Source organism: Petromyzon marinus, chromosome 2 (genome assembly GCF_048934315.1).
Source record: "Petromyzon marinus isolate PM22_M1 ecotype Great Lakes invasive population chromosome 2, UKy_Petmar_22M1.pri1.0, whole genome shotgun sequence".
Taxonomy (NCBI): Eukaryota; Metazoa; Chordata; class Hyperoartia; order Petromyzontiformes; family Petromyzontidae; genus Petromyzon; species Petromyzon marinus.
The window spans coordinates 11,916,660-12,026,587 of record NC_133668.1 but is presented as its reverse complement, the minus strand read 5'-3'; the positions used below and the strand labels follow the sequence as shown (position 1 = coordinate 12,026,587).

The window sequence follows — 109,928 nt, the reverse complement described above, 5'->3', positions numbered from 1 at the left end:
CCCATCACAGGCTGGGTTATTGCCACAGGCGGCATGGGTTCGCCGCATGCAAGCGTTAATGCGGGCCGTATAAGTGTTAATGTGGGGCAGTGACAAGGCCAAGCGGTAGCGCTTTCACCACACGGTGTTGTTGCAGGATTTCCGCACCTCCAATTAGCACACAATAGGCTACGTACAGTGCCAAAGAAGTGAAATGTTAAGTGAAATGCACAAAATAATGTATAAATGTCTTAAAAATGTATTTTAAGCCTGGTATTTTTATTTACAATGTCCATTTTATTTTTCACAGCAAAGGAAAGCATTTTTACACCTGCCAAAGTTTACATTTAACTGCCGAAACAATGTTGCACACCAGTATTGTGGTGTTACTTGGTTTATGTACATTTTAAAACAAGTTGGATCAAGGCAACATATGCCGACATTTTAAATTAACCACTTCGAAATCTGACCTGCACAGGCCTTACGGTTGTTTTGAAATGAATACCATTTATATACATGGAATTATGATAACGACAAGAAACATGGTTTTATTAATTTAACAAATCCACAGCAAAAAAATACAAATTAAATATGGAAAACGAAATGTTCCTGAAAACTAGCACCAGCCAAAAATTATTGTGAACATGCAATTCGGAGCCAAAATGTAGTTGGCTTATTTATGGCAGGTCATGTATCTGCAGCGGCATAGTTTCAAACATGCACAAGACAACCACAAAAATATAAGCAATTTAAATTTAGACTTTTCATAGTCTATGGTTCTTTCGGTAAAGTCACGTAGATAGAAAAAATAAAAGAAAATTTTTAACATATAAATAAAGTGAATAATCGTCATCCTGACAACTATTGCTTGTGTTGCGATAGAAACGTTGTGATATATATTTTATTCACTTTATTTTCATTTAAATTTTTATTATTTTATTGTTATTTTTTCTATCTACGTGACTTTACCGAAAGAACCACAGAATATGTAAGCAATTTAGTTACGTGGAATAATAATTGTTGTGTTCAAGTGAATGTAATAACTTGGAAACCGACTTCTAAACATCAGTAAACAATAGATCATTACGAGTGTGACAAAATAAAAAAGGACTGGCAAGTGAAGTGCGTTCGTAAGGCAGTGTTCTGCAGCTGCGCGCTCAGGCATCCAACCATCGTGACGGGAGCAGATGAATCTTTTATACCGTGCCATCGCTTTCCAAAAGTTGCTCCAGGATCTCTCTGCCAACATAAATATACGAGTCCCATTTTACACAGCTTGCATTCAACATTTTTAAACATGATTAATTTAAGATTTAAATGCATACAACTTTTCAGTATACCACATAAATATGCCCCGTCCCACACTTTGATTTAATTATTATCTAGACTTCAGGATATTTACTTTCTAGTTTAAAGGGACCTATCTTGATTTGAACCTTTCGTGACTGTAGGAATCCATACTCTTTGGTTCTTTCGGTAAAGTCACGTAGGTAGAAAAAGAAAAAAAAATATCACAATGTTTCGATCACAACACAAGCGGTCGTCCTCAGGCGGAAAAAAATAATCCAGCAGTGGAACTGCCGAACCAGGAAGAACACAGCGAGAGAGCTGTAACAACACAGCGAGAGAGCTGTAACAACACACGAGAGAGCTGTAACAGCACAGCGAGAGAGCTGTAACAGCACAGCGAGAGAGCTGTAACAACACAGCGAGAGAGCTGTAACAGCACAGCGAGAGAGCTGTAACAGCACAGCGAGAGAGCTGTAACAACACAGCGAGAGAGCTGTAACAACACAGCGAGAGAGCTGTAACAGCACAGTGATCGAGCTGTAACAACACGACGAGAGAGCTGTAACAACACGAGAGAGCTGTAACAACACAGCGAGAGAGCTGTAACAACACAGCGAGAGAGCTGTAACAGCACTGCGAGAGAGCTGTAACAGCACAGCGAGAGAGCTGTAACAGCACAGCGAGAGAGCTGTAACAGCACGGGAGAGCTGTAACAACACAGCGAGAGAGCTGTAACAGCACAGCGAGAGAGCTGTAACAGCACAGCGAGAGAGCTGTAACAACACAGCGAGAGAGCTGTAACAACACAGCGAGAGAGCTGTAACAACACAGCGGAGAGAGCTGTAACAACACAGCGAGAGAGCTGTAACAACACCGCGAGAGAGCTGTAACAACACAGCGAGAGAGCTGTAACAACACAGCGAGAGAGCTGTAACAACACCGCGAGAGAGCTGTAACAACACCGCGAGAGAGCTGTAACAACACCGCGAGAGAGCTGTAACAACACAGCGAGGGAGCTGTAACAGCACAGCGAGAGAGCTGTAACAACACACGAGAGAGCTGTAACAGCACAGCGAGAGAGCTGTAACAACACAGCGAGAGAGCTGTAACACATGGAGAGAGCTGTAACACAGGGAGAGAGCTGTAACAACACAGCGAGAGCGCTGTAACAACACAGCGAGAGATCTGTAACAGCACCGCGAGAGAGCTGTAACAACACAGCGAGAAAGCTGTAACACAGCGAGAGCTGTAACAACACAGCGAGAGAGCTGTAACAACACAGCGAGAGAGCTGTAACAACACACGAGAGAGCTGTAACAGCACAGCGAGAGAGCTGTAACAACACAGCGAGAGCGCTGTAACAACACAGCGAGAGAGCTGTAACAGCACAGCGAGAGAGCTGTAACAACACAGCGAGAGAGCTGTAACAACACAGCGAGAGAGCTGTAACAACACAGTGAGAGAGCTGTAACACAGCGAGAGAGCTGTAACAACACAGCGAGAGAGCTGTAACAACACCGCGAGAGAGCTGTAACAGCACGAGAGAGCTGTAACAACACAGCGAGAGAGCTGTAACAACACAGCGAGAGAGCTGTAACAACACAGCGAGAGAGCTGTAACAACACAACGAGAGAGCTGTAACAACACAGCGAGAGAGCTGTAACAACACCGCGAGAGAGCTGTAACAACACAGCGAGAGAGCTGTAACAGCACAGCGAGAGAGCTGTAACAGCACAGCGAGAGAGCTGTAACAACACAGCGAGAGAGCTGTAACAACACAGTGAGAGAGCTGTAACAACACAACGAGAGAGCTGTAACAACACAGCGAGAGAGCTGTAACAACACCGCGAGAGAGCTGTAACAACACAGTGAGAGAGCTGTAACAACACAGCGAGAGAGCTGTAACACAGCGATAGAGCTGTAACAACACAGCGAGAGAGCTGTAACAACACAGCGAGAGAGCTGTAACACAGCGAGAGAGCTGTAACAACACAGCGAGAGAGCTGTAACAACACAACGAGAGAGCTGTAACAACACAGCGAGAGAGCTGTAACAACACCGCGAGAGAGCTGTAACAACACAGTGAGAGAGCTGTAACAACACAGCGAGAGAGCTGTAACAACACAGCGAGAGAGCTGTAACAACACAGCGAGAGAGCTGTAACAACACAGCGAGAGAGCTGTAACACAGCGAGAGCTGTAACACAGCGAGAGCTGTAACACAGCGAGAGCTGTAACAACACAGCGAGAGAGCTGTAACAACACAGCGAGAGAGCTGTAACAACACAGCGAGAGAGCTGTAACAACACAGTGAGAGAGCTGTAACAACACAGCGAGAGCTGTAACAGCACCGCGAGAGAGCTGTAACAACACAGCGAGAGAGCTGTAACAACACAGCGAGAGAGCTGTAACACAGGGAGAGAGCTGTAACAGCACCGCGAGAGAGCTGTAACACAGCGAGAGAGCTGTAACACAGCGAGAGAGCTGTAACAGCACCGCGAGAGAGCTGTAACAGCACCGCGAGAGAGCTGTAACAACACAACGAGAGAGCTGTAACACAGGGAGAAAGCTGTAACAACACAGCGAGAGCGCTGTAACAGCACCGCGAGAGAGCTGTAACAACACAGCGAGAGAGCTGTAACAACACAGCGAGAGAGCTGTAACACAGGGAGAGAGCTGTAACAGCACCGCGAGAGAGCTTTAACAGCTTTAACAGCTCTCTCGCGGTGTTCTTCCTGGTTCAGCAGTTCTACTGCTGGATTATTTTTTTCCACCTAAGGACGACCGCTTGTGTTGCGATCGAAACGCCGTGATATTTTATTTTTTATTTTGTGTACCTACGTGACTTTACCGAAAGAACCAAAGAGTATATTAAAGGGACCTTTTAGAATTGCAAGGTTACACATGAAATGCAAAACAAATGAGTATTTCAGGTTAAACAATGCATGGACATTTTCCAGAAGGTTCATATTTAATGTTTTTGTCCAAGTTCAACCACATGAGCCCAAAACTCAAGCTCATTTTTTAAATGAGCGCAATTTATATAGTGCACTGCTCACTTGTGGATGTAGAAGAAGATGTATCCACTCCTTTCCCGTGTGTCACGCACGGTTGCCTCAGATGTGCGAGTTACATCCGTGTCATCATAGGTGAACCAGCTTTGCTTTTTTACATCGAACGTGTCACTAATGTAGTGTCCTGAAACGGGTTACACACGCAAGTTTAAACAGGCCTATCTGCTGATAAACAAACACAAATCTTGAAAATGTTGTTTACAGGCGAATACACTTGCAAGTACAGATACTTGAGCATTACCTGCAGAGGAATCACTGCCGATGTGGCTGACAACGCTGAGTAATTGAAATGAATGGGGCAAGTCACCAGTCTGTTGAAGAAAATAAATTACTTTGTCACCTTAGAGAATACGAACAATGATGTACATGACGAAGTGGCCCTTTGCTGGGCTGGCTGTGCCATCATGTTTATGCGATACTGCAAGCGAGTGTTTACCTCGGCATTACACTTGAGTTCGAGAGCCTCAGCTTCGCTGCGCTCCAGCTCCACGCTGCCCTCGTTCCCAGAATCTTCATCGGAGCCCATAACCTCTGCCAGACTGTGCTGAAACTCTGTCGATTGTGGTGTGTGACATTGATACAGAAGTTATTGCAAAAGCCTATGCGCATCCCCAGTGGAATGGAGGCAACGGTGAGCACACTGCTGTGGACCGTTGTGAGGGGAGTTACATTTCTTTTAGCCAGTATCAGTAAATAGTGCTACCTGAAGCAGTCCTGACCTCTGCAACAGCCCTTCATGAACTCACAATTACAAACATATAAGTATGGTCAAACAACCTTGACTTTCAACCAGCAGTGGATTGGCATGAGAGATTCGTTCATGAGGCTATCCACATATACAAGCACAGAGACAATTTCAACCGAGAAGATGGATTCTATCTTAGCAATCATTGGAAAGATTTGATAAATCAGTTCAGTTCTTGATTGATTGTTCACGCTTACAGTGGCTTTCAGACAGCATACATTATAAAAAATTTCGTCTCCCCCCTCCTCTTTTAAAAAAAATAGATGGACTAGTCCTGGGCAAACTGCCAATCGCTGCGCGTGACGCCAACGTTTTTTTTTATAAATAAATAAATGTGCCGTTTTAAAAATAAATTTATGCAAACCGACACACCTGATGATGACCGTTTGAGTTATGGTCGAAACGTCGTGAAATTTTTTTATTGTTTTATATATATTTTGTTATTTTGTTGTTTCTCTTCAACGTGACTTTACCGAAAAAACTAAGAATATGGCAAAGTGCTGTTAATTATTTAAATGTACACACCCCCAGCACTAAACGATGTGATGCAGGCTTATGTCTGCACAAGATTTGTGAGCTGGCTCATAGCTTCAGTCCACATTACAAAGACAGCCCTACCCTACTAACCCGACACCACGGGTTGAACATGGAACCAGTAAAACATCAGTGTCATGATGGTGTGATCCAAGTGTGGGATTTTTCAGGATAGGAATAAATGCAACAGTCTTAAGTGCTAAGGGGACAATGGGAATGATATTGAATGAGATAAGAGTTTACCAAACTGGAAATTTACAGGGACAGGGTGGCCTAACCTATGAAAAAGTTAGTTTCAAAAATATTTAAAGATTGCTTTCCAAACCTCAACTCCAGCTCAAGGGTTTCAGGGAGAAGGTGGGTGACAAGAGTGGAAGGGCCAAGTCCATAGAGGTCCTTATAGCTCAAAATGGGAACTTGGATCCTGCCTGTTGCTGATCTTGAAGTGCAAATGCAGTATTATTGGGTGGTTGAGCCTGGTTCCCAGTCGTGGAACGTAGCATTTGAATACAACAGACGTAATGTGGATTTTTCAAATATAAAGAAATGTAATTCTGTTTTGATGGGTGGGTCACCGTTACCTTGTAGACTCAATTCTGTCGCTCTTTTCAGTTCGTCTTCTTCTCTTTGTTCCCTGGCTTCCTGAAAGTCCCAACCAATATTTTTTTATTCAAACATATAATTGGTATTGATGCATTCATGTCAGAAAATCATATGAACAGCACAAAAAGTATCCAGTGTAATTGACGTAATGACTGGTGGATCACACAGTTTAGTGAAACTCCCCGATGTGCTACACAGGGGTCATATGCCTTTGTCTGTTAAGACATGACAAACATTTCTTAAATAAGTAAATTATGAGCTGGCTGGGTGGCTTAAAGAACGAATGCAATGCCAGAGCACTGACCAGGAACCACTGAGATCATGTGTTCAAATATAGGCAAACCACTTCTTGATTAAACCAGTGAGTTGGTGGCCTCAACACGGGGACAAAAAAAACATCATGTTAAAAAAATGTTTTACTGAAATTTCCAGCTCTGAAGATAAAAACAATCGATTGATTTAATAGAGATACATACGAGGGAACACCTCCGAGTGAGAAAGTGAAATGCACCAGGTGTGGAAAATAAATAATTGAAGAGATACCAGAAGTAGTTCTGTAATGTTAATTTAGAGGCTGTTCTAACACAGATCAATGCACTCATTACAACTGTAAATGTATTTATCTCATTACATGGTGCAAATAAACACACTGAAAATATAAAGGAAACATTTTATAGGTTGCCAGGTGGCTCAGGGATCAGAGCACTAAGCCAGCATCAATGACATTCTGGATTGAATCCAGATAGCCATCTGACTAAAGTGGGTTTTTCAAATGAGTTGATATTTTAAACCTAGTCATTATTACAAGGTGTGTAAAATGCAGATGAGTGACATTACAACAGGGCTCATGCAGGAATGCGAATTAACATACAAACATAAATAGGCAAGAACGGAAATGACGCTTAGGTAACAGACAATCAAGAATTTAGAAGCTCGTCAGATGGGAAAATGTCTGAGATGGGAATTGAGCCCCTGGGACCAGAACAATGATTTACACTCCTGCGCACATGCTTTATTGCACATCAGCCTACAGTATTCCCTCATGTTTCCTGCCCAATATCTCATCTGGATTGGGGTATATATACAGCCATGGTGCGTGCCTGTTTTTGTTAGCTTTCTTTCGACTCTCTGCTGATTTTTTGTCTTTTACTTGTCTGTAATGAGACGGCATGGGGCAACTTGTCATAGTTACAGGACGGGATGGGATGTAACAGAATGTAAATTTGATTCAAATGTTTACCTCTATCGAGTGAATAAAGAGGTATATTTAAGTGAATTTAGGAACAGATCACAATATTATACTGCCACCCTCTGACGGGACAATGCATTGCTAGTTTAGTTGCAAGTGGAAATGTGTTGTAACATTATGCCATATCAATAGGACAATCAAGTGGATCGGTATCACATTCGGTGCTAGTCTACTAGACACACATTGACAGATTGCCCATCGCTCGTGGGTATTGGCAACACAATCATTATACATTTGACTTCTCTTCAGTACATGACTCTGCTCAACATTTTTACTTTTGTTTACTTACGTTGTGTTCAATACCGTGAGCAATAATTCCTAAATCTCCACTTTTTAAATATCTTTCAAAGTTGTTTTAAATGCATGTTCTCCTAATGCAATACTGTTCTGTTTCTTTTCACTGTTTTTTATTGTTTTCCCTTAACTTTGATTACTCAATACACATCCAATGCCATCTTTTTATTTTGGTACTACGTGGACCTGGAATGATTTTATTGTTTTGTTGCTGCTGGAATTGTATAGGAGCGATTTGTAAATTGTTGTTGCAGGATGTCTGTGCCTGCAAATATATTTTAACTGTTTAAATCAAAACATGTATCGCTTCTTTAGTTGTTTCTGTATGGGCCCTTTCAAACTTTGCCCATTAGGATTTTTTAAAGTAAAAAGACCGTAATTTTCTACAGTGAGGCGATTAGTGATTCAACGGGTATAACAAGTTTTACAATGGGACACATTTAGTGATATAAAAGGGATAATGTTGAATGACGCTTCAGCACATTTCTGTCCATAGGTTCTCGTTGGAATGTAATTTGGAAAAAGCAAAAACTATAAAATGAACATAAATTAATAATAACCTCCCAACACTAGATTCTTCTTAAAGCTGGTCATGAGACAGGCTTTCCTGGACTCATAATTGACACGTACATAGTTCCTGTTGCTCCATGTTGTCCACTAAAATTATAACATAATATTCCTTATTACACTTGAAGATAAATTCCAATTTACAATTGCTGTAATGTTTACGGCAATCAAAAAGCTTACAAGTCACTGTTTGTATAGCTGAATATAGCGAGGGCACAGTGTTCCAACCTGATCTCGGAGACTCTGTGCAAGGGCCTCCTGCAGCTCTCGCTCCTCCCTCTCGCGATCCAAGCTGTATTGATCCATCCAGTCTGGCTCTGGCTCAACCTGCAAATCACCCTCCGTTAAGGGTCCTGCCGGGGGTGAGGCCACCATCACAGCTGCTTCTTTTACTGGGGTACGGTTCTCCTTGTCTTCATCCCCACTTGCCTTCTGCTCATTCTTCTCAGCACCTTCTTCCTTCTTCCCAGCATAATCTTCTTCCTTCTTGGGTCCAATGTCCATTTTGGACCATACTGGGATGTCATCTTCTTCCCAGTTCTCGGTTGGTACAATTATGCTACTGTACACTGAGGGGCAGATGGAAAAAACCATGGATGGTGCACATCTAAATTCACATACGCTATTCAAAACATAGAAATTCAATATTGTCATACCCTCATCAATGCACTTAAATCTCAATCGTAATGAGAGCTGTTATTTGTAATTATACTTTGGGTTCTACCTTGAGGTGTATTGTTATGAATGGCTGTTTATGTGTTTAGTTTGCCGTCCTTCCCCCGCACCTCCAATTAGCACGGTTCACTGCATATGGTGCGAAAGACGTTCAACATACATACATACATAGTCATTGGACAACTTCCCATGTGATGTCATCCAGCCATACCTGGTTCCTCAACATGTGCTGTAACTTCAGAGCATGGTTCCGACTCCACCTCCTGCACCTCAGCGACATCTGGGAAGTCCACCTCATCACAGAAGCCAGTGTCTGGACTGCTATTAGTCGGCTCCTGGTCACACATCTGCATTAGGAGGTCCTCATTGACTTGTGTATTGTCTCGCGCCTCCAAACCGCTGTGTATCTGCTCATCCTCGTTATCATGCTTGTTGGAAGCATGCAACCCTAAGTGATCAACTTCCGAGTCCTTCAGCATGGAAAGGGCCTGCTGGCCACTCTCATCCTGGCTGATTGCCATCACAGTAGCTAACATTTCATCTTCGCATGCCCCTTCACAACCATTAAATCTGTTGGTTTCCACCACCTGCAATAGAAAACCCTCATGCATTTAGCGTCAAGGTGTCTTTATATTTGTAATGTTATGCATTTCATGTCAACAGCAAATATACAATGTAAACGTACAGAACACAAGTTAAGTAAAACCAACAAACAATAAATGCAACAAAAAATACCGCACCTGTTTACTCAAGTTCAGGGCACGTTTCAGCTGATCTTCATCAGTATCAGACTCCGATATGGACAGGACACGTGGCTTGAAAGTGTAACGCCTGAAATTCAATAGGAAATCCATTAACTGTGATCTGTCCAGTTGGATGAAGGCATCATTAAGCCATCACTATCTCTCAGGTTTTTGATCCATGTAGCTCCTACACATGATCTTATTCCATGATGTGTATTAGATTACCCATAAAAGGCCTGCGAGCAACATTCCCCAGGTAGACTTACTTATCTAAATTCAACATGTCTCCAACTTGCCTGTTCTCTCATTCATGTGTTTCTCTCTTTCTTCCTCTCAGTATATTCAAAGCAAGATTTTGTTTGAATCTTTGTAAATGATAAAAAGTCACAGGCAGAATTTTTTTTTTCCAAAAGCACTCCCAACAATTTTTGTTCACCACTACTTATCTAATAATTTTTATCCCAGTCAACATTCAACAAATGCCCTTTAGTGTATAGTCTAACGTGTTTTCCAGTTGTGTCCCTCCATCAGGGGCGGAGCCAGGATTTTGACTTTGGGGGGGCTGACTTCAATATTCTGAGATATCCAGTGTATGTTTTCCAATGGGTGCCACAAATGCAAAAAACACATTGTATTGAATTTGAACGCGGAGTTTATTAATAGGTCGGAGCCGCTGATGTGGCTAATAAGTTCGATAAGTTCGAAAGGCTGCCGCTCAAGCAGCCTGCAGGGCAGCACAAGGTGGCAGCCTGCAGCATTTTGCAGCAGCCGGATATCCGGTTATCCCGATTACCGACTTTCCCAAAATTTCAGGGGGGGCTAAGCCCCCCCCAGCCCCCCCCTGTGGCTCCGCCCCTGCCCTCCATAGATATATTTATTTGTTCAGCTAACTTGTGCCTGACATTAATCACTTATCTTGAGCGCAATTTTACAGTCTTCATTATTAAATTCTTCAATAATCAATTTAAATCTGAGAGTTCTTATTTCCTCCATTTACATTTGCACCTCTTTCTCAAGTTACATTTTTGGGGAAACATCTTAAATCACTGCGCATAACTTTTGGAAAGGTGTTGTAATATGTATTTTATGTACGCAGTATCAGTGTAGCTGTTTATTTCGATGTAGGCCTTCATTTGCGAGAGTCTGGATAACTTTATCAACAGCATAACTGTGGCTTGAAGTTGGACATCATAGATCTGAGAGCATAGATGTACAGTACAATCAATTTTGCTGCATTGCCCTCTGCTGATCACTGCACTGCCCTCTGCAAGACCTATGACAACCAGTTGTACAGGGTGGTCATCCATTCTATTACTATCCAGGCTCAATTTTGCTTCGCTTCAAATCGGGCATATTCCGGGTGATTTGGTCATAGGCAACGTTATGAAATAAAGCCAAGCATATATTGTTAAATTCACATGCTTACTTTCTGTTTGATGATGTAGACGGAGCATTCATGGACTGGGAACTTCGTAAAGGCTGCATGTTTCTGTTGAAAAATAATAATAGATAACGATTTGGGTCAAATTATCTAAACATTCAAAGACCCTTCTTGGAAAAAAAACTTGATACAATTGAGTCTTCTTTTGGTAAATTAATACTAGTGTTCTGAAACAAATCCAATTAATATCTTTATTTATATTTGCACAGCTGGAGGGATAATGTGGTTTCTGCATGCCACAACCCGCATATTGTCTTATACATGGCAACATGTGTGGAAGCATCCATTACCCATGCGTGTGTTTGCTGGAGCGCAGTGACAGGGCTGAGCGTGTACCCTCTACGCAGTGGGCCTGCAGCGTCAGATACAGGGGGATGATCACTTGCTGTCCCACTTTGTTGTTAACGGCCAACTGCACGTCGAAGCTGTAGCGCTTCAAGTGCAGGATCAGGACCCTGCACAAACAAGAATAGTTAAGGCGCATCTCCAGGTATGAGCATTGCCTTCCAAATTAAGATACATAGCATGTAAAGGCCACTCGAATTAATCAAAATTGCAGCTGTTGTATTTGTTAATCACTGACCTTGGTAGCTTAATGAACTTGTGTGTTACAGTCGCATTCCTGCTTTCGCACTTCTCGCATGCATACTCTACGTCTTCAGCCTAAAAACAAACAATTCGAGAAGCATTTCACTGTGTGATAGTGTTGTGATTGTTGCCTAAGTCTAGAATATAGAAAGGAGTGAATAATGCTTTGTACCCTCAAGAAGAGGTCGAGGGAGTCTTGGATGGACCAGGCGGTGTCAGATTTTTTTCGCGGGAGATCAATGGAGAGGTCATTAAATTGCTCCTTTTTCTTCACCACCTCTCCACACCTGGTAACACCAACATGCATTAGGTAAATGTATTTGGCAAAAGAGAAGCATAGCAAAAAATTATAATTGCCCGTGTACCACACTGAGTGAAAGGATACTGACACACGGCAGGTGATGGTATGCAGAACTTCAAACTCCATATTTGCAGCAACAGGGCAGGTGTAGGGCATGTCCGATGCACTGTCTGTCTGACTGGGCTTGGGAGACTCGCCCTGTCCAGGCTCCAGACGCCATTTCTTGTTTAGTCGTTCTACATCCTCCTTTAGCTGGTCTAGGCACTGGCTGAGAAACTCGTGCGCATCCTGAGAGCATAGAATATACATACAATCCTTACAAACAAAATCCAGATGTATGCATCTCGACTGCACACGAACACTTTGCCATGTATTGACATTATTCATTCCAACATCACACGACCAGTTTATAACTTCAGATTTAAAATTATCCTGGTCCGTGTAGCCTAATCATTTTAAAAGTAAATTTTTACAAATTGTGATTACAAGATAACCAGTGTGATTGATATCTTACTTGCGTTTGATAGTAGTGTTAATAGAGCAGATTTATATTCACGACAGGATAGTTGCACTGTAATCAAATGACCTACCACCTTATAATACCAATTTTTCTAATCCCAAAAACAAAAGTAGGGAAAGCAAAACTCACATTTTGGGCATATCCAGAAAATCGCTCAGCAGAAGCAGATATGGCGGTTTTTACTCTCTTCAGTAGCTCCTTCTTGTAATCCATAGTGCACACGTCTTTCTTACTCAAAAGATGAGCCAGTCGCCTACAGAAATTGAAGCAGGTTCACAAATGGGGTTCTAACATTTACTGTTGGGATCGACATGTGAGCACATAATGTAAAATATAAAACTTGCCTCAGTAGAGAGTTTGGAGGGACTCGATTCCATGGGATGCCCTGCCTTAACATGTCCGAGGTAAAGGAATGCAGGGCAAAGAGGGACTGCAGGATGGCATTCATGTAGCACGTATTGCCCAGGTTGGAGAATCTTTTGGAAAATAATATTCACAATTAAAACACATATACACACATCACAGTGAATACATACATATTCAAACCAAAATCTGCATCTCTTAATAGCAAGTTAAATACTTACCCTTGCAGTTGTGGTTGCTGAGTAGACAAAAATGGCTTGCTCTTGTTCCAGCCTACAAAATCAGAAGTAGACTTTATCTTCTTGCAGGCTGTGGCGGCATGTGGAGTTACCAAACCCAGGGACCTTTTTGCAGCAGGAAACTGTGATCCTAAGCATGACCTGTTCAATCAACAATGAATAAGTAAAACATTCCACGAGTACAAATTACATTAGGTGTTGAAACAATCAATTGAGGTTATTCAGCTTTTTATAATGAAATCACATAATAAAAATGCAACGGTACCTCTCAGAAAAAGGACTAGGAGAAGAGTATTCCCTGGTCCCAGTCTGTCCGTAAAAAGATGTGGTAGTTTGCAGAGGCATCACACCTAAAAACATAAATAATTATTTATTACCTCGTCCATATCGTTTCCATCTTGATTTTCAAAATTAAAATGTTTAAAGCACAAAGAAATGTATTATTTACACAAAGTGTAAAACACAATAATATAATCAACATTTCCAAAATCACTTTTAAATTAATGTTATAAAAGTTACATACCTTTGCCTTTTACATCTTCCTGTTTCGCATGAGAAGGAAATAACCTCTTTGCTTGCTGTTCCCCACAGGGTCTGGAGTTACTCGGCATCAAATTAGGACACCTTTGACATAGGAATAGATTGTGATAGGTTAACTTGTTAAAAACACACAAGATACTAAAACATGTTGATGAATGATCAAAAATAAAGATCAATGCTTGCCTGGAAGAGTCATTCTCCTTTGGGTAATCATTAGTGATTTCTTCGTCTGGTGTTAAAGTTCTCTTCCGTTTGTCATTTCTAAAACATAATTTTAGAAGGTAAAATGAAGGTAAAAACAAATAATGCATTTTTAAAAAATGTGCAATTATGATAAACAAAGTGTACGTGTGGTGAATCGCGAGAGTGCATAATGATACCTGGGCTCACTCAGGCTGGCTCTGGCTGTTGACGAGGTCGCTGTGTTGTTGGGAGACAAAGACGGGAGTCCCTTGCTACCTTGCACATTTCCTTGGGATCCCGAGAGGTGCTGCACCCTTGGCGTTCGACCCGGGGGGCCCTGTGTTCTTTTCACAGGGGTCTCTGCCGACCCTTCTGCAGTAGGGCGCTTATTTGGAGTCTAGAGAGAGTACAATTGTGTAGCGTTTTATCAAACGCTGCTATATTGTGAATTAAAGCAACTGACAGTGAAATGGAGACATTAACTCACCCGATTTTCAGTGTCAAAATGACGCTTGGAGTCTCGCTGAGAAGTCCTCTTCCCCAAAACACCACTTAAAGGACTAGATCCTGAGATACTCTTTCCATCTGTGGTTTTAAAGGAAATGTGAAAAAGGCCACAGGGTACATTAATGTAATAAACATTTTCAATAAATTCAATTGAAGTAAACAGTCTACAATTTAAATAACAAGACAGCAGCTAATTGTTGGCAAGTGTCCGACTACTTTCAGGTTCCATAAAAAACCCCATACCTCGGTTTGGATTCTTCTCCACATCCTTCAGGTACTGACTGAGCCACTGAACTTGACCCAGCATGGCATACTGCACTGTGATATTGCTCGAATCCAGCAGAGTAATCATGATGCGGCTGTGTTCCTTATGATCGGACACTCGCACAGACTTTACATTCTCTGTGAGCTGCGTACACACAATCCAACATTCACCACAAGAAAAACAATTATTTCCACAGCATATGTACTTTCTCCACAGTGGCGAGATGTTATCCCCCTCGCTTGGTATGCAGGAAGTCGAGGGTTCAATCACAACTCTTGACACCTGTATATCTGGAGTTTGCATATTCTCCCTGTAGTTGTGTGGATTTTTCTCCGAGTCCTCCAGTTTTTCACTCCACATTTCGGAACATGCCTTTAGATTATTTGGCTACTAGAAATTACCACACATGTTAAGCCACTTTGATGAGCTTTCATGTGTGGCCAGGTTGCCTCAGAAAAAACGCAAATAGTTGAGTGGGATTTACCTTGTAAATAAAAGTTTCAAAAACAGTAAAAACATTACCTGTGTAGTGACTGACTCAGAGACACGAAGAGTAGGAGGCACTCTGTTTATTAAACGGCCTTAATAGTTCACACTTGGTAACTACGGTTCCCAGTCAGACAGCTGGCTGTCCAGGTCCGGTTATAGAATAGCCTGTCAGTATCAGTGTAGTTAGCCGTGGTGGTCACCACCCAATGTTATTATCCTGTAAGAGTTACCCGTTGTGTTAAATAAAAGTGTTGCCTCCAAGTACAAGTCTGCATCTAATTCGTGCACTAAAGGTACAAATCCAGTCTTACAAATTCAGCAGGCGCATTTACATAGTTAGAACAATGACTGCACTAACTGGTGCTGTATCCGTTTTAAGAGATATACTTGTACATGAGCATTAACGTACCGTAAACGTTTTAGTGGGACCTCCGGCCTTGAAACGGATGACAAGGGTGGACTTAGTATCCTTCTCCACGACCTCGACAACGCCATCCTTCCACTTGGTCATTCCAGTCTGTTCAGTGAAGATTCTGATCTCGCCAGCCACGCTGATCTCACCAGACACGCTGGGTCCCATCTTGACAGCTAACTCACCAGCCTGCTATCTACAATTTGTTCGAATCTAGACAACACAAAAAAATTACAGTTAATGTTTCGTACATAATCGAATATTTTTTAGTCTACATTTCCCGCTGGATGTGTTGTATAATTAACTGGATGTATATCTTGCATGACAGATCACAACTGAGAGTGGCTTGCTTGGGAAAATAGCTCTCAAAAATATTTTTTAAAGGTGTAAATGATATTGCTGTTGTGTAGTTTTACCGTGATGTTAACAGAGGTCTAATCTTGCCAATTGCAAATTCCACTGGCAATTAACAACTAACCCAAAAAGCACTTGTGTGCTGCCCTTAGATCTAGAGGCGTAAAGGCACAAATATTGTGGCTTTCAGAATTATTTAACGATGCGTAATATAGACCCAGCATATCCATCTGCACTGATGGAACTTGGAACAGCAGCCTAAGCCATTGGTCATAAACTAATGAACTGAGTAATAACAGAGATAACAGTAGTATGGCATGGTGTCTATAATCATGTAGTGAATAGTAATTAAAATATTTGCATGCTATGTACAATAATAAGAGCATGGCGTTTGTGTATGGTAATGGTATGGTGTATATAGCAGCACTGGCGTGTTGTGCACAGTATTAATAGGATTGGCACGGTGTATAACAATAATGAATGACTTGTGTAAAAAAAGTTACACATCCGACAGCGAATTAGTAAGGTTTGTCACGTAAACAGAACATGTCAATTCGTTACGAGTACAGCATACCGTTGTGTTGGAAAGAAAATCCACAACATTTACAATCTGATTACGACGTTTCGCCAGTAATTACAACTAGTTTCATCAGGCGACCGCCAGATTTGCGGAGGAATCCCGTTTCGTTGTATTTACGCGATCTGACCTAAAAAAAAGGCTACATTATGGATACTGGTCGCGAAAGCCTACGTGTTAAACCAAATAAAAAGTAATAATCACATGGCGTGTATCCAAATAGTGAACTACGAGGTGAATGGTCGGGAGGAAGCGGAGTCTTCTCGGCTGCACAGGCCAGAGACGTCCCAGTGAGGCCCCCTCAACGCCAATCATCGGCCAGTCCTCTCCGTTCCCTCGCAGTGCGAGTACACAGTAACTCAGGTGATGGGACTCCCCCCACACACACACCACACACACACGACGTCTCGGTCAAAGTTCCATTCAAGAGCCTCCACTCAAGAGACGGTCCCCACCGATGGGTCCCTTCAGAGGCCCCTCTCAAGGAGTCCTTTAATTGAGCGCACCCCCCCCCCCCACCAAAGTACGAATCTCCTCGGTCACAAGAGCCCCATCAGGCCCTTTCATCAAGTCCCCTTCCTCGCAGTAAAACCCTTCAGTGAAGTCGGCCTCAGGACTGAACTCAGATCCCTTCAGGGGAGTCCCCTCGCCGTGAGGACCCCCAACACAACCGCTCGCTCGCTCTTTGGAAGCCTCCCGCTCTCACTTTCATCCTTCCGAGTGAAGAGTCGCCGTCTCCCCCCCCCCAAATCAACCTCTCACAGCGAGACTGAGCACCCCCCTAGTACACAGAGCACCCCCTTAGTACTCTGCGAGCACGCCTAACCTCACCACCAACTCACCCACTCCGCCTGGGCCCCGAGGCCTCCCCGAGGCCGCGCCGTGCACAGACGCCACATTTAGCAACATTTAGCAACAACAACAACGACGTTTACCCGACGGCGGAATCGCAACTCAAGTCGGCGACGGACGTTGCATTGCGGCAGCCGGTGTGTGAGAGAGAGAGTGAGAGAGAGAGAAGATGAAAGATCGAGAACGAGAACGAGGCCCCCCCCGGGTTTGCGTGATGGCGGGAAGCCGAGAGACTGGGCCCGGGGGTGGCGAATCCCGGGGCCTCTCACCACGAGCGGCGGCGGCGGCGCCTGCCGCGGCTGTCGCCTTCCTTCGCCGGCTCGCCTCCTCGGGAACTCCCTCACCCCACGAGTATCAGCAGCAGCAGCAGCATCATCATCATCGTGAACAACAACAACAACAAACAACCGCCACGGCAACACTGTCGCGTAGAGATGGACGAAACATCAGAACGCACCTGCGACGTTTGTTTTAAAACGACGCGTGCGGGCGGGCGGGAGGGCGACGTGGGGGAGGGGGCGCGGCGCGTGGCGACCGCAGGGGGGCGCTGTGGAGGCTGCGGCGAGGCCGTGGGACCCCCCCCCCCGCACGGGACCCCCCCCCGCCGCCCGCCCGTCCCCCCCACCCATCCCCCCGCCCGTCCCCCCCACCCATCCCCCCCACCCATCTCCCCCTCCCATCCCCCCCCGCCCATCCTCCCCACCCGGTGGTTGGTGGTGGGTGATGTGTGGATTGTGGTGATGGTTTTGTGGTGATAATGGTGATTGTGACGTTGGTGGTTGGTGGAGGGGATGGGTGATGTGGGGATTGTGGTGATAATGGTGATGGTAACGGTGGTGGTTGGTGGGGGTAATACTGACGATGGTGACGGTGTAAATGTTGATATATGCAATGGTATGTTGGTAATAATGGTGACCATAATCGTTATGGTTTGGTGGCGATAATGGTGATGCTCTGGTGTTGGTGATGATGGTGACGATGCTACTGTATTGATTATGGCAGTGATGACGGTGATAGAATGATATACTATTTTTCTACGATTTAAAATTGTTATTGTGTTTACAATATGTATAGTACATCGAATCGTGCGTGTCACCATCAATAGTTTGCTTTGTGTCACTTTACACCCTGGATACCATCGAAAACAAGATGATCCATGAACAAATACAGGGAATATAGATCCATGGCACTTTCTTAATTGTCTCATTCGCTGTAGGGGCAGCTAGTGTGAAGGAGGACACAAGAAAACCCTGCTCTTCCCGGCACCGATGCTCACACATTGCACAATTTGCCAATGAGTGGTACACTCTCGAGTCTAGAGCAGGGGTCGGCAACCAAAATAACAAGAAGAGATATTTTTTTCGAATTCGGTAAAAAAAACCCTCAATATTTCAAGAGCCACAATGCGTGTGGTCCTTGATAAATAACGTCACGAAGCGGTCCTTTGAGAGCCACATGCGGCTCCGGAGCCGTAGGTTACCATGGTAAACTAGACTTCCGTGGTAAACTGGATTTACATGGTAAACTGGAGTCCCATGGTGAAGTGGACTTACATTGTGAACTGGACTTACAATATAAACTAGACTTCCATGGTAAACTGGAGTCCCATGGTGAAGTTGACTTACATGGTGAACTGGACTTCCAATATAAACTAGACTTCCATGGTAAACTGGAGTCCCATGGTGAAGTGGACTTACATGGTGAACTGGACTTCCAATATAAACTAGACTTCCATGGTAAACTTGACTTCCATGGTAAACTTGACTCCCACGGACTCTAAATGAACCGGCGTCGTGCAACATTTCTGTGTAATTCATGCTGTGCAAGTGATATATGTTAAATGCTTAGGTTGTCATTACCGGTTTCTTATTTTTGACACCCATGACATTAATCTTGCCAACGAGATGTTCCAGCTCGAGGCATTTACCAGGTGAAAGTTTTGAATTAATAAATAGGGTGGCCCAAGACAATCTTGTGCTGCGCGACACGGCCACATATTCACTGGAGGTGTTCGCGAGAGAGGTGTGCGTGTCGGAGCTATAACCCCTCCATCTGTCGGGGTCATCCAAATTCCCTCCGGATTTTGGTTCAATTTACAGTGGCCAGTCTGGTCAACGGGAGTGCTTTGAGTGTGTTCCAAGTCTGCGTGATTCTGTGTATGCGATTGTGTGCGCATGGGAGTGTCCGTGTACGCGAGTCTGAACGAGTGTGCATCCGTGTGTCTGAGTTTGCATCACAACGTGAGTGGATGCTGAGCAACAATCACCACCGTTCACCACTGAGCGGCGGTCACGTCCCCACGACGCTTTTGCCAGGTTCAGTGCACTTTTGAGGCCATGTGAAGTGACCAAGGACGGCCCGCTGGCAGGTCACGGAACAGACAGACCCTGGTGCCATGGGTTGACTGACTGAGATGACTGGCAGATCCACCAACTATACCCCCCCCCACTGTGCCAACTTTCTTCGTTTTATCCGCCCAGCGTCCAGCTCGTTGTTGTGAGCGTGGGCTCCTCTGCCCTCCGTCTCCGTTGTTGCTGGAGGGCGACTGCCCAGTAGCAGCGTCCTTCAGACTGTAGGGGCAAATGCTGTTAGCGAGCACCTATGAAGGCCGACACTCTGGCACACGAGGCGGTGGGTGTCCAGCACCACGCCCGGCCGCCTTTGTCTCCCCAATTGGCGACGTTACCACACCGCACCAGGTGAGCCATTTGAGGCTGAGTCGACCAAGCGGAGCCCCAGGAACCGGTTCAGACAATCGTCACTGGCGGTGTTGGCCGTGAGCGGGAATTGGCTGCAGTCGGCGCAGCGCGCTAACCGCTGCACCACCGTTCTTCACCCCCCCACCCACAGCGTCCCACGTGTGTCGCCCGGACACGTGGTGCCGCAGGGGCTGCTGGGACCGGCTTCCGCTGCTGCTGCTACTGCTGCCACTGTTGTTGCTGCTGCTCCCGCTCCCGTTGCTGCTGACACTTCGGCCTCGTCCCCCTCGCGTCTCCCTCGCGTCGTCCTCGGCGCTTCTGGCCGGCGTCTCCCCACTCACAGCCCCCCCAGCGCCTCCGCGTGCGCCGCGTGCCACCCCCTACCCACACACACAGCAGCAGCAATGGGGAAGAGAGATCGTGACCGCGGAGACAAAGGTTCGTTCTGTGGCGCGGTGCAAACACCCCCCGAGACGCGAGGGTGGAGGAGGTGGTGGAGGGTGATGATGAGGTGGATGATGATGAGGTGGATGATGATGAGGTGGATGATGAGGAGGATGATGAGGTGGATGATGATGAGAGCGGAGAGGCCCGTGAGCCCGGGCCTAGGCCCGATGCTGCCGCTCACGATGATGATGATGAGGATGATGATGATGCCGTGGCGAGTCTCGCTCTCTTTGTGTGACGAATCTCTCGGGGTGTGCGGGTCTCTGTTCTCTGTGCAAGACGAGTTGTGTGTAGTGTGTGTAGCCTGTATAGTGTGTGTGTAGTGTGTGCGTGTAGTGTGTATAGTGTGTGTGTAATGTGTGTAGTGTGTATAGTGTGTGGTGTGTGTACGTGTGTAGTGTAGTGTGTATAGTGTGTGTGTGTAGTGTGTGTAGTGTAGTGTGTGTATAGTGTGTGTGTACGTGTGTAGTGTAGTGTGTCTAGTGTGTGTGCTGTGTGTGTAGTGTGTGAGTGTAGTGTGGTGTGTGTGTAGTGTGTGCGTGTAGTGTGTGCGTGCAGTGTGTGTGTGGTGTGTGTGTGTAGTGTGTACGTGTGTAGTGTGTGTATATAGTGTGTGTGTACGTGTGTAGTGTAGTGTGTGTAGTGTGTCTAGTGTGTGTGCTGTGTGTGTAGTGCGTGAGTGTAGTGTGTGTGGTGTGTGTGTAGTGTGTGAGTGTAGTGTGTGTGGTGTGTGTGTAGTGTGTGTGTGTAGTGTGTGCGTGCAGTGTGTGTGTGGTGTGTGTGTGTAGTGTGTGCGTGTAGTGTGTGTGTAGTGTGTGCGTGTAGTGTGTGTGTGTAGTGTGTGTAGTGTGTGCGTGTAGCGTGTGCGTGTAGCGTGTAGTGTGTGTGTAGTGTGTGCGTGTAGTGTAGTTTGTGCGTGTAGTGTGTGTGTGTAGTGTGTGCGTGTAGTGTGTGTGTAGTGTGAGTGTGTAGTTTGTGTGGTATGTGTGTATTGTGTGTGGTGTGTGTAGTGTGTATAGTGTGTGTGTAGTGTGTATAGTGTGTGTGTAGTGTGAGTGTAGTGTGTGTATAGTGTGTGTGCAGTGTGTGTGTGCAGGGTGCGTGTGTGTGCAGGGATGCGTGTGTGTGTGTAGTATGTGTGTGGTGTGTGTAGTATGTGTGGGTAGTATGTGTGTGCAGTGTGTGTGTGCAGTGTGTGTAGTGTGTAGTGTGTGTGAGAGACTGTGCGGCGGTGACTGTTATGGGGGAGCGGTCGTACTGGGGGGGGGGGGGGGGGTGGTTAGCGGCAGGCCGAGTTCGACTCCCGCTCACGGTCAACACCGGTGACGATTATCTGAGCCGGTCCTGGGCCTCTCCGAGGTCGGCTTGGCCTGGTGCGGTGTGTAAACATCACCACTTGGGAGACGAAGGTTGTTGGCCACATCACCCCCTCGTGTACTCTGCCAGCATTTATCCCAAAACGCATATAAGGAGTGTCCCGTGTGCGATTCTGTATTGGTGTGCGAGTGTGCATGTTTGGGAGTACGTGCGAATAGGTGTGCCAGTGTGTGTTGGAGAATGTATCGGACTGCGTGTGTGAGCGAGTGTCAGTGTCTGCATGTGTGAAAGTGAATTTATGAATCTGTGTATGCAAGTTTCATGGGTTGCGAAATCTTTCTAGTAGAAGTTGCCGGGCCTGTTGTTTCCACAGGTCATGTTACATGTTTGCGAAATGTGGACCCCTTTACAAGAACACCTACACCGGCTTGAAACATTCAGGCTGGCCTGCCTACGATCTATCTTGGATTTATCCAGGATCGATTACAAGGTGCTCTCCATTACTTGATTCTGTTGGCTGGGCCATGTAGCCCACAGAATGTGCAAACAGCTTCTATTTGGCCATCCAGACGGGCACAATACAGGCTGACATGGTGCAGTAGGACAAGGCGCTAATTGGATTTCCCGATGACTGGTGCCAATTGTGTCGAGATCAGCCTCTATGGGGGCTGAAATACAGTGTGGCACTATGAGCAGCACTGGTTGTGTATCTGCCAGACAAGTTAACCCACAACCACCTTGGTCTGAACTGTGACCTGCCAGCGAGCCTTCGCCATTTGATGTGTCTCCAAAGTGCACATAGCATGGTAATGTCACGTAACTCGGTGGCAAATGGCACTTGTTGTGTCTGAATGTGTATAACAATATGCATATGCGTAAATTTATGAATGCGTGGAATATCAATTGTGTGCTGGTGTATGTGAATGTGTGTATTGGGGGCATTGGTGCAATGGTTAACACAGTGCACTATGAACCTGGCAACCTGAGTTTAACGCAGATAATGAAGTTAAGCTTGCCTTGTAAGAGTTTTACATTTGTGCGTTGCCTGCATGTAATTGTGTGATGAATGCGTGCATGCACCATCAGACAGGAAGCGCTGGAGGAAGCGCAAAGATGAGGACGAGGAGGAGGAGGTGGCGGCTAATGAGGATGAAGATCAGCAAGAGGCAGTCCCGACTGCTGCTGGTCGGCAGGTGGAGACGGCAAACACAATAATCGACGAATTTGGAGCCAAAGATTACCGCTCATTGATGACCCTCAAACAAGACCACTCGTCACGCCCCCTCTGGGTGGTGAGCTCTTCATGTTACATGTAACTGTTCATTATTAAGTTGCATTTATATGAAGGTTTGTAAACAATGGATGATTGTAAGTTTTTTTATTAAGTGTTTTCTCTCTCTCTGTGTGTCTCTGTGTTGTCTCTCTAGTATTTCCTGCATTTTGTTTTCTCTCTCTGTGTTGTCTCTCTTTGCTTGTGCATCTGTCTTTGTGTCTCCGTGTCTGTGTCTCGTCTCTCAAAATTTCACACTTAACTTCTAATTTATCAATCTTTGGAAGAACGTAATCAACCAGGCTATGCGTTAATTGTGTGTTGACCGACTCTCTGTGTTGCATTGCATTACATTTCCAAATTTTACTAAGTTTGTTTGATTTAGTGTGTTTTCTCTCTCTGTGTGTCCTTGTGTTGTCGCTCTAGTATTTCCTGCAGTCACGAAAACTCGAAATCTCTCATTGACATGCTAATTTCTCTACCCCCCCCCCTCTCTTTCTGCTCCCGGCTCTCTCTATTTAAGGCCTCGACACAGAGGCGTTGTTTTACTGTGTGCCTATGTGTATGTCTCTCTGTGTTATCTCTCTGCTTACAGTGAGGGAAAAAAGTATTTGATCCCCTGCTGATTTTGTACGTTTGCCCACTGAAAAAGAAATGATCAGTCTATAATTTTAATGGTAGGTTTATTTGAACAATGAGAGACAGAATAACAACAAAAATCCAGAAAAAACATGTCAAAAATGTTATAAATTGATTTGCATTTTAATGAGGGAAATAAGTATTTGACCCCCTCTCAATCAGAAAGATTTCTGGCTCCCAGGTGTCTTTTATACAGGTAACGAGCTGAGATTAGGAGCACACTCTTAAAGGGAGTGCTCCTAATCTCAGCTTGTTACCTGTATAAAAGACACCTGTCCACAGAAGCAATCAATCAATCAGATTCCAAATTCTCCACCATGGCCAAGACCAAATAGCTCTCCAAGGATGTCAGGGACAAGATTGTAGACCTACACAAGGCTGGAATGGGCTACAAGACCATTGCCAAGCAGCTTGGTGAGAAGGTGGCAATAGTTGGTGCGATTATTCGCAAATGAAAGAAACACAAAAGAACTGTCAATCTCCCTCGGCCTGGGGCTCCATGCAAGATCTCACCTCGTGGAGTTGCAATAATCATGAGAATGGTGAGGAATCAGCCCAGAACTACGCGGGAGCATCTTGTCAATGATCTCAAGGCAGCTGGGACCATAGTCGCCAAGAAAACAATTGTTAACACACTACGCCGTGAAGGACTGAAATACTGCAGCGCCCGCAAGGTCCCCCTGCTCAAGAAAGCACATATACATGCCCGTCTGAAGTTTGCCAATGAACATCTGAATGATTCAGAGGACAACTGGGTGAAAGTGTTGTGGTCAGATGAGACCACAATGGAGCTCTTTGGCATCAACTCAACTCGCCATGTTTGGAGGAGGAGGAATGCTGCCTATGACCCCAAGAACATCATCCCCACCGTCGAACATGGAGGTGGAAACATTATGCGTTGGGGGTGTTTTTCTGCTAAGGGGACAGGACAACTTCACCGCATCAAAGGGACGATGGACGGGGCCATGTACCGTCATATCTTGGGTGAGAACTTCCTTCCCTCAGCCAGGGCATTGAAAATGGGTCGTGGATGGGTATTCCAGCATGACAATGACCAAAAACACATGGCCAAGGCAACAAAGGAGTGGCTCAAGAAGAAGCACATTAAGGTTCTGGAGTGGCCTAGCCAGTCACCAGACCTTAAAATCTGTGGAGGGAGCTGAAGGTTCGAGTTGCCAAACGTCAGCCTCGAAACCTTAATGACTTGAAGAAGATCTGCAAAGAGGAGTGGGACAAAATCCCTCCTGAGATGTGTGCAAACCTGGTGGCCAACTACAAGAAACGTCTGACCTCTGTGATTGCCAACAAGGGTTTTGCCACCAAGTACTAAGTCATGTTTTGCAGAGGGGTCAAATACTTATTTCCCTCATTAAAATGCAAATCAATTTATAAAATTTTTGACATGCGCTTTTCTGGATTTTGTTGTTATTCTGTCTCTCACTGTTCAAATAAACCTGCCATTACAATTATAGACTGATCATTTCTTTGTCAGTGGGCAAACGTACAAAATCAGCAGGGGCTCAAATACTTTTTTCCCTCACTGAACGTGTCTGTCTATGTGTCTCCGTGTCAGTGTTTTGTCTCTCTCTCAAATCAACAATCTTTGGAAGAACGTAATCAACCAGGTAGGGTGTTAACTGTTATGTTAGCCAACTCTCTGTGTTGTATTGCATTATATTTCTAAGTTTACTAGGTTTGTTTTCTCTTTTATTCGTACCTGATGATGATTGCTTGTGTTGCAATCGAAACGTCGTATGCTATTATTTAATTTATTTTTCTTTCTACGTGACTTTACCGAAATAACCAAAGAGTTATACATGTGTTGTTGCATTTTATGTCTTAACTCTGCAAACTGATCAAACTTGATCACTCATGCTTGTCAGGCACCCGACGGCCACATCTTCCTGGAAGCCTTCTCGCCCGTGTACAAGTATGCACATGACTTCTTGATTGCAATAGCGGAGCCTGTGTGCCGGCCGGCACGTATACATGAGTACCGGCTAACGGCGTACTCCCTGTATGCCGCTGTGAGTGTCGGCCTACAAACTTCTGACATCATAGAGTACCTCCAGAAACTGAGCAAGACCAGCATTCCTGATGGAATACTCACCTTCATTAGGGTAAGAATAGTGCAGGTACATGGGACACACATGTCTCTAGAAACATTGCGGGTGTAATAACCATAAAATACGTGCCGTGCTCTTAACATTGGACTTTAAAAATCCCATGACGTTTAAAAAAAAAAGATTGTGTGCAGGCCTCATTGTCAAAATTTGCCAAATATGAATAATTGGTAAATTGGAATTGTAAGCAAAAATCACTCCCCTCTACGGACACATTAATGCCAACATGCAGGCTAGTGCGGAGTTGTCTTGTAACACACTGGGACAGCTTCCACTGGGGATCCCTTTTGAATGTTTGCATTCCTGAAGCAATTATGCACCATGTACTGTATACACAAAGACTGAGATGCATGTATATGTACATGTGATAAGCAGCAGGGGTCTTGTAGAGTCACAGCACAGCAATGTATTCATTTAAATTTCAACAATGTTTCTTGTGCAGCTCTGCACAGTCAGCTACGGAAAAGTCAAACTTGTACTGAAGCATAACAGGTAAATACAAAGTGTGGATATTTGTTTTTATTTGGTAATATTGCTAAAAATATTTTAAAAAATAATCTCCGAAGGATGTTATTTACTTTTACACTACGATAAAAATTGCCGATATAAATCTTCAGTTCACCGTATCTCGTGGTGCTGTATAACAGAAACCAATAATTATTCTAGATGAGTTGTAAACACTGAATGAAATCTACATATTGGGGATGTATTTAATGTAAATTGGAGAAAAGCATGAGCATAAAGATGTGGTAGATGAACCAAAAATGTTGTAGTTAGCTCGCAACTTATTATTAGGTTTCAAGTTCGCATCCCACTTTGGAATCATGTCCGCTTATCTGTCAAAAGGGTGTTCCATTTTGTGGGAGGTCAACTGGTTATCTTATCCAGGAGGTTGAGTTGTGAATACGACCGTTGATGGAGCAGCACGTGACCGTCTGCAGGTATTTTGTGGAGAGTGCCTTTCCGGACGTGATTCAGCAACTGCTTCAGGATGATGTGGTGAAGCAGTGTCGACTGCGCTCTGAGGAGGGGGAGACACCCCTCATCACAGAAACATTTTCTGGCAAATCAGCCCTACAAGTAAGCACCTTCTGTCACGTCCACCAGGGGGCATCCTAATACGAGCATTGTATCACTTGGCGGGGTCTGCTTTGCGAGTTCTCTCTTTCCACAGGTTTCGATCGATAGCCAACTGCACAGTATCCTCACATGTTCTCGTTGACAACTTCGCCATGTTCTCTTTAAGTCTCCCTCAGTCTTTCCCAGAACTTTCATGGTCTGAACTTTCCAACGTAGTCTTCTGACTTTCTCGAATATCAGAAGAGAAAATGACTTTATTATAAGACTGGTGGTCCTATAATCAAGTTAACTATACTCTTTGGTTCTTTCGGTAAAGTCACGTAGGTATACCTACGTGAGTATAGATTCCTGCAGTCACGGAAGCTTCAAATCAAGATAACTATAGTCTCTTACTGCAGTGTGCAACGCAAATAACAGTACATTTTTAATATTGAAAATAAGTTGTTGAACTTGGCCACAATGCAAAACATGTATGTTCTTCATTGCTAACATGTCATACTTCAAAGGAGTGAAATAAAAATACATTTTGCTTTGTTTTGTTGAAGCTGAATAAACCAAGCACCACCAGCTTGGGAGGAGCTGATGGAGCCTGCACATCCCAGGGGCAGACTTCAGAACAGACAGAAGCACAGACAGTTGTCCCATCAGACATATTCCACTTCTATGAGCAGATGGACAAGGAGGATGAGGATGAGGCTGTGGAGACCCATACTGTCTCCTTTGAGATCAAACAGGTACAGTGAGAGCAAATATAATATAATTTAATATAATTGACATTTGTAATGCTCCTTTCATCTGTAGATCCCAATATATTGGTGTTTAAACTTGAATTTTTCAAGATATTCAGATGCTTATTTTTCCCATCACGATCCATGTGCCTTGTGCAGGACACAATTGAACTTCTCCAGAAACGCTGCATCGAAATGGAGTTCCCATTGTTGGCCGAGTACGACTTCCGAAATGATGCAGTCAACCCAGACCTTGATATTGACCTTAAGCCCACTGCTGTGTTGCGGCCTTACCAGGAGAAGAGCCTCCGGAAGATGTTCGGCAATGGCCGAGCCCGTTCGGGAGTCATTGTGCTGCCATGTGGTGTGTGTCAACATGAGGACACCTCACTTTGCCCTGTTGTTTATGTGAAATATATACTAACATTAACTTGAGCATAATTTTACATGCAACTACTTAACAATAAGCCACGTTACATTTTTGTCCTAATGTTTTTGAAAAAGTTCATGCCTTACAAGTAAATTTATTATAACGTACGCATTTGCTTCACCCGCAGGTGCTGGGAAATCGTTAGTGGGTGTGACAGCAGCATGCACGGTCAGAAAGCGCTGTCTTGTACTCTGCACATCTGCCGTGTCAGTGGAACAGTGGAAGGCTCAATTCCGCATGTGGTCAACGGCAGATGAGAGCCAGATCTGCCGGTTCACTTCTGATGCCAAGGACAAGCCATCGGGCTGTGGAATCGCCATTAGCACATATTCCATGCTGGGCCACACGACAAAGCGATCTTGGGAGGCAGAGCGTGTCATGGATTGGATGAAGAGCCAGGAGTGGGGACTAATGCTTCTGGATGAGGTCCACACCATTCCAGGTAAACTCTTATGAGGAAATAAATGCAGCATGCTTAACACGTTACAGTGAGCGATCCACTTAACATTTTTCAAATGTTAATATATTTGCAATCGCCCGAATTGCCCGCTGCCTCCCTCAACCCGCAGCTCGCATGTTCCGCCGGGTGTTGACCATCGTGCAGGCGCACTGCAAGCTGGGCCTTACGGCCACACTAGTGCGCGAGGACGACAAGATCGTTGACCTCAACTTCCTCATTGGCCCCAAACTGTACGAAGCGAACTGGATGGAGCTGCAGAATGCTGGTTACATTGCTAAGGTGCAGTGTGCCGAGGTGAGTGGAGAGATGTTAAAAAATTCACAGCTTTTAAGAGCTGCCCGATGGAGTATGATGTTTAAGGCCTCGACACAGAGGCATTGGGTCTCTGTGTGTCTGTTGTTTCTCTCTGCTTGTTTCTGTCTGTGTGTCTCGTGTCTGTGTTTTGTCTCTGAAATTTAGTTGTACCTGATTACGGTTGCTTGTGTTGCAATCGAAATGTCGTACTCTATTATTTAATTTATTTTCTTTATACGTGACTTACCGAAAGAACCAGAGTGAGTATGATGTTTGATTACCCTTAAATGACTTTATTTAATAATTACCTCTGAATTGTATTAATTTAATAATTTGTGGTTGTTCAAAGCTTATTAAAATAATGATGTTAGGAATAGTTCGTTTCTCAAGAATGGCAATTACACTTCCAAAAAAATAAAACATTCCCCCGCCACGCAATAGCAGTTGGCTGCAGCACAGTTGAGTCTTGTTATATTTGCCTCACACTGACACCGGGCTGTCTGCCAAGGTGTGGTGTCCCATGACCCCGGAATTTTACCGCGAGTACGTGTCAACCCGGACCAAGAAGCGGCTGCTGCTCTATGTAATGAACCCAAACAAGTTCCGCGCCTGCCAGTTCCTGATCCGCTTCCACGAGCGCCGCAACGACAAGGTCATCGTGTTTGCGGACAACGTGTTTGCACTCAAGGAGTACGCAGTGCGGCTCAACAAGTGGGTGCTCCCATCGACACACTGTCCTGCTGTGTTCGTGGGAAAGATGTGAACATCCAAATTGTTCAATTGGGATTACACATTGTAGCAATCGTCACCCTCCCCCACGTGGGAGACTAATGCCCGTTTGTCGGCTAGATCCCGAGTCACATTGTGCCCGGGGACAGTCGACACAGGGGTGCCGTTTGAAATGTTGGAAATGAGATGCCAGTTTATTTTTGGTTGTAAAGTGCTCTGTGACATGCTAGCATAAAGAACACTATATGAAATATTGTTTTAGTTGAAAATTACATTTTAAGACATATACCAAAAGGATGTTATTTTTACTATATGGAATGCTAGTCATTTAATGCTTTTTTCTGATTTAAGTAGCAATATGATGTACACCAACATTTTGAATCACTTTTTACAGGCCATATATTTATGGGCCGACTTCACAAGGCGAGCGTATGCAGATCCTACAGAATTTCAAGCACAATCCCAAAATAAACACCATCTTTATTTCAAAGGTCTGTATTTCTACACATTGTTTTCAATTGACATCGGCCAAGAATCCCTGGCATGTCCAGTGCATATGCTCTGCCTAAATAAAATCTACAATCCCTCAAGAGACATGTTGCGGTTGTATGTGTAGGTTGGCGACACGTCTTTTGACCTGCCCGAGGCTAATGTGCTGATCCAGATCTCGTCCCATGGAGGATCACGGCGCCAAGAGGCACAACGGCTTGGCCGAGTCTTGCGTGCTAAAAAAGGTTGGTAGGGTCCATGTTGCAACGTCTTTCGGTGAAGGACCACGAGCATGGGCAAATTCTAAACTTGTGTTTTCCCGCAGGCATGGTGGCAGAGGAGTACAACGCTTACTTCTACTCACTCGTGTCTCAGGACACCCAGGAGATGGCCTATTCGGCCAAACGACAACGCTTCCTTGTGGACCAGGGTTACAGCTTCAAAGTAGGTTCCAAACATTGGTTCAGGAACAGTTTCTGTTCACTAAATGTAATTCCCTTTGGTTACACTCTTCAATATCAATGTAGCATTGGGTGAAGCATTAACAGTGGCTACTGCACTGTCCTCTGAACCCAGTGGCCCCAGTTCAATTCTCAGCGACAGCTCACATTTGTGTCAAGTGATGTCCAATAAAGTGCTGGGTGCCACCCCTCCTCTCCTGCACTGACAAAGCATGAGGCATGGTCAAAAACATCTCCATAATTGACACTGCATGGAGAGGCCTTTATCCAACAAAATAAAATGCAGTATAAAACTCATCATAAAATGATGCTCATTGTCCGTGGTGTGAAAATTACATTTAAAAAAGTGATTACAAGGTAATTGAACATTTGCCCAATTTCCCAGTCCAAATTTCAGACACTTTATAAGGCTGATTAGCTGGAGTTTGAACATAATAAATGGTGAGATGTATTTTGTCAACTACTTGTGCAGGTGATTACAAAGCTTGCAGGCATGGAGGAAGGAGAACTCATGTTTGCCACCAAGGAGGAACAGCAACAGCTGCTTCAAAAAGTGCTCGCCGCCTCCGATTTGGACGCCGAGGAGGAGATCGTGGCCGGTGAATTTGGCGGGCCTCGATCACAGGTATTACTTAGGTCACAGGCTTGTGCTTGGATACAGCATGAAAGCTCTTGCAAGAGACTAACCATTTGTATAATTAATCCATATATAACAATACTTTGCATTGCAAGACTAATTTGAATGCATCCATACCTGCATGTAAATCGCTTTTGTTTTTGTAGACAATGCCAGATATATAGGTTAAGAGGATTGAGATTATGGTGTGGCTTTGTGTGCAGATGTCACGGCGTGTGGGCAGCATGAGTTCCATGTCTGGAGCTGACAATGCAATGTACTTGGAGTACCAGGTCCCACGTTCCAAGTCATCTATGGGTGGCAAAGTGCTGCACCCTCTCTTCAAGCGCTTCCGAAATAAGTGAGGGCATCTGTCCTCATTTCCTCTGATTTTAACACCAAAGGTAATAATAGACCGCCAACCTAAGACTGCCAAAATGGCACAAGGTGTGGAGGAAAGTTTGTTTATAAAGTGTGGTGGGGGGTTTAAGGCATTTGTAACTTTGTATGTTTCCTTCTGAGCCATTCGTTTTCTGTATATACATGTACATATGCAGAACTTGCGTGTAAATTCATACGGAGTCAAACAGGGTTTAACTTTCCTTGTGTAATACTAGAGATGTTATAAACTTGTTCACATTAAAATGACTTCATGGTTTAACAAAATTACATTACAAAAACTGCATGTGGGTTGTACAATTGATGGTTGGGTTTCATGAGACGGATTTTTACTTATTCAAATCTTTATCAAAGACCATGTTAGTGTGAACGAAAAGAGCGCTAGTGCATTGTAAAAAAATCTTGAAAAATAAAAAAAAATACTTAAGTAAATTGCTTGCAATTTGTAATGGGCATTTCTCCAACCATGAAACTTGACTGCTATATGCTGAATAATATTTTTGTTAATTGCAAATAAAAGTTAATTGATATTCCTGAGCAGTATAAAGGCAGTAATTTTGGCGTTTGCCAAAACTTTAAAGGTTCCTGGTTTATCCATTGAGTAATGCGGTCAACACTTCCTGTATATCGCGTAATCAAAGTGCTTCAGTGAAGCTTGTTCACATTATTGGGAAGTGCGGTTTCTGGAATTGTTCTTTCACATTCCAAATAAAATTAAAAAGTGAATAATTTGCAAAAATGACCACCAGATATAATGGAAAATATATTTCATTCCACATGCACACATCAGGTGAATGTGTATAACACATAAATAAATGTTATTTCATTTGCAAGTCTCAAAATTAGATAGTTATAGTAAAGTTTTTGCAAGAATATAGATGGTGTAGGGTAGTGCATGAGGCAGGTTTACATATGTATAAGGCACAAATTTGGCTGTTTTCCACAATACATAAACGGTTAAAACAGAAAGTCAAACACAATTCAGTTGCAGATGAACTGTTGAAAGGATAAACATAAAAAATACAATTCACATTCCCAGTAGAAAACACCTAGGGCAAGTCGAGAGGTTTCCCTTCAAATCACATGCAAGTTTTGCAGCTTATTAATAAAAGTAAGCAGCGCAGTTGAAGGGTGCCACTCGCTGTGCTTTGTGTATATAGTCCAGAGTGATCAAATCGTGGCAGTGTGGGCCCAGCCCAGGCACCATCTACGGGACATCAGTAGTGCCGGGGGTTGAGCTGCCGCAGCACCCCTAGGACGATCTCCCGCAGGGTCTGCAATGGAAACATAACACTCCCGTCATTGATTTGTGGCCGCTTTCACAACTGTTTACAACGGATAAATTTAAAGCTAATTCAAAATTGTATTTATCTTTTCACATACGAGTTAAGTGGCAACGCCCAAAGCATTCACTGCAGGTGCTGGTTAGGTTACACGTACCTGTGGCTTGCAGTGCTCCTCCAACCAACTGAAGACACAGGCAGACAGCTCCTGGAAGCTGGACACTGCAATGGAGGCATTGAAGGACTGGAACAGAGTATCCATGATACCCTGGAAGATGCTGAACTTCACTTCATCTGATACCTGCTCCTGGCCCTGCTGTGGATTGCTCTGGTGGGCACGCACAATCTGCTCGTAGTTCCTGCAACAATACAAATAAACGTGCAATCGTTGATACCCTATGGAGATTTGTTATTGTTTACACAACGATGGGGCAAATACAGGTAAATGATAATCAATAATTTTACGGAAGACTCTTACGATTTCATGATTTTTAGGGCAAGAACTTCTTTCCGCAGAGTTGACAACTCCTCCTCCTGCTTCTTCTTCTCCTTGTGGAGGAAATGTATGTAATCGATGGCTGCAACAATAATACAAACACACAACAGTGCACAAAGCTGGGCATTACCCTTTCAAAAAAATAACCTTGGTTATGAAAAGTTCTGGGAAAACTGGTAAAAGAAAAACACAATTTAGCCATGAAGTTGCACGATTAACAGCAACAAAGTGAAATACGTACAACGCTGCAGCACAGTGGCTTTACTCATCTTCTGGGAGCCAATAAGGTCCTGCTGCATACAGGTGGGCACAATGGCCTGCAGATCTTCATAGCCTTTCTGTAAAGACAATTGTTCTTCAGCCAAGCACAGTAATACAGGAAAAAATGCAGACTACAGCAACCATTTTACACGGAGATGCTGCATTAACCATAGGTTTGTTAAAACACCTAATTATTCACAGTATTAAAAGGAACAATACCTTAATGGCATCGCGCCGCTTCTGCTCAGCCTGGGTGTGAGCTTGACGCCGGCGGTCTTTGTACGTCAGCTCTTGCCTGTAGTCACTGTCTTCATCATCTGCACACAGAGGGAAGCAAGGCAAGCCTTCCATCATAACAAGTGCTTCAGTTTTATTTTATTTGGAATAACCCTGTGAGCCATTCAGCTCTTGATTCGGGTGCAACCGCAACAAACAATAAAATTACAAGATACATTTAAAATTTACTGTACGCAAATTTAAACATGCCCTGCAGTTGGCTATTTTCCAACTGCATGGGCTTTACCGACAGCTTTGTTATTGACACTGCACAGTTGGCGTAATGCACAAACCTGTGTTGGGAACGGAGGAAGCACTGTTGGAGCCCGTGTTGGAGTTGATGCTGTTGGTACGTGAAACAACTCCTCCCTTGACTATGCTATCTGCAAAGACTGAGACAGTGAAACAGCGAAGTACCATTAATACTGATTTGCAGCCAACAATTCCCAACCTCAAATGTCAATATAAAAGTGATGCTTCTCAAGATAAAGCACTGGATTATCATTAACATACTTGTTCTACTTGTTTGAAGGCCTCATGCCGTTACCATGCAATGCTGCAATGCTACATGCCATCTAACTCCAGTGCATGAACTATGACTTCGTCTCATCGTTCCATCTCTGGGTATTTCGAACATGCATCCTCATTTATGCTCCCCACTCCATAATAAGTCGACCACAGACGCTCTTCTCGTGACGTGCCCTGCCTGAGCCCACTTAAGTCAATATGATGTCTTTAACTGATATGTCCTCTAATCAGTGTTCTTCCTATCGATCAGTGTAAGCATACACATCTCCATGCTTATTTGAGCACTTTGCAGATTGTTCTACTTTATTTTCAATGGCCATGTTTCTGATCCGTACGTCAAGTAGATAATATATACTGATTAAAAACTGAGGCACATTGTTGTCTTTAATTATTAGATGTTTTAAAAAGTCCTGCCTGCAATCAATGGTCTCTTTATAGATACATTATTATCTCGGTGCACCTTCAATAACTTCCCGAGGTATATATACTCTGATGTATTTTCAATTGTTTAGAAAACGTTTTAAGGACTATTTCATTCATCTTGAGCCCCACTTTGCAATATTCATGTTCTATAATTGTATGTAATTTACATTGCTTATGACTGATGAGCAAAATATGAAATGGTCTCTAATCCCATCATGACACTTCAGATATTTTTTTACGTAATCATTGTGGGCTGCACAGCACGTGTGTGGTCGGAGTTGGGCGGCTGAGAGTTTGGAATTGTCTAAACCACAGTCTGGGCATTTGGATTGCAGAATTTATAGTGTTTGGACCTGGTTTGGGGTTGTATTTTTTATTGTAAATAACCTTACACTGGTCGAAGCCACTGTCACTGAAGCTCTGGTCGGAGTGATTGGCATGAAGAGAAGAGCTCTGTTGGAAAAGGAGAACAGAGACATTCGTTAAGGGGACCCCCTAGAGACGTGCAATCATTTTACATGAGATGAGATCGCCGAAACCCACTGCACGTTTTGCAATAAAAGGTACATATAAATTGTGAGCTCCAAAGTATATGAAGCTGTAACAGCTGTAATGGAGGCGCCGACAGATTTTAATATGTTAAGTTAATTATTAACACCTCCAAGCTGACGTGTAACAATCGGGCAAATGCACTCAGCTGCTGCACCGAGTGCACGGGCCAGCCATTTCGGGTCACTCAACATCGCAAATAAAACGTGTTAGTACGAAAAACGTGCGATGTGTGAAATGTTTATATGGAGATGTTTCCCTCCACCTGTGTGGAACAGCACACCCCCATACACACGGTGCTCCTAAAACATCTTACACTTTGTTACATTAAACGATTAACGAACTACTTTCTATTTTACCAGGTAAGGCCCACTGCGCTGCATATCAAGCTATTTTTCAGAAGCGTCCTGGTCACAAACGACAGCTCAACTAAGTGGTTTGTGGAAATTTATTGCAGCCAAATACCCTAAACGCATGTTTCTAAATGTGGAGGGAAAAATCGGAACAGCCGGATTTTTGCGACCACAGGGCGAACACACAAACTCCAAATATACAGCAGGCGTCAGGGTCGGGATCGAACCCACCAACTCGATACCAGGCGGGGGAGCTGCCACCAGAACTGTGGGTATCCACAATACAGGGTTAGAATTTGTGTGCATAATTCAGTGTCAAACTTATTAAAGCTGCAGAATGTTCCTGTATTTACGTTTAAGGAAACCTTGCAAGAGCTATGTAGGCAGGAGTGTGGAGGCGCAGGCTTAAAGGTAAAACAATTACATCGTTAGAAACAGTAAACCCTCTCCAAAAATTCTAATGACCAGTAATATATCAAGAAATTACTTCATAAGAATGATCCTTGTCATATTTAAGCACTTTCCATCTCTTCACGATACCTCTTTATTCGTATTCTTTTCTGCGTAACTGGCGTCTTCAGATTGAATTGGTTCTAACTTCCCGCAGCTAAATGTTGCTAAACAATAGCACTTTATCGGTAAAAGCCTAGTTGGCAAACACGGATTGTGCGCATCCTAAATTCATTGCATCTCACTCTTACACTTTCACTCTTCTCACCTCGTCACTGGTGAAGAGTTCCCGAAAGCTCATCCTTAAATCAGTGCTCTCGTTCAACTTGCCAACACATCGACTCTGCAGGACCTCATAACTCCACCCCACCCCACATAAACTCCATTATTGCAACTCTCATCTACAGCCTCTCCAAATCAATCATTTTCAAACTTTAGATCACAAAATAATATTCCCACCCACACCCTAAACGAGCACCACATCCCCCAATCACTCCAAGGGCCCCCAATCCAATCTCAGATCAACTTCAAGAGTGCACTCTCCGCTCCAGCAACCAAATCACCCTTCACTCAGTTTCAAAGAATGCACACAGTCGGAGCATGCTGTTTTTGTTTGCATGTTCACCACAAGTACATGTGGTTCATGCAGACTTGATTCCTTGCAAAGGTTTTAGTTTGGTGTTTTCACATCTTAACGCACCTGCTTTATTTCCAGAAAGGGGGAAAAACCCCCTATGATCTTAGTTGGATATGATTTATTCTCCTTTGCTGTCCGCATGGCGCTGACATTTATTTCTACCCAGCCATCCCATGCCCATCGACCGCCTTTGCCCATTCAGTCGAGGGCTCAAGACCTTACTATTTCCCCCCCCCCCCCTCCTCTCTGCCATACGACTGCCTGCCTGCCTATGAAAATAAACAGCCCAGTTTGCCGATGTAAGGGATCTTGAGATGCGGTAAAACTTCACTTGGTGCACAATGCCGCTTAGTGGCTGGTGGTCGTGGTTGTCACCGCGCCTCGCAAGGCTAAGTCAATTTCCGCGGTTGGGGAGTTCCTCAAAGTCCGTGGAACTTCCGGAGGCAGAGACGAGGATGAAGACAAAGATTCCACCCCCCCCCCCCCCCCCCACGTGTAGCTGTAATATATTGTTGGGTACAAGTGCTGTTAGCGAGCACTTATTAAGGCCGGCACGGCACACGAGAGCGGTGGGCAACAACCAGGCCCGGCCGCCTTTGTCTCCTCAACTGCCGATGTTTACACACCGCACTAAGTACTCATTTGAGGCTGAGTCGACCTAGGCAAGGCCCAACGTCCGGTTCAGATAACCGAATCGAACTCCGGGTCGCCGGGTTCGTGGCGCCAACCGCTCCCCACAACCACCACTAACAATCACAACCACCACTAACAATCACAACCACCACTAACAATCACAACCACCACTAGCAATCACAACCACCACTAACAATCACAACCATCACTAACAATCACAACCACCACGAACAATCACAACCACCACGAACAATCACAACCACCACTAGCAATCACATACCACCACTAACAATCACAACCACCACTAACAATCACAACAATCACTAACAATCATAACCACCACTAACAATCACAACCACCACTAACAATCACAACTACCACTAACAATCACAACCACCACTAACAATCACAACCACCACTAACAATCACAACCATCACTAACAATCACAACCACCACTAACAATCACAACCACCACTAACAATCACAACCACCACTAACAATCACAACCACCACTAACAATCACAACCACCACTAACAATCACAACCACCACTAACAATCACAACCACCACGAACAATCACAACCACCACTAACAATCACAACCACCACGAACAATCACAACCACCAAAACACAAAATAAGCGACACCGTTACACCACAGTAGAAAGTCACCACTGGATAATCAATTGGCCGCAGCCACAAAAATACCACCGACTAACAACTACAGCAAGCACAATAAACATAAAAAAACACAACCACTGCACCACTCACCCCGACTCTTCACACACCACTCTCCCTCCTCACCCCGACTCTTCACACACCACTCTCCCTCCTCACCCAGACTCTTCACACACCACTCTCCCTCCTCACCCAGACTCTTCACACACCACTCTCCCTCCTCACCCCGACTCTTCACACACCACTCTCCCTCCTCACTTCCCCCTCTCGCACTCACAATCTCACTCATTTACCCAGACATTGTCTCTCGCCCTCTATCACTCTGTCTCTCCCTCGTGCCTCAACGCTCTCTTACACTATGTTTAACTCTTGTCTCACACCGTTTCATTGTGTCGAACTCCGTCTCACACTCTGTCTCTCACTGTCTGACCGTCTTGTATCTCACTGTGTGTCACTCTGTCACTCTATCTCTGTCTCACTGTGTCTGTCTCACTCTCTGTGTCTCACTCTCTGTCTCTGTGTCTCACTCTCTGTCTCTGTGTCTCACTCTCTGTCTCACTCTTTCTGTATCTGACTCTCTGTCTCACTGTGTCTCACTCTCTCTGTCTCACTCTCTCTGTCTCTCACTCTCTGTGTCTCACACTCTCTGTCTCAGTCTCACTCTGTCTCACTCTCTCTGTGTCTCACTCTCTGTCTCACTGTGTCTCACTCTCTGTCTCACTGTGTCTCTCTCTGTCTGTGTCTCACACTCTCTGTCTCTGTGTCTAACACTCTGTCTCACTCTGTGTCTCACTCTGTGTCTCACACTCTTTCTCTGTGTCTCACTCTGTCTCTGTGTCTCTCTTTGTGTCTCACTCTCTCTGTGTCTCACTCTCTGTGTCTCACCTTGTCTCACACTCTCTGTCTCTGTCTCACTCTGTGTCTCACTCTCTGTCTCTCTGTCTCACTCTCTGTGTCACTGTGTCTCGCTCTCTGTCTCTCACTCTCTCTGTCTCTGTGTCTCACTCTCTGTCTCTGTGTCTCACTCTGTCTCTGTGTCTCACTCTCTGTCTCTGTGTCTCACTCTCTGTCTCTGTGTCTCACTCTCTGTCTCTGTGTCTCACTCTGTCTCTGTGTCTCACTCTCTGTCTCTGTCTCACTCTCTGTCTCTGTGTCTCACTCTGTCTCTGTGTCTCACTCTCTCTGTCTCACTCTCTGTGTCTCACAGTCTCACTGTCTCACTCTCTGTGTCTCACTGTCTCACACTCTCTGTCTCACACTCTCTGTCTCACTCTCTGTGTCACTGTGTCTCACACTCTCTGTCTCACTCTCTGTGTCACTGTCTCACTCTGTCTCTGTCTCACTCTCTCTGTCTCTGTGTCTCACTCTCTGTCTCTGTGTCTCACTCTCTGTGTCTCACTCTGTCTCTGTGTCTCACTCTGTCTCTGTGTCTCACTCTCTCTGTCTCACTGTGTCTCACTGTCTGTCTCTGTGTCTCACACTCTCTGTGTCTCACTCTGTGTCTCACTCTCTCTGTCTCACTCTGTGTCACTGTGTCTCACTCTCTGTGTCACTGTGTCTCACTCTCTGTGCCACTGTGTCTCACTCTCTCTGTCTCTGTCTCACTCTCTGTCTCTGTGTCTCACTCTCTCTGTCTGTGTCTCACTCTCTCTGTGTCTAACTCTCTCTGTCTCTGTGTCTCACTCTCTCTGTCTCTGTGTGTGTCTCTCTATCTGTATCTCACTCTCTGTCTCTGTGTCTCACTCTGTGTCTCACTCTCTCTGTCTCACTCTCTGTGTGTCTCTCTCTGTATCTCACTCTCTGTGTCTCACTCTCTGCGTCTCACTGTCTCACTGTGTCTCACTCTCTGTCTCTGTGTCTCACACTCTGTCTCTGTGTCTCACACTCTCTGTTTCTGTGTCTCACTCTGTGTGTCACTCTCTGTCTCTGTGTCTCACTCTGTGTCTCACTCTCTGTGTCTCTGTCTCTCTGTCTCACTCTCTGTGTCTCTGTCTCACTCTCACTCTGTCTCACTCTCTGTCTCTGTGTCTCTGTGTCTCTGTCTCACTCTCTCTGTCTCTGTGTCTCTGTGTCACTCTCACTCTGTCTCACTCTCTGTGTCTCACTCTCTGTGTCTCTGTGTCTCACTCTCTGTCTCACTCTTTCTGTGTCTCTGTCTCACTCTCTGTCTCTGTGTCTCTGTCTCTGTGTCTCTGTCTCACTCTCTGTGTCTCTGTCTCACTCTCTCTGTCTCACTCTCTGTCTCACTCTCTGTCTCACTCTCTCTCTGTCTCACTCTCTCTCTGTCTCACTCTCTCTCTGTCTCACTCTCTCTCTGTCTCACTCTCTCTCTCTGTCTCACTCTCTCTGTGTCTCACTCTCTGTGTCTCACTCTCTGTCTCTGTCACTCACTCTGTGTCTCACACTCTCTGTGTCTCACACTCACTCTGTCTCTGTGTCTCTGTCTGTGTCTCTGTCTCTGAGTCTCACTCTCTCTGTGTCTTTGTCACTCTGTCTCTGAGTCTCTGTCTCACTCACTGTCTCTGTCTCACTGTCTCTGAGTCTCTCTGTCTCTGTCTCACTGTCTCCGAGTCTCTCTGTCTCACTGTCTCTGTCTCACTGTCTCTGAGTCTCTCTGTCTCACTGTCTCTGTCTCACTGTCTCTGTCTCACTGTCTCTGAGTCTCTCTGTCTCACTGTCTCTGTCTCACTGTCTCTGTCTCACTGTCTCTGAGTCTCTCTGTCTCACTCTCTCACTGTCTCTGAGTCTCTCTGTCTCACTGTCTCTGTCTCACTGTCTCTGAGTCTCTGAGTCTCACTCTCTCACTGTCTCTGTCTCACTGTCTCCGAGTCTCTGAGTCTCTCTGTCTCACTCTCTCACTGTCTCTGAGTCTCTCTGTCTCACTGTCTCTGTCTCACTGTCTCTGAGTCTCTCTGTCTCTGAGTCTCTCTGTCTCACTGTCTCTGTCTCAGAGTCTCTGAGTCTCTCTGTCTCACTGTCTCTGAGTCTCTCTGTCTCACTCTCTCACTGTCTCTGAGTCTCTCTGTCTCATTGTCTCTGTCTCACTGTCTCTGAGTCTCTCTGTCTCACTCTCTCACTGTCTCTGAGTCTCTCTGTCTCATTGTCTCTGTCTCACTGTCTCTGAGTCTCTGAGTCTCTCTGTCTCACACACACTGTCTCTGAGTCTCTGTGTCTCTGTCTCACTGTCTCTGAGTCTCTGTCTCACTCACTGTCTCACTGTCTCTGAGTCTCACTCTCTGTCTCACTCACTGTCTCACTGTCTCTGAGTCTCACTCTCTGTCTCACTCACTGTCTCACTGTCTCTGAGTCTCTGTCTCACTCTCTGTCTCACTCACTGTCTCACTGTCTCTGAGTCTCTGTCTCACTCTCTGTCTCACTCACTGTCTCACTGTCTCTGAATCTCACTCTCTGTCTCACACACACTGTCTCTGAGTCTCTGTGTCTCTGTCTCCCTGTCTCTGAGTCTCTGTCTCACTCACTGTTTCACTGTCTCTGAGTCTCTGTCTGACTCTGTCTCACTCACTGTCTCACTGTCTCTGAGTCTCTGAGTCTCTCTGTCTCACACACACTGTCTCACTGTCTCTGAGTCTCTGTCTCACTCTCTGTCCCACTCTCTGTCTCACTGTCTCTGAGTCTTTGTCTCACTGTCTGTCTCACTCACACTGTCTCTGAGTCTCTCTGTCTCTGTCTCACTCTCTGAGTCTCTGTCTCTGAGTCTCACTCACTGTCTCACTGTCTCTGAGTCTCACTCTCTGTCTCACACACACTGTCTCTGGGTCTCTCTGTCTCTGTCTCACTCTCTGAGTCTCTGTCTCTGAGTCTCACTGTCTCACTGTCTCTGAGTCTCACTCTCTGTCTCACACACACTGTCTCTGAGTCTCTCTGTCTCACTCTCTGAGTCTCTGTCTCACTCTCTGAGTCTCTGTCTCTGTCTCACTCACTGTCTCACTGTCTCTGAGTCTCACTCACTGTCTCACTGTCTCTGAGTCTCACTCTCTGTCTCACTCACTGGCTCACTGTCTCTGAGTCTCACTCACTGTCTCACTGTCTCTGAGTCTCACTCACTGTCTCTGAGTCTCACTCACTGTCTCACTGTCTCTGAGTCTCACTCTCTGTCTCACTCACTGTCTCACTCACTGTCTCACTGTCTCTGAGTCTCTGTCTCACACACACTGTCTCTCTGTCTCTGAGTCTCTGTCTCACACACACTGTCTCTCTGTCTCTGAATCTCTGTCTCACTCTCTGTCTCACTGTCTCTTGAGTCTCACCTTCCACGCCTCGTCCGGGGATCCCGCCGCTGTCCCCTCCGCCATGGCACGTGAAGCTGGCCCCCTACGTCACGTGATACACCTCTCCGCCAATCGTAGGGATCCAATGCTCCGCCACGTGACGAGCGAGGGGGAGCCCCCATTCCCTCTGCCGTAACAGTACACAGGCTTGTGTTTCTCGTGTTTGCGCCGCACGCGGAAAAGAGACCTCGCACCGGGGTTGTGGTGCTGCACTCGGGCTTCTGAGCTGCGGGTGGGGCCAGCACGAGGGCGGGGGGGGGTTCGTTAGGGGTGAGGCACGGGGGGGAGGGCATTGGGGGTGAGGCACGGGGGGGGCACCTTAGGGGTGAGGCACGGGGGGGGTGCATTGTGGGTGAGGCACGGGGGGGGGCATTGTGGGTGAGGTACCGGGGGGGGCATTGGGGGTGAGGCACGGGGGGGGCATTGGGGTCCAGACCCCGCAGCCCTCCCACAAATTAAAATCAGTGCCCCACCATCCAATTAAAATCAGTGCCCCGTATATTTAAAGCAGCCAGTCATTAATATCAAACACCTCCGCCTGTAAAATGTGTGCCCCCCCCCGCCCCCAATACAAATCAACCCGCCCCCCCTTCCCACAATTAAAATCTGTTGTGCCCTGCAATCACCCACCAGTGTCTCCACCAGTGGCGGCTCGTGACCTTGCCACGAGGTGGGGCTGTTGTGAGTGACCTCTGAAAATTTGGTGTTCTCATTAAGAAAAAAACCTCGTCATGTTATTGGCCTTCCCGTGAAAGTGATATAACTGACTTATCTACCAGCGGTAGGCATTTATAAACAATACGAAACCAAACAACAAAGCACTCACGTGCTGTCCCCATGACCCTCAAGTCCACACTACACAACGTCTTTGACACTGCCAAAAGCCGAAAGAACAATTAAAGATCGGCTGACACGACTCACCAAATCATTTCAAAATGGAATATTTAGGAGTGACTCCACAGTGTAGGTTGCTAATTCTTCGTTTGCTGCACCTGCTACCATCGCTATTGCTGTTTCCTCCTAGAGCGTGTAGACAGTGAGCTGCTCGATTTACACAGCGAAACTTCGCGTTGTGACATCTTCTCATTACAGCCACGGGCGCCCTTTTTCACCGCCCTGAATGTGTCTCAAACGGCGTGGCTACAATGCTAGAAGCTAATCGCAGTGAATGAAGGGTGACATCTCTCACTCAGGACGCCTTCACAGATGCCCAGAGACCTCCCCCCAGGCACAAATCAGACTGCGGTGTTGCAGCGGTTTCTAATACGAACAACTTAAAACGTTATCTTCATTAGGAAATCCACGTTGAAACAATCATTCCACTTTAATTTGTTTGAAACATAACAAAACAATGTATAGAAAAGTATTCTTAGTTTTTTCGGTAAAGTCACGTTGAAGAGAAACAACAAAATAACAAAATATATATAAAACAATAAAAAATTCTCACGACGTTTCGACCATAACTCAAACTAAGAATATGAATTACTGCAGTCACGAAAGCTTTAAATCAAAATTTTATAGAAAAGTAATTATTTATTTTTGTAGAACAATTTTTTTGTTTTGTTATCATCACGAGCTGCTTGGAGAGTGCCTGGGCCCCAGCGGCCCCTAGAGGACGAACCGCGCCCGGTCCTCACACAGCCATGCGGAGTCAGCTCCTTCTCGGGAGTCGATAGTTTGGAGTAGGGCCACCCACATTTGGGTGGGCAAAAGGAGCAATTTTCCCCGGGGGTCCACACAAAAAGAGGGTCGGCCACACCCTGGCCTGTGGATGGTGATATAAAGGGGGCCCCCAAATGTGGCTTTCTGACGCGGGCCTCCAAGAACCTCGAGTTGGCCCTGGCTAAGGAATGCAATGTCGCAACCACTCATCACTCAATGTCGTGGTGCTTATCACGGCTCGCAGCACATGTTTGGCATCGCGCGCGCAAGGATGTTTTTCGTTGTACGCAAAAGGTATTCTCGTGCTACATATGTAGGCTATCGAGGCAAACAGAAATGTGCACATGAATCATAACGACGAGCAATGGAACAGCGTGTAAATACAACCGCATTTCAAGGTGTTGTACAAAGCGTTTCATATTCGAGGCACACAAGAATAATGATTTAAACTGGAGATATCCGATGAACTATTAAGCTCTTTTTCACAGATGTCCAGGATACTGCTAACTGTATGGACGAGGTCGTCGGGCTAGATGAGAAGAAGACGGCCTTGAGCTTGGACTTGAGCAGGGCAGGGATTCAGCAGTACGGATCACTGAGGGAATGCAGTTCAAGAAGATTACTACGACTGCAGCAGCAAAGGAGTTGTGAGTGACCTCCAACTGCGTGGAGGTTGGCTGGAGACAGAGTGTTGGAGAGGGGAGAGTAGTGAGAGGATAGAGTGGAGAGAGCGATATGTTGGAGAGTGCATGATAATAATGATGTTCCCATTTGGTATGAGTACAGGGGCCTGGGTCAGGTCAGTTTGGACAGATTTGTACACCCAGTAAATGGCGTGGAATGCTCTGTGTGTGTGACCACGCATGCGCACAAGGCTCTCATTGTTCAAGTAATTAAGAAGTCGTGAGCCACCCGCTGATTGAATAATTGAAAGTGGGGCAACATCCAGCCAAGAGGGGATGGGGTGTGTGACGCGCTGCAAGTCATTTCTGCGTGCTTGCAATGTGCACAGCAAGAGCATTCGTGTTAAATAAGTGAACATGAAGTCAGTAAGTAGGCCCAGTGTTATAATAATCTCAATCATGCCACCTACTCCACACGGTCCATGTGCAATGTTTCCCATAATACCACCTCCTCAGCCATGCAACAGCACACACAACGCCATTGTTAGACAGTCCTGATTCTAATTTGCTTCAGCTTTTAACTTAATTCCGCATTGTTTCAGATCCCAGCCAACAGGCCTGACCTCATAGCACAGGTTGCATATGGTAAGGGACACCGATTGTCCAAAGTATGGGTAGGGAGACTGGAAAAAGTTCCACCTTTACCTTGTGACTCTCCTGTTAATGTGCCTGGGCCCCAACGCCCCTAGTGAGTATTTTATTCACGTATTCTTTGTGTGGCTGTTCCATGTTCAGGAATTGATTTATTATTTCTTCATAATTGGTTTAAAATTATTATTTAGGCTTTGCTTTGTGGAAGCGTCTATGACTGCATCAATTTCTATTGAGTTAAGCACTTGTTTAGAGTCTACAAAAGCTAGGAACAATGGTATGTGAAATGAATTGGTCTTTTCCAGAATTTGATTAATAGTTTGCATGTGGTCAATAGAGAAACCTTTCCTAAATCCCGCTAATTCCTCCCATGGCTGGCTGGCCTCTAATTTGTTCATTATTCTGCTCCCAATGATATTTGTGCATGATTTATATACATGTGCAAATGCTTCAAGTCGGGTTTATCACCCTTCATAACCTTAAAATAAATCATCACAATACTTCAGTTTTGGCCTTGCTGCACTGGATACCTGTTCATTTTCGCCTTAGGTTCAGTGTTCTGCTTTTAGCTTGTAAGGTTATAAATACCCTAGCCCCCTCATTACCTGAATTAAATCTCATCTCATGTCCTGGTCGTTCATGCCATTCAAAGATACAGGACTATTAAGGCTCCCTCATTTAAACATGCAAGCGGAAGCTGATATAACCTTCTCTATTGAATCTCCTCGCCATTCGAGCTCACGGGTCCAGTGTCCATTTTTAAATGTTGCCCAAAGATATATTTGTTCAAAAGGGATTTTTATTAACAATTAACTTTGCAGAAATGAGCTGAGTTTTATTTAGCTGATTTTAAATGTTTGACTGTTTTTTTCTTGTGACTATAATTTACATACTGTATGTATTGTTGAGTTTTTGTGTGAGATCTTGATCCTAAAAAGTACGACGTAAATGGATTCTTGTAAATAAAATCAACTTACCACATGTATCTGTTTCCTGAGGTAATTTGGGAATGTTTGGGCAGTTTTAAAAAAAAAACCTAAATTACTGCAGTGTTTAAATCCGTGGGAAAGAAGAGAACTTGTTCAGAGCTCCAGCATTATTCTCTCCTAGATAAAGTCCAGTGCAGTATTTTCTGAGCCTTTAGGGTTGGTGCCACTCAAATAAACAGAGACTCCAATTTACATCACAAAATATTTCAACCCGGCGGAATGCATGTAAAATAGCACGGAATTATATTGTGGCTTTGTAAAATGTGGTCTCATTTCTAAAATGGTTATTGTTGTAAAACATGAATTTGAAAATTTAAATTGTGAACTAAAATAACAGTTAACTTTCTTGTTTTTTTCCTTTTCTTTAAGACAATAAAAGCAAAATCGTTAAAATATCAGTGGGAAGGATAAACCTCCAGTATTGATGCACAGGACCCCGGTTGGTTGTGATGACAAACAACTGATGAATAATTTACAATTGATACGCTATAACCTACTTTTTATTCAAAACCTCCTCCTGCCGACAGAATCTCACACTGCGCAAAACCCTTCAGAACCGATATTTGGATTTCAGAGCCCTTTGGCCCAGCCAAGTTAATTATATTAGCGGTGTGAATCACTGTTATGGTGGCCCCCACATGACTGCTCTACTGCACCCCCCATCTCAGAAGAGCTGGAGCAGGGTCTGGATGGAGGTCTCTTCAATATCAAAATCCGCAACGTACTCCTCCCTCCATAGTGCATGATATACACAGGTAAGACATTCGCGAAATAGAGAGTAAGAATTGCAAACAATACTGGTTTAAAGTGCTTACCTATGCAAAATATTCACAGCTAAATACCTGACAGCTGCATAAAATGTGTGCAGTTTATAGTGCAGCCTTCATGTAAATTGTGTCCATTAAGGTATCGTTCCATTAAGGTAGACAGCTGTTTGAACTTTGTGGTTGAAACGTTTGTAACATTCAATACGGACTTTATGTTTTTTACTGATAGGTATCAGATGAGTACCCTCCAATAAAATTACATCCTTACAAGATAAAATAAATGTTAAAATTTTCAAGCAAAGCCTTCAAGTGTCATGCACATAAAAACTGAGAATTTTAAAGACAAGTAAAACACCATGAAGGCAGAATATTTTATTATTATTGTTAAACTTGTTTACACAGGAAAGCCTCACTGAGTGTCAAGACTTTTTCAGGAGGGTCCTGCTAATATTCACTGAAGGGAGCAACGATTGCTGTTTGCCAATTATGTAATTTGCGAGTATTCTTTTTACATTTGGCACATTTGGACCATGACTGCAAGACACAATGACCTCTTCTTTGAATGACTTCACGGGATCTTTAATGTCCACTGTTGATGAGCAGGCACATACTTTATGGTTAATACATCTCTAGTATTAATCAGGGCGACCTGCTGGATTTCAAACCACAAACATCTTCAAAACGCAGCGAACGTGCTACTGCTGGGCCATCTCACCACCAAAAATGTTGCATTGGTATCATAATTTTGAAACTGTGGCACATTAGTATAGGACCACTTGTTGTCAGGCTCTCCACGTCCAGGGAAACCACAGAATGTTTCAAGGAAGCAATGATGCACAGTACACAAATACTGACTCAAAGAACATTCGCTGGTACCGGTTCTTGCTTCATAGCAGTACACAAACATAAGCAAAAACTTCTCAGGATGTGCCCGTATCATACGCAACGTGTGCAGGCACCTCGAAAAATTAATTCAGAATGCCGCAGCAAGTTTTGAATTACGGTAGTGTAATTAAGAAAATAGAGGAACACAATGTTTATCAGAAGCGATTGATTTTCAAGAATGAATGAACATTTAGTATGAGTGAGTCAACATACACATTCACAAGTGTATTGCGTGGGGAACTGATGGTCTTCTTGTAAGCATTGGTCACGAGCGTGTCCGACAGTGAATGTGTGGATAGGCTTTATGACAAACATCTGCGACTCTCAGATCTCAATATGATGAATGAACAACACCATGGCAGACGTGAGAGATTTATAGGAACAATAGTCGTACAACAAGACATACAGCACCGTACTACCAAGTGTGTGTGGTGATCATGTATCGTTTAATCGACCCGGCTCAAATTGCTTGTGTCATTATAACGATTTAATAATGCATGATACTTTCACGGATATCCTGTAAAATAATTATGTGTTTAATTACTTTATAGGATGACGACTTAATTGCTCTACTCTCCAATCTTATATTTTCCCAGGCACATTCAAATCACCATCAGGCATGGAAGCCATTTACAAGGCCTGGCTGCATGCTTTTCTTGGACCAACTCGATTCATCATTCATAATTGGTTGGATGAAAATGCAATTTGCATGTTTATATAAGTAGATAAAATGCACATTGTTCTCAGCCGGTCTACTACTCTGTATGCCCACCAACTTGGTTTCACAAATTGTTTATTCATAACAATAACAAATACTGTGTGGTATTACTGTGCTTGTAAAAAAATAATAATATAGCAAATAGGTTTAATAGCAAATTAAATATCATGAATTGCCTATGGCTTTCTAGGTGTTTTAATCCAAGCTTAACTTTTCTCTTTTTCAACAAATGAATTATACACAACAATGAATTACATTTGAAAATAGAGCCAATCTGTTGTCCAGCATACAAGCTGCACACCCAAGCAAGCTGTGTTCCTAACATATTGCAATAAAGTTAGTTTGTGCAGGATTATGAGTTGATTACTTTTTAAAAGACTAATTTACACATGCATACATTGCAAAAAAATATAATCCTGTAACAAAGTGCTTATTTTCATTGAGTCCAACCCATAACTGTAGCAGAGTTGTAGAATGTTACCATAAAAGGTTATGACTGAAAGCACTTAAATGAATGACCAATGGCGTCTTAAATAAGTCAAGCCCTCTCAATGGATGAGGTTCTTATTACGATTTTTCAGATTATTATTCTTATTTTCCTGTCAAACCTACTGACCCATCACCCCTTCTCATGGCTCCCCCTCATCAGATTTCATAGTTGGCGCAAACCAAGGGAACGCATTTAACAATCTAACAACCTTAAATTTCCAGCCATGACAACCAATGGCAATTGTCAACTGTCGTTGCATCCAAATGCTGCAGATGTTGACTAGATGTCATCTACTCTCGATTGGGACTTGCCGAGCCTGCAAGTCCACAGCTATGTTAATCATAACCTCACTTTTTTTCTTCGTTAATGAACACATGAACTCCGTTGTGAATCATCCCTATCAACTCTGATCCACACTGATTGGCCTCCTCCACTGTAACTAGCCGAGCGTGATCACCATGCAAAGCTCCTGGTTCCCCACAAATTTTGACTTGTTCTCCAAGAAACAAAAAAACCCCCAACACATCAAATTGCTACCACCATCAGGGCATTGCATTCAGCCAGTCACAACCAACTGTCACATTTATTATTTTACCCCTTAAACTTTGCTTTCCTCTCTCCCACCTGTCATGCCTCAGGAAGTATTCAGCCTCATTCAGACTTCTCCAATAAAAACACCTCTCCCCTTGACCACCTATCGGGCACCATCTTCAAGCAATGCTCTAAACTCTCAGTCATGATTGTCCACATTGCAAACAGCTCATGAGTGTGGTTCTATTTTCCCAGCCAAAGAAATTTGGTCAGGTCACACCAAAATAAAAAGCTTGGTTTAAACCCTGCCACTTACTGCCCAATCACTCATTCATCAATAGCCTCCAAGCTCCTAGACTCAAAGACTACACCATCTCTTCCACCAATGGTTTGCTCACACCAATCTGTCTACCATTCAGCACACTCCACTGAGACCACGCTTGTTGAGATCACTGATGACAATTTTTATGGCTTGTCGACTCCAATTCCATGATCACATTGGTCTGCATTGATATATCTGCTGCCTTTGACACATTTAATCATGACACCTAAATGGAGCACCTGGAATCAGATTTTGCTGTCAGCTGCATGGCACTGCAGTGGTTTAAATCTGACCTGTTGGTCTTATGCCAACTGATGGTCTTATGCCAAGGTTGGAAACTCGATATCATCAGTCATCATGTCCACAGCCAGAGTTCACCAGGGATTTTTGTACTGGGTGCAGTCACATGAACTGCATGACTGCGTTAAAAACCTTGCACAAACCCTTGTTCTGGTTTCCTTTTAAATCTAGAAACAAGTATAAGATTGCCATACTCTGTCATCATGCCATCTTTCAACGTCAGCTGCCATATCTCTCCACTCTCCTGAAACCTTTTACCATTGAGAAGCACCGTGTTCTTCGGGGCATGTCCCAAGATCTCGCGATCGTCCTCACAAACAGGACTCTCTTAACAGAGCAGCGTTTTTCTGCGGCTGCTCCCATCATCTGGAACTCTCTATCACTCCACATATGAAGCATTCAAACTCCCTCTGCTTTCAGCAGTCAGCTGAAGGCGCAGCACTTATTCATTTCGGTTCAGGAAAAACCATGAACCGCGCTCAAACAGCGGTTTGTCTATCTCTCGAAATTTGTGTTTCTTCTAAATGTTTTTTTTTCATTATTATGGTTATCATTTATATAGTAGTTTTAAAAAAAGAAGATAAGTCACACACCAGAAAACTGTTTGGCATGAAAACCACTTTATATCCACATTTCAGTGGAGAACTGCAAACTGTGATCTGATAGAATGCGTCGGGAGAGAACATTCCCGAAACAATTCTCGGTAAATTTTTTGAAAACGAACTTTTAACAAAAAACAGTGACTCCGTCTACACGAGCGGGCTCATTAGGAGGGATCCCCACAGCGCTCACTGCTGCAGCCTTTCCATTTCCTCCCCTGGCTTCAGGTTGCATCCGGGATCACCGTCTTCCCACACAGAACTCAATCGAGCCTTCAAGGCAATTCACACCAATGACAAAAGACTTATAAGAAATGCACACACAGACGGATATAAAACCTAAACACAAATATGGTCAAAGGTCTCAATACATTTCAGGCTGCTGTGGTGTGGTGGTTCTATTAAGATGCAGAAAATAATTACTAATGTTTACTCGGGTTTTGTAAATGTGACGACGCTCAAAAGATTCACTTTGGTTAAATGTCGCTACAACACCTACGTTCTTATTTTATCAACAGCAGGATACCATATTAGTTAGAAGGTAAGTGCATCAGCAGCATTGCTATTTTCATATTACAATGATAACAAGGGCATTAATTTCATTCTTTAAATGAGTGATGATTTTCGATTAACATGTGTTTGCAACTTACACAAAATAATAAAATACAACATTTTGCACACCGTTTCAGTCCGCAATACCTCTAAAAAAATCTATCTTATCTTCCATCGCCAAAGCCAAAGTTGTCAATGTAAATCGCTCGTTGAGGAGTCAAACACATCCCAGGTTGGTGTGCTCGATCACGCAGCGCCGGCAGTGCTGCTGCACGAACCGCAGCGTGTCGGGGGACAGGTTGCAGTCTTGCACGCTCAGCAGCTGCAGCCCGGGGCAGCAGAGTGCCACGCCACGCAGCCCCCGCTCCGAAACGCCCTCACAGCCCTTGAGGCCGAGCCGCTTCAGGCCCGGACACCCACGAGCCAGCACCTCCAATCCGACGTCCGTGACCAGTGGGCAGCGACCCACGTCCAGGCTTCTGAGTCTCGGGCACCCGCGGCCCAACGATTCGAGCCCACGGTCCGTCACGCCCAGGCAACCACGCGCATTCAAGTAGCGCAACCCGGGGCAGCGTCGGCCGAGGCAGCGCAGGGTGACGTCCGTGACGCGCTCGCAGTGTGCCAGGCTCAGATAGCGGAGCCTTGGGCCCAGCGCAGCCGCCACATCCCGCAGGCCGGCGTCCGTCGCCGTGGGGCAGTCGCACAGGCTCAGCTCGCGCAACGCCGTGCAGTGGCGCGCGAGGGCACGCAGGCCCCCGTCCGCCACGCCGGGACAGCGGCGCAGGTAGAGGCGGGCGAGGCGGGGGCAGTGTCGCGCCACGGCGAGCAGTCCCTCGTCCGTGAGGCCCGAGCAGCCCGACATGTCGAGGTGGCGCAGCAACAGGTGGCGGCTGTGCAGCGGGCAGGCCTGGCACGACGCCTCAGGGATAAGACTCACGCAAGTGATCTCCGGGCAGTCTGGGCGAGAGCAAAAGTGGAGGCAAATAGCAGGGATAGACGTATGTTTAAATGTGAGGTGCACATGATAAATCAAGCGAATGCCATGTTAACTACATATTTCTATTGTAGTAAACGACATGATGAAACAACAAAAAACAGGTCTACAGTAATTTGCTTTTAAAACTAACTAGCAATGTGCATATCCTTTGGATATGGCCATCCGTCCATCCCTCTAGCCAGCAAAACTTATTTTTACAATAAAATGTGATAGCGGTATTAGCAGTCTATGTCAATTGCTGGACTTAAACAGCTATATTACACCGCTGTGGGCCAACAGGTTGGTGCATTGTATTATTTGGCTTTTGTGGTTTGTACGAAGAGTTAGCCCAACTGTCGCGAAGACGTGAAAGAGGATGAACCTGAAACGTCGAGGTGCTCCAAGTTGGGGCACCGCGTCACCACCTCAAGGAGGCCACGGTTGGAGATTTCGCCGCAGCCTGACACCTCAAGACGTCGGAGCTCTGGGCAGCGCCGGGCCACCGTGAGAAGCCCCGCGTCGCCCAGCGCTGGGGAGCCACTCAGCACCAGCGTCTCGAGCGAGAGGCACACGAACGGCGTGTCCCGACACAGCCGTGCCGTCAGCGCGTCCAATGCTCGCTCCACATTCGGCCCTGAGCCTTCATCCCAGGGCCTTCTTGAAACAAACGATTCTGCCATTAATGCTTGTGTGACAAATCAATCGTTCACTTCACATTCATACCAAAAAAAGAGTGATTTATTGCTCAAATGAGCATTGAACCTGTGCCAATCTCCTGCTTACAGCCTCTAAGGCAGTGGTGGCAATTTAACATCCTATGGGGGATGGGGGGGGGCAAGGCTCTTCAGAGGACAACTATTTTTGTCTTCCACACATAGCGGTAGTTACTTTATCCACCTCAGATATGGACTCACAACCTTACAGGATATGAAACCAAGATATGAATTTGCAACCTTCCAATTGTGAGCTGCTCACTTTGCTGCTGAGCCACCTGGCCAAATATATTTATATATGTGCTGAAATTCTAAGATTTAAGGTAAGATTTGTCGGTATATTTTTGTGGTTTTGCACATGGGCATAAAAAGGAATGTCGAGAGAGATCCCATATATTCAAGAAAATAACTCAAATTCAAACTCCACACAGCAACAATAAAACTCACCACATTCATCAATAACTCTGCCTTAAAATAAAAAAATGATATGTATTATTGGTGACATTTCTGGCAATGGCCCTTCTTGACAGCACATAGCAGTCACCGACTGCATTTACTACCTCCCACCTGGCTGCCCCACAGGAATTTCATGCACGTGACATTACACAATATTAAACGTTAATGCTTTATGTACACAGGTCAGTTTTAAACTCACCCTAAGCCATTCCTAACAGATAATGTAAAAAAATATAATAACACCGATTAATAACAATGTCTATATTTCCGACAAAATCCGCACAGCACTCTCACCCAAGCTGAACCGTCTGCCAGAGGCGCGGGTCCCACACGAGCCAGTACCAGCGGCGGCACACGCGCGCGCTGCGGCACAGGCTCTCCACCGGTAGGTGGGTCAGCACCCGCAGCATCACCGCATCCGGTAGCCACTCGGTGGACAGCGGGCCGCTCCTCACCCGTACCGCTGCAGCATCTGGCGCCCCTGGCGGCTCGCGGTGCCTGTGTCTGAGACTGGGCTGGAAGACGGAGGCCGAGGTGCTGCTGTGGTCGGTGGAAGAATCCGAGAGACTGAGCGCATTGCGCTTGGCGTGAGAGCCCTGCTGCTCGCTTAGCGGTGGCAAGCATGGGGCGTGTGGCTTTGCACAGCCGGAATGGCACTGCTGGCTCTTGTGGCTTTGACAAGAGCAGTGCTCAGGGTTGACGGAATGAGGAAGGTCATCGTACTCGAGATTGGTCTGAAGGGACTGCTTGTATGGAGGACATTTGGCGTTGACGTGCACTTGTGAAGGCAAAGCGACATATGCGCAGTGAAGATTATGGGAATCTGCAGAAAGATGAGATGAAGAACTAGAACAGGATGGAGAAGAGAGGGAATCTTGTGGTGGAGAGGACAAGTGGCTTCGTGTCAGGTGCTGCACATAGAGTGGCCTCTGACTGGTTAAAGACTGAGACAAGCATGACTTCTGCTTAAAAGCGTGTGGTGAAGTAACTTTATAGTTGTCCATAGCTGGATATAAAAATGACAAATCCTGACCAAAATGGGGAGATAACATTGCCTTTTGCTGACTTGAAGGACATGAAAAGTTTTGCCGGTGACATGCAGGCGTTGGTGAAAGAGGCCTCTGGTGGTTACAGGGTGATGGAGAGAGGGGCCTATGTTGCATTGGAGGTACTGGAGAAATCGGTCTGTCAGGGGTGGATGGTGCTGGAGAAAATGCTCTCTGTTGGGTGGAAGCGAGAGGAGATATTGGTCTATGGTTGTCCAAGGAAAGGGCAGTCAGTCTCTGCTGATGGTGCGCTTGGGATGACACAGTCCTGTGATGATTGGATGTTTGTGGTAATGGTGGCTTCTGGTGATTGGGTGGTGGAGAAAGTGACCTGTGGTGATTTTGTGGGACTGGAGACAAAGCCCTTTGTAGGCCAGGCTGTGCTGCGAGAGGCACCTGGTGATTGGAATTCGACAACGAAAATGGACAGTGGTGGTTGGAAGATTGTGGATTTGAAATTCTCTCTTTATTAAATGATGGCGAGAGAGGTCTATGTAGATTATGTGGTGGAGAGAGAGGTCTTTGCGGATTAGGAGTTTGTAAGAGAGGTCTTTGTAGATTAGGTGCTGGTGAGAGAGGCCTTTGAAAGCTAGGTGGTGGAGAGAGAGGTCTTTGTAGACTAGTGGATGGAGAAATAGGTCTTTGTGGATTATTAAGAGGTGAGAAAGGTCTTTGTGGGTTTGATGTTGGTGGGTGTATATTAGCTGATGGAGAGAGGGGTCTCTGTGGTGAGTGAGGTCTTTGTGGATTCGGTGGTGGTGAGAGAGGTCTTTGTGGATTCGGTGGTGGTGAGAGAGGCCTCTGTGGATTAGGTGGTGGTGAGAGAGGTCTCTGTGGGTTAGGTGGTGGTGAGAGAGGTCTCTGTGTATTTGGTGGTGGTGAGAGAGGTCTCTGTGTATTTGGTGGTGGTGAGAGAGGTCTCTGTGGATTAGGTGGTGGTGAGAGAGGCCTCTGTTGATTTGGTGGTGGTGAGAGGGGCCTCTGTGAATTCGGTGATGGTGACAGAGGTCTCTGTGGGTTACAGGTTGTTGAGGTTTGTAGTGTCTGCTGGTGAATACGTGTTGGGAATTGCCTTTGTTGACTGGTATGTGTTGGTGAGAGTGGTTCTTCATCAATAAGAGGGGGCGAAAGTGACTGCTGGTTGGCAGGTGGTGAGAGTGGTCTCTGGTTAGCTGATGGTGGTGGTGACAACGGTCTATTTGGGTGTCCATGTGAGGGCTTCGATGATGTGGGATGGGCAGCAGCTGAAACTGGAGACAGCGATCTCTTGTAATCCGAAGTTAACTGCGCAGTTGCCAGCTGTTGGGCAGACAATGGTGGAGAAATAGGTCTGTGGTGGGTAGACACTATTGGCAAAGGTGGTTTATGATGACCAGAAGGAGGGTCTGGTTCATTAGACAATGAAGTCAAGGGAGGACAAGGATAATTATATGACTGGTGCAAAGATGACACGGACTGGAAGTTAGATGGCTGAGGGGATGCAGAGGCTCTTTCCTTGTAATACAGTTGAGATGGTGTCTGGTAATTTTGCGATTTTTTGTAGAGTGGCCTCTCGTAAATTGAAGGCTGGTAGCTACAAGGCTCTGATATGGGAGAAGTCTGAAGTTTACATCGCTGAGGCAAGCAGGATCTTTGGAGGTTGGAGGGCAATGGTGACATGGAACATTCCTGATTAGAAAATGGCTTCATGAGGACTTCTATACTGTTTTCTTGTGCTACTGTGCAACACTGAGAATCCTGAAGATGTGGGGGAGTGGATTTCCCATTGTCACAGTTGGCAGGAAAATGATGGTCCAGACATGACACCGGGCAATGCTGCCCATGGGGTTGACTGTGCAAGGAGCAGTTACGGTAACTATAATGTTTGTGGTGGGTGTGATGAGAAGATTCCTTGTCGGGATGGACACAAATACAATTGTTGGATATCGGGGTGTGTGACTGGCTTCCAGGAGAATGCTGACACCCATCTATGTGCTGAAGAGAAGAGATGGAACACTTTTGAAAAGACGAGCAGCAGCCATCGAGTCTGGGATGTGCCGAGCTGGGCTCACTGCAAGACTTAGGGTGAGCGTGGACCAGTGCGGTCGTGTGCTTGGTGTCGGCGTTCGATGGAGGTGACGATTTCATGGCTGCTTGAGACTCCAGGAAGTTGACGTCATCAACGTCCAGACAGGGCGTGATGGCATCCTGAGAGCTCAACCCAGAGTCTGAAATGAGGGACACAAAAGCACGAGGCGACTCAGTGGTATATACTGCACGAGTCACATTAAAACCTGTGAAACGTTTAAGACTGTTGTGGATTCCATTACATGAGAATCGAGAGAGTTGTGTCATCATTTTACACTAAATCCCACTTTTCTTAATTGGGCACAACAGCAAAACTAGCAATAGTTATTATTCCTTGAACCACACGCTGAACAAACTCTACTGGTTTTGTCATGAACAAGCACTGCCTTTTTACACGAATATAATATGGATTTATGTAGTGTCTAAATGCAACAGCATTCAAATACTGGGACATATGTAGGAATATATATCTAATGACGACTTGACACACTTTTTTCTTCTTTGGTTCTTTCGGTAAAGTCACGTAGAATGATAATAAAATAATAAATTGATAAAATAAAATAACACAATAATATTCTCACGACGTTTTGGCCACAACACAAGCGGCCTTCATCAGGTGAAGGGGGGCGAGACTGTCTGGTAGGACAGCGCTGGAGTGAAAGAGCCACGTTCAGATACGGCCTTTAAGCTGTGTGAGAGGAACAAAGCGCCCTCAAATTTCAGGCCGTATCTGAACGTGGCTCTTTCACTCCAGCGCTGTCCTACCAGACAGTCTCGCCCCCCTTCACCTGATGAAGGCCGCTTGTGTTGTGGCCGAAACGTCGTGAGAATATTATTGTGTTATTTTATTTTATCAATTTATTATTTTATTATCATTCTACGTGACTTTACCGAAAGAACCAAAGAAGATGAATCATTGCAGTCACGAAAGCTTTAAATCGAAATTTGACACACTTCTCTTGAGATGGCACTTTATTCAAGACACGTTCACTTGACATCGACGGAGACCACACTGCAACAGCCCCGAGTATCCCACGCATCTCCCTTACATACCAACCGAGGCCACACCCCCCTTCCCGAACCTTCTCGCTGACTATGGACGCTCGCTCTACAAGCCGACTCTACCGTCCTCTTCCGTCACATGACCACGCTTCCTTCTCGATCATTCCCGTCGCCACCAGTCCCTTCACACTCATAACTGATACCCCCGTTATTACCTCCCGTGGCCACTAGTCCACTCACACCTCATGTAGGCTCTACTGTCATTACGTATGTAGTGATATTAAATGCATCACTACAGCGTGTTGCGCCAAGTGGCGTGAAACAGGTGCAGAGGCTAACACACTATGCAGTACCATGCAGGGGGCCACTAGGGGCATGGCACTGGGTGCTAGCAGGAGAAAGCCTGACGAGTCCTACCGACAGAGTAGGAGATTGCAGCCTCCACCGGCACCGCAGGGAATCACCACAGAGTACGCCACTGTAAGAGTGTGGTGGGGGGCAAAAGTCGATTTGTTTGGGACCTGTATGGAGTAATTGTGTTGCCATTAATGGCGGGAGTTTGGGCATTGTGGGTCAGATAATTGTGACAGTGCGGATCGGAGATATTGAGTTGTCAGGACCAGTGCTGATCTCTAAGTCACTGGCTGTACCTTGTCTATTGGGGATCGACAATGCTGGTGGACCAGGGTTGTGTTGAACTGCCGTCGGGGCATAGGTTGGCGTTCTTGTTGGCCCTGACTCGACTGCGTGTGGCGAATTTTACAGTTCAGGCCTTGGTACAGGAAGCTGTTCGAGTTCCCCCGGGAGCACAGATGCTTGTGCCATTGCGGCTGCGAAAGCAGCTCAACCGAGAAGCTACAGCAGGGGGGGGGGGGGGTTCTCCTCACCCCTCGAACAGGGCAGTTAAGGGTCTCACGCTGGTGGGAGCCTATAAACGATCTTGAGGAGGTACCAGGAACCCTTCCTCCAGGCTTTGAATGCAGGTGTTGAGGTTTCAGTGGAGCGTGGAGCGGTAGGGGACGAGTCGTGGATGGATGCGCTGTGCACCGAGAACCCGGATTTGACAAGTGAGCAAAAGGGCGAGTTAAGTGCCTTGCTCCGGGAGTTCTCTGACGTTTTTAGCAAAAGTAGATTTGATGTGGGACACATGTCTTTGATGCATCATCATATTGATACGGGTAATACCACTCACCAAATAAAATTTGTTTTGGTTTAGCCCGAAAGAAAAGGATCTTGTGCGTCAGGCGGTCGACGAGATGTTGGCCGCCGACATTATTTCTCCGTCCACCAGTCCCTGGGAGGCGCCCACCATTCTGGTTAGGAAGAAGGATGGGAGTATGAGATTTTGCGTGGATTTTAGAAAATTTTACAAGGTCTCCGTGGCAGATGCTTAACCGCTCCCACGGATGGACAATTCATTGGATGCCTTGTCGGGTGCGTGATTCTTTTCCACCTTGGATTTGCTGTCGGGGTTTTGGCAGTTGCCCTTGGATGAAAACTCTAAGCCCAAAACAGCATTTCGCACCCACAAGGGCTTTTTCAGCTTAACTCTTTGCCGATGGGACTTCACTCGGCCCCGGCTAAGTTTCAGCAACTGATAGGAGTCGTGCTTGATTTATTTGCACGACGTGATCATCTTTGGATGCACATTGCAGGAGCATCTGCAGCGATTGCACTTGGTGTTTGTTAAAATGTGGGCGGCAAATTTTAAATTGAAGCCGCAGAAGTGTAATCTCTTGCAGAGGTCGGTTTGTTACCTGGGGCACATTGTGAGTGAGGCAGGGATTGCCACAGACCCTGACAAAACTGCTTGTGTGCGCCCGTGGCCAACCCCCAAGTCGGTGGGTTGAAGGTCATAGTTTTGTGGGGTTCGCATCATTTTATCACCGCTTTGTGCCCAGGTTTGCGACAGTCGCGAAACCACTCCACACTCTTACTGCTAAGGGCCAGAGATTTCAGTGGGGAGAAGAGGAGGGGGCTGCTTTGTTGCGTTGTGAAATGGTCTTGTGAATGTGCCTCCCCTTCTCTACCCCGATTTCTCTATACCGTTTGTGCTGGACCCGGACGCCAGTGACACCGGAATAGAAAGGGTGGTCGTGTACGGAAGCTGGGTGCTGTCTCCCGCAGAGCAAAGTTATTGTGTTACGCGCCGCGAGTTGCTAGCCATCGTTAACTTCGTGCAGCAGTACCGGCCTAACCTATATGGTAGGCATTTCGTGGTACGCACGGATCACGCGGCTTTACAATATGCGCTTTGAGTTGACCAACGATCGGGAGAGCTCTCGCGTTGGTTGGAAGTTTTGCAAGATTACTCCTTCACTGTCACCTACAGAAAGGGGTTGCGCCACTGTAATGCGGACGCCTTGTCGCGATTGTCGCCGAAAGGCCAGTGTGCGTGTTTGACTGGGGCAGGGCGTTGTAAGCCAGTAGGTGACGGAGTGCCTTGTGCGATGGTGGCATCTGTGGATGGTTCCCCACACATAGCGACAGTCGCGCGCGACAGTACTATCGGTCTGGCACTTGGCGAGTGGGGGCGCCTCCAGGTGGAGGACGCTTCCCTTTTGAAATTGCGTCGCCGCGTCGGTACAGCGAGCTGCAAAAAGGGCCCGAGGGAGGTGTCCCTGGTGGTCATCAGGGATGGGCTGCTTATGAGGTGGGATGCAGAAGTGCAGCGCCATCGCATCGTCGTACCGACTGTGCTGTGGGGCAAAGTTGTGAGGGAGAACCCATGTGCGGCTTATGCACCTTGGTGTGCAGAAAACATTGTCTTCTTTGAAGCGTGACTTCTTTTGGCCTGTGATGTCTACATACGTCCACAACATCCTACAAGGATGGGTGGAGTGCGCGCATCGTAAACCCCTGCAAAGGCATGGCCTGACCACCGCTGCAGTCTATTGGGGTGTTGCGCATAAACAAGCTTGTTGCTCTTTACATCCTCGGCCCATTCCCCACTACGCCGAGGGGGAATAAATTTCTGCTCGTAGAAGTAGAATACCTGGCAAGGTGGGCCGTTGCATGCCCCCCGCAGGATCAATCGACTGCGTCCATTACTGACGCTTTCATTAATGGATATGTCTTGGAAAAAGGGGCCCCAGCACATCTCCTTACAGACCAAGGCCGACATTTTTCTTCAAAGTTGTTGAAGGATGTGTATGTCCTATTGGGTAATAGGAAAATTCATACTTTGCCCTACCACCCGCAGACGGACGGGATGGTGGAACGACTGCATAGGACTCTTATGGCCATGTTGTACCAACAGGTCAATGAGGCACAGTCCGACTGGGATTTGCACGTTCCAGGCATCCTCACGGCCTATAGAATGGCTCCTCACGCCTCTACCGGGTTCTCCCCATTCTTTTTGATGTATGGGAGAGAGTGTGATCCCCCCCATGGAGGCCAAGTTGAATATTGACTCACCCACTAAAAAGACAGCTGCGCCAGAACTTATGCGCCTCACGCTTAGATGGCTGACTGAGGCTCGGGAGGCGTCTTGTTTGAATTCGGCTAACGACAAGCATCCAACGAAAAACTGGCGGCGGTCCGGGAGTCGGGGAAGTCGTGGAATGTCGGGGAGAGGGCTTGGCTACACTGCCCTCAGGTGCCTGTGGGCACATCTCACAATAGACCATGGCAGGGCCTGGTTGAGGTGATAGAGGTCAAGAGGCCCCAATGTGTTAGAATTCAGGTCGGTCGCAGATATTGGTAAGTGCACCCATTGCAATTGAAACCTATTTTCCGCCTTGTCCTGACATTTCATCTCCATTACCCCGAGGCCGGGTGTCTGATGTGCCTGAGGAGCCCGAGCATGCTACCACCGAGGTTGTGCCTCAGCGGATTTCTGTTCCTCTGCCCAGAGGAATCCAGCACTTAATGACCTCGGAGCTGTCCGTCACGCCATCGGAAAGCCATCTAACGGGAAGGGAGTGGCTGACATCGCGCTTCTCCTCCTCCCCCATCTTCTGTCCAGGAGGGGCCGCCCCCATTAGGCCTTCTTCAAGTCGTCCCTGAGGCCCCCGGTAAACCTGCTCTTGTCCCGCCTGGGGGCCCGGTGATGAGAACCCACTCCAAGATTGTGACTTTTAAATAACTCACCCGATCGTCCTATTTATTTCGACGCCGTCCAACAAGAGGTTGCTGCCACAAGCCAGGCTGCGTTTGCCGGTTGAACTGGGTCCTTCGGGGGCTCGTGGGCGGTGGTAGGTCCTTCAGTCGTCGAGTATTGTACATAGTCCGGGCTGGGTTATTATATGGCGTTGGAGTTTTTTTGTTTGTTGTTATTGTGTTGTTGTGCTGTATTGCATTGTCGTCGTTCGGAATGTTGTATCGCGAGGGAGGTTCCTATTGCTGTTGTTGTTCGTTGCTTTGTTGCTGTGTTCCGGTAGTTCATCCCGCTGTACAGGGTATGGGTGTCAGCCGGGACGGCTGAGTTTTATAAGGGGGGGTGATGTAGTGATATTAAATGTATCACTATGGCGCGTAGTGCCAAGTGGCGTGAAACAGGTGCTGAGGCTAACAAACTATGCAGTACCATGCAGGGGGCCACTAGGGGCATGGTACTGAGTGCGAGCAGGAGGAAGCCTGACGAGTCCTACTGACAGAGTAGGAGGTTGCAGCCTCCACCGGCGCCGCAGGGAATCACCAAAGAGTGCGCCACTGTAAGAGTGTGGTGGGAGCAGCTGGTGGTAGGGGCTATGTGAGGATGTGTAATGTGGTAATGTGGGACAAAGGTGAACGAGGGGGCACGGAGGGGAGTACGTCTAGAGAGTTCTCGATAGAGGCGTGGTTGAAGGTGGAGCCAGAGAGGGAACAGGTGCGGTGTAGCCTGGAACCTTCGGGAAGATTCTATACGTAGGGCGTGGCCGAGGGTGGAGCCAGGCCGCGCCGAGAGAGATAAAAGGGAAGCCCCTATCACAGATCTGGGCTGTCCAGTGTAAAGAGGAACGCAAGAGCTACGTCTACATCTTCATCCCCGTCTTCAACATCGTGGGCAGGCAGCACGTGGCTGCGCTGACCCGATTATAAATTGTCCCATAACGAGAGTGAGAATAAGTGTGTTGTAGTCATATGCGTAACAAGAGTGAGAATAGGTGTATTTACACCCGTTTGTAACGGTGTTACGTAAGTGTGAAATAAATGTTGTTACCTCCTAAATAGTGTCTCAGAATGACTCACTACACATATAAAAATGTAAAATAGGGTAAAAGGAGGTGTGTGTATATATAGACTGGACATAATAATGAAAAGAAACCTACCAAGATATCTAAAGGATAATGTTTTATTAGTGTATATCACCCGTTAAGACATATGGATCATAAACATGTACAATGACAAAGCAATTGGATTCAATCTGCCAAGTGCACAAATAAACACTCAGACGGGAAGAGAAAGACATGGAAAACATGAATCAGAGAACAAATACGCTTTGGAGACACCATGTTGACTGTTCAGAAAATAAGTGAACTTAGGAAATATACTAGAGAATGATGGCCAGGAGCAGAAAAAGTGGGAAAATGCTTTAGAGAGCGTCCACAAAAGAGATGGAGCAACGAAATGAGCTCGCGTTGGAGCTAGATGGATTGTTACAACACCACAAGAGGGCAAGAGGTTGAGTCCTTCATGCAGAAGTGGGTAGATCATGGTTGTTTATGATGATGTTGAGATATTATACATATTTTAGAGAGGAGGCAGCTAGTCTGTCACTCAGGAGAAGAGGAATGCCTTGAGCCTGAACTTGAATAGAGCTAGGAAGTCAATATAACTGATGGCTGAGGGGAGGGAGTTCCAGACAATAGGTACAGCAAAGGACATGAGCAACCTCCCACTGAGCGAAGGTTGACTGGAGGTTTCACCAAAGTGCCTTAGTTACTGGAGTAGGGAGTGTGTGAAGGAAAGTACTCGAATGGAAAATTAGGCAGGGGTTAAGTCCATTGAGGATCTTAAAAGTGGAGAGTGTGATCGTGAAGTTGATCTGGGACAACTGTTGGGAGTCAATGGACGGATCGGAGTTTTGAGGTTATGCGATTTCACTTTGGGTTTGGTGATGCGAGATTTACGGAAGCGATTTAAGAGATAGATGCAATAATAAAGTGAAGGTGTCATAAAGGCCTGGATGAGGGTCTCAGCAGTAGCTGGGGCAATGCAATGGCAGATGTGGGGAGGTGTTGCACAGATGGAGGAATGAAGTTGTGGGAAGAGAAGGAGAGCTCGGGATCAATGACAACTCAAAGACTGAGCGATTTCCAATTCCAATTACATTATACACATTGTATATTTTAATATATAAACTCATTTATAATGTATGATGCAGTATAAGGTAGTGTTTGTAAATAATGTTTGTGGTAGTGTATTTTCAGCTTGTGTTTCTGCAGCACTGCCAACGAAGTCCATTAATTCCCATTTATCCGCAGGTGTCTGCCTATCTTGCAAAGAGACAGTTACCATTTTCTCTCATTGCACTCACCCGATTTATATATATATTATAATGCAACTCACAAGGAGACAAGTGCATGCTGTAGATGCATGTTTAGATAAAGCAACGGCCCAAAGCCACATACGGGAAAGTTGCGTTGGCTCACCGCAATGGGAACAATAAACAGACTGTTTCAACCACACTCGAGGGAGACAAGGCGCTTAATGAGGTATCCAGCTGTGAAATCATCCGTATTATTTCCAAACACCAACGGGTCAAGTGTGTAAGCGCCATATGTCTCACTCTGCAGTGGCATTATGGGCGGCAGGGTGGTGCAGTGGTAACACTTGTTCCTCACATAAAAAAATATATTCTTGGTTTCGATTCCAGACTCGGGGGCCTTTCTGAAAGGAGTTTGTACATTCTCTCCCTGTTTCTGAAAGGAGTTTGTACATTCTCCCCCTGTTCTACATGGATTTCCTCTGGGTTGCTTAGTTTTCTGCCATTGGAAAAATCGCTGAAAGATTATCAGCTAATTATTCAATTGGAATTAGGCACAGTAACATAACGCCCTACTGTGAAAATTTTGCAGGAGACTCGTGGAAAAGAGTCTTGAGACTCGGTGAGGTATTTTTCTGGACAAACAAGCGTAATGAAAATTATTAAGTTCATTTTGGTGTGGCTTAATAGAAATCCACCATGCCACCGACTCCACTGAAAGCACACGTGTTTTTTTTTTCCAGTGGCAGAAAATGGATATCTGAACCCATAATCAAATTAAGATTTGCCTTTTCTGGAAAATATATTTCCAAAAAATGTTAACTATCATATCCATGATCTTTGAGTGATATTTGTTGATAAAGTAACCACTGAGGCTACCACCCGTAGGAAGAGCTGTGAAGACAATATCCGTTTAATATCTCCATTTAATATGCTGATCACGAGAGAGGCCATAGTGCCGGCATAGAAACGTGGCAGAAATGAAAACAACAAAGTGAATGAATACATTCTTGTGCGTGGAGTTGGCATGCATCTGGCCAAAAAATACGTCTAGACAGGGGTTATTATGCATGCAAAGCCCCAAGCCAAGCAGAAAACATATCAAGCTCTGGCAAATTCTCTCGCAAACCCTCACGACGACATGCATTTTGCGAGCATTAACATGCAAATTACAGAGTTTATATCACATTACCGTACCTGTCATTACCAAAACACGGCGGCATTGTGAGTTTTACCGGCTATTATACATTTCCCGGGGCTTTATTTTTTTAAGGATCCTTGACCTTTTGACTTACTACTACAACAGGCACTGGAATAAAATAAAAAGTCATGTTGCAAGGAAGAAATGTAAAAGTCATCACCACATTTCTAAAACTTTATTTTAAAAAGATGGACATTGACGCTTATTTCAGCTACGCGATGTAAAAGGTGAACATTCTGGATGGTATTTTGTGTAAAATAAAATAGTATTGATCCTTTAACAGGTTAAAAATGTAGCATTATGAAGTATGACACGCTGTTTACGCCAAGATCGGAACCGTAAATGTCTAAAGGCGACTTCTTAAATGTCACACGAGCAGCAGCCGAAGCGTTGTTGTTTTCGATATCGCGTGAGAGCCCGAGGGTCCTGGGTCCCCATGCATGGTCACAAACACAGGATGTGGCACGAACATTTGGAATCACTGCTCTGGTAACAAACATTCTCGTATCCCATTGTTGCTCGTGCAGCAAAGTCAGAAGCAGGGCAACAAAGAAAACAAGCACAACGTACACAAAGACCTAAACACAGCATCATTTAGCCTCTTCAGTCCAATCCAGTTTACAATTGAGGATCGAGTGTGCATTTGGTGCCAATGTAGAGCCACGTCTCCTGAGCATGACTTGCTGTAAATATTCACTATTGTTGACTTAAAGCTTTCGTGACTGCAGGAATTCATATTCTTTGGGGTCTTTCGGTAAAGTCACCATAGATAAGTTCAAAGAAAATAACAAAAAACTACGACGTTTCAATCGCAGCACAAGCGGTTGTCTTCAGGAAAAGGACTTTTTCTGAAGACGACCGAAAAACCCAAAGAATATTCAATATTGTATTCACTAAAAATACGAATTTCCCAGACAAAAGCTTGTTCCATCCCAGACCAGTAAATGGCATAAATTATTTCAACGGAAGTTTTTATTTGTTTCTATCCTGCCTACAAACCCACACTTTAGGTTATCTGACAAACAGGTGGGTAGTCATATGGTAATGCCATATACCTATCATACAAATAGGCAGTACGGCATTACCATAGAGCATTGGTATGGACTGGCAAACGGACAAGTGATGTATGCAGCAGACAGTTGTAGAATTAGCATGACCATTGAGGTGGGTAGATTAACCCTGCTTGCCACTTCTCAACATAACATCAACAGACACCAGGCCGGGCTCAGTTGCCAGTCAAGCAATATATAAGCAGTAATTAGCTGAAACCCATCTTGGCTGACCGTGTGGGTGCCTTGGTTATGGAATTCCTCCAGATCACAAGTGCATGTGCGGTGCTCTGGCATTGAGTGTGTGAAACGCAGCTCTTTCTGAGATCCTACATACAGCAACGAACCACTGGTGCATTTCCCCTGGACCCGTGCCACGAATTTTATTAAAGTATACTTTGGAACAATCGCACACTGTATGGAACTAGAATAGTACAGTGAGGGAAAAAAAGTATTTGATCCCCTGCTGATTTTGTACGTTTGCCCACTGACAAAAAATGATCAGTCTATAATTTTAATGGTAGGTTTATTTTAACAGTGAGAGACAGAATAACAACAACAAAATCCAGAAAAACGCATGCCAAAAATGTTATAAAATGATTTGCATTTTAATGAGGGAAATAAGTATTTGACCCCCTCTCAATCAGAAACATTTCTGGCTCCCAGGTGTCTTTTATACAGGTAACGAGCTGAGATTAGGAGCAAACTTTTAAAGGGAGTGCTCCTAATCTCAGCTTGTTACCTGTATAAAAGACACCTGTCCACAGCAGCAATCAATCAATCACATTCCAAACTCTTCACCATGGCCAAGACCAAAGAGCTCTCCAAGGATGTCAGGGACAAGATTGTAGACCTACACAAGGCTGGAATGGGCTACAAGACCATTGCCAAGCAGCTTGGTGAGAAGGTGACAACAGTTGGTGCGATTATTCGCAAATGGAAGAAATACAAAAGAACTGTCAATCTCCCTCGGCCTGGGGCTCCATGCAAGATCTCACCTCGTGGAGTTGCAATGATCATGAGAACGGTGAGGAATCACCCCAGAACTACACGGGAGGATCTTGTCAATGATCTCAAGGCAGCTGGGACCGTAGTCACCAAGAAAATCATTGGTAACACACTACGCCGTGGACTGAAATCCTGCAGCGCCCGCAAGGTCCCTCTGCTCAAGAAAGCACATATACATGCCCGTCTGAAGTTTGCCAATGAACATCTGAATGATTCAGTGGACAACTGGGTGAAAGTGTTGTGGTCAGATGAGACCAAAATGGAGCTCTTTGGCATCAACTCAACTCGCCGTGTTTGGAGGAGGAATGCTGCCTATGACCCCAAGAACACCATCCCCACCATCAAACATGGAGGTGGAAACATTATGCTTTGGGGGTGTTTTCTGCTAAAGGGACAGGACAACTTCACCGCATCAAAGGGACGATGGACGGGGCCTTGTACCGTAAAATCTTTGGTGAGAACCTCTTTCCCTCAGCCAGGGCATTGAAAATGGGTCGTGGATGGGTATTCCAGCATGACAATGACCCAAAACACACGGCCGAGGCAACAAAGGAGTGGCTCAAGAAGAAGCACATTAAGGTCCTGGAGTGGCCTAGCCAGTCTCCAGACCTTAATCCCATAGAAAATCTGTGGAGGGAGCTGAAGGTTCGAGTTGCCAAACGTCAGCCTCGAAACCTTAATGACTTGGAGAAGATCTGCAAAGAGGAGTGGGACAAAATCCCTCCTGAGATGTGTGCAAACCTGGTGGCCAACTACAAGAAACGTCTGACCTCTGTGATTGCCAACAAGGGTTTTGCCACCAAGTACTAAGTCATGTTTTGCAGAGGAGTCAAATACTTATTTTCCTCATTAAAATGCAAATCAATTCATAACATTTTTGACATGCGTTTTTCTGGATTTTTTTGTTCTTATGCTGTCTCTTACTGTTCAAATAAACCTACCATTAAAATTAGAGACTGATCATTTCTTTGTCAGTGGGCAAACGTACAAAATCAGCAGGGGATCAAATACTTTTTCCCTGACTGTATATGTAATCTCACAGGCTATGACCATAACTCGCACATGAGCTGTGTGTGTGTGTTCCACTTTAAGAAACTCAGTGTGCTGGTTAATAGACAGTACAAATTTAAGAAAATTAAATATTTATTGTCATACCACTGCTGGATGAATGCCTCCCCAGGACATGGGAGTTGTTTGACCACACTTCATCACGGTAGTCTGTGCAGATTTTCCGAAGGGGGAGCCCAGGACTGGTTCATATATCGCTCTCTCTGCTGATGTTAGCCGTGGCTGTGACTCGTATTCGGATTTCGTGGGTTCATAGTACCGTGCGTAAGCTAATTAAATACAAAAGCTAATAAAACACATTCATATTACAGAGTAATTATTGACTTTAGAACGGCAATGATCTGTTAAATAACCGAGTTGTTGCATTGGAGGACACATTCACCAACACTTTGTCACTTTGGAATCAATCGCAAAGGACTGAATAAAAATTGTCAGCCGTGGAGCCGTTGTAGGAAAAATATTTGAGCAAAAGAGCAAATTTTTACTCCATGGTGATTCGTAACTGTTTTGTTGGGTGACAGTGGTACGTGGGTCCAGAGAAGTTTTGAACCACTGGACTAGAGTAATTTAATATCATGCAGTGTTATTTTTTGTCCTTTATTTCCTTTATGGTACAGGTGGGGTATAGCAAACACTTTCATTGTCAGAAATAAGGTAAAAAAAGACTATACATTTCCTCACAAAAAGAAGGCAGTTTTTAATTTTCACATTAATCTTACCCTGTGCTTCCTGGGCGTGCAGGGTCAACCAATCCCTCCTGACTTCTCCCAGCCACCGCCTATCGCCAGCTTCTAGCGCCAGTACTTACACTGGCCAAACATTTTGACACTCTGGCCGCTCACATTCAAAGGTAGCAATAAAGAAGGCATGATAGATATCCGCACGAGCAGATGCACTGTTATTGTACCCGTGTGTTATTGCTTTTGCTGTTTTTTTTATATTTCTGTCCTGTCTTTTCATTAAAATACGGAGGCGGCCAGTCTGGTTTTGGCCTTTGTGTGTTGGGGGCATCGCTCCACCTACAAAATTTGTTACAAATGTATTTTTTTCCAAAAAAAGGTAATATAATCATGTCAGTTATTATCACCTAACGAAGTAGCTGTTACAAGTTATTTTCTTACTTTTTTCCAGATTCTAATTGAAGAGATAAAAAAATGTGAATACAATCGAAGAACCTCCAATATCGCCCCGAATGTCGGCATCGTATTTGCCAATTCAACACCCCCCCCCCATTCACAAATATTGGGCTTCAGGAGCGGCCTCTATATCGCCCCACAGCCAATGACAAAGCACCATTCCAGTTAATTTGCATTGTAACAGCCCTTATGCAAATGGACTCTTTATCAGTCCTCCAATTCCATACGCGGCCTCACGGGGTTCCAATTTGGGAAATAATAATGATCAAACGGTGGAGTTGCATCTCAACTACAGAGTGACTGCAGTGGAGTAACATTTCCCCTGAGTGACAGAACGTGGGTGAGCGACGAGTTGTTGTTGTTGTTTGTGTCTTTCTTATTCCAACATTCCTTATCCCACGAGCAAGGCCCTGCAGGTTCCCAAAGGGGAGGTGCATTTGCTCTCAAGCCCACACAATTCTATGGCCCCAAGCATTGGACTGCACTGCTGGGGAGAAAGTGGCGGTCGAATGGAGATGCAGGGTGCACCAGAAACCTTGCCGGAAGGTTGGTTTCCGTGCGCAGCCTCACAAACCCCCCCATTGTCTGTAGGTTGGCCCACACACCAAGACCCGGTGGGATTTCACATTTACATGCAGAATGAAAACAGAATCGTTCCCGACCGGGCGGCGCAGGGGGCTGTGTGCTTCAGCGAGCGACTGCCAAGGCGAAGGCCGCTGGAATTCATGTCAACCTTTGTTTCACGCGACCGTTCGAATATTATGAGCCACTGCCGTGGGCTGCTCCATTTCAAAGCTGAACTAATTTCATCGTTTTTTTTTCCCCCCAGGCTTTTTAAACGCAGCTTGTCAGTCGCTCAAGACCGACTCATGAAACAAACTAACAAGGATTTCTTAAACTATTAACCCTTCATCGGGTCAATGCCTCTGTGCCACTGCCTTTGTTCGGTGGTAATCACAGCGCTCTCGTCCGTGCGTTGCTTCAACGGCTAAATTAGAGCAATCAGAGCCGATGGAAAGAAACGAAATTAGTGATTTCCCTCCCCCACCACCCACCCTGAAGTGGCCCTTTGGTGAGACGGCGCTTTTAATCAGCGGTAATGACACCGCCCGTTCCGTCCAGTGGAGCCAGGCCCGGTGCTGGGTGAGGAAGTTGCAGGAGGAAGCGGTGAATTGGCGCACGTCGACCGAACGAGGTGTCGAGACGCCCTCCGATGTGCGAACAGACTTTTGCGAAGGAGCTCCAAAAGGCGTGTGACACGAATGTGAAACGAGGTGAACTAAATGGTTTGCTCTCGGACAGCCTCGGCACAGAACAGTGGCGATTACGTTCTCATCAGTGCACACTTATACTGAGATCGTGCAGGGTGTATACTCGATGCCCCAGTGGGTGCTTTCATTTGTCAGAGTACTGAGCCAGAGCCTCTGAGACCCCAGGTTTGAATCCAGGCAGACGTCTGTGGTTAAATAGCATTCTCAAAAATACAGACTTTATTATCACCTCAGCCCAGTCATGAATTATTGCAATTTTTGCCTGATTAAATGGGCTACATTGTACTTCTGTCAATCAGATTTTTTTGACAAAGCACGAAGGCATATTTTTAGTGTTTTGGTGTGAGAAGCTTTTTTTCAATTTGACTCCAGAAGTGGTTTTGCAACGTTATCTTCTGCTTACCGAGCAAGTGTCAGGAGGGTTATTTACCTCACGTCATTTGTTCCAGGAGCACAATGGGTCATACAAAAAACTCCAGTTACAACATCTAAAATAAATAATGTATTTAAAAATGGCCAAAGGCTGATGCAAGTTGACAGAAATTCTGCTTTCTAAGGGCAGCGTGACTCACACGAGTGACAAAGAAGCGCTGGGGGCCTTGATACGGCGCAGCTTCACGGACACGACTGGATGTTTAAGGTTCGCGATTTGTCGTATTATCTGGCTGTATAGCAAATGAAAAAATACAATTACTTTACTGCGCAAGTTAAATATTTGTGTTTTAACATATGTGTGTGTTTTTTTTAAAATTTAGGGCCCCTTTATAACATATGCTACAGGCACCGCACTAGCTTAATCCGGCACCGGGTAAAGGACTTCTCCCGCCGGGCTTTGGGTCGAAGGGGGCTGCTGGAGGCCATTGAACCTAGTGGGGTTTCTCAGCGTCGCTCCGACGAGCACGATCCTCCCCGGCAAGCTGTGCCTCCCCTTTGAAGCCCCGCGTGCTCACGCCGACATTGCGGGCGGTAAAATGGCCCAGCGGTAGCGGGTCCTCCCGCTTCTTGCTAGAGGTTTACGGTTCGATTCCCGAAGTCCTCCCTGGTTAATACTGCCGCTGTATTAACCATAACATATGCGCCGTCTGCTTCACTGTGGATGTTGAAGACGCCGTTATGTCCAAGAGAATAGTATACCAGCGTCATGGTCCAAATTAGCTCAATTATATTATTTACCTGCAAAATACGCTGTTAGGTAATTCCACACAGCAATCATCGCCCCCTACTGCCAAACTACTGCAGACTGGCCTTTGTGATTGTTTTTTCGCTCTAAGATGGCGTGAATACCAAATGTACTCAGGATTTTATTTGATTTGGCATCACCAGGAGCAGCTGAGTGCCATTTGCTGAAGCATGGGAATCCTGCAGAAAGCTAATATCCCCGGAGGAAAGTGTGGGAATGTTGGTGTTTTCATTTTCTGGAACATGAAAGATCCATGAAGTAGCCCTGGCACATTTATAGATAAAAGCGTGAGTGGCATTGTCTCTGAAACATTTCACATCAACCAACACACCGTCTCTTGTCTGGTACTGTGCACAATATGAGCACGATTCATGTGCACTTTGGATTTTCACTTTTCCGAATTTGTGTAAAATGGCAGAAACTCCATAAAAGCGATTCCTCCAAATTCAGAAACAGTGTTTGGCCGCAACTCTCCGGGCGGAATAGGTGGAGCACCATTCCACACCGGACCTGGCAGCCAATCAACTGCTTTGGAGTGCCGAGGGGAACTAGGGCTGTGCGTCTTGGCATCAACACGCTAAACCTGCCCTTGGGACAAGTCGACCAATCCGGCTGCGGACCGTCTTACACACACAACTGAACAGGAGGTAGCTGTTGTATCTCTGGAGAAGATCTTATAGCGGTGAGGTTGTTGATGCAGGCACAGCGATTCTGACCTCGGAGCCGGTGGGCGTGCCTTGTGTTCGTGGTTGATAGGGGGAGTGGGTAGGAAGTTCGAGGCGGTGGCATGTTTGGCGATGGGATGTTGGAGTGCGTGTGTGATGGTGTGTGGTGAAGTGGGAGTAGAGGCGTGTGGTATTGGAATACAAATCTCAATAGGAACATAAATAAGCATGGAGAGACATACGCTGGAAATTACAATGAAAAACAGAAAGGTGGATTAGAGAACAAACAAATTAGACACACCATATTACCTGTTTAGAAGAGTAAGTGGGCGTTTGGGCAGGACACATCACTGACCGATGAATGAGACTGTTGATGGAATGGCAGCCAAAAGTATGAACATGGAGCGAGATGGATTGTGGAGTGGTTTTACCATGAGGAATTGTGAGGCTATGGGAAGGTCTTCTTCCAGCAGTAGATAAAACATGGCTGATGATGATCTAAAGTCAGCCAGAGCCAACATGTATCCCGAGCACACGCTACAGAACATCTCACAGCATTTGGCTTGTTCATTCCATTTTTCATACATGTGCCATATTTGTAAACACCGCAGGTAATGGTCCATACCAATGGGAGTCTATGCGAAGAAGTAAAACTAGGATGTAAAAATATTTAATTATTATTTGAGCACCCACCCGATGAACTAATGAGAGCTTTCCCACACGGCTCCGGTGCACTTCCCTCCCAATCATCTTTGTCATCGTTCAAGAAAGCTGGTGAAGGTCATTACCCCGTGGTCAGTTCATGCCAGATCCTGTCATTATCCCAACAGATGCTTATTTTTGCAAAGTGCTTTGAGCCAAGAAATACAAACAGCTCGAGAGTGCTTTATTTCTATTAGCTATTCTTTCACTCTTGTTTCAATGACAATTGTGATTTCACTTTCATCTCTGTATTGTTCTTCTCAGTTTCAAACCTTAACGTAATCTACATTTTCCAACTTTTAAATAAATTCACCCGGTTTCTTAGAATTATTTTTTGTTTCTATGTGTTGATTTTACTGTAGTGCCACAGTACAATGTAAAGCGTTCCTTCTGCAGGATATTTATCAGTCGAGTGAGTTCTTGAATTTCCCAATGATTGTTGTTCGCATTGTGGGTTTACAAAGATTAATGTCTCATTTTTCTCCACAAATACTGTAACACCTGAAATTAATTATTCTTGCTTTTGAAAACTCAGTTTCTCTACCTGTCAGTGCAGTGTGCAACATGCTTGGCGTTCATAATTTAGTTTTGAAGTAACATTACTTTAGGTACAAGTTACAATTTTAAACTTTGCCACCGTTTCCACAGACAAACCCAGACATTCCTTGGTCATCCAAGGTCTATAAATATCATGCGGAGTCTTCTGTCATAACGTTCAACACGGTAACCAGTAGCAGATCTCGGTACAAATCAATTCCTATCAACCGAACACAAACGCATGGTTCCCGGATTGCCTGGGTCAAGCTCGGACAGGTGGCAACCCGAACCCTAAGCCAGAGGCTATTCAAATAGAAAGTCGATCCATATGTCACGCGAATCAACCGCTGGCTCTGCACAATTCAAACTACAATGCAGCAATGACAGTCTCAGCAGCGGTGTAAGATCAGAATGCATACACGACCCTACAGAGAGTTATTGGTGTGAATGCCCACTCCTGCCAGTATGAGCGCAGAGTAATAATACATAAATACATTAATATGAATTCATTTGTTAATTAATTAATTGCCAACAAAAGCCACACTGAGGCCATAAACTAATGTTTCAGAAAAGCCCTCCATTGAGATATTTGGCCAACACCATTTACATTGTGTGATGTTTAGCTATGGAAGAAAACTGGAAAACCCCTGAGGAAATCCATGCAGAACATCAAGAAAATCTACAAACTCCCCACGCAAGGTCACTGGGTCTGAAATCAACCCCAGGTCCTTCTTTGTGTGAGGCGCAAGTGTTACCACCATGTCACGCTGTCACCCAGTCTTGTTAGGAATGTAATAGAATGTTTTTTTGCGGTATAGTAGAGAATTACTGAAACATCCATATGCAGCATACGTGCCCACCATTTACACAAAATGCGTTCACGTTTACGCCTTGTGGTGTTGTGTCCTCCTTCGCCATTCGGCCCAAGACGGTCACCGTGGCCTTTCCTCCCCTCTCCGTGGATCAGGGTCCCTGTCGTCCGCAACCCGGGCCTGGTCGTTACGGCCATGGCACTCCTGGGGATGTACGTCGTGTAGCTTCACTCCACTAGCTCCTATCACCCGATGACCACCCCCACCGCAACCTGCATTACTCACACCCAACGTGCTAGGAAGCTGGTGGAGTAGTCTCCTGGCACATTCTTCAAAGTGATTTCCTGCTCAACTGAGCATTGAGGTGGTGCTTATCTCCTGTTTACACCCCTGAGCCAAAGGCAGAAATTTAGAATTCCTATGGTGGGGGGCGAGTCTAGCCACACAACAACCACTGTTGACTTCCCCACAAAGTGGTACCTATTTTATTGACCCCATAAGAATGATGGGCTGAGTCAACCCGGAACCAGGATTTGAACTCGCAACCCTGTGATTGTTAGCCGCTTGCACTACCGCTGAGCCACTTGCTACAAGGACACCGACTCGAAGTATAAAATAAAACCAATAAATGAAGCAGCCCAGATTACTGTGAGTTGTGCTAGCTGGAGCGTGCAGGGTGTGTTGGCATAGGATATTTAAAAAAACCATCCATAGGTACAGTGCAGTATATTGTGCAGTACAGAATTTAGCATTTATAGTAGACTGCTGATTACCATTTCATCTCAAAGCACAGAAGGCAACGTACGGCTTACTGAGTGCACAATACTCGCTTGAAATTTGAGTGACCATGAATGAGGGTTAGCTTCATCACAGAGAACATGAACTCAACAATACAAGCTGGTGGCTGCATATACACCACGGCCCGATTAGCAGCAAGTTCAAAAACACATTAAATGCCTCAGTTATGGCTTGTAAAAGTTATGGTAAATAATAAGGGTGTTTCTTTTGTTGAAACACCTGCAGCCAGTAAAGATATTTTTGAGAAAATATCTGGCTATTTTGACATGTGTTCCTGATTAAAGTATGCAGTCCAAACTTAGCACCAAGGAATCTTTCTGGGCAATGGCTACCTCCAGCAGTGGAAATGGACCTGAGGGCAGAATGCAGCCTGGGCTTGGAGGCTTGCGTAACAATAAGACGTGACCTCCCAACAGTGTGGAGGGCAAGGGCTTGAATTCATCATAAAGCTCGGGCTGCGTAGAAATTCTCAAACGCAACAATGGATAAGCGGTGAACTGTTGCGACCCCCACGTAGCGTGGAAGCGAGCGCAAGTTTTGTGGAGATTAAATTTCCTTCAATGCTTTTTGCGTGTCACCCACACGGTAATGTTAAACCACGCGAGGCCACCACCCCTCCTCAACCAACAACGGTCACACAACGACCACTCTCCCTGCACAGACTCCTGTGAACCCTCCAGAGACAAAGATCCCCCATATAGTCTGATCAGACTGTTGGGGCAAGCACCGTTCGCAAGCACGTACGAAGGCCGTAAAGAGTACACGAGAGGGGTGGAGTGGCCAGCTCCATGCCCAACCACCTTTGTCTCCCCCAATGGGGTTGTTTACACGTCGCACCAGGTACTTATTTGCGGCCGAGTCGACCTAGGGGAGGCCCAGGACCAGTTCACATAATCGTCATTGGTGTTGGTCGTGAGAGGGAATCGAACTCGGGTCGCAAGGTTCGTAGCAAGGTTCGTAGCAAGGTTCGTAGCGAACCTTGCTAACCGCTACACTCCCGCTACCACAAGCACACAAACACCAAGATTCACCAGTTGAATCATGCTGTCTAATTGCCAAAAGCACTTTCCATATACCACTTGACATCTTATTTCATCTTGAAAACTCCACAATGCACGTGCATTCTAAACACTGATGTAACCAGAGTTGAGTTGCCAAAATAGTGCCATTAATAAGCAAGTGGTGTTCTCAATATGAGGGGTTGAGTGGTGGCGGAGTGGTTAGCACACTGTGTTATGAGCCTTGTGGACTGAGTTTAATTCCCGGCCAAAAATAACATCAGTGTCAAGTGATGTCTGAACTAGTCCTGGGTTCCCTCTCTATAAGCCCTCACTAACCAGAGTGTTGAAGTATATTCAAGTCAACCAACCCCCATAACCAACATTGTATTGGGAGATTTTCATGCAGCAGCGGAATGACAAAGGCGAAGTTATACAATATATAATAATATATAATTTTATATATAATTACACGACATTTATTCCCAACACAGCTTGTTGTGATGGACAAAATCTACAATAAAAAATAACCATAAACAGTACAAGAAAATTAACTAGAGTACCGCCACCAATGCATTTCAAGCATTCAACAAAGAAGACGTATCGATTATGTGAATAAAAAAAGACATCCACGGTGCAGACAGGACGTGGACCTATGTCCAGGCCGCACCACCTTGAGCTGATGCACAAAACGAGCCAACTCTGCTCCAGATTCTTAAGGACATGGTCCCTGTCACGCCGCTACAAGCTGCGCATTTCGACAGCTAGGCACAGAATGCTCACATTCCCGGCGGACGGCTTGCACGTGTGTTGTTTTCTGCTCAAATATTTGGACAAAGTCCCAGGTGCAGAGCTTTGGATGCACCGTTTGGACCCCCCCCCCCTACAGACATCCACCCACGTTGGCGGGACGCCAGTGGGCGTGACGGGCGTTGGCCCCTGGCGCCTCCAGGAAGGGTTGGCGCTCGGCCCGCTCGGGTCGCGGGACCCGCGGTCTGAGCTCACGGCGGAAACCCAATGGCGGGTAGAGGGTTGTCGGTTGACCTGGGAGAAAACGGCTACACAGTGAGAGAAGATTTTGTGGAAAAAGGGTATCCCATGTAGGGAGGACCTATGGGAAAGGGTGGCTTGAGAGAAATGACCGAAGGTGGCTCTTGTGAACGCCGAAATAAAATTTGGTCAAACTTCTCAAAGTAGGACCCAAAGTACAGCTTTCCTGCTCAATCAAAGACACTACTTCGCTGCCTTGTAGCTGCATGTATCCATTGTTTAGCTTAACATAAAGTATTACACACATGTGCGCAACTACTGTGATGTTTATACAGCCAAAACAAAACTAACACAAGCAATAACCATCCCTGGGGGTTTCAATTTCCCTTTTCTACTATTTAAGGTGAATAGGCCATCACTCTCAGCACACATCACCATCGCTTCCTTTTTCTAGATATCACAGTTCCAAATTTCTGCTGTATTCCTGCAAACGATAAGTTGTATGTTCCAAAACGATGCTCTAAAACTAAACCAACTTACCAGTGTAGTCTCTTACATTGTGCTCCTGGATCTGGTCAGAAATCCACCAACTGTAGTTGCAGCATTAAAAAATAATAATCTTCCTGGACCCCATGGTCCACCGTTGACCCTTTAAAAAAAATTGACTGCCATGCAGTAAAACAGATATGATATTTCGTGAAAAAAATATATATATATCTGCAACTATTTTTGCGGACTGCATCCCACAGCCTTGCAGAAAAAATAGTGGCCCACGGGCTGGCAATTACTGAACTGGTCCATAAGGGTTTTTCAAAACTTAAAACAAGAAATGAGCGGCATATGTGCACAATAAGTGCACGCGCTTTATTTCAACGCCACATTGACGTGTACGGATGTTGAAGAAGGGTACCAGAAAAGGCGCAGATTGCAGGATGGAAGAGCAACGGGAAACGGAGCGCGCGATTAGGCATGATGGAGCACAGAGCAGTGCATTGTCGGGCCGACACTCCAGACACCGCCTCACGGGGCCTTGGTGCCACTAAGTGCCAGGATTAGGCACGTGTTGGCCCATCCAAACAAAACAGGGCACGCGATCCGTGGGGAAACATTAGGACACAATTAGTTGGAAATGGCAGCTTTGTTCTTGATCTGAACAGCACATCCACCACTTATATTGCGGTGCCAACAAGTAATTTCCAAATCTGATATATAGAATTTGCCTGATAGTATGAGCAATAACATAAGCATTTCTATCAAATGAGCGCACTTCACTGATGATATATAAATCAACCAGTGTGTGCACCAAGATACTACACCATAGCTACACTTCCTGGAAGCAAATAATTAATTTATTAAATTAGGAAACTGTTATCAACGTCGCACTGCAGATGATTACTGAACATGGAATGTCTGTTTTTACTGCAAGACCTGATTGAGTTTCATGTTGTGTTTACATTTAGTTTGTTGTCTTTCCCCCATAACTCCAATTAGCACGGTTGCCTACGTACGGTGTGAAAGAAGTTCAACATACATACATTTTCTGCAGAGAATGCATCACCCGGTTTGATCTGCACTTTTTTCTACGCTTCATCCATTTCAGGTTGGAGCATCATGCGTTGCCAAGGGTGTTCAGTTACCTTCTATATGAAAGTGTTTCAAGGCAGTGAAATTGCACATGTTTTTGTAACAAATTTTACTGAACCCGGTTTTAAGAATTAACTTTTGTATGTATATCTTTTGCATGTAAAGACAGTATAGCAACAGTTACAATGTTTACACCGTAGCACGTTTGAACTTTTGCGACTGAACTTATGTTATTTATGAGCCACTCATATTTGGTTTGTTTATATTCCGCACTCATTTGAGTGCGAGATATGGATGGATCATAAACGTTTATTGGCCGATACCGCAACCGAATTGTATACACACATCCATTTAAAAGCAAATGTGGAAACGTAGCGATGATTGCATTCTACTAGTGATGAGCCCTCAACCCATTCCTAGGAGAGATAAGCTGGGAGAGTTTTATTGACAGGATCCTAATGCCAGTCCACTACCCCGCACGACACAGCTACCCCTGGGTACAACGCGAATGATCCATCACTCGTGCGCTCCTCTCCGCATTACTTACTTACCCCTCTTCATCCTTCATGGGACATACGGCACGTAACTGTTTTTATCAGCGCAATGCAGCTTGCTGTGCGCGTGCACAGATGCCCCAATAAATGCACATTCCTCTGTCTCGTGAAACCACGTTTAACACCAAAGCCCATCAGCTGCCCGCAGGGGGGGACAGGAAACACGCCGCCCACAGGACCACGGCCAGGATTTATTTGAAGTGAGCACCGTCAACCCCCCCCTCCCCCCCCCACAAAAACCGCATGCTTGCTTCGCCGTAAACATTGAACGGTGGACATCGGGTGAGAATGCAGTGGACAACGGACTCACAGAACGCTGCACACCACTTACCCGACGTGGTGCGCGCTGCTCAAGTGAAAGTGCTGCACGTGAACGTTACACGTTTAATAATGAAACCGGACCCGGGGTTGTATTAATCACTTAAGAAGGCAAGCGTTGCATACCTCACTGTCCTTGTGGGTGCAGTGTTGACCTTGACCCGTCCTCCCCTCCAACTCTAAGAATTGATGACTGTAATCACACGGTGCCCCCGACCAGGGAAGCCCATGCAATACACAGACGAACAATGGAGCCACACACACACACACCTGGGGATGAGCCCACGCAACCATCAGACTACCACCACGCGAGAGGTGACAGTTGATGAGGGACGAGGCGCGGATATTCATTCACACCACTCAGCTCCGTCTGTGAGCCTTTGTGTCGTCACTTCTCAAGCTCACTGCACACTCACCCCCAACACTTCTCATCTCCCAACCCCAGCCCACAGACCGAGTCCTTTGTGAGTGAGCACAATTCTGTATTCACACATCCAAACACGAGCCCGATTCTCTCCTTACCTCACTCTCCGCTCCTCTCTTACACTCATGACATGGCAGCACTGCCTTGGCTCCCCATAAAATGCTTTCTTCTGTGATACTCTCCCTTCTTTGTATGAATGTGTGTGTGTGCCCAACTTTATGATCTCAGTGACGCGTATTTGATTATCTCCGTGCACAGTGACAGTCGTAATTGGCATCTGAACCTGGCCTGGGCATCCCCAAGCTCAAATCATATGCTTTATGGGGTTTAGATTGTTGTCCTTCCCCCGCACATCCTATGAGCATAGTTAGCTAGGTACAGTACGAAGGAAGTTTGCTTGGTACAACGTTTTATCACACAAAAAATTACGGATAAGATGTTGACCGCGCCACTCACTCCACTGTGTGCTGTGCTGGCCATGATCACTCACAGCAAGTCCCACAATCTGCTCCTTCATCTGGGCCTTGTTCCCCTATCGGGCCGCCGAGCCCCGTGACCCACGGGTGTTACCTCTGCTCTTGCGAGTGGGAGGGAAGTCGGTGCTGGAGCTGATGTCCGACGAGATGCTGGAGCTGCCTCTCCCTGCAGTCAGAGGAGACAGAGTTGGCGGTGACTCAGAGATATCGTGTGATTCATGGGGTGGAGTGGATGGGTGTCAGTAGAAACGAAAAATGCCAGTCAAGTTGAAGCGTTACATGTGCCAGATACCACTTACAAGGCCAGAGAGCCACAGATATGAAGTGACAAGGAAGGATGAATAAAGTGAGGCACATTGTTGGCAGTAAATGTCAAAAATGCACGCCGAAGAACTGAACTCATACCCACTAAGAGCACATGTGCCGAGGTAAGCGAGAGTAAACAAACACTTCTCTACTGCACGGAATCTGTGAAGGAGATTAATGACACACGTTCCGAGGTGCACACGTACATATGTGGGAGCCCATATGGGTACTTGCACCCTCGGACAAAGCAACACTCGAAATCTGAGCCGGGACAATTGTGTGATAAAGTGGGCTCACTTTCTCCCTTTCCAGTTTGCATCCAAGGGTTTCACATTTCACACAATCGACTCTACCCCGACGCTGCCAAATCACCAAACGCGATTCAGAGAATGGGTTACCGCGTGCGCACACCCTTCACCATGCCCCTGTGGTACACAGTGAATGGTTTACATCACCACACCCAGTCAGGCCGTAGCAGTCACTTTCCAACACCTTCAGGTGTGTTCACGAATTCCTATGATACATCAATCAAAGGAGTATCATGCTGCATTGTTTCATGAATTAAAATCGATTTCATTACTCAGGATAATACATGCCTTGCATTGAGTCGGTCTTAAGCAATGTACAAAATGTTTTATTTGCATAGTGCGTGTTGTGTGTAATTTATAATTAGTTCAAGTCAGCCCTAACAGCCACCAGAGCCACTAACATGCACCACAGTATAAACAACGCATTCTTTAATCAAATCGCAACCCCAGATAGAGACCATTCATCATATCGGAATGGAGTGAATCGTTCCAGACCTCATCAATTGTTTATTTTAAAAAAATCGGAACCAAACAATGATAGTTTTAAACAGAAATACAACATGTAAATCCTTAAACATTGTACACTATGGGTGGCAACAGCACTGGAATATGACGGCAGATGCCGGTAACCGGATTCATGACGTGCATGGGCTCCCTGGAACTGCGTGACGCAGAGCGGGCAGAGGAATTCCACGACGCAGGCAGCCAAAGTCGCCAAAACACGGGGTCTGCTTCGACACAATGTGTCCCGAAACAATGTGATTCCTAAAGCTTGACTTAAACATATTCTTGGTTCTTTCTGTAAAGTCACGTAGAAGGGAAACAATATTATTTTATTGTTTCTCTTCTACGCGACTTTACCGAAAGAACCAAGAATATGAATCCCTGCAGTCACGAAAGCTTTAAATCAAAACTTGACTTAAACAGTTTGTAAAATAGATATCACTGTCATATGTTAAACATTGCTCTTTGTGGGAGGGTGGGTGGGAAAGTGCTGCCCCCTACTGTGAGGACCAGAGGTGACTTGAAGGGTTCTCAGAGGTAGCTCTGGTGTACACTTATCCGAACGAATGCTACATCTCACGTGACACCAACAGCACAATCGGGGTAAAATTGGGGAAATTGTGGGCAGTTGTCCATGCCAGCATCTTCTCCATGTCAATTCATCCCCATACGGAACACAAAAGAGTGAAAGAACACTGACTGAAGTAATTCATATCACTGCCATGCACATGGACGCACTAGGGTTTGGCAAGGCAATCAGCTGTTTTGTTGCCGCGTCCATTCAGTGTGAAATAACAGCTTCGGTCATCTACCAAAAGTTAATGTGGCCCTTTGGGGTTACTGTATAGGAAACAAGCACGGACACCTCGAGCCAGGTGTAATCGAAAGGTTGCGAGTTCAAATCCTGGTCGGAAGTTGACTCAGAACATCATCCCTCCAGGGTCGATAGAATGGTACCACCTTGTTGGTAAGTCAGCAGTGGCTGACTTAAAAAAAAAACTCTCCAGCCTGCGACTGTGGTCATCCAGAACAGACCATACAACATATCATGACGCAATGCCCGATGCACAAATACGAAGGAGACATCACAGCGATACACTCCGCTGCTCCTGATGTGGTTATCTGGCTTGACCACCTGCATGTGAAATTGTAGTTGTTTCTCTTCATCTCCATCAGCCATGCGAAAGAAGGAGAAGAAGAAGAAGCAGCAGTGACTGTCTTATGGATAGACTCGTCCACGCCAAAGGAAAGCAGAATATCCAACAATAGGCCAGGGCCATAAACACGAGCTGGCCACTGCCTTAATGTTCATTTGAGCAGGCAATCACTTTGACTTGAATAAAAGTAACGTGAGTGTGGATGGAGGCAATGCTGCATTGCTTGAAGTACGACTAACCATGCCACGTGTCACTTTGGGGAAGAATGTGGTCGCTCGCGCAGAGAAATAAAATTCCCAAACGCGGAATTTGCAGCAGTGAGTTAGTATATTGTTGCAGCCTATGAGGCACGTTACAGTGCTTTCTATGCAGGTGTACCAACATACGATATACATAAACCACTACTGTATACATGCAGGGAAATGTTAATGATGAAGGTAGTGAGTCTATTACTTGTACACCACTACCAACGCAGTCTATTTAATTTTATAGTGCATACATAAGCAGGAGCTGCCCTGGTGCAATGGTTAACACACAGGACTTGCAATCCAGAGATCGCCAGTTCAATTCAACCCTCTGGTGCCGCAGTTGATTGCAACTTTCTCAAACTCCCCAGTGGTACGTCGATTGGCAGGTCGTGTGTGGTGGGGCAAAGTGTGGGTACAGTACTCCCATCTCTTCCAATATGATTGTAGACCAAATACCCTCTCGAGTTTACTGCAGTGGAGGCCGTCCCGCCAGCAGCGGCTACAGCGAACAGTTGCAGGGCTGAGCCTCTACCTTCTTTACCTCTTACATTAGCAGTACAGTACGGTACATGTACTGTACACGAACCTTTCACACTCAAAAAGCAACTTAATCCATACACGTACGTCATTGGAACGTCATCGGAACGGAATCGGAAGTAAAAGGCCATGTGGGAGGGCATGTGTTACAGTTTGACGCCAGTTATCATCGAGTGTGGTCGCGTCACTACAGTTCTCTGTGGTGAGTACAATGTCTTTAAAAACAGCGGTGCTATGCCTCTCTAAATAAAATTAACGCTAACCGTTTGCGCGTTCTGAAATTCAGCGGTGAGCCAAACCCACCCTGCAACTTGTAGACGTCACGTAACGGGAAAGGGTTAATTGCATAGCAACATGTGCATTTGACCAACTTAATAAACTATACTCATTTTTCTGAAATTCAAATCCTAAAGAAAGATGACGAACACTTTTAAGGTGTTTTCGGCACACTGTATTTTTAAATACAAAACTACATGTTATGTTTTTACCCTGCATTATTTAGATTTTAAACGACAGCAATAATTTGCAGCAATAACCGCTGGCTTTGTAAATGCCCCTCATATTCATTCAGCTCAAGAGCGACGTTAATGCAAAATGAGATGAAGAGACACAGTGGAATGCGCGCATATGCAGCAGTCATTCAAACGTACATAATCCCCTGGTCAATTTAAAAAGCGTACATTACACATCCCAGGTGCCGTGTTTGTAACAAGTGCCTCCTTGTAACGGCAATTTTATCTCAAGACAAGAGCATGGCCTCGTTTGACACTTCCAAGCGCAAAGTGGGGTGGTCATCTGCCCCTCAGGAATGGAAAGAATGTGGTCGCAGGCAAACCCCTCCACACCCCGCGAACTCTTGGCCGCACACCTCGTCCATTCCTAATGGTAGCGACAGCGAAATTCTCGCATGCTTCCGCGCACGGCAGTAATTTTACCAAGCCAGACATTTCCTTTAAGGCAGACATTTTACCTGGAAGACCCCACTCCCTGACGGCAAATCTCTCAGCAAGCTCTTACAGCTTTATTTTTTTTTATTTCAAGTTTGCAAAAATCGCACACACGCACGCACACACATGCATTTATATTTTTTTAAGATATATATTTTTTTTTAAACGTATCGCTCATTCCCATCGCTCTGTTCGCATGTCATTATTTTGATCATCCTTATTGCAGAGTCACAGCTTTTGTTTTGATGACTCCATGCTCCAACTACTTTTTTGTTTAAAAAAAAGCGCACTCCACATCGAGTGCAAACCTCTCCAGTAACCAAGCAAAATGCGGCCTCTTCCCTCGGCACAGCAGCCTCACCGGTCGCCACCGCAGCCCACGAGGGTTTTCGCAGGTGAAAGACGGCTCGTGATGAATTGCCACTGGCTGCCACTCCCTAAAATAGGGAGGCGAGGATTAAGGTTCAGGGGGCACCGGGGCAAGAAGAGGGCAGCTGGCAGCAGGCAAAGGGGGCACCGAGTAATCTGCTGCAGATGCGCGTCCCAGGGGGTGTGCGGTCTAACGTGTAACGGAACCCCGAGGAGGCCACGCTCCTCCAGCCACCGCCGGAGCCTGGGCCACACTGCCTGCCGACAAACGACCTGACCCGCTCGATCCAGCTCCGAGATAACATCTGCACGGGCATTTAATTTGAAAAACCTACTAAACAAATATTTCATCAGCTGCCGTAAATATTATCTTTATTCGATTAATAAAGTTTCTCCAGTTACTGACTTTGGCTCCTGCTGGTTATAGGGGTTTTTTTCTGCAGTGGGTAGTATTTCAAGACCAATTTTCTAAATTTAAAAGAAGAATGTGTTTTATATTCGGCTGCATGGCTCTGTACAAGCGTGAGGCACAAGATGGATTCGGTTGACTGTTCAGGGCCACGCGCGTTGCATCCTAGGGCAGAGCATGCATTGTTATAGTTGTACATCACCTTAATGATGAATGACACGTTAATGCGTTTGTAAAAAAAAATGCTGCTATTGTGAAAATTTGGACTGGTCAACGGTAATATATCATGTGTACCGGATATTTACTGTAAGTAAATAAATATTGGTGGGTCACACGACTATCTGATGAGTTCTGTAAAATGTTTTCGGTGTTTCACCAGTCGCGCTGTACAGAGGTTATATTATTTTTTTGCACAGACGGAAGACACCAGAGTGTCTGGAGAAATCCACGCAAGAAGAGATAATTACTCAGACTGACCAGATGCATGAGGAACCTCAATTTCTGGACTGCCTCCGAGACAATAGGAATGTTCTACAAATATAAAACTAGGTACTACTGTACGTAAACTACAGAAAGGGAATCGCCTAAGCGGCAGGCTTACACTTATGTTGTTCAATGCATCGCATGCCTCAACCTACGTGATATCAGATTTATTAACCACACATTGTGTTTAACTTTTAAAAGTACTTGAAAATAATCACATCCGTATGTACTCTCCGGCCATTTTATTTAAGAACTGCACATTGAACACATTTTGGCAAGCGTGTAAGAAAACATTTGGGCATTTTCCTGAACCTATAAAGATGAGGTTGCGTTTATGCGAGCTATATAAATCCAAATTGCGTTCTGTTGCATATTAAAAAAACACAAGCTGCCTAGAATACAACCCCTTTAAAGCTCGCGAGTTGAGACAATCACATTTAGTGACACATCCAGGCAATTGACGTAGGCTCCTCGCTGGAAAAAAACACACACACACACTCAAGCACACGGCTTCGAGGCGAACATGTTTCCTGTTTGTGGAGGGACTGCGCAAATATGTCGAGTCTCAAGGCCGCTTGGTGCCACGATCGACGCATATGGGCTGCCTAACAGCTCCATCAAGATCGAGTATGTCATCAGCTGCCGACGCAAGGCAAACACGCGACTGACAAGTCTCCCATCTATAATAGAGGGGGGGTGGGGAGTGCGTGTTAGATATATAAATGTGTCGTGAAACCGGCCACCTCCCGACACATTGCCAATTAAAAAGGTTTTTCATATTCTTAGCTCTTTCGGTAAAGTCACGTTGAAGGGAAACAATAAAATAATAAAATATATTAAAACAACTAAAAAAACGTGACTTTACCGAAAGAGCTAAGAATATGAATTACTGCAGTCACGAAAGCTTTAAATCAAAATTTAGAAAGGTTTTGTCACGTAAACGGAACATGCCAATTCGTTACGGGTACAGCACACCCCGGTATGTTGGAGAGCAAATCCACAACAGTTACAATCCGAGTACGACGTTTCGCCAGTAATTACAGCTGGCATCATCAGGCGGACATCACGGCGATGATACAACTCCGCTGCTCTTGACGCGGCGATCTGGCTTGACCGCCTGAATGTGAAATTGTAGCTGTTGCTCTGCATCTACATCGGCCACGCGAAAGAAGAAAATACATCTCGGCGCAACACCGTGAGCAGTCGAGCACTGATCAATGAAGGCTTAACCAAGCGTCAGTCGACTCAACAAACGTCTCCCCCGTGTTGCTAGAGAGGAGTTCACTCAATGCTCCCACAATGTTAAGGCACGAGAAGAAAAACACACCGCGCTGTCTCCATATCCCTGGCCCTATTTCTAAACAATGCAAACACACGGCAACAATGTTTACTTATCCCCATGCAGACCGCAGTGTTATCTATCCTCCCTTATAAGCCATGTGGCCTCAGTTGGTTCTAACCTGCTTGAGGAACTGATTGCGTTTTCTACGGGAACTCAACGAAAGAGGCAATTCTGCAGACGGTGTAGACTACGATTTACACCACGGTCTGCACCTATTGTAGGGGCCACGTCGGTGGGATCTGAGCCCCTACAGCTACTGAGCCACAGCGTGACCTGGCAGCCCAGGTGAGGTAGCCTCAGGGTCAGTGACCCCTGTGCTAAGGGAGCCACGAGATCAGGATGACCTAACGATGTGCCATTCAAAGACTCTGGTGTTGGTTCGCCGTGAGGATTCGCGAGTGTGATCGATGCCCTCCTTGTGGCATTGTTGCCACCGAGTTCCCGCACCGTGGACGAGAGACACTTTGGCGAGATTGTCCCCTTGTCCAGCTACAGCATGGCACAAGCAGGCTGGTGTGATGGTACTTGTCAGGACCTGCAGTGTGAAGGGTTAGTGCTGGGGGTGACCATACCGCACTGTACACTGAATGACGGCACAAATTAAAGATAATTATTGATAATTATCGAGGTGGGATAATTAAATCCAGCCGGGCTCTAAAATCAGCAGAGATTCGCGTGTTTATATACGAGGCAGTGGGTCTGTAAACACCCAATTATATGATACTGTATCTGTCAGACTCTCCGAGTATACGAGTCCCTGCATAACTCTGAGACTATCTGCGAGTCTCTCAAGATGACCTATGCATGCGAGACGCAAAATCCCTTCCCTCAAATGCTGGTGCACCGGTATCGGATTACAGATCCTATAATGTTGTCAAGGATTAGCGGAGGTGTTTGAAATTCCATTCCCATTATGGGGGGGGGGGGGAGTCAGGCTTTCCGCAAGATCCCCGTTGACTTCCCACAAAGTGATACATATTGTATCGACCCATGGAGCCGATTGGTCTTAGCGGGAAGCCGGAGCGGCGCATACACGACCACGAGCGCCTCTCGTGAGCTCGAGGACTGCAGCGGTGCCAAAGCGTTCCAGGTCCGTTCCACCGTGCACAGGACGAGGTCACAACCATATAAAACCCCCAACACATATCCGAGCACAGCCCTTCCCAACCACAGCGCCTTGTACGCCCTGGAGCACGTTAAACCTAAACCCTTACACCGAAAGCGAGTCCGCTCACCCGTGTCGCTGTCGAGTTTTCCGCCGTTTGCGCCCATGCCTTCCTTCACCACCACATGCTGCCGCTGCTTACTATTGTGTTACTGAGGACGATGACTTTGCCGCCGATGTCTTCGCAGTACTTCCAGGTAAGCAGGGCGCTCCATGCTTATCCGTCGCGGGCGGGAGATGCTGATGGAAAGGAGCCGCTTTGGCGCAGTACGTGCACGCCAACTTCAACGGGGGCTCATTGTCAGCAGCTGGCCCTGCGATCAAAAGTCTATCGCGATCCCATGTCCTAACGAGGTCCCGGCTCCGGGCTACGACCAAACCCAAGCCACAGAACCACAAACACCACCACCACCTCCTCCTCCTCCAACCCAACCCCCGCTCATCCCGAACGTGCGGAGTGCTCGTAGCGGCAGCTTCAGCGCACACTCTGGCAACACTCGAGGCGCACACGCATTCCGACGCAGAGCCCAGATCCAGAGAACCTCCCACCACCCCTCACCACCGCCTTCTTCTCCCCTCCCTCCCGTCTCTACCTCTTTTGTCCAGTGCTTTGTTTGTTAGAGCAGGAAAGGCATCACGGGCGCTTTCCCAGTTTTTTGTTCAAGCCGTACCGATGTGCTTTTCTTCGAGACCCTTTCTACCTCTCTTCTCTTGATATCCCTTAACTTTCCAAACGGTCTCCATCATTTATCCCTTCACATCACAGCCATTCCATCCCACTCTCTTCCCCGTTCCTACCCCAAGCTCTCGGGCTGCCAATTGCTCACTCCACCACATTGAGATCTTCCCAACAGAAAGGAGTACATCAATAGGGGGAAACACGGTAGCCAAGCAAAACAAATGCCCTCCCCCCCACTGAAGGTAGATTAAATAGCACCGTGTTTAATTGAATTATCTCACACCATTTAATTTCTTTGGAAAACTATTCTAAGAAGTTCAGCTGAAGTGCAACACTTATCATTGCACGACCAAGTCACCGAATGGTGTTGAGTTTAGTATTTATTTAGGCAGCAATGCACATTTGTCTACACTAGAACGTATCAAACTCCATCCATACAGCTCCACATTAAGCAAATTCTTTATAATAAGCACATGGGTGCATTACTATCTAATTTACATCTGAAAGCAAAGCCTAACAATGTGCCTGATAGTTTAAAAAGGCTGACTTGAAACGACACGACTTTTTTAGCTTTTTATGTCAATCAAGATGTAAAACATGAAAAAACATTACTTTTTAGAAACGTACATCAAAACATGATCAAATACGGATATTGAGAAAAGTCACAACAAACACAAGTGTCAATCTAACTACAACAGCACAGCAATAACGTTCAAGTTTAACGTGTAATGGTCACAACTCGAAAACTACGGGAAATGTATGAAGGGCCAACGGCATGCAGGTCTGCTCCACGTTCAATAGACGTTTCGAAACGCCAAGGCAGTCGCGTGCTGTTTTCACGATCGATGTTCCGTCATCTTGCTGCCACCTCACATCATCTCCAGCTGGAGGGAAGGATAAGTATTACCGAGAGCCTCACAAACCAGCAGCCACCCTCACAACCGATTCGTCACGTGTACCATCTTTGTAAGCAATCAGGGGTAATGCGAGTTGTAGAGCTGTAACCGTGCATAATTCAATATAAACTGTAAGCTGAAGATCATAACGGAACTGTGGCGCATTTCCCAATTGTGTTCAATCATGTTAAAACTAATGCTGTCAGGTTTCTTTTTCAACCAAAAGGTGTGAGTACACGTTAAACCAGTGTGGACAATCGCTGTCGTTGTGCCCTTATTCTCAGCTTTTCAGGCAAGGCCTCTTAACGCAGTGTAATTTTGACATTGGCTGCTCACGTGTACCTGGGTGGGCTAGGACTGCATAGTCGATTGTCATGGGAAAACTGCACCACGCATATTTTCATCTAAATTTAGTGGCAATGGCTATGAGAGCAACACAAAGAGAGCACTACAATACCAAAGTTGAGCAGGTCAGGGAAACACTGGGTGATGGACTACATGCAACTTGAGACTAAAACGTGTTTTTACCTGTAAAGCCTCAGTAAAACTGAACTTATATTTAAGTCTTGTTTTGGTATGTTTGGATAATCTCTTGAGTATGTCCACGTGGGGGATAAAACAAGTCTTCAGAGAAAAATGACCAGTGAGTGTAGATCACAACCTCCACACAGGTATGCCAGCAACCTACTTGCTGTGTTACATTGAAAAGGCAGCTTGCTACCCTGCATGTGGGTTTCTCCTGAACTTTATACCTTCATCTCTGCCTGGCCCACCAACCCTGCCATCAAAGCAGATTACAAGCATATACCTGAAATTGTTTCTCATCGCATAGGAATAAGAGTAAATGGGTCATGTGACTTGTACTTACCAGATCATCTACATCTGCTGCCGGCTCAGCAACCATCAGCTCTTCCTGCACCTGTTCCACCACAAAGAACTGCACAAGAACAATCGCAGACGGCATTATATGGGCACAGCAGCAAACAAGGGGCAAAGCAATGCCATATGTTAATGTAAACTTACAACTGACAATCTCTTCTTCTCTAAGCATGTATATACTGTACAATCAAAATCGTACTGTATAAATTGTGTAGTGATCAACATTTAAAGGGAAACAAAATAGACTACAGACACAGAAAACAGTCTACTGCAACATAAACCCCTGAAACAAAGAAAAAATTAACACATAAAACATTTTTTACTTCAGGAGAAAAGGCTAATTTGAGCTGTACATGTACATGTTGCCAAAAGCTCTTACGATTGTAGTTTGTTCTTCAAGGCTATGCACGCGATTGCAAAACATATCCCAAAACAACGAGGTGCACATATTGTATATTGCACTTGGCATGCATGGTCTTCATTGCTCCCTAACACAAGGGGTCACCTGCTCAGCTTCCTGGCCAGTCACGCTGCTCGCTGAGTTTTCCTCACAGCTGATCAGGGTCAGCCGATCTGAGTAGCAAGGAGAGAAACACGAAATGCAAACTTTTCAATACAGTATCATTGCCTTTCCAGACTACAAAACAATTTTTTTTACTTAAAATGAGTACAGACTAGGTCTGAAAGCTGGAAAAACTACAGAATGAAAATACTCTAATATTACAGACACTGCATAACTATACCAAAGAAGCTTAGTTATGACAAGAGTAATATGGCCGCAGAATAATACAAAATGTATCACTGGTCAACAGGCCAGGTGGTTACGACAGTGCACTGCAATTACTGAGAGTTATTGTGCTCCATAATATAGATTTATTTTTGGGTTAGATCGCGTAATATTAATGATCTAACCCCAAAAAAACTATATTATGGATATTGGTCGCGAAAGCCGACGTGTTAAACAGTTATTGTGCTGTTGTTTCAATCAGTAGCTTTTCCGAGTAGAGAAGTACGAAGACAAAGATACCCCATTATAGCCTTCAAACTTTGAGGGCAAATACTGTTAGCAAGCACCTGTACACACACACACACAGCGCACACCAGATAGAGCACTGATGGAAATGACCTTGCACCAGCAGCTGCCAAAAGTCCTGCAGGCCCAGATCTGCCACCAGCTGCTTGAGTCTCTTCAGGAACGTGTTGTACTGGTGAGGCTCTTTGGCCTGCCATCACAACCGGCACACACGGTCCACACGGCCACCAACATGATGGGGAAAACGTTTTATTTGCAGCATTAATTTAACGATTTCAAGCTACGGTTGTAAATTTCACGACAACAAGTTGGGGCGCACATCAGCCTTTTCGATTAACAAGTGACGCTTTTTGAGATTGCAAGACGATTGCAACCACTAGTCTAAAAAATGTCCACAATGGCAGTATGTTTAAGTAACAAAAATGAGGTGGGGTTGATGGGGATGGGAGCTTCATAACATTCATATGCATTCGTATAGATAAAAAAGATAAGCAATGTCTCTTTCATATACCTGTCTCTCCATATTAAAAATAAAAGTATTTTTTTACACAACCCAATGATCAGTTTAATCATGCATACAGTAAATACACAATCCTTTACCCTTCATTCTTTATATCTGCCTACAGACAGCCAAGTGAATTAGCATTTGAAACTCAGGTGTTGGGAGGCAGGAGAGAAAGGGGAATTCTTGTTGAGAAAGGGTGTTGAGGGAGGAATGTGTCTGTATGTGGATGCACGTGTGAATGTATGTGTGCCTGTGGTGTGTGTGTGCCTGTGACCACCCCTATTACTGACTGGACATCATTGTGGTTGTCCGCAAAGGGGGCCAGACTGCTTCTTACTTGAGAATGGCAGATTATTTTTTGTTCATGCAAAGAGGTATTTAATAAGAATATAAGTATGCCCTATCTTTTCGATAAAAAGGTAAATAACACACAATATTTCGTTCATTTTCAAATTTTTACATTACTTCCCTACAATGTCTGAATGTTATTTTTTTATTCATTGACTGTGCAGGCACACTTCCTTATCTAGTTTCCCTGCCAGGTCTGCGCCGAGGTTTTGCGTGAGACGATGCAGATATTAGGCACCGGCCCTTCATAGCATATATTGTTGTAATCATCACAGAAATGGCCCTTGAATAACTGTAATGGCCAAGTAATTATACAGCCTTATTGCCAAATAACAATGACGCTGCAGTTCTTAACGTGGGATGTGCAACATTATACAAACGCAACAAACTAATGTACAGAAAAGCTAGAGTTAATCTTCGGATTAAGCGGCACATACCTTGTTAGCCTCTTCTCGGTATGCTTTTAGGCAGTCCAATGTCTTCATGTAGTAGGTCCTCTCCCGCAAATCCAGGAACTTTTCCAGGCACCGTTCCAGTTGCTCAGACACTGGGTGCAGACGAGAGAAACATGGATTTGCTCCACCCCTTACAGTGCAATCTGGATACAGTCTGAAGGGAGGCTTACAACGTTGACTTTCAAGTTCTACAAAAGCTAAATGTCCTGCTGTCTGAACTTCAGCGCTACTTGGTGGACACAACCCCAGCATCGTATTGTGCAATGGATGTTCTGCCACTGGGATAAGGTACACAATGTGGTGGGCACGCATGCGTTGTCACACATTTGGAACTTTGATTTTGTGCAACTAATGCAATTACACTGCACAGTCGAGCAAGATCAGAAAGAGAATTGCTAATGTAAAGCCCTCTGGTTGACTTTATTGCTTCGCAAAAACAAATGTTTGTTTTATTCATAAAATGTCACATAATAAACAACGCAATGTAGTTTCAGCAGGGATGCACATTTATGCGACCGAAATGCAATTGTGATACCTCATCAAAAGCACCATTTAAAACAGCCACAATCAGAAAAAAGCATTACACCACTAAGTGTAGGCCAATTCAACTTATTCAGCATTTTCAACAGGATTCAGGTTTGAAACCCAATACCAAAACTGCTGAGATGGATTACGATATAGAATGAGGGTAAAAAAACCAACGTCTGTTAAATACCAACAATTCACTGTGCGGGCCGGTCTGAATTAGAGTCTGTAGTTGAAGTCTGGGCCTTGTAAAGGAATGCAGCATCCTGCCTGGGACCTTAAACTGGCCCTGTGTCTTAATGCTCCACACAGCCATAACATATGGAAATTATTAAGGGCTGCATACTCGCTGCACGACGCGCAGGCAAGACCGTCAACGTCAAGCTACCAACACGGGCCCAATCTTAAGGGAAATCTAATGTGTGGATTTTAATTATGGCTGCAATGTTTTTTCTTTTGAGTTTTTATTGTTGTTTAGGTTTGTAAAAATAACAACAAACACCACTGCGAAACTCCCAAGGTTGGTTGATAACAATGAGAAAACAACCCCATGTGACTCCAAGGCATTCGTCAAGACAAGGGTGCACAAAATATTAGATTTAAACATAAAAAATGACGTCATTCCTTGTAATGCAACGTGTGGAAGTTTCAGACTCGTATATTTGGATATATTTTTATACATTTAACGGAACTGTTATAATTTTTCATCACTGCTGGGCTGTCCGAGCAGGTGCCAGCCTCACACAATCTGATTTAGGGAAATAAGCAAAAGGAAAGCTCTTGGCGAGTGCTCTGTGGACAGACGAGCATGGCCCGTGCGGATGCTTACTGCAGAAACTGCTGCAGTGTGTTTGCCTTGGCCAAGGCCTCCTATTTACACACATTCGTCTCCTTGTAGCGCACACTCAAACACCGGCAAAATGCAGACAGAAAACACACAGGCTGTCCGTCTTAAGCACAGCAAGACGTTGTTTTAAGTTTGCTATGGCACTGCACAAAAGGGCTATATACGTTTGCAATGTTTTAAACTAAAATACGACTTAGCAAACCAAGTTTGACGGAATCGAGACAGTTTAATTGAGAGGAAACCAATAATTTTCGTTAACTGACAGTTGTCATTTTAATTTTGACAGCAGATAATATATGCTTCACTTTTGCAAATTAATATGAAAAGGCAACTAACCTTCCTTGAAGGAAAACTCTTCTTTTCTTGCACACAACACCTGAAAATCCTTGCGAGGATCAACTGTGCCAACCTGCAGGGGGTGACAATGCTCATTAACACAGTTTACAACCAGAAAAAAAATACAATGTTATTACACACGTTCACCCATGCAGGTGACCTTTAACAGATAGCACCAACATCCTTATTCATACCAGGGAGCGCTCCAGCCCAAACTCAGCGAGTGTGGTATATTGACGAGCTAACATTTTGTATCAGCTGCTCAAGTGTTAAATGTTGCCTGACCTTGCTGACCCTGCCTTCTGCTACACTCGCCACAAGGCACGCGCTTCCATTCTCATCCCCGTCATCTGAAAAGCGAGGCTTCTTTTCTTCAGGCTCTTCGCGATTCCTGCTGGGAAAAACATGGCGCATTGCTTTGCAGAGATGCACGATGTCGTTTTAATATGAAGGACTACAATTACTTACTCAGTTGTTCATTATGTTCTTGTTTTTATTCCTAAAGGTCTCCAATTTAGCAACCTACCTGTCCTTGAAGATTTCCTTTCCAGTTAACTGCTCCTTCTTGGGAGCAGCTTGGAGCGGGAAGAGCTTTTGGAGAAGCTCAAGGACTGGCGCGCTGGCAGCTGTGATCTCAGGAGGTGGCTCCAGCATGGCCAGGAGGTTTTGTTCCATTGGAGGAAGAGGCTCCTCAGGGAAGAAGGCCTTGTGCTGCAGGCACTGACAAGCGCACCGCACTGTGTTCTGTTGTTGAATCAAATCCTTTATCTTGCTATTGATATCATAGCTCACCTCTTTGGTCACAAATACTCAAAAGCCCAAGTGATTTTATGCTAAAATTTTATTATTGAGGCTGTTCTCATCCCCTGTTTCCAGCTCTGAGTCAGTGGTGAAAAATCCTCATTCCTATGGTGCAGACGATACGACCTAGAGGACAACCACTGTTGAATTCCACGCAAAGTTGTCACTCATTTTATTTACCATCTCGGTTTGATTAACTAAGTCAACTCTCAACCAAGAATTGAACTTGCAACTTTCCAATTGCGAGCCTCTCTACCCCCCCGAGCCCGCACCTCCGATAGCACAGTTGGCTATGTAGGGTGCGAAAGAAGTTTAACATACATACATACAAGCCACCTCGTCAGATTTATTGGATATAAATAACATGTTTTAGATTTTTTTTTTAAACGTAAATCACCTGATCGTAAAACCTCTGGTCTAACACCGTTTGAGACGAGGCTCAAAAGAAAGGTGTCTCTGGTGTGGACCAATCAGTTTCAAAGACAATGCATATATTATCAGAGTATATTTTTTGTTTGCATTTTGAGCACAAGTATTGTGGTTAATGCAGACATGATTCATTGTAAAAGGTTTCAGTTTGGTGTTTTAACAACTTAACACCTGTTTTGTTGCCAGATAAAAGAGGAAAAACCTATTCTCATAAAATAATTCAATTTTCATAACGAATTCAACTGTTGGCTGACGTATTTAAAACAAGGGCCATCAAACCTGAAAAAGGCGCTGGAACACAGGGTTCGGAATCTTGGTCGTCTTAAAGAGCTCCTCTACTACGCCTCCTTCATCCTCCCGCACCAGGCTCATCCGATCGATGAGCGAGTCCACCGCACTCAGCTGCTCCTCTGCTCAGACCGGACGAGGGGACACAGCACATGGATCCGTGAACTCCTGCAGTAATAATTGCATTTACTTATTCAGGAATGCCTCACCGAGTCTCTTAAGTGGTTGACCCTCTTATGCGTGGGTCAACCACTTCCAGGTAGGTCCATACAGATAATTATACGAGCCCAATTGCGATACTGACATATCCTGGCCACCTCTTAGACCAGCAGGTATGGCAATTTCACAAATCTGTTATCTAATACTGGTATCAAAAGCGCTAGATTTAAGGTGTATACCACCAGAGACACTTTTTTTTATAAATCTGATCTCAAAACTCAGAATAACAATCTCAATCTGTATTTATCCTGGAGAAGTCTGATGAGCTATTAAGCTCTTTTTCGCAGATATCCAGTCGGGGCGGGTCAGAAAGTTACAACAAACATAATACAAAATAATCCCTTCACTCTCATTGGTGTTAAAATGTCCCAATCAAAAGAAATCCTCACATCTTACCTGACGGAGTGAACATCTTGTTGTTTATGAGAGGGGGAAACGTGTAATGCCTGAGGTCCTCACAATACGGCAGCTGCAAAAAAACCATGTACTGGAAACACAAAGGAAACATCAGTTAAAAGGTAATGAAAAAAATCGACCAAATACATTTCCACACAGAGCACAAGTTCATCTTCTTTGGTTCTTTCGGTAAAGTCACGTAGAATGAGAATAAAATTATAAATTGATAAAATAACACAATAATATTCTCACGACGTTTCGGCCACAACACAAGCGGCCTTCATCAGGTGAAGGGGACGAGACTGTCTGGAGGACAGCGCTGTCGTGAGAATATTATTGTGTTATTTTATTTGATCAATTTATTATTTTATTCTCATTCTACGTGACTTTACCGAAAGAACCAAAGAAGATGAATCCTTGCAGTCACGAAAGCTTTAAATCGAAAGAGCACAAGTTGTTAATAAGGATTTATTTTTTTAAATCATGCCGCGTATTCCGAGAGCACAACTCATCTCAAACATTTGAAAGGGCACCCCACCGTAGTAGCCATCCCTGTGAGCATCAGTCTGCCAGCTGGGGCAAATGATTGCTGTTTATTTCAAATCAAGTGATTTTTCAGGTAATTTTCAAATATGGCAAATGTGGACCCCAACTCTTGCGAATTACGTCAGGGGCTCTCACATCCACAGTGATGGGTATAGTTTTATGACAGTTATTGCACACCGCAGAAATAATCAGGGTGTCTGCTGGATTCGAAGCATGAACCTCTGCAAAAAGTGGGGTCGGCAAACAAAATAACAAGAGCCATTTTTTCTAATTTGGTAAAAAAAATTCAACATTTCAAGAGCTGCAACGCACGTGAAGGCAAGATGGACCGTAATAAATAACACTGCGAAGCAGTCCTTAAAGAGCCACATGCGGTTCCAGAGCCACAGGTTGCCGACCTCTGCACAAGACCATGTCACCACCCTAATAGGTTAGATCAAAAAAGTATGCTCGAAACATCTGCAGACACGTTTGACTGCCATAAGGCACAGCTGGTGAAAACCCAGTGAAGAGCAACCAACTTACTTCATGGGTGCTCTTGATGTTGGGGAATCCAAAGCCGACTTGCGGGATTGAAGCGACATTGTAGGCATAACGGACGATGGCCACCATGTCTAGCTCTTCCAAGGCATGCAGTAGTGCGGAGAATGCCACCACCGAGTGCTACTCACCACAAGGGGGTAACGGCGTCAAATTTCAAAGCTTATCCATACATGCTGGCACACAAGCCTTAACAGCATGCAAATCCACATTACTCGAGATGTACATTAAAGTAGGATGGGGAATATCACACAGCAGCCTATGGTGTTTCACACGTAGGCTTTCGCGACCAATATTATTCATAATAAAGGTTTTTTGGGTTAGATCGCGTTATTTATGTGTCGTAACCCTCCACCACCCGACACGGCCAATCAGCAAAAAAGTGTCACGTTGACAAAAGACAAATAGTTCACTGCTTTAGCCCACCGGTGTGTTGAAGAGTGAAACTGTAAATGCTGTGGATTCACTCTAAAACACACCGGTGGGCTAAAGTAGTGAACTAATTGTCTTTTGTCAACGTGACACTTTTTTGCTGATTGGCCGTGTCAGGTGGTGGAGAGTTACGACACATTTATAAATAACGCGATCTAACCCAAAAACCTTTATTATGAGCCTATGGTGTGTAAAGGCTGTCACTTTTCTAAAGATGTGGTGCTATTCAGCAGCTTGAGAATACACGTGGGACAGATTCTGTCTTTAACATACAGCACATGAATGGGTGTTATTGGTGGCGTTCACATGCTCGGCTTGTGTAAATAATGGACTGCAATCAGCTCTGTTAATGACATGAGAAAGAGCTGTAGTCAAATGCACATGAATAAAAAATAATGCACGTGACACGGAAGACACACAAATACATACTTCATCATCTCCGTTGCCAGTGATTTTGATGGTTTGGGTACCCATGTAGTGATGACGTTTTATCTGCAGTGTGACAAGAGCAAAATAAGCAAACCTTTATTTTTACATCCCATGGTATGACTCCCACAAAGTTGAAAAGCAATGAATGCACATAAGTCTGTCTGAAATACTGTATTTGTACAGGCACAGGGTTACTTACATGGCAGGACTTGGTAAAGCCCAGCACATCAAAACATTTCCCATCCAACTTGTACTTCATCTGGCTCTCATCCTCTTTCGAGAATGGGATTATGTCACTTCCGTAACGATATCCTGCATGCAAATACATCGGTCTGCAAGCTGTCACGACTTTTCATTCCAGAGAAACATTTTATCTGGCTTACTTGTTTATTGCCAGATTATCGCTCTTACTTAAATAATTACAGTTAAAACACACAAAGCAATTTATATGCTACAAGGACATTTCAAATATCCGAACCATAGCTAATAACTGTATAGACCTATGTTAAGGTGACATTTTTCCGTCATCTATTTTGCACACCTTGGATGAGGTCGTCTTCGCCAATTTCTTTCTCGTTTTCATCAAACAAGCAGTAGACTGTCTCCTGCTTTATATCTTCCTTTCTCTTTGACTGTGCCTCTACGGTCGTCCAGGCCTTCTTTGGCGTCTCCAATGTCACCTGGATACGAATGTGTACATCAACACACTAAGGATAAAATGGCCAGCACAGAGCATCTGAGCTAAGATTCTAAATTCATAAGCCGGAGTTATAAACCTTTACAATGTGTATGTCACGTTCTCTTTCACAAGGGAGATATAAGCTGCTTAAATGTTCGAAATCACTATGTACATACAGGGACTCCTCTACTTACAAATATTCGACGTACAAACTTTCACCCATGACAGGGCAATTAACATGTAGAGTGGATGCTGCCTTCCTACTCACAGCCTTGTAGCCTGTAATGCGGATGGTCAGGTTGGCGCCCAAGGTCATTGTACATGGCCAGGGGTATGGCTGCCGCTCCATCCTCTTAAAGAAGCTCAGACGTTCTAGTCCATTACTGCATACGACACACCGCTGTGCTTTTAGTTTACAGAGTAACACTTATAGTACACATAAAAATCAACGTAATATAATGTATGAGAAATTTAAAAATTACATGTCTGCGAAAGAAACAAATCCAATTACACACTGTCAGGGAGCAAAAATGGCTGGAGACATTTACGGAATAACAAAGCATCCATGTGCACAACTGACCACCCGTACCTGAAAGTGTAGACTTCATCCAGCTCCGGCTCCCCCTCTGGCCCCAGCAGCAGATCCTTCAGAACCTTCACTCCTTTGTGTTGCACAGCTGTGAGGCCTTTACCCCCTGGACCGCTATAGCGAGGGCTTTGCCCTTCATTACGGCCATCATCACCACGATCCATGTCCCCCTCTTCACTTAATGGGAACGGAAGACTGCACAGAATGGTATAAGGCAACAAAACAGGGTGGGGCATCACAAAACATTATATGGCAACATTACTCACAACTCATTTACTGCATTTACCATCTCAAACATAATTTGCACCTCCGATAAGCATGGTTGGCTACGTACGCTGTGAAAGAAATCCAACATACATACATCATCACAGCGTGGAAGTGCTGAATATGTGGTCTCTCTTACAAAAACTGGAGAGCGATATCGGCCTTTTTCAGGTTTTTTCTGATGATGTCAACCTGGTCTGCACTGCAGGGGCCACCAAGGTCGCTGAGCACACAAATGCTTAGCCTTTCAAACCGCTTTCCCCTACAGAGCGCAGACAGACACAATAGTATTATTCATTACAGGATACAATTGCAACAACAAATTATGCCAGAATATGGTTCATGCATATTGCCAGTACACAAGTGTTTGTCAGTTGTACACTAAATTTGTGGAATAGGTTCACCTTGAAACTTAAAACAGATGTAAAAATATAATTTGACCCAAGTAAAAATATCAATACATACACAACTTTCTTCTGAAGGAGGTCCATGCATACCACAATAGCATCCACATCTGTCAGGCGAAGTCAAGGCCTAAACCAGATTACGCATCAGGATGCCACCTCATAATCATGACATATTCGCACCTGAACAATTTTTGTTTGCAAATGTAAAGACCAAAACACAACAGAGGACTTGCTGACATGGTGCTTACGCTTTGTGGGCAAACATGGGCAATCAGGAATTGAAACAAGGCGTTCGATTGGTGCCCCTAATCTGGGAGAGACCACCTGGAGTTGACGACGGAGAAAGGGAAGGTACAGACAGGCCTGGAAAGGAATTGGCTAGAGACAGAGAATTGCAGGGATTGGAGGAAAAATACAAACGCAAAGGATAGGAAACCAAGGTTGACTGAGAGGACGGTTGAGAACCGTAAGAGGAGGACGAGGATTGGCTGTGGAAAGCAAGTCGGGAAACCTTTGGGAAAGGGGGCTCAAGGGATATAAAAAGGAAAAACACAGGAGGAGGGGACGCTTGGAGAGAAGACTGCGCTGTGCTTGAAGACAGTGTTCGTGTCCACAATAAAGACTCTTAATAATGGAGGAACGCGTGTCGGTCGTCATTACACATATGCGTGCATTTCCTCAATTACACATCTGCAAGCGCTCCTGCGTGCTAAAGGCAAACGCCTCCAAAGCAATGACACGTACAAAACTTTGTGAAACAAATGTCTGCAGCCCACACATATCGTTAGACAATTCGCAAGGTAAAAGCCGATTATCGCATACACAGATCAAGGATACAGTCACCCTGGCAACTGCTTGACTCCAGAGTTTGGATATATTCGAGGAGCTCAAAATCCGCCACCCTGAGAGAACGAATTGCGTTGATGTTCTGGTAGCCACCGTCTTCAGCCAGGTCATTTTGTGTCTCCTCAGTGCCAAAAAGCACAAGGGCCACCTCATCCTTGCTGTCTGCAAAAACCTGTAGGGAGGAAAAAATATACCAGTGACAAGCAACAAACAAGGGCTTTGCAAACACAGGCTTGACAGAAACACTCATATAGTGTATTAACATTTAATCATTTTCATATACAACATTGTAAGTACTGTACTGCTGTATAAAGTAAACACATTTGCTGTTGTGGTAGTTGAATAGAAACATCCATATTATCACTTAACCGTGGGAAATCACCGTGTTCTGTATAAAGTATATACAACTGTCTAAATGTAACAAAAATGGAGAATATATATACTCTGCTGGGCAATTAAAAATAGCAGGCATACAAACATGTAATGCAAAATTTGTTATTTAAAAAGCAAAAAAGATATGCATGTAAAATTCATTAAAAATGTGAGACTGTAAGTTTACATTCAACATAAAAGCAGTGTCAGACTGCGCACGCAAATCACGATGAGCATGAAGTGGATAAGGGTTGGGGGGGGGTTAGAGGTTAAGGGTTGGCGGTTAGGGGATATGAGGGGGGGTCAGGGTTGGGATTCGGGGGATACTTCTCTGAGCATCGGTGCAAGTACCACACGCACCTGCCTCTGGGTGAACTTAGTAAAGACCTCCTTGGCGAGATCCATGGATGTCCCCTGGCCCGGGACTTGGCTTCCCATGCTCAGCCCCACGTCCATGCACACCGCCATAGCAGACTACAGGGTAGTAGTAGTAGGGGTGGGGCATCATTCAGAATGTGGATTAATACTGGAGGAATCCGATGAGCTATAAAGCTCTTTGTCACAGATGTAATTGAAATAACCAATGCCACAATGCGAGGAGACAACACGGCCTACTAATACTGGGTGCGAGAAATTACAGAAAATCCTCACTGGGTCTCAAGATATGTTTGCAGGAGGGTCCTGCCAAGTTTTTCACAGCAGGGGAGGTGATGTAAATATCTGTACTGAATACACAATCCCGATTTAGTAATTTGCAGGCAATATTTCAGAATTTGGGTGTTTGGTCAATAACAGTTACATTTTTGGAAAGGGAGGTCCCATGAACCAGTTACATTAAGGAACCTTTTGCCAGTATAAAAGTATGAAAAAATAAGAATAGGCTTAAACCTTTCTGACAATGAAACAGTTGTTAAGATGTTGCATGATTCCTTGCAAAAGCTTTATATTTGGTGTTTGAACATGTTAACATCTGTTGTATTGCCAGAAAGGGTAAAACCTATTCTTATTGTTTTTCATACCAGTTACATTGGATGGTGTTTTAGCAACTGTATTGGAAACTCATGCAGAACAGGGGGGAGAACATACAAACTCCGCACAGGAAGGCTCCCGTGTAGAGAATCAACGGTCACGCAGTAGCTCCACTCGACGCTGTGTATATGTGGTGAGTTCAACCGAGTCGCAGACCTACTCTTTGGAAGCAACACATTTATTTAACACCAACACACGGGGGTAACTGCCCCTTAACAGAATAACAACCTATGGTGGTGACCACCAGGCTAACTACGCTAATTACACCGTAACTAGCTACAATGGACCGGACCACAGCTCGGGTCCAGGTCCACATGTTGGGAGAGTCTGTAGGACGTAGAACGCAGACTTCTTCAGGATGAACAACAGCAGCCGGTCCCTCTGGGGGACCCGGCTTATATCCTCTGCCGTGTGGCTGGCTCCGCCCTTAGCCACGACCACCTTCTAGAATCCTCCATCGGGAGGATCTCGACCCTGACACGTGACCACCCCTTGCCCCTACTTGGGGGCCCTGTGTACACTTAGCCGGTCACGTGTCCTCTGGGGTCAACCAGAGTGCCACGGCCTATCGTGACCCCATTCCCGTGGCCGGCACTCCACGCACCCCATCCTGTAGGGGTCGGCACTGCACGCAGAGCGTGGTGCCACTCGGCGCCGTCAGTCAGAGCCCCTCTAGGGGCCGGTACTGCACCCACATCCGCGTGGTGTCGTCCGCGCTGTCGCGACGTCGCACGCCGCGCCTCCCCAGGGCCGGCGTTGCACAGCGACATCCCGCGACGTCACTGCATATAAAACAGTGGCCCCAACATGCTGCCTTTCTTGCCAGCATCAAAGTATAATCTATTATTATACAAAGTGCCCTGTAAACCCTGCAACCCCAACTTTTCCAACAAACCCGTCATTGCACGCAGTTCAACGCTCACGAACACCGTGGGATTCGCTGGCAGTGCGGCTGCCGTCCGTGCTCGGCCTCTGCGCGCAAATTGTTGCGCCGTCCGTACCCTCCAATGTCCCGTGCTATGAGGGCATAATGCTGTGTTGCCGTGTGCAACGGACTCAATGTGCAATGTTGCGTGTTGTTATCTGCAGTGCGTTGCCTGTACCGTGCCCCGCGATGTTACTCTGCTGTGCATGTCCTGCGCGTGTAGTACGTAAACACACGACTGTGCCATCGTGCCTTGCCTGTCTGTGTACCGCGTGTGCGGCGCCTTGGGGGGTATCTGGTACTCCGCCTGTGCGGCAAGACCACAATCTGTTGGTCTGCGGGTCGTGTGCAGTGTCTGCTGTGTGACGAGGGAGGGATGGGGGATAGGGAGAGACGCTCGGCGATCGTGTCTCGGCGATCCTACCCGCGCCATCGTCGCAGCAGCAGCAACAACAGCAACAACAGCGGCGGCGGCGGCGACGCCTTCCCGCGAAAACAAACTTCCAAATGACGTCTTCAAATCAGCGTGACGTCATCTTCCCGGGCCTGCCTCGCGTGCCTCGGTGACGTCATACCTCCCTGAAGGGCGGTGGAGAGGGTCTAGTGGGGAAGTGGGGGGGGGCGGGGAAGAGGGGGGCCGGAGGGGAGGGGGAGGTGGGGAAGAGGGGGGCCGGTGGGGAGGGGGGGAGGTGGGGAAGAGGGGGGCCGGTGGGGAGGGGGGGGTTGGCCTCTGTGGAGGAGGAGGAGGCTCGTGAAGGACGCTGCTGCTGCTGACCAGTTGGAGGCAGTCGCCTTCCAGCAATAACGGAGGGCAGAAGAGCGACGCTCACAACAACGAGCGGAGCGCCGGGCGGATAAAATTCCGCAAGTTGGCACAGTGGTGTGTGGGGGGGTATAGCTGGTGGTGTGCATCTACCGGTGGTCATCTCAGTCAGCCGACCCATGGCACCTGCTGGGTCTGTTCCGATACCTCCCTGTCAGCGAGCCTTCGACACTTCACGGTGGTCTCAAAGTGCACCTAGCCTGGCACATGCACCGCGGTGACGCCTCCGTCACTTAGTAGGGAGAGGGGGGGGGATCGGCAGCCCGCGGACAAAAAGGGGCCCGAGATTTCATTTTAACACCGCACACATTTAATGAACACTACGACCAATGTTATGATTAGTAATAGAACTTTTTTTTCGTTTTTTTTTTGGCGGGGGGGGGTCAGATCACGTTAAGTAATTTGCGTGTTGTAAATCTTCCTACGCAACTTTTTTAATAGTCTGTGTCGGTTTTCGACACATGTTTCACGAACGCGATTTGACCTAAAAATCTATTAGGTTTCTAAAACTCAACACGTGTCAATCATCCACCTTTAAAAGGACGTATATCTCATAGGCGACGTTTTGGGCATTGACAATGTTTAATATCACATGAAAATGACACAATGTACTACACAGTATTAGGCAGACGCATTGTCTAAACGTTTCTTATTATACATTATTGTAGTTATGTAGGAAATCCGTACTGAAACGTCACTTTTTTTTAGGAGGGTCCTGCATTGGATTTTTATTTTATGTTTTCAGCCAATAAATTAGTGTTTATACAAGTAGAAAGAAACGGGAGCACCTTGAGAAAACCCACGAGTGCGGGAGATCAACGCTATCCCCGTACTGATCGTCCACTTGCTGTATTGCTTTCTCATGGCGAGCCAGGTTACAGCACTTTGACGCCCACGGGGAAGGGAGTTTCACAACATTTGTTTGTGATCCACCAACCCTTGCCTCCACAGTGCTGAATTACAGGCGTGTGCCACCACCGCGCTGCTAACATATAGGTTATACTGATCACATCATCAAAACTATTCAGAAAAGTAAGTGGACTTGTACAGGACACGTCACTAAAAGAGATGATGGAGGATGGTCAGAATAATAGACTCTGCTATCTGCATTGTATTTTCTGGCAAGGAATGGCTGGCACGCGTCTGAGAGGACGTCCACCAATAAGATGGAGTGATTGAATCAGTTCACGTGCAAGTTCTGCGCGGATTGCTGCATCGCAGGATTGTGAAGAGTTGGTGGAACCTTTGGGGAGGCATTTATTCAGCAGTGGATTAATTATAGCTGATTATGATGACGGCCACGTTACAAGTTACACTGTTCTACAATTTTTTAGAAGTCGGCTGCTGCAGAGATGAAATGCGCTGTTTATTATGGATTGTGATGTGCTGAATTCAAATGACATTTAAAACGAATTGGCTACTGTTCCCAAGAGTTTTACTCATAAATTATAAACCTAGGTCATTTCATGTGTTTATGGTTGCTTTACATGATAACATGTCACCTGTCCTGTTCATGTAACACTTTAAACATCAGCAAAGGGTTTATATAAATAAAATGTATTATGAAACAAAAGGCAAAAAACTATTATGTATATATAAGTACGTAGTTTAGTCCTTATTCAGTGTCTACTCGGCGATTCTTGGCTTGTCTCTTGTATTCATTAAATGGAGCATCTTTTGTCACTGCCCAGCAACAGTTTGCCCTGATAGCGTTTCTCCATTGTTGCAATCTCCTGGTGAAATCACTCGCCATGCTCGTCGCTCCCTGCTCCGCAGTTCGGTGGGAAAAAAATCTAGATGAGAGGTTTTTTTATCCTTAGTGACATGTTGCAACCAAGGCTTTTGTATGCCTTGAGGAGGTTTTCCACCAACTCCCTGTAGTTGTCTGCCTTGTTGTTTTCGAGAAAATGTGTTGCCACTAACTGGAAGGCTTTCCATGCCGTCTTTTCCTTGCCACGCAGTGGACTTTCGAATGCTTCATCTCGAAGAAGTTCACGAATCTGAGGACCAACAAAACACCTTCCTTTATCTTAGCTTCACTTAACCTTGGAAATTTTCCATGGAGGTACTTGAAAGCTGCTTGTGTTTTGTCCATGGCTTTGACAAAGTTCTTCACCAGACCCAGCTTGATGTATAAGGGTGGTAACAAAATCTTCCTTGATTCAAGAAGTGGTATATGCTGAACACTTTTCCTCCCAGGTTCCAATGACTGTCGGAGTGGCCAATATATCTTGATGTAGTGGGAATCTCTCGCCCAACTATCCCATTTGCAGAGAAAACAGCAGCACTTTGTGTATCCAGTCTGCAGACCAAGCAAGGGAGCAACAACCTTCAAATCGCCACAAAGCTGCCACTGATGTTGGTCATAGTTTTTGTACCTCAAAAGTTGTTTCATGTTGTCATAGGTTTCCTTCATACGGACTGCATGATCAACTGGAGTTGATGGCAAAACATTTCCATTATGCAGCAAAACAGCTTTAAGACTCATCTTCGGTTAATCAATGAACAGTCTCCACTCATCTGGATCATGAACGATGTTGAGGGCTGCCATCACACCATCCACGTTGTTGCAGGCTACAAGATCACCTTCCATGAAGAAGAATGGGACAAGACCCTTTTAATGGCCACGGAACATGGAAACCCTAACATCACCTGCCAGGACATTCCACTGCTGCAGTCTGGAGCCCAACAGCTCTGCCTTACTCTTGGGTAGTTCCAAATCCCTGAAAAGGTTTTTGAGTTCACCTTGTGTTATGAGGTGTGGTTCAGAGGAGGATGGGAGAAAATCTGTGTCACGTAACCTTGATGGTTCAGGACCAGAGGTTTCATCCTCTTCCTAGTCTGACTCAAGTGAGAATGATTCTGATGCATCAGGAACCGGCAGTCCTCCGTGGGGTGCTGGGCGTATAGCTGATGGAATGTTTGGATAAGGCACAGTCCACTTTTTATTTTTTGACACACCTTTCCCAATTAGAGGCACCATGCAGAAGTAACAATTGCTGATATGATCTGTTGGCTCTTTCCAAATCATTGGCACTGCAAAAGGCATAGATTTCCTTTTCCTGTTCAACCACTGGCGAAGATTTGTTGCACCAGTGTTGCAGCATATGTGTAGTGTCTTCAAAAAATATTCACACCGACACGTTGTAACAAGTCACCTGCTTACACTTTATTCACCTATCCTTGCACCAGTTGTAGGCACTCCTGGGGGCCCCTTGTGTGGACTCTCCGGATGACGTGTCTACGTGGTTAACCAGAGTGCCATGGCCCGGGGCAACCCTGCCCCTGGGCTGACGCTCACCCACTCCTCCTCGTGGGAGCCCCCAACACACGCTGTGCGTGGTGCCCGCACTATCCCAGTGCTCACCAAGCACCGCTAGGGCTGGTACTACACACAGCCACCCACACGGTGCTGTCCACGATGTAACATCGAACGGCACGGCCCTTCTGGGCCGGCACCGTACAGTGACATCCCCGATGTCACTACATATTTAAAAATGAGTAAAAACAATAATACTCTGGGCTAAATGTCGAGTTTCTGAAACGTATATAGGAGTATTTTATCAGAACAGGGTTGTCATTAAACCGTGTGGCAGTATACACAGGGCATGACAAGATTATGTTTAATGAATGAAGAATTTGAAAAGCTACAATATTGGGGTTATATAAAGCAAACAAGGATTATTCACAAATGCATGCACAATAGGAGCTACTGAAATATTAGCCCGTTATAAAATGCATGCACCTGCACATGTGCATGTCAATAAGCCAGAGGCTGTTCCATGTCAGATAACGGAATGCAGAGTTTTAGAAATAGGTTCAGACAATAAATAAATATTGAAGTTGGATACTGCAATTGTCATTCTATTGATAGGAATGTGAGGTTGCGTTCCGTAGTACATTTAATGTTTGTAAAAAAGAATAGTAAACTTGACAGTCTATTATATCGCGTGAAAATGGAAATATATAGAATGATGCCTTAATAGCTGCATGGTCAGTGGGTATTGCATAGCAACCGAAGATGTGCCGTTCACATCTAGAATTTTAAATCGTACATGCCAGATAGGATGTGAACAAATTACATCAGTGTCTATAGTACGTACTATTTGTCTCGGGTCCAAAACAAAACTTCAATCATATTCGGTTGGTTTTAGGAAGAAAAAAGTTATCTGTTGAACGGACAGCATCTCGATGTCACAAACCATTGCACACACACACTTGCACACAACATGCAATTGCACTCACACGCAACAAAGATAACAGTCATGGACTTTGTGGGACAAGTGCCGTTAGCGAGACCAGCACGAGCCCAGCACGGCACGCGAGGGGGTGGGTGGCCAGCACCACGCACCGCCGCCTTTGTCTCCCTAGGAGGCCCAGAACCGGTTCAGATAATCGCCACCGGTGTTTGTTTGGTGGCCGTGTGCGGAAACCGAACTCGGGTGGCCGGGTTCGGAGCGCAGCGCGCTGTTCGCTACTCCACACCGCTTCCAATTCACGCAAGCACACACACGGACCCCGGCGCACGTGAATAAATCAATACACGAGTATGCCGATACAGAGAGAGAGAGAAGGGGCCAGCACAGTGGACAACGACACTCGCTCCCATGCCCGCCATCCCGCCGCTTACTCCTCCTCATCCTCTGCATCCATTTAGTGTCACCGCATCCAAGCGCAATCATCATTAA

At 45.4% G+C, this 109,928-nt stretch overlaps 5 protein-coding genes across 12 annotated transcripts; 1 reads left to right on the top strand and 4 right to left on the bottom strand.

The window, feature by feature from the left end:
- Window positions 1-237: 237 nt before the first annotated feature.
- Window positions 238-17,927, bottom strand: USP37 (ubiquitin specific peptidase 37). Of its 2 annotated transcripts, none has more exons than XM_032962848.2 (24): window positions 17,841-17,927; window positions 15,598-15,813; window positions 14,678-14,843; window positions 14,415-14,512; window positions 14,125-14,324; window positions 13,928-14,005; window positions 13,728-13,828; window positions 13,470-13,554; window positions 13,187-13,345; window positions 12,947-13,078; window positions 12,732-12,855; window positions 12,171-12,370; window positions 11,954-12,068; window positions 11,777-11,856; window positions 11,484-11,648; window positions 11,179-11,241; window positions 9,750-9,840; window positions 9,221-9,596; window positions 8,563-8,903; window positions 6,203-6,263; window positions 4,779-4,894; window positions 4,584-4,653; window positions 4,328-4,466; window positions 238-1,218 (listed from the first exon to the last, which is right to left on the bottom strand). In XM_032962848.2, exons 2-24 carry the CDS (start codon window positions 15,766-15,768, stop codon window positions 1,176-1,178), a joined length of 3,174 nt encoding a protein of 1,057 aa, XP_032818739.2. In that variant the 5' UTR covers window positions 15,769-15,813; window positions 17,841-17,927; the 3' UTR covers window positions 238-1,175. The 2 variants fall into 2 exon arrangements, with proteins under 2 accessions (XP_032818739.2, XP_032818730.2); XM_032962839.2 differs by lacking the exon at window positions 17,841-17,927 and adding an exon at window positions 17,653-17,827.
- Window positions 17,928-20,265: 2,338 nt separating this feature from the next.
- On the top strand, window positions 20,266-33,241 carry ERCC3 (ERCC excision repair 3, TFIIH core complex helicase subunit). 2 transcript variants are annotated; one of them, XM_032962872.2, is made up of 16 exons: window positions 20,266-20,520; window positions 22,933-23,138; window positions 25,639-25,875; window positions 26,321-26,370; window positions 26,820-26,958; window positions 27,504-27,692; window positions 27,846-28,050; window positions 28,244-28,558; window positions 28,686-28,870; window positions 29,379-29,581; window positions 29,994-30,090; window positions 30,216-30,333; window positions 30,414-30,532; window positions 31,022-31,174; window positions 31,390-31,569; window positions 33,018-33,241. In XM_032962872.2, the coding sequence occupies exons 1-15, from the start codon at window positions 20,487-20,489 to the stop codon at window positions 31,528-31,530; spliced, it is 2,391 nt and encodes a 796-aa protein (XP_032818763.1). In that variant the 5' UTR covers window positions 20,266-20,486; the 3' UTR covers window positions 31,531-31,569; window positions 33,018-33,241. The 2 variants fall into 2 exon arrangements, with proteins under 2 accessions (XP_032818763.1, XP_032818752.1); XM_032962861.2 differs by lacking the exon at window positions 33,018-33,241 and having other exon boundaries at window positions 31,390-31,999.
- Window positions 32,315-42,505, bottom strand: MLX (MAX dimerization protein MLX). Of its 2 annotated transcripts, none has more exons than XM_032962903.2 (8): window positions 42,399-42,505; window positions 35,224-35,284; window positions 34,174-34,272; window positions 33,824-33,921; window positions 33,585-33,681; window positions 33,326-33,425; window positions 33,005-33,206; window positions 32,315-32,838 (listed from the first exon to the last, which is right to left on the bottom strand). In XM_032962903.2, the coding sequence occupies exons 1-8, from the start codon at window positions 42,441-42,443 to the stop codon at window positions 32,782-32,784; spliced, it is 759 nt and encodes a 252-aa protein (XP_032818794.1). In that variant the 5' UTR covers window positions 42,444-42,505; the 3' UTR covers window positions 32,315-32,781. The 2 variants fall into 2 exon arrangements, with proteins under 2 accessions (XP_032818794.1, XP_032818785.1); XM_032962894.2 differs by lacking the exon at window positions 42,399-42,505 and adding an exon at window positions 36,452-36,542.
- Window positions 42,506-47,463: 4,958 nt separating this feature from the next.
- LOC116947330 (uncharacterized) lies at window positions 47,464-89,637 on the bottom strand. 3 transcript variants are annotated; one of them, XM_076069955.1, is made up of 6 exons: window positions 88,794-89,637; window positions 81,043-81,114; window positions 80,175-80,241; window positions 53,948-56,906; window positions 52,867-53,138; window positions 47,464-52,465 (listed from the first exon to the last, which is right to left on the bottom strand). In XM_076069955.1, exons 4-6 carry the CDS (start codon window positions 56,824-56,826, stop codon window positions 51,726-51,728), a joined length of 3,891 nt encoding a protein of 1,296 aa, XP_075926070.1. In that variant the 5' UTR covers window positions 56,827-56,906; window positions 80,175-80,241; window positions 81,043-81,114; window positions 88,794-89,637; the 3' UTR covers window positions 47,464-51,725. The 3 variants fall into 3 exon arrangements, with proteins under 3 accessions (XP_075926070.1, XP_075926069.1, XP_032818837.1); XM_076069954.1 differs by lacking the exon at window positions 80,175-80,241; XM_032962946.2 differs by lacking the exons at window positions 53,948-56,906; window positions 80,175-80,241; window positions 81,043-81,114; window positions 88,794-89,637 and having other exon boundaries at window positions 52,867-53,947.
- Window positions 89,638-89,764: 127 nt separating this feature from the next.
- Window positions 89,765-104,968, bottom strand: XRCC5 (X-ray repair cross complementing 5). 3 transcript variants are annotated; one of them, XM_032962917.2, is made up of 21 exons: window positions 104,842-104,968; window positions 102,824-102,937; window positions 102,083-102,263; window positions 101,304-101,352; window positions 100,978-101,100; window positions 100,575-100,769; window positions 100,254-100,368; window positions 99,848-99,986; window positions 99,506-99,618; window positions 99,307-99,369; window positions 98,431-98,568; window positions 97,360-97,450; window positions 96,736-96,866; window positions 95,753-95,946; window positions 95,512-95,620; window positions 95,227-95,299; window positions 93,501-93,610; window positions 92,304-92,400; window positions 91,683-91,750; window positions 91,167-91,235; window positions 89,765-90,286 (listed from the first exon to the last, which is right to left on the bottom strand). In XM_032962917.2, exons 1-21 carry the CDS (start codon window positions 104,848-104,850, stop codon window positions 90,272-90,274), a joined length of 2,196 nt encoding a protein of 731 aa, XP_032818808.1. In that variant the 5' UTR covers window positions 104,851-104,968; the 3' UTR covers window positions 89,765-90,271. The 3 variants fall into 3 exon arrangements, with proteins under 3 accessions (XP_032818808.1, XP_032818817.1, XP_075926071.1); XM_032962926.2 differs by having other exon boundaries at window positions 95,512-95,617; XM_076069956.1 differs by lacking the exons at window positions 89,765-90,286; window positions 91,167-91,235 and having other exon boundaries at window positions 91,735-91,750; window positions 92,279-92,400.
- Window positions 104,969-109,928: the final 4,960 nt, after the last annotated feature.

Bases quoted from the DNA above. Each gene is read 5' to 3' on its own strand.
- USP37 (XM_032962848.2), bottom strand. From the start codon at position 15,768: ATGGGACCCAGCGTGTCTGGTGAGATCAGCGTGGCTGGCGAGATCAGA. The intron at 11,857-11,953 runs GTACAAAGCATT...GTTTGTTTTTAG, and splicing joins CCCTCGACCTCTTCTTGAGG to GCTGAAGACGTAGAGTATGC. The intron at 9,597-9,749 runs GTGCGGTATTTT...TTTCTATTGCAG, and splicing joins CCCTGAACTTGAGTAAACAG to GTGGTGGAAACCAACAGATT.
- ERCC3 (XM_032962872.2), top strand. From the start codon at position 20,487: ATGGGGAAGAGAGATCGTGACCGCGGAGACAAAG. The intron at 26,959-27,503 runs GTAAGCACCTTC...GTTTTGTTGAAG, and splicing joins CTGGCAAATCAGCCCTACAA to CTGAATAAACCAAGCACCAC. The intron at 29,582-29,993 runs GTGGGTGCTCCC...CACTTTTTACAG, and splicing joins TACGCAGTGCGGCTCAACAA to GCCATATATTTATGGGCCGA.
- MLX (XM_032962903.2), bottom strand. From the start codon at position 42,443: ATGGCGGAGGGGACAGCGGCGGGATCCCCGGACGAGGCGTGGAAG. The intron at 33,922-34,173 runs GTTTGTGCATTA...CTCTGTGTGCAG, and splicing joins TTCCTCCGTTCCCAACACAG to ATGATGAAGACAGTGACTAC. The intron at 33,426-33,584 runs GTACGTATTTCA...TTATTGTTGCAG, and splicing joins AGCCACTGTGCTGCAGCGTT to CCATCGATTACATACATTTC.
- LOC116947330 (XM_076069954.1), bottom strand. From the start codon at position 88,830: ATGGGCGCAAACGGCGGAAAACTCGACAGCGACACGG. The intron at 81,115-88,793 runs GTGAGCGGACTC...CTCTGACTGCAG, and splicing joins AAAACTCGACAGCGACACGG to GGAGAGGCAGCTCCAGCATC. The intron at 56,907-81,042 runs GTAACACCCGTG...CCCTCATTTCAG, and splicing joins TCCCACTCGCAAGAGCAGAG to ACTCTGGGTTGAGCTCTCAG.
- XRCC5 (XM_032962917.2), bottom strand. The intron at 100,369-100,574 runs GTACGGGTGGTC...TGTCGTATGCAG, and splicing joins GATGAAGTCTACACTTTCAG to TAATGGACTAGAACGTCTGA. The intron at 99,370-99,505 runs GTAAGTAACCCT...GTCACACTGCAG, and splicing joins GCTTTACCAAGTCCTGCCAT to ATAAAACGTCATCACTACAT.